The sequence below is a fragment of the Helicoverpa zea genome, chromosome 14, assembly GCF_022581195.2.
Source record: "Helicoverpa zea isolate HzStark_Cry1AcR chromosome 14, ilHelZeax1.1, whole genome shotgun sequence".
Taxonomy (NCBI): Eukaryota; Metazoa; Arthropoda; class Insecta; order Lepidoptera; family Noctuidae; genus Helicoverpa; species Helicoverpa zea.
The window spans coordinates 4,555,868-4,665,954 of record NC_061465.1 but is presented as its reverse complement, the minus strand read 5'-3'; the positions used below and the strand labels follow the sequence as shown (position 1 = coordinate 4,665,954).

Below are 110,087 nucleotides of genomic sequence, written 5' to 3'. Positions count from 1 at the left end.
TGCCCACCACTACGCCGATGCTACGCGGTACTGCGCGGTACGCCAGTACGCCAAAGCTACGCGACTACGCCGATGCTACGCTACTACAACGTTACGCCACTTAGCTCCAGATTCGCCTCTTATTTTTAATGGCTCGTTGTGTTTACATGATAATGTTGGCTAAACTGCTGCGATATTAATACCTTTTATTTTTTTTCATACGAAGAAGTTTCAGGCTTTTGTAAGGTTTTTCACAACTCTCCCTGCAAAATCTGTTTTAACCATTCAAATATTAGTGCCTAGCCTTTAGTACCTAGGATAACTAATATCTACCAATTTCAATAGCTTCATATAAACCCATTGAGCCGTTATATTGTAGAAGCGTTGTAAACAAACCCACTGGTATAAGATACATAGTACAATTGTGTAAGGTACTGTAAAAGAATTTGTTTTAGGAACCCAATGAGCGGTCACATATTGAAAACATTATGTTTACCTGTAGACCTATGAACAAGGATAACATGGTGGTAGTTAAAATTATTGTAATTTTAATTTGGTAAGTGGGTCAGTTATTAGTTTCATATCTAAAATATTTCAACCTACACTTCTGCTTTACCTCGTATCCGTAATTTTATTTATTAACAAGAGTGCGTATGAGTACTACAATACAAACAAAAATAGAGGCGAAAGAAAGTCCCCTTTCTAACTACAAATTAGTTACCAAACCAAAACAACTGAAACTCGAAACCAAAGACGAGTTAAAGCGAATAAATATCACTTATATAGTTTAATTAGTGGTAGAAGTTTCCTGTATGTTCGAATCGAGGGGGTTCCCTCACGGTCGTCCGTATTTCACGTTCATTGGTCCCAAGTGGGTCTTAGTGCACTGAGCTCAATGCGCGATCGTTGCCCAAATATACAGGCTGTAAAGGCAAGTTGAACAGGTCAGGTGAATATTTGCCTCTCAATGTATGTAAAATGAACTGTAATAACTCCTGAGGTAATTCTGTTATGCTCTTAAATACGCACTTTATAGCTTTTAGATGTTTTATTAAGAGTAACTTTTTAAAAGCCTCTCAGTGCGTGTCTCGGAAGACAGAAAGTAGCTACAAATGGGCCCTTTACTTAGATATACGTACTTTCTTACTACATCTTAAACAATTGTCGTGTCGAAAAATATGAGCACGAAGAGATATAACCCAGTGGACCTGTAAAATAACTAGACCAATATTAATACATACTCATTTAATACATTCTCAGATGATTGAAAATTACGCTGGTTTACTTACAAAAATAAAAATCGACAATAAAATATTAGTTACTAAAATTATCCATAATATCACAGTGCAACTAATTCGAATTGTATTCACGACTCATTTACGAGTCATCCAGTACAAACACGAAACACACATGAGTTACGTTACAAACCATTCGCGTTCATAGCTGCAGCCACAGACGCAAACAGAATAAAATCTGTCCATCTGTTTAATATGAAATGAATTTTCGAGACAATGATGAATGGTCATCGTTACCATATTCAATTCCCATCGCAAATATTTAGTTTCAATTTCCCTATCAAAATGGCGGCGGGTTAAATGTGGAGGAAACGTCACACGTCCGCATTTTATACCTGGACGATTTTAGCTGGGTGTATTTTGAGTCTAGATTTGAATTAAGGACTTTCCTATTTTGAAACGATTTATTACTTCTTAATGAAAATTAGTGAGGTGACTATTAAGTCAATTTGCAAGAAAAGTTGTCAAGGTATTTGCCTACTGTTCAATTTAACCAATTCACTGTCCACGAAGCAGACACAATAGTAAGACAATCGGTGTGTATCACATATGTCTCATGGGACATGGAAGTTATTAAAAATAATAATTATACTAAAGCTAATTTAAAAACTTAGCAATGAATGTTTAGTTTTTAAACATAGTCTGCAGATGCGACTAATAGTGTTTTCTTAGTTCTTATCAGTGAGCCAGCTGTGGGCGTTAATTAATTACTCCAGCTGAAGTATAAAGCAGGTCTAAAATAGCGCCACGTGGGTCTGAGAGAAGTCTGTGCTACAAGATATCTTGGTAAGAATCTAGGTATTTCTAAACTAAAATCCCTCCTTTTTCTCTGATAACATTATTTGCTAAGTTGTTATATATTTTAATCAGATCGGAATCCGAAAGCTGCAAATGATTTCTCATAAAACAGTTTTCTTTTCCTGTAAAATAATATATTTGATTTATACAATCAACGTCATCACGGAAATACTTCTTCTACATCATAGAAATAATTCTACGCAAAGCTATACCTAAGGAAGCACCTCTCTTTCCTTATTACGTAAATGACAAACGCCCTTATAAAGTCCCGGGTTGAAAGATAAATAACGTCTGCCACCAAGTTTAACAAAAATTAAACTTTTACAGCATCTGTAGCCACTTGGATACAGATTATGAGTGTAACATTTCGCGTTGAAGATGCAGATGGTATTAAAAATGTAGATTTTTTGTGGGCCTTCTCAACGCGCCGCTGAATTTTAAATAGGGGTGGCGAACCGCAAGCGAAGTAACAGTCCCTTTGCCGCCTCGACAACTATGTGGGCTGCGAAAACAGCAGCACACATTTCTAGTAAAAAAATATTAATATGTACTCGTGGCGTACCTTGACTTAAATGGGTAGCTGAGGTATGTCAGAGTTAAATAAATATTCCATCTATGGTTGTTAGACCAATAAGATGTACTTGATATAAACCATACACGACAAAAAGCTAAAAATGTTACCAAATTATTATTGCCTGTTTCACCAAAATATTTTATCATTGCTTAAAACTAGGCTGCTTGCCCACAACCGCTATTTTTGGGGCCGTGATTTCACTACACATCTGAAAGGGATTTGGTGAAAACTCCAACAAAGATTTACTGCAAGCAAAACCAAACTTTGTAGTGTAAACTTTAAAACTCGATATTGCTTGTCGATAAACAGCTTTACTATGTTGAACTGGAGTCAAACAGTGCATAAGCATATTTTTATGTTTATTTCAGGGCTGGATTGCGCCTGCAGTGAATTTGAATAGCACATTTTATGAAATATGCAAGTGATATCGCGTGTAGTCGTATAGTTTTATTTACACCCGGCTGTTGAATATGAATATCCGTTTTTGACACTGTAAATATTAAATGGCACGTGAGGAATGTACTGACATTTTGATTTTTACTCGTCGCTGCAGTCTAATATTAAAAAATAAATCAAGTCTCATAACAACTTACCAACATTAATTTACTAATAATTAAATTAAGTTACTAACTAATAAATTATAGTTCGGCCATTCAGAGAATGCGTTCCTGACACGTCGCGATTGAACTGACGACGTAATAACATTCATTGATTATTGATATAATAATGTTGTTTTAATGCTCCTCAATTGTTAAAACGGTAAACAACCAGCAAAAATATTTTTATCGTAACTGCAACGCCATTGCAAAGTTACGTCGTCAGTTCAATCGCGACGTGTCAGGAACGCATTCTCTGAATGGCCGAACTATAATAATATGTAATTTGAAAAAAAAAAAAAAAACAAATTAATTTGTAATTGTTTTTTGTTGTATATATATTTTAGGTCATGTAAATATGTGTATACATATAATTCATTATTAATTATTAAATAAACTCAGACAATTAGTAGAAAAATTATATAATATTTGGAAAAAATAAATAATTATAAAAAAAAATATCTTAAACGAATCAAGTTACTAATGGATAATAGTAACTTAATTTCATTAAATAAATAAACATTTTTATTGATAACGAGAATGAATCTAATCAATCATTACGAAATAACTATTAAAAAAAAAATTGGTTGTTTGTAAAGTAGGTTTACGATCGATAGATGTTTACGTGATAACGTCTTATTGGTGATATAAGTTTTTGGGAAGTAAGGAATTAATGAAGATAACAATTTTTTCAAATTTTAAATTACATCTATCGTTTTATTGACACTTTTGATGATAAATTTCGGGTGTAAAAATCTCCATTCGTTTGTATGCCGCTAGAGTGAGAGAGACAGAAGATCGGTCCACTCACTCGAACGCTATGCCAGCCTCCGCTCGTGAGGATTCCGCGTGACAAGTTTCACGGAATGACTGGCAGCGCTCGAGATGAGACGGGAGATCGGTCCGTCTCTCTCTCGTTATACCTGCGATCGCGCTCGTGAGGTTTCGGTGTGACACAAGTTTCTGAACATGTCATCCGACTAAAACGATTTTAAAGACGTTATCACGTCAGAATCCCATTCACATCTTACCTGGTTTCAATCATGCTACAATATCTACCTCATTAGTTTCTACGAAATATTGTAACTTTTTCAATTTGCAGTGTCGTGTATTTCGTTCAATTCAAACTGTACATAAAAGTTGTGCGCTGTGAGCTTTGGAGAGTTAAATTATGGCTCGTTAACAACTATTTTTGCTATCCATGTGTTAGTTTATGAAAATATAAACGAATTTAATATTCAATAATAGTATCTAGTGTCACTTGGCAGATTTTTCCATATTGTTCCGGCTGCCGACGTTGAAGGTTGTCTCTGGTTATATCGGAGCTAAGTGTGAATCGATAATAGAAATAGAAAGTATGAAAATTTTATTTAAAAATGTTGTACAAATCACGCTTGATAAAATTTTTAAAGAAAATATTGAACGAGTACCACAAAATACCACATAGAAACAAGACCTTATGTGCAGGTGATCTTCCAGTTCTTTTTAAATTTATTCATACTCTATATTTTCTGGGAAATAAGTAAAAAAATTGCTGTCTCAAAGCAATAAGAAATGTGACCTTCTAGCGAAAGATATGGGTCCCAAGACGCGAAGAGGTTGTCACGACAAATATTCTCAGACTTTTTGGAAATTCAAGGTCGAGAGGATGACAAGATTGGTCGATGGAACCCTTATATTACCTTCATATTCCTTGAAAGACTTTTTCCTGAATAATATGTATCTTGTAGATAATGTCGTACATTTAAGCCGAATCAATGTCACCATTTTTAGGTGGGTATTTACACAAAAAAAACTACCGATCTTTGGTGACGTCATAACTGAAACTCGCAAGGAAAAAAATATTACCCACATTTTTTGGTTTGCAGAAGTTTAGACGCTGGTTTTATTTCCATATTCTGTAAAGTATTCGGCTCTCGCGCTAAAGGCGACTATTTCCCCGGAATGCTCTCACGGTGCCCACACAAATCTCTCTGGTTGAACGGAACAGATTCGAGATCCTTCGCGACATTGCTTCCGTGTAATTCTCCGAAAATTTTACCTTTTAAAGTTTGAATTTTGAAAAGAGAATAAAATTGGGTTTTCAATTATACTTACGTTACGTAACTGTTACGAGAAAAGCATAACGATCACAAAATACACCATCGTTGGCAGAATTTTGCGTCCAAAATTCCGGTGACAAATCCGATTTTGTTGTAAAATACATTTCCAATTAAATTCATCTTCCTCTACTGTAACAAGTAATCAATTAGTTGACAATTCAAAACCACAACATGAATAACAATTGCCGATCAACGCAAAATAAACGATGAAACAAACGGAGTCTTGTTATTCAATAAAGGAACTCCTCGATCAGAGGGAACCATGGAAAACAAAATGACAAGCGGAGATTTCATAATGGAAAATCTCCTCTAAGAAAGTAGTGTTGAAAAAATGTTATACCCTTTCTTTAAAACCCACTCATTTAAAAAACCAAATCAACAATGAATTAAGATCAATCGTTGACAGATGTTTTAAGGAACACTTCGTTTGTCTAGTAGTAACTGATCGTTTTGTTCATGCCCCCGTCCGTTACTTGACCTACAAGAAGGCGAGTGACCATGCTTGCCTTATGGTACCTCCGCTGATCTTTCCTTCCTCTGTGGAGGGAACGCTTGAAAAATCCTACAATTGCAATTTTCTGCACCAACCTGGAAGCGATCGAAGCGAGCTATGCATTCTAATTGCATACACAATGAACATAATGAACCCTTGCCTTCTCCTTACGAATACTTGTCTGAATAATACACATAAACAAGAATAGTTTTGCTCTTTTAACTCGACTGTGTTTCTTGCCTTTGTAAATATCGCCAAATTGGTGTGAGAATGTTTATTTTTTGTTTTTACTTACAATATATTTTTTTATTCTAGCTTTGTTTCGCGATATTTGAAGTTACAGTCAGGCAGACGCGCCATTTAAAACACCGCATCTGTATCAAGAGATGGCAGCTACAGCCACAGCCAGTGTCATAGTTGGGAAAAGGATACGCGGATACGTTGGCACAATAGGCGAGTCTTGCGAACTCGTGGCTATGATTCCCGAATGTGTGACCTCTTGTGAAATTCAGGTAAATACTAGATTATTATTCTGTAGCAATGTGCCTAGCTAGAACCATATTTGACTAAGCGACCCTGCGACCTTTTACATACCTACCTACTTCTTATTTATTTTTGCGAACCACGTTCACATCGGAAAGACAAGCGATTGGCATCATATCGTGACATTTCAACCATAAATGACTTGGAGACTTGAATAAATAAATGTTTTTGGGTCAAATCCTTACAAACAAAGCAATAACCAAAGTTGAAAGCATTTCTCTGTTCTTTGAATCCCAGCTTTAAAATTTAAGAGAACACAATATTTATCAATCAATAACTTCCCAGTCAATAGACTTAAGTCTCAATAAATTTCAACTCGAAAACAATAAAAGACAATGGAGAGAGAAAATTTTCATTACTCCAACATCTATTCCACTTCACATAGCAAGAGCTGCAGAACGGATAACAGCTGCAAAAGTTTAATGAATACTAGAAAACAAATTCCCGTTAGTTCCCTACAAACTAAGTTATCGGTTGGCAGCACTAAGTTTCTAGTTTCGATCGAAATCAATTTGGAAACTGCACGAAGTTTTTAGAGTAACTCTTATCAGGAGTTTGAGGAAGTTGCCGAGGGAGACGCTCCGACATAAACTAATTTGTCATCCAATACGTTACACACGGAAAAATTGATCGGAATATCTGCGTTCGGGAGTTTTGATCCCTCTAGTTGATGTTTTGACAGAAAGATTCCACTGAAATACTGAAACGAAACTAATCCCACAAGTAAGTTTAAAAGAAAGAAGAACGATTTTATTCAGGTTGAAAAAGCATTCCTAGTAACTAATTCAAGTTCATCCTTATAGCTGTTTAATTATAAACACGAAATTAAATTGAAGTACCTAAGTGTTTATTAGTAATAATGTAATGATTACTAGACTTGATGAATGATTCACAGATTGTTTATATGCGAGAATTCATGTCATGGACATAATTTATCACATTTTTGTTTTATTAGGTCAAACTTTAATTGTTTACTGTATTGTCTGATGTACTTGATCTAAATAGAAGGTATCTGAATTAGTGGGTATGGACTGTAACTGTGATAACTTCATGCTTCTTCCTCAATGATGATGGGATGCTAATAATACGTACCTACGAATATTTAGTTACAACCACCACACCTAAATATTTTCTTGATTGCTACGACATTCAGCAGGTTTTCTTCTGCAATTCGGGGTCAGGATTTGAGAGTCGTCAATTACATAGATATACTATAAAGTTACAAGCGTCTATATAATTTCGCAGTTGATAAAATATGGCAGTTAGATAAAAATGAATCGTGAAATTCAGTTAGTGTTTCTGTGAGTACCTATGATCTATAATCTATATACTACCTATCAATCAATAATAATTTTAAAATCGCTTAAAGGTTCAAAATAAAATCGCAAATTGTTATCGACATACGAGACGAACTACATTGCCTACTTAACTGTAGAGATACCAAAACAAAAGCTGGTCAGTTCAGTGCTCGACATAAAATTACAGTCACAGGACGTGCGCGGGAACAGAGCGTGTAGCCAACGCGAATAACATAATTGTAGTCGAATAATAGACCAGTGCATTATAACGAAATCACGCGACAACATTGCAACAAGTGCAACATCCTGCATTTGAACTAAATTATCTAACAAACGAGCACCTATTCCAAAACGATGCAGGTGCAATATCTCTTTTATTTCTTTCTAATAAAATTCTCTTTTGCCCAAATAAACGGCGAGTTCTGGTGGTTAAACGATAAACTAGCCAGCTTTCAGAGTGTGCGACCACCGCCACCTACGTTTGAAAATTTGAGTGAGTTTGATACGGATGAAAGTGCGAGAATTGTATTTAGAGATAACAAACCAGACAGTGAAGTAGAATTTTCGGAGAGTATAAGTATCAGTAATAGTGAACCTGAAAGAGCCTCTAAAGAAATAGTTAATCACAACATTATAAAGTGGCCAGAAGAAGAAAAGAAAGTTTATTTTAGTAATGTAAACAGTAACAGTATTACAGAATCTGGAGAGGAACGAACTGACTCGCCTGAGATTGGTGACAAATTCACATTTAGATTTCCTGATGGCGATAATTTTATATGGAAAGATTTATTTAATTCTACAACTGTTTCACCCACTACTACGAGTGAAAACAATACTGAAAATATAAATAATGGGAGCATTCTGTACAATGATAAAATATCATTTAATATGAATTACCGAGAGAAACAGTCTGAAAGTATTTGCACATTTATAAAAAGAGCCGAATGCAGTCAGCGTAACGGAGTCGTTTTAGATATCAAGTAAGTTCGACAATCAATATAAATATAATTCTCGAAGTATATTTTTCAATAGAATTTCCTTTTTTTATATCTATAATTTTCAGAGCAGCAAGCAAAATCAACAATAACCAATACAAAATATGTTGTGTGCTTCCGTTAGAAAATAAAAACCAGGAACAATCAAAAATAATATTCCCGGACACCTCAAGAAAAATAAAGCGACCCAAAAGATCGAACAAGGAAAATTATGCTCAAAAGCAAAGAGACATTTTGCTTCAACGTAGATATGCACAACAAAGCCACAAATCAAAGCCTACACAGACAAAGATTTCTACTCCTGACTACGATTACGACGACCCATATTGGAATGTAAAAAATTTGAAACACCAAAACAATCAGAAACAAGAACCGAACACAAGATATGATTATATAGATGATTATGTTGAAGATTATGTAGTTGAAGTACCAAAACCGGGACTCACTGGATTATATTCGGATCATGGACAAAGTCGTCCTGATTGGACTTTCTTCAATAAAAATAAAGGTTCAGTATATGGAAGCGATGAGGATTATGACGATAATGACAGTGGCCAGTTCGGATACTCTACTATTGATCCTAGACTCGGCAAGTCTTCAAACTAGATTTACCTCTCTAAAAATCAAACTAATACACTTATTAACTATTAATATCCTTGTTACAGGAACTGACAAGAAATCTAAACGCGGGAAGCCATTAAAATTATCGACCGCATCAGACGAATCGAACTACAAAGCAGAAAGTCAAACTATTAGCTATCAGTCCAACCCAGACTTCAATGTTTTACAAGATTTTAAACTCCTTAATTTAATGAGAAACAAAAGTAAGCCGCGACCATTTGTAGCGAGAACAACAACAACGGAAAGCTTTGCAGAGGATGATAGCAAGGAATCATTAGTTAATGGACCCTTTGAAGCGAGTTCTGAAATTAATAATAGTGATTTTGAAGACCTTCAAGTATTTCATGGTTGTGGAAAGACATCAAAGACTTTGAATTCAAAAAATAAAGGTGAGCATTTTGACCTAGATTGAATATAAGAAAGTTGTCTTCATTTATCTTTATTTAGTCAACTTCTATGAAAGGAAATTGCCGTCTGCATTAATAACTTTGGATTGTTAAAATATCTTCGGAAATATTTAACGAGGTCTAAATTAAGATAATATTAATAACTTAGTGTGGTTGGAGAAGACTGTTTCTTGGGCTTTCTTGAAACCACAATTAATTTATTGGGGCTTAACTTTCAATCTCTATCTTACAAGGCAAGCAGATAGGTGACACAGAGAACGGCTCGCACCCCTGGCTGGCACTAGTGGTACCGACACATAAGCTGAACGTTGTGCAATGCTACGCCACGCTCATTCATCCCCAAGCTGCCGTCACTGCAGCAGATTGCGTGCATAGGTGAGCTGGTCCACTCAAGTTTCTTTCGAAGATATCTTCGTCCCTTAGTAAAACATTTAGCTATCATTTAACAGCTTTGGCAGGCGTTACGGGTAATCAGAAGCCAATAAGTCGGACAACCAGTCTTACCAATGGTTATTGGGTTGCCCAGGTAACTGGGTAGAGGAAGTCAAACTAAGTATGAAAATCTGTACTTTAGGTTCATATATCACATCTATTCGCCTATGTAAAATCCACGCTTACGCGGTGTCCTGCATGAACGACGAACGCGACGCGACGCGATGCTGCTAACGCGACGAACGTGATCAACTCAACGGCATTCCCCACATGCGGCCTATGTGACAGTCTGCGGCGAGACGCGACGTAACGCGAACTTGTTTTGAGGGCGACCAGATGCGACACCACGAACTATTCAGAAGCGTTGATCGCCGCAGTGCGTGAATAAAGATTGTTGTGGGACAAAAAACATAAACATTATAGAAATCGTTTATTAAGTACAAAGAACTTGAAAGAATGTTGCTGTCTGTACTTTAAATATGAACTTTCAAGCAAAATTGTACTGTACTTCTACATGATTTGAGAAGTAATGACCAAAATCACGTAGGACATTTGTGGCGTATAGCATCGCGTCGCATTACGTCGCGTCGTGTTGCGTCGCATCGCGTCGCGTTCGTCGCTCACGCAGGACACCGCGTTACGTTATACAAATGATTCGTGGAAGTTTGGTATCTCTGTCAAAGAGACCAAAGTCCACGACCTTTCAGTATTTACTTGGAATTGGGATTTAAACCCTTGTAGCCACAATTTGTACTTTTGCAATAACAGGTATAATCCTTTTTCCTTATTAGGTAATAATATAAATTGATGCTATACGCGAGCTTGCAAAGGTATTTATTTATTTATTACGAAATGGTGTTTAGTCATGCCCCTGTACTAATTATAGCAATCACTATAATTGTAGTCAGGGGTCATGAGTAACCCTTGTATTCACGTTACCAGGAGCTCCCCCGGGGACGTGACACTAATCGTCGGACTTTGGAACCTCAATGAGAGATCGCGGTCAAGAAGCCGAGTCATTTCCTACCGCTTGCATCCCCAATATAAGCATGGGGGATTGAACAACAACTTGGCGTTTTTGGTGAGTCACTTTTGCTGTCGGGGTCTCTGATTTCGTGTACATGACGCCCTAAAATTGGGACCAGTAAATTAATGTGATAAGCTGTGAAATTCTGCTGTAGGTACTATAATGGCTAAAACCAGTGTCACTTTCCTCCTGCTTCACCCTAAAACCAAAGGACACGTTTTGACTTTGGAAACTTCATTCAATCAATATTATTTTGTTAACTCTCAAAACAAACTTAATTTTAGTTATTTATTAGATACCTATGTATTTGCTTACACGTATTTATTTTCAGCACTGGAAGCGACCGTTTAGACTTGGGACCAATATTCATCCGGCGTGTTTAGCTGATCCGCGATTGGGAGATGAATGCCTGTTCATCGGATGGGGAGGATTTGATCAAGGTTGGTAACTCCTAATATATTTTCATTTTATTTTTTGTGATAGGTAATAATCAGAGGTGATTCATTGATAACATGACACCGCACTGAAGGTCAGGGTGGACAAAAGTCGGAAAATGTGTAACCAGCCTTCCCAAAGCATGTCGTGCTGTACGGGTTCAGGAGGTCAGAAAAGCAGTCGTTCCATCGAAATACCATCTGCATCCGGTCGGATGTTAGCCACCAACACAGCCGGGAAATGCTAGACAGATGAAATGATGATCAAGAAAAAAATTTTGAGACACACTATAATAAGGCCTCTCTTCTGTCCTTAGCCATGCGTCCAAAGTCTCGGTGGCAACGTGCATCACTTCATACTTGCAACGGACGACTATCGCTCAATGGGATCAACGTGCCGAAAGAAGCATTGTGCGCATCTGTGCAGGCCCGCAGTACGGTGGTAAGTAACAACTCATAACAAGCATTTATAACTCCAAAGAGTTATTAATTAACCCTTATGTACCTTACTACTCCGCACAAGTTTGCTGGCAACATTAACGTCCCTTTATTCTTTTTGAATACATACGTTCAAAGTCAAATGTTTTTATTTCAAATAGGCCTATTGCAGGCTACTACGAAACGTCACATTAGTTGCACAGTTCCAAAAAGTTGGTGTCATGGAGAAGAGCGGGCAAGAAGCTCCATTGACACTCTTTCTTTCTCTCTAAATGATAGAGGTAATTAAATAAGAACTACCTTCAGACTTTTACGTAATCAATCGTGTATTATTTATCTAGCAAGGTTTTCAATACTCAATGATATTTTTTAGTATAGGACCCAAATAGGATCGTTCTGCACAAACCTGGGCCCAACACCTCCCAAGCAATTTAATGAATCTGCACAGGAATGTCATAACTATTCGTTTCACAGACTGGTATAGGCGGTTCGTTGATTTGCAGCATGCACGGACGTCAAGCGGCGGTAGCGATCGCCGTGTCTCGGGACAGTACGCTCGTTCTACTGCCCATACATGAATGGGCCATGCGGGCTATTGCAGTATTAAAGGACTAATATAAGGTAAAGGAAAATAAAACAATAACGGACTTTTAAACATTTATTATCTTTAAATGTTCACAGTTTACATAATACATGAGCCCAGCCATATAACGATAACTTAACAATTTCACAAGACTGGTCAATAAGATGACGCGGCACTAAACTTGTATAGGAACTAAAGTAAAAAACATTACACAAACACATTGGGAATGTCGAGATCCACGATAATGTAACAACAGTTCAGCATAGATGTTAATATCTCTTTATGTTGTACTTCTATTCTTTGGTGCCGATTATATGAAATGAGAATTGTTCATGTCGCCTACGATTCCGTATCTCCGGAAACTTATAACTTATGTCTTTACGTAGATTATAAACATAATTTAACAAGTCTTACCATTTACAGCCCGTCGGTTACGCTGCGGACATTCCGGCACACTCTGTCATTGACACTAATTCGGCTAAAAAGGTGTTCAAGGAATGTTCGCAGCTACTTTAAAACTAAAATAATATAAATTGCTTCTGAATAACATAATAATACTCGGGGCGTTATGAAGTAAAAAATTAAAAATATACATATCGATGTGTTAGATCGATGTCCCTATGCACTGCAGTTGTAATATAACGATAATAAAATAAATTCGACTATTGTAACTAATTCAATTTTACAACCACAAGCAGACTACAATTTGTCTTAAGATGTGAGTTTTTTTTTTTATGAAAAAATAAATACTATGTTTTAGACAAGATCACGGTTACATCACAAGTTGGGTGCTCACGCGATCACGAGCGGCTCGTCGTCTGAAAACCCGTGGATCGGAGGCACGTCGTCGTCATCTGAAGCAAATAATGGTTATTTTTAGCACTTTTCTTTAGCTGTAAGTTTGATTTGATTTAAATAATAAAGTTTTACATTCACTATATAATATAGTATTTCTTTTAAATATCAAGAGATTCGATTTTGACAGACTACATACTTAAGTAATTTAATTAAAAATTTTTCGATTTCGAAGACGCGGTTATCGTCATTTGCCACATTATGTAATTAAAAAGGGTGACACCAATAGCATCTGTCGAACATTTAGTAGGATTTATTTATTTATTTAAATCAGGCATCTAAGGTTCATATTATAACATTAAATTATATCCTAATACATATTTCATATAAATAACTTAAAACTTAATGCAGACGAAGTGTCGGCGTCGTGTTATGCTGCGAGGTGTTGCGTAGCCTTCCTCGGAACCTCCGATAGACGATACTCTTCGGCCAAAACTCTTCTTTGAGGAAGGTCTCGATGTGATGAGTCGGAACTCGCACCATGAACGAATTGAAGTTCGTATTGTGGTGAAAGGTGACAACTAGAAGTATGTGTACATACCGTGGTCGCCAATGATGGCCTGTCCGCGGCGGCTGTCGTAGCGCGGCGTGTGCGCGGTGAAGCGCAGGAACGAGCGCGCCAGGCGGCGGTGGCGCAGCAGCACGTGCAGCAGGGCTCCGCCAAGTACTGCACACGCTAACAGGGCTCCGCCCCAGCCCCACCACATCGCACGCAGTGGCGACGGACCTTCCAGCTCCGACGCTGCACATATTGGGGAATAGGTTAATCATTAACCGCGTAATGATTAAACGAGCAGCCTCGAGAGGCAAATCCTCAGTACCTACGTCAAAACGTGCCTCGCCCGAGGCAAACGCACGTGCTGACTCGCCCGCGCGTACCGCAGCCCGAGCCGAGCGTTGTCGGTTTTGCTCAAAGGTGCCTCAGTATTTGCCGCGCTCACTCAAGACGGTAACGTTTTGCCTCAAGTTGCATTGAGCGTCAATGATCATGGTGGCTCAGCCTTGCCGCCCGAGGCAGCTTCGGATTAAAAAAACTTACAAACCGAGGCCACCTCGCGCGGCATGCTTAGTGCGGCAAATGTCCGAGGCTGGCTCGCAAAGCCGCTCTCTTGGTCAATACGCGTTTACACAAGTAAATATAGTAGCTGATAAATGACCTCGAAGCCGACCCCAACATAGTAGGGAAAAGGCTCGGGAGATGATGATAAAATGGCCTAGAAAAGTTGCCTCCTGTACAATAACAAAAAAGCATGTTAGAAAAACAATCAAAGAATTCATTTCCTTTCCAGCCAATCTTTACCGTAACATTTTTAGAGTGTTATATAAGTTAAATATTAATGGGTCATATCATAGTCACCTGATTATAAAAGTTGAAATAAAAAAGACAGTCCACACTGCTTTCACTACTACTTTTCAAAACCTGATCAATTTTCTTTTTAAACATTATTGCTGCTTACCTTCCATAGTCAAAGTATGCACTTCACTAAGATCGCTGTAATACCCCTCCGGGGTGACAGTCCTGACGCCGACGTACAGAGGCCCCGTCACCCCCTCGGGCGACGCCATCAAGCAGGGTGACATCTCCGCCTTCATCGTGCGCATATCTTCAGTGGGGTGTAGCAAGTCTTCTGGGATTTCCTTCTCAGAGACTATCACTTCGTATTCGTTCCTGGCGGATAAAAAATATTTTTTTATATATTTTCAAAATAAATTAATAGTAATTTTAGGGCTAGGAAATACTGAAATAAAAATCAAAGACAATTAATAATGGTGTCAAGACTTTCATTAGCTAAATGCCCATACAAAGCTGCTCCCGCTGTCACAAATTATTTCTCAAACTAAATATAAATGATTTTTTTAGACAACCTTGGCAACATCAAAAAGCCACCGATTATCGACGTAAATGATTTAAATCCTATTCGATTTTATTCGAATCGATATTTATAACGAATAGGATTTTGACATCGATATTTGAATGCTTCTAAGGTCAAACTATTTTACAGGAGCGAACCATAGATAATATAAAGACAAGGGTATATGTTTCATATTATTACAATTCTTTGTTTTCTTTTTTATGTTACGCTGCTGTTGATGGGCTTGCATAAAAAATAATACATAAAATGAAGTATAATTGTGTACTGACTTATGCGGCTGGCCGGCGTCCCAGCTGACCATGACGTGTCCGTTGGGCGACAGCCACGCCAGCACGCCGCTGGGCGGCTGCAGGCGCTGACCTCGCACCTGCGTGCACTGAAGCGCTGCGTCTTCTACGTTCACCTGTCACCACAAATTTTTAGATAAGTTCGTACTAAAATTAAAGGCAGCTGAAAAAATCCGAGCTAAAGAGTCGCTGTGCTGAAAAAGTATACAACTTTTTCGAAGTTGGTTGCGAGTCGCCATTCAACTATATTATAGTGTGTTTATTCTAGCCGTAAGTCATCCGAAAAATCAAAACAAATAAAATTTGTCATTACTATAACATACATGAAGAATTAAAACATGGTGATTCTGAATTCTTTGACAACAAAAATAACTGTTTTAGTTTTCCCATAACTTAGACAGATTTATTCAGACGATTTATATGCTACTTTTTAAGAGACACGAATGAAACCCCTAAGAACAGTAAATACATAATAAATGAAACACTCACATGGACACAGATATTGTATCGTCCACCGACGGGCACATTGACAATGACGTGCGAATAGCTTGACGATTTCGACGGCACCAATTCGTAGTGGCTCTCCTTGTTATTCGTCAGTTCGGTTATGTCCAGCTAGAAAGAGAAAAATTGCATTAGACTATATGAATTTCATTCTGGGGATACGTTATTAATTAGGGGTACATAAGGGTAGTATGTACAGAGGCGTATATAGTGAAGTTCATATAACAGTTTATGGAGGAGTGCACAGGGAGAGTACATAAGAGGAAAAGTGGTATACAAGAGGACAAATAGAAAACAGCATATAGGGGAGTACATAGGGGTAGTAGAGAAGATATAAGGGAGTGCTTAGCATAAAATGAAGTGTGACAAGTAAATTGAGTTATTGATATGCCTACTGTGCCCACTACGGCAGATCCGCTACTGTGTAAAATAAATAAAACTATATTTATGAAAATGAGTCCCTATATCCCGTGCTCACGCCATCACTCGTGAACGGCTGGACTGATTAATCTAAAAAATGAGACGTAAGGTTGTTTAGACCAGGGAGAATGACATGGGATAGTTTTCGCCACCATTCGGTTACGGAAAGCAGTTTTTTCGGGACGCGGGTGAAGAAGAAGCTGGTACAATATATTTAAATCTTACCAAATACGTGGCTGCTTTGCTCAGAGCGTTGCAATTGGCGTCCCATAGGATCTTCATTTCTGCTTTGTCCTCGTCATATTCTACGCGCAAGTTCTTCACTGGAGCCCTGAGTAACATAACGAAAGTACCTTTTGTAATGGACATAAAGACATGTTTCATTATCTTATGTGGTTTTAACATTTCCAATGAGCAATGAATGAATGAAGAATGAATTAAGACAGTCTGTCACAATTTGACTCGATGTATTTTAAAAAAATGTATAACTGGCGTACTTTTTAGATAGATTGTTGCATAGGTCTCGGATAATAATCACAAGTACAGACAATATCTGGCAGAAATAACAAGTAGACTATATCTGGCAGATATCATTAACTATCAGATAGCTAACTGACACTTTTTCAGTAACCAGTGAAACTGACCATAAATCTATTTATCTGCACTCACTTATCATTCTCCCTGGTGATGATCTCGACGAACTTGGCGAGCGGTCCGCCTCGCAGCCCCACGGTGAACACGTAGCTCTCACACGCGTGCAAGCCTTCTATTAGGACGCTCGTGTTCTTTGTTATAATGCGGGTGTCTGTACAAGAAAAATATTTGGTTTAAAGTCTAAACAGATGGGAGGTACCGCGGCCTTGGTACATAAAAAGAAGGAACATGGTCGGTTTTAGTTAGTAGGAGTCTAAAGGTGAGTAGTAGAACATAATAAATTATTTATTTATTTATACTTCCTCACGCTGCACCCACAGTGAAAACATGATGATTTTACATAAAAAAGAGATATTAAGGATAAATAACACGATTCTAAGTTAAGGGCCTAAGCTCTTTTTACTGAGACAAAAAAAAACTTTAAAATTTGTAGATAATAATATACCCTCATTTTAACCGACAACAATCCCTTATTCGTGCTTACGAATATGTTTACTCTTTAGAATCCCCTAAAACTAGCATTTAATAGAGACTAGTTGTAACCACCTTTAAACTATAAATAGCCACTACACTAAGCATCAAACACCTGAAAATGTTTATTTCCTTTTGCGAGCGGGCGTTTTGAGGGCTGTCTTTTGTGAATTTGACCTTCAAAAAGTGCTGATTTTTAGTCTACTTTGAATAAATGACTTTTTATCTTTATCTTTCACGTCACCCTTCCATATTCAACAAAGTTCACCTCGAGTAATAAAGGAGACATAAAATATTGCATAAAACTCAAGTCTCCAAATATCGCAGTTCAAAACACGACAGAACTTACCATTCGACATCTCCCCAGGATTAGTTCTATGTATCATATTAGTGTAATGCACTTCATATTCCAACTCCTTATTCTTGTACCGATCACCAGCGGGCGGTCCCCATACAACTTGTACAGACGTTTTCTTCTCTTTGGACAAAATGGCGGTAAAGTTGAGAGTTTCGTCTTTGGTTCCGGCCGTTCGTAGTGGGATGGTGAATGGATCGCCAAATACGTTGTTCTTGTAAGCTTTTATGTCGATGTATGTTAATACGCCAGGGGGTAGGTTGGTAACTGAAAGAAAAAGTGATGAGTTTGATGAGTTATTTAAAGTCTGCTGGCATTTTGTTTGACATAATAGTACATAAATACTAATTTCTATATCACGTATGAATATAGATAGACATACGCGATATGACAAGTGGATACTCGTAGTACTCCATAGTACATTTTTTTTTTATTTAATTTGATAGGATCGAAAACGCCACATGCCACGCAAGACAAATTAAACAAAATATGTCCTAATTTTTTTCAAAACAAACTTAATTAACTAAACTAACTTAACTTTAAAATTAATAATAATAATCTTCAAATCATTTAGAACACTACTAGCTGTAGTACGGGAGACAATAAACGTTTATTCTATTCTATTCTACTACTTTTAAACGCATAAGGTGGGTACCTCTTTTTTCAGCAAATTTCTAATACAAAAAAAAAACACTACTTACGCGTAATATTAGTCGCTTTAGTAGTAACAGGCTCGCGTATAGCATATTCGGGAGGCAACCTCATCCTGACGATGTACCCATCGACGTTGCGTATCTGATGCCACTCGAGTCTGACCGCGGTCGCATTCAGTGTCGTCATACTGGCATTCACGAGGTCATCCACATCGTTAGCCGGGTCGAACGTTATGTTCATCACTTGAGATGATTTTGAAGTAAAAGCACCGTTTGAAGCTGTCACCTGTGAACGTAAAATGGTAAGTTTTTATAAGTATTTTGTGTCTTCTAGAGCTTCTAAATAGGGTTTTGTAATGTATGACATTGGTACGAAATAAATATGAAGCAGTAGAGAGCAAGTACGACGGCATGGACAGTCATGCCATTTTCTATTAAGGCATATACAAGATGTAGGCTGACCATTTATGTGTACCAAAAATTAATTAAATAATATAGGATACGTAGTTGCCTACATATGAATTGATGCGCCCCTACAATATGCGCGTCATTACTTCCGACAAGAACTTACCCAGAAGGAATAATTATTAAAGGGTTCGAAGAATCCGGTGACATCGACGGACAGGGTCTTATTACCGTTCGCCGGTATGATCTTGTCGACGGGGGGGAGTGGTGGGGCGTAGTACAGAGTGTAGTAGCGTATGTTTCCGCGCGGTTGTTCCGGACGGTCCCAAACTATGTTGATGCGGCGACCGATCAGCTGTCTCACGCTTAGCCGAATTGGTGGGGATGGTTCTAGAAAATATTATTGTATAAATGTAAGTATGTAACACTGATACAATTCTTATTGCTTATCACGGTCTGGTTGTTTCAGTTTTAAGATATGGAGTTGTTTTTTGGGGTAATTGTAGTGAGAGAGAAAGGATTTTCAGAGCCCAAAAATATTGTCTTAGATCAATGACTGGAATAAATTCAACTGACAGCTGTGTCCCTATGTTTAAGTCTCTCAATTTACTTACTTTTCCATCAATCTACATCTTAGAAATGGCATTGTTTGTAAAGGGTAATATGAGTTTGTTTTGTTCAAGGATAGATCACTCGACAAGATCGACATTAATAAGATCACAATATAAAAATCTTTTATATACAGGTCAATTTAAAACAGCACTGCTAAAAAAGAGTATAATGCATATGGGTCCAGTGGTATACAATAAAATACCTGACAGTATAAAAAACTGTACATTAGAATTATTTAAAAAGAAACTAAAAAAATTGCTGATTGAAAAATGTTATTATACAATAGATGATTTTTTGAACGACGAATGTATATGATTATTTATAAAAAAAAATAATTTCTTCATGACTCCCAATTGTACTATTTATATTAGTCATGTTTTTTTATTTTAATCTTACCATCGTTTTTGTTTTTTTTTTTATTTGTATTATTTTATTATTGACATTGTACCATCGTTTTTGTTTTTTATTGTATTATTTTATTATTGACATTGTATTTCTTAACTATATATTGAACTTTTGAACTTTACATTTGAATTTTGGACAATATTTTTAGCACAATTTGATTTAAGACAAATAATTGCATTTTTTTAAATTATATTTTATAAAATTTTGCATGCCTCATGGTAGAATGTACTGGACTCTACTTTCACTTAACACCATATTTTTGTACCTACATTCATAGCAAATAAATAATTTCATTTCATTTCATTTCATTTCATTAAGTTAAACTAACAAATGGTTAAAGAAATACTGAGGAGTACTGGAAAAAAAAAATGCTATTGGTATTTTGTATAACACCATCAGGTAGCCAGCTTATAAGGCTTGTTACGACTTGTAAATATAGTTTTTTAACTATCCTCTTTAAAATTCATTTTTTTAGATAACACAGCCTAAAACGAAGAATAGAAAGATGTTGTAACTTACCCCCTTCCCCAGTGGTAGTGTTAACATATTTCAATGAGGGATAAGTTTTATTCGACTTGCTGTCTCGTATGTAGAAGGTAACATTGTAATTCGTGTAAGGCTCCAAGTCTGTAAACCTATCAACAAAAAAAAAGTGTGTTACCACGAAATTCATTTTTTTATATCACTTTGACTCACAAAGTTGGATACTAATGCAGTACAGTATTTGAGTAGGCTCTTGTGTAAAAATAAACAGTCGTGATATGACTTTCTATTTAACTAACGTAACTTTTACAACTCAGGTCAAAAAATAAATATCGCTACAAATCTACAATTGTGAAATTAATTAAATCATTAAGTATTTAAAACACATGAACAAACAAACAAACGAACGTCTGGTTCCCTTGTTTGGTACATATTTGTGTAAAAACTCCTTTAGTGAACTGCCTAGTCAAATGGAGTCCTAGTAGTAATTATTATCTTACCTATAAATACTGTCATTAGTCCAAGTCTTGTTGGACCAGACTCCGTCGCTGACTTTAGCTATGGACGGCAAGAAGCTATAGAGTACCGTCTTCTGTTGAGCCATCCAGCATGATATGAGGAAACTCGTCGAGTTTATCGAAGACTGGTCTACTCCGATGCTTAGGAACTAGAAGTTAAAGTTAATAATAATAATATTAGAAGTTGATACATCAGGTATATTCGAAAATAGTTTGTAACACAAAAATACTGCTACATATTTAGTATTCAGCAAGGTAATTTATGTAAGACAACGTACTCTGAACTATATTTGCGTTACATATCTACTTAAAGCAAATCATCACAGTCGATTTTGAACCATACCCCAAGCACATAAGACACATTTCCGTAACACAAGTTTGACTCACTCGACTCACTTGATACATATGGGTGTTTTCAGTAGCCGCGTTGGTGCAGTTGAGTTCATCAGTACCATCGTAACAGTCTTGTCGGCCATTGCAGACGCCTAACAGTGATACGCAGTTTGTACCATCGTCACACATGAGGTAGCTTCGCGGACATTCCACTGTTGGTTTGTGGCTCTGGAAAGACGTTTGTAGTTTTTGAAGGTATTCAAGGTTTAAACCGCGCGTTAAACGAACGAAAAGACAAGGGAAAATAGGCGCTTTTTAAACAAGTTCTTGTTTACGATTGATAAATAGTACTAGTGAACCGCCCCGGTTTCGCACGGGGTGTATCCCCATTTAATGGATGTTATTATACATATAAATCTTCCTCTTCAATCTATCTATTTAAAAAAAAAACCGCATCAAATCACGGGATCACAATCGGGACACAGGGACATAGGGATACAGGACAGAAATCAAGGGGTATTGGGTTGCCGGGGTTGAGGAGGTCAGAGAGTCGCTCCTTGTAAAACACTGGTACTCAGTTGCATCCGGTTAGACATGGAAGTCGACATCTACTTACATGGTTGAAGGGCTGAAAGGGGGGCGTTTTGGGGGTGCTGTCTTTTTGTATTATTTGACGTGAAAAAGTGCTAAAAACTAGCCTATTTTCAATAAACGTTTTTTACTTTGACTTTGACTTTGTTGGAAAAAAAGGCTGGGAAAATGATGGAGACAAAAAAGCGACTTTGTTTTATACTACGTAGATATTTACCGAGGTCCCAGGACAGTTCATCTCATCGCTCTTGTCTTCACAGTCGAAGTGTCCGTCGCAGATCTGCTCGGTGCGCACGCAGGCGCTGCCGTCGCGGCACGGCGTCTCCACGAGCCCACAGCGCGGAGGTATGGCGCCGCGTGCTGGGCAGTCACGCTCGTCAGACCCGTCCAGGCAGTCTACTGCGCCGTCGCAGGCCCATTGTAACGGTATGCATAGACCTGAAGGACGTATTCGGACGTACATAAGACTCCTAATCGTCTGTATTGGTATAGAAGTAGATTGATATAAAGAAGTTAATGACATTCACAGTTTACGACTTTTAGCATGTAAGTAGGACCACTGGAACACCTACAATGAGACTGACTCCCGGACTCGGAGATATTTAATGGTTACTTAAGCTACTCCTCAGTGACGGATTGTCAATGAAATCCTTCACTAAGGAGTGACTTAAGTCATCATTAAATGTCGCTGAGTACAAGGGTTAGACATCATTAACACACGGATCGTAACACTTACCAGGGGCACAAGTGAAATCGTTCTTCCCACACTTTCTGGTAATAGGCGTATGATGCTCGGGCGTGACCGGTCTTAGTTCGGGCATGCCACACCCGATCTCATCGGACCGGTCATCTTCTCCGCAATCGTTGACGCCATCGCATCTCCACCAGTCGGGCAAACACTGGCCATTGTCACACTTGAACATCCAATCCAAACAGGCCCCGTTGCTAGGGAAGTTAGGCTTATCTGTCCCGGGGATAGGGAGCAATTTCGAATGATTGGTGTTGGTGCAGTTTTTCTCATCTGAATGGTGATCATCGCCGCAGTCGTTCTCGCCGTCGCATACCTACGAAGAAAAACGCTTTTAAAATTTGTCAAATATTTTCACAAAGCATTATTTTTATGTTGCAGTACTACTAGAATAACGACAGACAAAAGCATAAAAAGACTGCAACTTACCCAAGACTTGAAGATACATTTGCCACTGGGACACCTAAACATGGTCGGAGCACAAGTGGAGTCCTTACAATGTTCCTCGCTCTCATCTTCTCCGTTGTCACAATCTTTCTCCCCGTCACAGACCCAGGAGTTGGGAATGCAAGGGTGAGCGTCGTGAGTACTATCGTTGGTGCAAGCGAAACCGTTGCCGGAACAACTCTCTATAATGTCTGGACGCTTTGTTTGAACCTGTCGAATTTTGATTTTGCTTTACATTTTTTTAGCTCTTGAAGGGGTTTGCCAATCATGAAGAGTAGTATGAACCCTAATGATACGACTTATAGTATTGTCCAGAACATGTTTTACGTCGCGTCGGTCACTCTTCGTAATAATATTGCAATTAAATGAAATAAAAAATGATAAGCAATGAGATGAAATAAATTCGTTTATTATTATGCAAGTTTGACATTACATATTGTCATCACATAACGACTGTACGCGTTCCAGAAGGACTTTTTTGTAGACTAAAAACACTCAAACGCGCCACACAGTACTTATGTCATAACTTACTGCTAGCGTACATGACAATGAATTATATTAACATAAAATAATGTGCTTATTACTAAAAATAAATGCACAAGTGTAAGTACACATGTATAAAAAACTAAAATAATCAAAGTATAAAATGTCTTAAGTACTGCTAAGTTATCTTAAGTTCACAATTAGCATGACGAAATTTTCACAAAAAAAAACTCACAAACATGTCCAAAAAGTTTGTCAGAAGTGGGATTCGAACCCACGCCCTCAGAGAGGACCAGAACAACTCGCACTCACGTTCAGTGAGCAAGGTGTACCTTGAGTCTGGCGCCTTAGACCGCTCGGCCATCCTGACGTGTACGTCATGCGGCGAAATTACGATACACTATCTCTCGAGTTTTTTTTTTACAACTTCACTGAACAGAGAATTGAGTAGTATTTTTAAATGCACTATGTTGGATAAATATACATAACGTTTAAAAGATATTTAGAACATAATCATAAAACCACAGTTTATTTTCATACGAGCATGAAGTATGTGATAATGATGATTATGATGATTGACTTATTTAAAAATCCTACTTAAGTCTTTGCCAAACTTTTTGTAGTCAGTGAACAACGTACAAGACGCTGCGAACAAAACATTATTGGATATCTGCTGGTAGCAAAGGTATCCGAAGGGATTGAGCCTCATGCGCGTCCCTGTGCTCGGAATTTAGCTGCGAGCCGTCATTAAGTTTGGCGGCAACTATACTCTTGTTGTCTAAAGCACTTACCGTGCAATTCCTCTCATCAGATCCGTCTCTACAATCGTCATCTCCGTCGCAAACCCATCGCTTCTCGATACAATGTCCGTTGTCGCATTGGAACTTATTCTCTGTGCAGTTACGGGGCCCACAATCTGAAAGACATTCAAGATTTATTTATAATATTACTCGCCTCATCATGCAGTTTCACTTACATCTATTGGGAATTATTCCAGAAAAAAAGTATATACTAGTCTGTAGACTTTCCCGTTAAATAAGCTATCTAACATTAAAAGAATTATAGAAATCGGGCCACTTGTGCCAGATATGCGGGTCCAAGCAAACAAACTCTTCAGTCTTAATATAAGTATAGATAATATTGCGGGGGTTAATATGGGTATGATTATAGATAATTATAATGTTAGAGTATACCTATTTAATTGATATTTCATGTTTTATCATACAAAATGTATCTACGTCACGTACCTGAATAGGCATGATGACAAATTTTTAAATACCTTTGTATGATGTAGGTATACGTCTATTTTATATGAAAAATTATTAATTTTAAGAAAATGCGAAGTTTTTTTATCAAATAATTGCATTTTTCTCTGTCCACTTTGAATCCGGCGCGAAAACGCTTGTCAGTGTCATGTCGTCACTTGTGACGTCACGACTGAAATTACAAGACGCAAGTAAACAACGCTCGTGCAATAATTAAGTTTTTTGTGTTATTAAATATGAATTCGAAAGTGCATAGGTGTTGTGGGGTCCCCCAGTGTAAGAACACATCCAAAACAACTCCTGATAAGTTATTTGTGTACGTTCCTCACAATAAAAAAATACGAAACAAGTGGCTTAAACTTGCAAGGCGAGATTCAAAAGCAATATTGCCCAGGGTACAACTTTATTTTTGTGAAGATCACTTTGATGTAAGTTATTACATAGTTCTCTAGATTCTAACATAGAAGTTTTTTTAATTAAACTAATACACTTACATGGAAGTTTTTTTTAATTAAACTAGTATACTTACATGGAAGTTTTAACATTTCTAAATTCAGCTGAACAAAAATCTTTATTTGATGCCAAAAACTCTCCCAGCATTATGATATCAATTCTAGGCAAATTAGCGCTGTTTGCCGTGATAAATCCGGGCTCCATAACTCGTGTTATACACAATTAATTAAATAAAAACAAAGATCGCAGTGGAAGTTCACAATAACGAAATGTGACGTTCGCGCGCTTTCGCGCGAGTTGTTTTCAGAGATGACGTCACGAGCTCTGATTGGTGTTCAAGATATCATGGCGGATTGCCTTATTTCGTAATTTTGTTTTATAAAAATACATATTAATCACATTATTAATAAAGAAAACAATGCGCGTTTTATATTCCAAGCTTCAAGTTTAATTTAATAAATATATTATTTTAATGATTTTTGATTACTGTCATCATGCCTATTACAGGCTTGATATTAGAGTGTAGCGTAGCGTGAATCATTGTGTACTAATGTCAATATACTTGGAATTGTGATTTTTTATTACCCAGGAAAGTTAGTTAATTATTATTTTTTTTGTTAATATGCTTAGGTCCACTTTAGCAGTTCTTAATTTAAAAGACACACTTCGGAATTACCACACAAGTTGTCATAAGGAAAAAAATACTATGCTGAAAACCGGTTAATTCAAGCCAAACGCGAGATAATAGCTTACAAACAGGTTCACATAGAGGTCAAACTGAAAACCTCCTTTAACGTCATCGTTTAAAAAAAGAAAAACAATACGAACCTTTTTCGTCGCTCTTGTCAGCGCAATCGATATCGTCGTCGCACCTCCAATGAGGTAGGTAGCACCGCGAGTTGTCGCACATAATCATGGGAGGTACGCACATACAGCCGACTTCATCAGACGTATCTCCACAGTCGTTGTTGCCGTCACATCGCGAAAATGATGATACGCATTTACCGTTCTTGCACATGAATTGGTCCTGAAGAATTAAGAATAAAATTCATCATCATCTGGCTAGCCTTTATCTAGTATGTTGGTTTCGATTTCCAGTCTAAGGCAGCTTAACCATAAAACTACTAAAAAGTTAGGTATACTACTAAAAAGTTAGGTACTATTTAGCTTAGTCGACGTTAAATTGTTTAAACAAAGGATCATGACCATCAACGGTACTGGTTTTTCTCATGCATCAAGATAAAAATTATATTACAATTATTTTCTTGATTTTTGAAGTTTTAGAATGTCAATTTTGTATAGGGGTTTATTTTGAAAACTTAATAAGTTATGAAATTGCTCTGCTAAAATGAATTACTTACTGCCGGCTTTTCTTACGTTAAAGTGTTGCCATAATCAAAATAAGTAAATATATTGACGACAACTCTAATCGATTTTTTTTTTGTATACGATAACAAATTAATATAAATGTAAAGTCATTGGAAAGGTAAATTGCGGGGTTTTTTATAATAAAGCGAGATGATACTACTGTGGTGTGAAATAATTAGTAGTCGTAGTCGTATTATTTTGCTTTCAAAACTTTTTAAAGCAATTTCACTTTGTTGGCTAATGATACATAATGAATGATTGCATAGTTTTTTTTTTTATCTTGCTTCGTTTTGATATAAATCGAACCTTTTTATTAAATTAATGTTTATAGAACTAAATCGTCGAGTAATCGATTTTCATTTAGAATCTCAAGTGGCAACATTGGTGTTGATGTCTCAAATTGAATTGTCATTGTCAAAAAGTCCAATGTCAATGCGAATCTTCTTCGAATCTTGCGAATCTTGCAATCTCTTTGAATTCTATTGTTTTTTTTTACAGCTCTCCTTTTTTGTATTTGTAACTGTTTTAACAGGAAATATAAAGGCAAGATACTTATTTATTTTAGTCTCTATTCCATCAGATATGCTAATTAATCTGCTCTCCAAAGTATGACCTATAAACTTACCTCTATACACGACGGATATTTCTATTTTGAGGTTAAGTTACGTTTTCTAAAAAACCTTGGAAATGCGGGTTTTGATTCTAAAATGGTTATTTGGTTTAATTTATAAACCATCTAAAACAACTTTCGTATTGACGCAACTCTGTACCGTGGTCCATATTGTCGTGGTCATTCTCCTTTCGATGCAGTTTGCAGATCACGAAAAATGATGTCTTATTTAGCTTACAACTCAGCTCAGTTGAGTTAACTGACATTTTTATTTAATTTTAGTTTTGATGAAATATTTGTTAAGTTGGTCAATCAAATATAAGCCGACCCCAACATGGTTGGGAAAAAGGCTCGAAGGATGAGGATGGTAAATCAAATATAAGGTAAATGTTAAGACTAAAAATAGGTACTTTCTATTTTTATTATTCGCATTTTCTTTTGTTTACAAATGATAAATCACGTTAATCCTTATTTAGATATCAGTTTTACTAGATCACGTAATCGCCTTACGTATGACGTGGGACATTGATAGCAAAGATAACACTTCATAACAAAGGCATACTCATAAAGTATGTAAATTAACTGAAATAATAGAAAGTCGGGAGAACTCTTAAATAAGCAAATGTCCCCGAACACTACATAACAACTACATTTAAGAGTTATGCAATCAATCGCTCCTGGTCTTGCCTTATGGTATTTCATTGTTTTCTAAGAGGATCTTTTGCTGGAGTATTATTAGATAAAATGATAAAAGTTTATAATATTACGGTGTTACACTACTTACCAGTCCACAAGTAGACACTGCAGTTTCCGGGCAGGTCATGTTAGCGTACGGCTCAGTGTTGTTACTGCACATACATTTGCCATGATTCATCACCAACCCATCGGGACAGAGGCAGCTGAAGGTATTGCCCGGCCCTCCCAAACATATCGCATCGCAACTCGTATTCTTGTACGAACACGCGTTACTGCCGTGCTGAACAAAATGTGCGAACACTTTCAAGTCCATTAAACCGACGAACGAGTCATTAATCGTCATTACATTCGATCCAGAATCTTTGTCAGCCACAAATATCGATTTAACCTTCCAATCGTCCCAATACATCTTGTCTTTCAATACTGCGACGGCGAAGGGATGCGTCACTCTGCCATCATTCCACATGATTCTCCTGAAGTATCTGCCGTTTAAGTCGGAGCTGGCGATGTAATCCTCCATGGCGTCCACCCAGTATATTCTCTCGGCCATTTGATCGATCGTTATCCCATTAGGCCACTTAACGATTGGTTTGCCGAACAATTTCTTCACGTCGGTACCGTCAAGATTTGACCTCGATACTGACGGATTGTTCCTATCCCAGTCGGTCCAGAACAGGTAACCTGCTTTAGGATGTACAGCAATACCTCGTGGTCTCGATAGAACAGTCGAGTCTAGAATCGTGACCCTCATTCTGATATCTCCTGTCATATCAGTTCTGACCGCTTCAATCTTTCTCCTCAATCCATCAACGAAGAATAGAACGTTAGAAATCCAATCAAACGCCATACCTTCAATACTAGCCAAGTCTCTGTCAACAATAACTTCTTCAGCTGTACCGTTGTTAAAGCATTGACGACTGATCTTGTCCAATTCTATGTCAGCCCAATATATGCAGTTGTTCTTCATGTCAAATTCGATAGCTACTATATTCCTTTCATTGACTACGGGGTAAATTGTGGTATTGTCAAACAAATCTATACGGGCGATCTTAGTGCCCAAAGCTACCAATAAGAACTCAGTTGGCTCTTCAATAGGGCAAGGGATCATATCTGGGACATAAGATAAGTACCCGGAGACCGTGCACACATCGCCGTCAATTTTCCTATAACCCTTAGTGCGCTTGTAGAAGTGTCCCGGTTGGCAATCAGCGGGAATGGCGTAAGGGTCATATTTGGATGATTTATTATGAATGCATTCGTTGCCGGCTAGCATGAATCCGAAATCACATTCAAAATCTCGGCGACTACATTCGCAAGTCTCTTTCTTGAAGGGTCTGTCGTAATCTATTCCGTTGTAGCAGTTAGTATGGGCTACGCGTCGCTGGAATGTATTCCTTGTGCCGAGCACACAAGACACTGAGGAGTTGGGAGGCGACGGCGACCAGTACTTGTAGTCTTCGTCACCACAGTTACGAGCGAAAGTGTTTCTCAGGTCTATCGTGATTATAATCCACTGATGCTGCTCATTCGCCGACCCAAACATAGTAAACGTCGTGGTATTCTCTCCAGGCTCGGTCATCAGCCCGTAGATCCGCAGGTCATCGGCATTGAACCTACAAATTATCATTGTTAGTAACGGCAAATAAATTAATTAAATAATGATAACATAAAATGCAACAAATGACTCACTGATAAGAGTTCCATTCGATGCCTTCGTTTGTGGAATATAATATCTTTCTGGTTTCGCCGCGAGATTTGAAATACTTGACGGCTACGAGGACGCCGCCGTGGTCTCCGTAGTTAAAGAAGTAATAGTCTTTGAGTATCCTCTTCCACGTGAGGCCGGCGTCCCTACTGATGTACACTCCGGGAATACCTTTGAGAGATTTTCCAACAACGCCAGTTGCCATTATGATGCCTGGAGCCGATTTCGAGCTCATAATACTTGCTGACCTAGAATAGAAAATGTTTTATGACACTTCCGTTCTATAAGATGCGCGACAGCAGATCTATTCCACTCTAAAGGAGGGACTTTAGTACTATCAAAGATAAAACAATGATCTAACACCAATGCCCCACAAATCTAACACCATGCTAAAAAACAAAGTCGTTCATTTAAACTAGTTCTACTGTGCTCTACTGACACACTAATAAACATTAAACTGAAATATTTTATTGTTATTGACAAATGGGTGAAGAAAATCTTAATGAATTCAACATAATATCACAACAATAAAAATCATATATAAAAATGAAGTTTAAATACGAGTAACTTAATATGATGTCCGTGCAGTGCAAAATAAAATAAAAGCAAAATGTTAAAGTACTATAATTCACTCGTATTTTCTTGAGAGTTTACCTCACACCATTCGCAACCACATTTCCTGGTGGGCTGCAAGTAATTTAAACTTTATCAGCATTTTTTATATAAAAAAAAAAACACAATTAGTCAATTATTAATTGGTTAATTTGATACTTCATGACCGACAAATTAATCCATTCCCCATACTGTTCGTTTAACACAATTATGTTTATCAATTTCTATAGTGACCTTGTAACAGTACCTATCAATTAGTCATGTATGTTTTATTTTTTAGTTAATCTGGTTTTAGTTAGCAACAAAGTACATTACTAACAGTTGAATTTCAGTTTTGTTATGACTAATACAACACTGTCTGTTAGATTAAAATGCAAGTACAACCCGTGCCGATAAAGAATGGGATTAGAAATCGCGACAGCTGTATTTACCTCTCGCTCATACACTATAGCACATGAGCGAGAGTTGAATACAGCTGTCGCGATTTCTAATCCCATTCTTTATCGGCACGCGTTGTACATGTATTCAAATGCAATAAGTATGTAGTTAAGTCTTTGTAATGTAGGTATTATTCGATTTATCATTGTTTATGCATTAAACAATAAACTTATAGTAACTATACTTCGGCCGTTCAGAGAATGCGTTCCTGACACCTATCAGTTAGTCACGACTAGTGATGGGCACAACATAACACTGAGTTCGTTACCGTTCCTTCAAAATGAACCGCCGCATTATTTTAAGATTATTTTCGTTTTAAATTGGCGGAATCATTTGTTTTATATTTTAGTTATTTAAGTGGAAACCAAAAAAAGGTAATATTCATATAATAAAATTGTTTTATTTATTCTTTGTTACAAGTACATTGAATTGAATGTGCGAACAGAATATTAATCAGACTCCGATTTGCTTGAGGAGGTGGTGTCTTCATCATCATCTTCGCCTACATGTATAATTATATTATTATCAATAACAGAATCAATCCTGATATCTCGGTCTAACAAAAGCCGGGTAATCAAATAAAAACAGATCGAAAACACTTGAAAAACGTGGTCTATGCGCACGAAACGACAACGGACGACTGTTTTAGCGTCACAAAATGGCGGCCCATAACGCCATTTGGGGTTACCATTTTTAATCTAAGTATAAAAATGCGGTTTGGTCATAGTTTTATTTTTATATTTCATAAAAGTTATAATTAAGTCTTATAGTCCATTATTTTCCAATTCTTAAAAAGAAAATCAAAACGTATTATTTTATATTATAACTGTATAAGAACAGATTACGATACTTGCCTGTTATTTTTAGCACAGCACTACAAAATATAAACCGCTGACATAACCTTGTAATAGCGCAGTATAGATTTAGAAAAATATTGTTTACCAAGTTATTTGACACTCAGTTTGGCACAAAATTATAACATTCATTGATTATTGATATAATAATGTTGTTTTAATGCTCCTCAATTGTTAAAACGGTAAACAACCAGCAAAAATATTTTTATCGTAACTGCAACGCCATTGCAAAGTTACGTCGTCAGTTCAATCGCGACGTGTCAGGAACGCATTCTCTGAATGGCCGAACTATAAACAGTTGTTTATGTGCTATTTTCCTATTAAACTATCCAGCTATATAAAGTAATTTGTGGTATTTAACAAAGCAATCGAACTGTGTAGACAATGAATCATACAGTCCAATGTCCTAACAGGGCATAGTTTTAAACTAAACACATCTTTCCAAGAAATATGAGAGACTACAAAAGTTAGTGTTGTCAACTCGTGACCATTTGTGTGTCTTATAAATAAATCATGAATAGTATGAATAACTTAGTTTAAGGAAATATCTCCATAACAGCAAAATAAGACTCAAAATGCCACCTCTTTCGAAATTAGAATTTAACGTACGTTGATATTTTTTCTTATGAATAGAAAAACGTTTCGTGGTTGCATATATTTCACAAACATCATCGTCATCCATGTAGCGGTCCACTACTGAAAATAGGACTCCCTCAGTGAGCGCCAACAATGCCGTTTTGGGCAGCCCGCATACATTGAATCCCCGACTTTCGTCACAGCCTAAACTCGAAACAATTTAACTGTGCCCGGGGAAGAACCCGAAACATACAGCCAATTATCCTGGCACTAAGCAGTCAATCGACAAATACTACCGTCCGGTTTCTGAATCATGAGCATTTTTGTTTATAACAATCATGGACAAGTATTTGACTGCATCAATAACAAAAGTGTAGGTGTATAAATAACTTCTTCCTATATAAAATAGTTCAACAAACTATGCAGTAAACAGATATGTTATATCGTCAGAAGGGGCATGTCAATTGAATTATCGACCGGCATAGAGTTCAAGGTGACTTTGCTGCTAAGAAGATAAAGGTATAATACGATATGTTGTTTATAATTTCTTTTGTATATTTTAACCGACGATAAAAGTTAATTATTTCCGTAGAGGAATCATACTGTAAACAAATGTCTAGGAACTTGGTCACAGATTACAAAATTACTTGGCTGTCATGAGGGGAAAATTTGTTGTGGTTTGATCATAGAAGTAGATTTTAGCATTTTATAACAAAACCAGTTTTAATATTGAGCTGTTTAAGAAGTCATTCAGAACGTTAATAAGGAGGACTAACGAAACAAAATATGATGCAATATTTATCAAATAAGATAGATAGTAAAAATACAATCAGTTATGTACCTACTTCACATTAACAAAAAACTGTTAGAATTAACTAGGAATGGTTGACTAATGCTTGCGATAACGAATGATAACTCCACAGTTATTAGAAGAGTTTCTATCGGAAAACCCATGATGTAGATGTAACTGACTAATATTAATTTAGATTCCTGAATAAAAAAAAACCTGTTTATTCTATAAAGATATATAAAACGATTGATGACCGATTGTTTTCGGTCGTAACTAATAATAATTAAGAATAACTTAAATTAGCTACGGACAAAGCAATCGTCAATCAAAAATTGAACCAGGAAAATTCATTATCATCAACATTTATCGAATTTATCGAATATGCACTGTATATCACAGGGTTAAGGTTTACTTTTGAATAAAGTAGCTCTAGTAAATTAAAAAGTATAGTATAAAATGCGCTATCTTACCTTGTAACTGGGTACAGCTGACTGAATTTCTGACATAAGTGAAGACTGCATGAGTTTCCAATGTGACAATTCAATGGTTTACCTGAAAACAAAAGAAACAGTATTTAGACCCGAGTTCAAAGCCAAGAGGGACGTCGGTTTTCTTAAAACAACTGTATACATACTTTGAAAATTGAACTGAAGTGATTTTTAAGTAACTATTTCGAATATTCTGGAAACTGACAGGCAGAGAGTAAACATGAAGACTACATTGGAGAAACGATGATATTTTTTTTCTGCCATGAAGCAAAACCTATATAAAGTCGATTTATAAGCGCTATATACTTTCCTGGGCATATTTCCTAACAAGAAACAATAGGCAATTTTCAAATAATCCTATTAAAACATTAAATGCTTCACTGTTACTCTGTTTTTCTCATTTCCTTAGATTTGCGCGAACCTAAACTTGGCTTTACTTATAATGAAGTAGGTAGAAACACTCGTGAAGCATTACGGAATTTTCTCGAAATAAAGTTTAACCTTATTATTGTAAACAGAAAACGTTCGCACTAATTTTAACATTAAAATATCTAGAATACTTAAATAGGTATATGAAATCACAAGGAAATAAGGAAACAATAATTAATTAGTGACCTCTGTAAATGAAGAGGAAATACAATTAAAATTCGTTGCCAAGGCAAAGCATTTAACTACATGTACAAACTAATGCATTTTCAATGCACTTGACATCATTATTTCTTTAATTCATATTATGATTGGTTCATGTTTAATAACCACCACTATCAGTTATGCATTTGTGAGAGTGTTTAACACTCACACATTAATATGTATATGTAACAGCCAGCCTGCATGAAGTTCTAACACTTTTTCAACAAGGCCGTTTGTACTTATATAACATGTAGGTACTTGATATAGCAGACCGAATTAAATACTTTGACAAAGAATACGTAACGAGTTGTCTGAGGGTAGTAAAGTAGTATCTGTTAGTTAGATAATTTACACGTTCACTAACCTCGAAATAGACGCAATAGCTTTTACTTATTCTGCATACAAAGTAAGCATATTATTCCATCACCAATCGCACTGTTTTTTTTTGGATTCTCTTCCACAGTAAATAGTTTTCGTTGTAATTTACTGCTTCAGTAAATTAGACACAAAAATCTAACAAACCATAAAGTTCAAATATCGTTATCCAATCACGGTAGCAGAATGATTTTACAGGCCTTTAGGACCCTATCTCCCAATAACAAAAGAGAGATCATATACTACATTGGATAAACATTGAGTATAACTATGTTAGATAAACATACCATTCTCATCTTCAGTGGGCGGATTGATCGGTGACCAAGTGACTCCATGATCAAAAGTTATCAACGAGATCAGATGTTCCGGCCCAAGTGTTGAGACGGGCGCCTTTGAGTCAACCCTCGACGCTATGTAAATGCCTTTCAACCCTTCCACGCGGTACAAATCCGTGAATGGATCTTCTGTCACGTCCCTGAAAATAACATGGTATTAAAACAAAGCAAGTACCTGTATTACGTTGTGAAATGTTGTTGTTTGGTTCGTTCATAAAAATATGTCACCTCAAACCGACATTCCTGAGATGGATATAAATAAATTCTGCCAACAAATTACTCTGTGTCCATGCAGTCAAGGTCTTTTTAATGATAATATCTCAATGTCGTTCCCTTCAATTTTAACTCTCATGTACATACATACATTGATGGAAAGTTTCAAAATATTTTTCTGATAGATTAACTTGATGACTTTTTAGTAACTTCATACCCTCAAGTAAATATTTGAACTACCTTTATAATGACTCTATGTGTTGTCTACCGAGTGGCTATTATTCTACAAGTAAAAAAAAATGTTCTATATTTAAAATACCAGTACTTACTCTAGCCAGCTATCCTTCCAATTAGCATCAGGGAAGTAGCACAATATCTGCTCCAAGCTCAATACAAAGTTGTACTGAGTGAAATTGTTGCTTATCTCTGACACATACAGGTTAGCCAGAGAATCAGTGTGCATGACAGAGACGAATATACGTTTGTCAGTAACGTCTGCTATGTGGAACCTTTTCAGGTCTAACTCTGTTTGGAACTCGGCCTTGTAGAATGGACCTCTTTGGTGGGAAATGTAAAGATGCAGGGTGTTTCTCTGGAAAAGAAAAAAACAATTGTTTATTATTCACAACTATATTATAAAAGGAGCTAGAACATACATTAAGCATTCGTTCGTTGTTCGCCCTAAAAAACATTGATGGTTGGGTAAATAGAATGAGTATTTTGTTTTAACGTGCCCTTACGAAATCAAGGTATAAAGACTAAATTGCGCAAGTTACGGCGAATCCTTATAAAATTGAACTGCGTCGTTGAGTTACTTCAGAATCCCAATTATGCTGGGGTCAGAATATCAGTGCTTTACATAAACAGATTGTCTTTTTGCTGGCTTTGTGAGTAGTAATAGTCATTACCACTCATGCAAGAAACAAAGAACAATATGTCCTGACCTCACATAATATTTTAACTTCTGTCATAACATAGGCAATAAAGTCTAGATTTACATCATTGTTGCTTTGTTTATGTCTAATAATATTAACGGACAATACAAAGCTCAGTATAAAATGTTCGTTAAAACCAAATCAGCATTTATACAATACTAGCATCGGCTAGAATAAATAGTTATTCTTTTGTTTTTAAAATGACAAGTCCGAATAATAAGTAAATGTACAAAAACAGTCTAGATGTTAATTCTAGCTATTTTCAACCGGTTGCTATTAAATATGGCCTCGTAACGCTTATGCATATGGCAAATGGTTTTTTACGAAACTTTAATTGCCAATAAGATAAGTCTACTCGACACAACACATGCAAATAAATGAATTAATTGAGCTTCGATGATTTCAACAAGATATTTATTTGTGAATATTTCTCGCAAAAGTATTGCTTGAAACTAGCATGGACTGTTTTATTTCAGTGTTTAGGGTCACTTTATACCTACGATATAGGTATACATGTTGGTGGAATGCACCTTTAATCTCATTTAATTGATTAAGCTCTATAAGTAATAGTAAGTATAAGTAGAAGTGCGGACGTATTAAAATAGACGTTTATTATTGTTAGTAAATAAATAATCTCTAGGCAATGCGGCAATCTGCAACAATGTAGTAGATTAGAGAGAGAAAATTAATCTAGAAACATTTTTGGCATCGAACGAATATAAATCTTTAGAACTAAGTATCATCGCTTGTACTCTTAAGTCAAAAGTTCAAGTAAATAAGTTTAATATACCATTCTTTCATTTTGTTGTTTACTTTTAAGTCAGTTATGTTGCAAAATACAGGAGTGTATTTGTACATCTAAATATTCACGCTGAAATAGCTGAATTATTGAGGTGATTTCTTGTATGATTCGGGAGATTCGGGATATGTGGGACCACAAAGTGAGACACTGGGCAGTTTTTATAAGCACATAGGCCTATAGAGACACAGGTGAAAAAAAGTTTTTAGTAAAGTAAGCGTGTTAAAAAATCCGGTTTTTGACCTTTTCTTATCCAATAACAAATTAAAGTGCCTTATCTCATGTCAGGTTACTTAGTGCCCAGAGGCACTTAACAAAAAAGCTTTGAACCAAACAACAGTGCCGTTTGTCACAGTATCGAAACAACAGTTTTCTATACCAACAAGAGACCGTTGTTTACGTGACCTTAAATACACTCACTTCGACTTACTAAACAATAACATACTTGAAGCTCTCATATCGGTCTCAAGTGAACAGAACCTTCTAGAAATTAATAGTTTTGTTTGTTCCATTTCTACTTGATATGTGCCCTTTACGGCTTTAGCTATCCATTTGGAATGACTAAGAGCCACTTGAGATAGGATTTAAAGCTCAGCCTACACTCAAGTTGTGCAGAAAAAAAAATAAGTCGTTAGCAGAAGAGTCTACACTTGATAACAACATTTTGGAGACCAGAATTTAGTGGATATACTTTAATTTGGAGAGTTAAAAAAATCGTGATGTGAATAAAGATAGGTAAGGGATATTTTGCGACATGAACATATTATATTTAAACATATCTGTACAATATGTTTAAATACACATTTAATCGTATACGCAGTATCAGGGTCTAGGTAGTTTTTATCTGAAAAGGGCATGTTGGGCATGAAGGCCACAGTAGTGTGGCCAGTTTATTTTGAGGACCAAATAGGCTATCCCTTTCTCGTTTTGAAGTTAATATAGACTTTACATGAATAAAAAATCCTGACATTATTTCTAGACACACGCTATGTACCTAAGTACATATGCGTGCTTTACAGCATTTTAGTTTACACCGCAATGTGATCATGAAAAACACGCAATTATCCTAGACAAAATGTATAAATTTTAACGATGGAACATATAATTAAGTAAAACTAAAGTTCAAGAACAATATTTGCATATTCACATTATTGTAATTACCTCTGCATATCTAACAACAGCAGTGACCTACTTTGGCAACGAACCTCTCTACTTATAACCTCTACAGCTGCATTTTTTAATTTTCATAATTCGATTATCGCATACTTTGTTAATTTAGATATTCCTGTATGAAAACGTTCTAAGTTTAAAGTATAAAAATAAAACATTAATGTTTTTGTAAGTAATAAATTCCATCCTACTTTTCTTTAAACAAAAGTGCATCTCATTCTGACGTCAAAAGTGCGACACTACACGTGCAGTCTCGAAATGTTTCATCGCCAAAAACATCCACATAGATATAAGTATATGTATAAAATATAATAAAGTCTACACTGTACATTTATTTAAATATAGACTGATAACGATCATTCACCTACGAGTAAAATATGATAATGAAGCCTGTTAAACACCTGTAAAAAATTACATCACGTTCAGGAAAATCCCAAACATTTCAAAATAAAATAACACCTATTAGTTTACTTTTTCCTCCACAAGGAAAATCAATGTTACTTTGACTATCCAATCATTTGAAATCTCAAAGTTGTTACTACAAAAAGTCAGTACCTAAGTAATTTATAAACCACCATTTTGATTTAAGTAATTGCATGTCATTATCATGTCCGTATATTTAACCGCGCCAATCGATTCCATTTTTGTATTGGATTTTAGTGCTAAAATTGTAACACGGTTGACCTATTTACCTAGCTTCCAATTTAAACCTAGTGTCGCAGACACAAGACTGTTCTTATAAAACATTCTATTATTACGACTGCGATCGCATAGACCTCTTAATCTGTATTCCTTTAAAGATAAATTGATAGAATGAGTGCGATTAAAATTAATTTTGTCGTAATAAATTATACAGAATTAAGCTACATAATTGCAGAGAATTTTCTTTTAAATTTACTAAAGAGCAACCGTAGCTAGGCGAGTATTTTCATCTTCTACGTGAACAAGAAGTTTTTAATCTTGTTCTGGCGAACGTAATTATTGTTAGTACATACATTGCAGGCCTTATTTAAAATAAAAAATAGATCGTCTAAGATTGCGCTGACGAACGTTGAACTCGACGCCAACACGTTTCAAAACAAACATCAGTGTCGTATGTCAATAAAACGTAATGTGATAAATGTATATCTTGTTCCATACTCATAATAAAGCCGTAAGTAGTCCTAGTGCATACATTATCGTATCAACAGAGGTGATTTGGGTAATTCATACTAACGCTGCAGACTATCAAGGAGTGGCCTGAAGGCCCAAGAAGGACAATTTGCCGTATTATTCGCTTGACAAGGCACTTCCTCGCGCCGTGAACATTGTACAACATTATCTATACCAGTAGGTACACAGCTGGAGGGGTGAGCTAACAAGACGGTAGACCACAATATCACTGGATTACACTTAATTGATGACTCAATTGAATCCATGATGTAAACCAAGTTACCAGTATGGCGCTTTTACTCATAATTTTGTGAAAACGACAATTTACTGAAAACTTTGTTGTTATATAGTTTTATTGACCTTTAAAAGTTCATCCGTAAAATGTAACAAACTTATCAATTTGTAAACGTTTGAATGATTGTTTAAACTAACCGACATCACTGTGCGTTCAGTTAAACTATGACACGGAAGGTTATTGATTAGAATCTCTAAGCATTTTTATATTGACTTTGAGCAAAATTATATTTACGTCAGAAAAGCAACGGACGCTTTTACTAAATACGTACAAACAAACAAGCTATTCATAACTATTTAGTATTGATCGAAGTCAATAGTCGTGGAATAATGTCTGCATACAAGTTGACTTAGATACAAGTCCTTATCAAATAATTAAAATGTCGATGCATACAGCCGTCGATACAGAACAGAACTAATGAGTAAGCAGTTGACAGATCTTATTGAGCTAAGCAATATGCTTCCACTATGCGTCATAATGATGAATCACACATCAATGCGGTCGTTTAATGCCTAAAGTCCGACTTCGTATTGGTAACACGGCTACTCATAAAATAATGTCTAGCTTCCAACTTGTTTTGTTATAACTACAAACATTTGCGAATGTGTGCAAAACAATCGATACAGAGCTGTCGTTGTACATAAATTATACAGTCACATGTTACTTTCGCATGAGTAAGCGACTGATGATAACAAAATAATCGGATACAATGACAGTGTGGCCAGAACATTAAAGAAAAAAAATATGTTTACTAACAAAGAGTTCCTATATGTAGACAGTTGATAGAGAAATTGGTTGTTGTGCCACTAACGGTTCACGTTTGGTTAGGTCGCAGGAGCAAGTTTATCGGTTATTATACCTTGTTTATTAAATGTTTCCTGTGTCGGGTAGAGAGCAAGCTTTTGTTGGGACTTCGAATATAATAATAAATATTTAGTTCTCTTAGCGTGCAGTGAAAGACGTCACGGTCTAGATTTTAATTATAAATGCAATAAAGTGCGCTCTTTGGAGAGATTCCGTCTGAAATGAATTTCAGACTATATTTTCTGTAATCTAAGAGACAGGAATGACTTCGAAACCTTTAATTTTAGACACGAAGGAAGGACACAGACACAGGTCATTGTAATTTGTAAAACAATAATAGTCAGACAGCTTTTCTTGCCCTGCTTCCTAGCATTTATGTACACTATATTATCAGTTGATAACTGAAGTAAATATTATAAGCAAATAAATTACTTTGCCGTAACAATGCTTTGACCGAGCGAATGACTTGTGGTGTGGTGTGATTGATTGATGCATGTACGTACATAATTATTATTTTCACTCAAGTCATGCATACTATAGTAGGCCTGTTGTGTTTGTTTTACAAAACATAAGGTTATTTATAGCCAGATTCACGACCTCCGGGGAAATACCGGTTTAACATAAGCAGAAGCAACTTATGGCATTATTCTGAAGTCTAAAGCATGTGTGGGACATTGCTAAGAGCCCTTTATTTTGTTTCTTGGAATAGTCATATAAGAAACTCAAGTAGCGACGCTTTTTTTACCATAAACAATATTTATAATAAATGACAAAACTTACATCTTTGGATTGCTTCGTAGCGAACATGTAGTCTCCTTTGATTTGGAAATCTTTGGCTTCTTCGAACAGCACCTCAGCGTTGACCAGGTCAGTCGGGTCGCTGGCACTGAACACCGTGCTCGTGCCGTCTGGCTTCCATCGCTCCATGTAGAATATCTTCGGGAAACCAGGCCCGGAAGACCAGAAGAACGTCTTCACGTAGCTTTGGATCATCTTGAATGTCTTACCGCCGTCTAGTGTCAGGTACAGCTAAGGAAACATCAAAGCGCCCATTACTACAAGATCTTTTCAATAAACGTACAGCTCAAAATAAAAGCCACTTAAGGCAAGATTTATAGCCAGACATCGAAATAACTACACGCATACATGCATTCAACCATTAAAGATTGTCCTAACAGCATGACGGTCAAACTGGCGGTGTATAACCGTATGATTGGTGATATCCCTTCGGGCAAGTCCCCAGTTATTGTACCACTCGCAGCCAGACACAACTGTCTCGCTCTGAATATTCCGATCACGAATCAATTAAAAAATATCGCTAACATTTATAATTGGTCACAATACGAGTAGCTATAGCTTTAAATTATTTGCTATCGCTATTTCCGATTCGATATTAATTTGCTGGAAATTTTATAATCAAACTGGTAGTTGTTAATTAAATAAATTGTTGTATGTTATCAAATCTAACTACTGATTATAATTATTCACAAAGTTAATGTCACGAAAACATTATTTTACAATGACGAAGTAGAAGTACACTTACTTTTCTATTGATGTCGACTTTGTCCAAAATGACGTATTTGTCAGGAAACTCCTCATCAAAAGAGAGCTCGCTGGGATGGAAGACGAGATCGGATCGATGAATATTGCGTCCATTGTCGCTCGTGTAGAACAACTTCTTATTCGTCGAGTCAACGAAAACGCACTGCGAACAAAAATGCAACATGAATTTACCTGCACTTTCTTTAGTTTATTTAATGTTTAGATTGTGAAAAGAAAGTATAATAAATAGCCAGTGTTTTATTTGTGTCTACAATGACTACAAAATCTCGGGACGTACTGTAAATCTATACATATAATAAAATGATAGGAAAGTCAAAACTGTACATTGAATATTTTTTTAAAAGAATACTTGGGGGGTGATCCATAATCGATTCTGAACCCAAATAGGTAGTTTTTAGAATTTTTGTCTGTATGTCTGTATGTCTGTTTGTCTGTATGTCTGTCCCGGATAAACTCAAAAAGTACTGCATGGATTTAAATCTAATTTTGCATGACTATTACCTGGGGGCCGGTTCAACACATAGGCTATATTATCACGCTATCACCTACGGGGGATGAGCAATGAACGATTAAATGAACGAAATTGGAAATTCTATATTGCTCACGCAGACGAAGTCGCGGGCAACAGCTAGTATCAGCTAAAAACAATAAAAATATATACCTACCTATACCTATTTTCGAGAAACATTTTTAAGCGATTCTAAAGTTTTTCTCTATAGTCCAACATGACCTACTCCATTATATTTTTTCAGTTTATCGCCGGACGTAGGTGGCTGGGGGTAACTTATGTAATTAAAAATACTCTATCGAGGAAACCGGCATGACGTCATGATGACTAACCGGATCTTTTTATTATAGTGAAGCAATACACTACTTTTCATAAATAAACTAACCCCGTAATATGATTAAAGTAATTTGATTAGGAATGATAAATAAATTGTGTCACATAAACCCTAAAATGAAGGTCGAATAATAATTCGAAGGTTCCTAATTCATGAAGAAAATTCATTTCTATCGGGATAATAAGCCCCGGTAAGAGATCTATAAGATCGAGCTAGCATTCTATAACTGTTTTAGATAACGCTAAGCACGATTAAACTAGCAAAAGACAAAAAACCTGCTTGTTTCGCCCGCACACGTACCATAACTGTAAATTTCATATGGGTGGAGAGAGAAAAAAGTAACGACATCCAAAATATGGTGCACAGGTAGTAATCGCCATAAATTAATGAAAAAAATACTGTAATAGTGATAATGTATATTCAAGAATTTACACATCACCTTTAATTTAATGTGGCGTGTTGGTAAATTACTGTTTTATTACTAGGGGTGAATGACCCCTAGTTCTGTCACCTTTACTAGGCTGGTATTGGCGGGTATTATTATCATCTCGAAGTATTGACTATTGCACGTTGTTTTATTTTGCGGTTTCGACGGACTAGATATTGCACATAATGCAGGTACAAAAAAAATTGTCTTTGTCATTATTCTGCTGCGGTTTTTCCAATTTTACTTGGGGCCGGTGCAGCGTGTTGTGTTCTATACTGTTTCATATGACAAGTAACATTATTTAGTAGACTTTTCAATAGTTATTTAAGTATACATATATGTGTCCTTATTTTACTTGTCTTTGTTTGTTTATAAACACTTTGTACTGATTGGTATGACTCAATATCTACGCAGGTAAAGTTCAATGAACTCAGAACGTGATACGAATGCGAACATCATTCCATTAAAGGATAAACCTTCCTGTTGAGATTACAAGCTTATGGGACTCCTTTCTTATATCATAACACGTTACTTTATATTTAACCCTAGTATCGAACACGGCCTCACACGGCTGCTGCTAGGGCAAAAGTTTTTTGTTCACACAGAGAGTAAGCGTCTTTTTATCCATAATACTCCAAACGCAGTTAAGCGATTTCAGACCGTTGTATTAGTCCTTCACAGATATCTTTTTTTCTCTACTATTATATGATAAGTTACCAAAATATCCTACCTATTACCTACACAATTTACTATATGGTTTTCCTCTCAACTAAATTATTTTGATAGTCACACACACATAAACGTCACATCATGCCGATTCCAGGGAATTTATGACACAATCCTCCAGTATTTTATATTATCATCAACAATAGATGTGCATGGTTCATCTGGCGATTTTACTGTTATCAACAAAAATACATGTGGAAATCCCTAATGTTAATTGAAACTGGAATTATTGTCCATTGATAGCAAGTAAATAAACTCTATATAATAATATAACCATTCACTACTCCTATATCATTTTAATTTGTTATCTTTATCATTGTTTGTTGTGAACACATTTGAAGGGGCAATGTTCTTGTACTCAGAAAATAATTATTTATTGTGAGGTAACTAATACTTATTTAAATTAATATGGCTTTGTTTGAAACACAATAGGCTTATCAAATTAAGAATCTATTTAATTTTATTAATTTGTAAAGCATTCAATAATTAAGGAATTGGTTTTTAAGGAAGGAAAATGATATACATTGTGTTTAGCTGTACTGTAATCTACATAGGATGTTTTTGTTTAAATTGTATGCCATGGATAAATTTTAATAAATCTGGGTCAATCTCCTGCACTGAACAGTTTTATAAAATTAAAATTTAAATAAATATTCATAGACAAACTACTGAAAGACAAGAATGTTATTGTGTAAAACCGGCTGTGCTTAGTCTTAACAATTGGATGTTGGCTGATAAGAATTACAGAAAAACATAATATATAACAATAAAATTAAAATACCTATGATATTGAAGATTTCATGAGATTTTTACTTACCTATACTTTTATTATCAGTATGATATTTTATGTAAACAAAATAAAGATAACTTGATATAAGGGAATGCACTGATTATTTCAAACAATCTAGAATTTAAAAATAATTCTAATTACAAGAAATGGCTAGCCACATAATATTCTACACTTCAAACTTCATTTAGTATCTACAATAAGTTATTTTTAATCTTTGGGGAATCCCCAATACATGAATTACTAGGCAAGCTATTTTTTTTTTTATACTGATTACTTCCTGTTTAATCTATCTACCTTCAAGGCAACCCTTTTTCTTCACTAGCTAGGAAGACATCCTAACTCCTTTCATGTATGTATTGAACTATTTTCAGGTATTCTTCAAACAATAAAAATAATACTCACAAACTCTGGATATTTAGGGTGATTGAAGAATTTATCCAGCTGTGCATATCCACTGTCAGGTCCAGGGCCCAGTCTGAACTCCTCTGTCTTATTGGTGAAGTTCTTGCCATAGTCATAGGAAATGAAGAGAGCTGATGGTGACAAAACTCCTTTGTTCCTTGGACTGGAGTCTCTGGCCAGACAGATGATGACATTACTCCCTTCACCAACCCAATGGACCATCAACTGCTGGTGACTGTCATTGAGATGTGTAGTCTGTGAAACAAATGAGGTCTTAATTGCTTGAGCCAAATTCCACATTTAAATAAAAAGTGAAAGTGGGTTGTTGCTGCTCAGTGCTCATAAAAATATCACTGAATTACATTGTGGTAACAATGGAAAGTATTATTTTTCAAACTTATAATGGGAATATATTATTTTCTGAATCCAATGTTATTATTACAAAAATAACTTCAAAACATAGACATGTTATTTTACTTAGTTTGAAAACATACTAATACATCACTAAAGTGTCCCCTAATCAATTTTATCAGACTGTTTTTACCTTCATAATTTGATAATAGAAAATAGTAAGCATACCTTCACTAGACAATCTAATAGCAAATATTTAAAAACAACCGTAAAAGTGCTTCGTCATTAAACAATTTACGCCTCATTTAACATTAGATTGTTTACTACTTATAAAATGTCTCCTGAAAAACAGTCTCAGACAAAAGACTTTTTCATAAAGACAAGTGATAAAAATAGTAGAAATAGAGCATCTATAATATTGATAAGTAAACAATAGGACAAATCATAAACAGTGCTAAGAATAATACGGGTTCTAGAAATATAAATCAGAGCGGGTAACAAAGGAACAATCAATTAAGGATATAGACCCTTACCCATGTACTTATGTTTTTCTGTACAGTGGGAGTTGTTAGCGTTGTCGCTTCACGTTTTCTCCTTTCCAAACGGGAACTGTCTTCATTCTCGGCGAATCTATTGATAACTTGCAATTTGCCACGGCTCTGGTCCGCATCTTCAGTTACGGATAAAGTGTTACCCGGCGTCCCATACTGACGCAAAGAAACAACGCACGTTAATAAGCACAGTAAAACAGTAAAGCCGATACCACGTCCAAATGCCAACAACATTTTGTAATCACTGCATCTCCAAACACAACCGAGCGAATTCAATATTTCAATGAAACTAAATATAAAGACTAACTGCGCTGAAGTTAGGACGAAGCAGCAGATAATTAGGGACACGAAAAAAGTATCGATGCTTTGTGGTATCGAGTACATTCCAGTTCGATACCGATACTTTTGTACTCGATACTTTGCATTCGATACTTTTACTCAATAAGTACTTTTTCCCAGGTATCGTATCGAATGAAGAATTTAATTTAACAGCGCTTTCTAGCTCACTCGTTGAAAACTTTTTAAGACATTCGTCTTAAAAAAAGAAACGACATTTGATTTCTGGAGCCACCATAAGAAGTTGGCGCACACTAAAAATACAAAATAATAAAGCAAGTTCTTCATCACAGCCTGAAATTTAAAGATGAATTAAGCTACTACTTATCGGCACAGGTTTCGCCACTTTCAGTAGATCCCTTAAAACAATGGGAAGATATGAAAGTAGTATTCCCAAAATTATATAAATTGGCACGAGAATGAATATATATATCAATCCCTGCGACGTCAGTACCTTCAGAACGATTATTTTCTGAAGCACGAAGTACCATCACAAAAATTCGAAACCAAAAGGCTCAACAAACTTCTATTTTTAAGTGACTACGGAGGAGGAATGGGATCTTTAATCTACTACGCGGGTGAAACTGTGGGACACTGCTAGTTTTTAGCATACCTCAAATAACTTAACATTGTTTCCTTTTGCTACATTTTCGATTTGTTTCATTCATTCCATTTTCCATTTTTCTATTAGGTATTCTATTAAATTTGTGTACCAATACCATTTGTTTTTTATGTCCTGCTGAACTGAAGTAAAACTGACATTATTTACTGACTGATATTGACCTAGCAAATTTTGATCTAAAAAGTACTCGATACCTTGAAGTATCGATACTTTTGTTTCGATACTTTAATGAGTACGATACTTTGTTATCGATTCTACTCATGAGTACGGTATCGATACTTTTGCTTCGATACCGTGTCCCTACAGATAATTTTGACATTCTATTGACGTTTATCAAGGGGTTGTGTTGCTATTCATAAAAAATATGTTTACCTTGCAATATTCTATCTAATGTTGACACCTTACATTTTGGTACAAAACTTAATGCAATAATTAATATTATAAATAAAGTGCATCTACACTGTGCAAGTAGCATGTTGTGGCACATGCGCAGGATAAAACGTGCATTTTAAAAACGTGCGGAACTGGCGACACGAGCATGTACCAAAGGAAAATGCATACACGCGTGCTCTTTTGCGTGCGCGCAGTCACTTGCGCATGTTAACTTGCTATAATAGCTACTTCAACCGTGTAGACCCCTTCAACCTTAGGGTGTATCTACACAGTGCAAATGGATTGCGCATGTTGGGGCACATACATTTTAAAAACATGTGCGCATCCAGCGAATCGAGCGTGTACCAAAGAAGGCTACTCACCCGCTTGCTCTGTGCGCGAGGGTCATTTGCGCATGTTAACTACATGCACCGTGTGGAAGCATGTCCATCAGGATTGAGGAGCCACTTTTTGTATCTTAATGAAAATTTGTACATATTTAGTAGTAAGTTAAAAAGTATTGTAGGCTCAATCCTGGAATTTGTAGTATAATAGTTCAAAAGTTATATGAACACAAAGGTGGCTCCTCAATCTAAATATTTGGACTGAGGAGCCACGTTGGAACACAGAAAGTATACGATGTACATTCTTGAAAATTTTGTACGATTTAGTAGTAATTGAGCGCAATGCGTACTAAAAATTTAATTCCAGTACCTTTAATATTTAAGAAGATACAATACTTCTAATGTGGCACCTCAACCCGTAGAATTAAAGTGTGAATTCCCATGAATCGTAAGTGGCAAATTCAAATTACACCCCATAAACATTTAGTAGTAAGTGTGTCTGAATTTGTAGTACATAAACAAAGTAGTAAAACGGAGTGAATTTTGTAAAATAACGTATTTTATGTGGCTCCACAATCCTGACGTTTCTGAAATGAGGAATTGCTTGAGTTACCTGAAATCGGAATGGAATTAAAAAAATAAAGACACTAACATTTAGTATAAATTTCTACTAAATATACATGCACAAATGAAAATTGTATGTATTCAATATCTGATAAAAAATCATCTTTTCCATATTCCTTAAGACGTCGCCATTACGGGTGACCATGTAATATGAATAACATCAGGATAAATAGTTGTCAGCTTCGCCGCCAATTTTTTTTTATATTCTTTATTTTTTTATCTCTAATAATTGTCGTCAATCGTCGTGCTGAGTTCCTCTGTATGATCTCTATAATTCTCATTTAGTGCAGCTGACAATTTTACTAAACGTGCATGATTTTTCTAAAATGTTTTGATGTAGCAAAAATGTTCATCAATCAGTTATTAAAACTGCAATATCAGTTTCCTGAACATCACTTGGAAAACTTGCTATTCAAAACACCGACAAAGTTTCTACTAGGAATTAGTCCAGAACAAGGCTTTAATAACTTTCTTAGCAATTCTCCAAAATTAAAATTAAGAATAGATACGCATGCTTGGCAAACCCTTTTGATGCTAGTAGTTAATTCCAGTCATTAAAACCTTTTGAAACTCACATAAAGTTCTTAAAACCAAGATTTGACATAGGTGCCCGCTTTTTTGCAAAAGAGTGTATTTTAAATACCGTCAGTGGCAGTTGTGGAAAGTCTTTACCAATATAAATAAAATGTCGCCTAACACAAGGTAGCTGCTATCAACCGTTAAGGAGTTCCCTAAACGAACTTGTCTTCATTGTCAGGTCTGATATGGTACTCATAACATATTTCGGTGTAAAGATCTCGTCAATACGAAGCCAATGAGCCCAAACACTTGGCAGTTGCTATATGCCGATACGGAGTTCCCTTGATTTTCTGTCGCCTCCATCATCAGGTAAGATCCAAACCTTCACGGTCATATCACGAATAACCTGTTAGCTATGGGACAAAACTGCGAGTAGAAAGAAAAAAAAAACATATCGGTCCAGGCGTCTTCGAGGAAGCGAGTAACAAAGAAAATAACAAGTGACTGAGAACCTGCTCCTTTTTTTAAAGTCGGTTACAACAACGCAGCGAATATCTGTTTCATATGTAATGCTGTCATTATTAAAAAAAAAATGCAAAGCATCGAATTTACGGACAATGAAAATCAAATCCATTGGCACTACGAAATACTAGGCAGTATGGTTGTAACACTTTAGCCTTCATTTGGAACATTACACCGCTACAGCAATGTTGAATGACAAAGCAAGTTTATTAAATACTTTATTAAGTACTTTTGTATTTAATAATATTTTGTCATTCACGAGGCGGAATAGCAATAAATGCGTTTGCCTACAGAGGTTTAATAAAAAATTGGCGGCAAAGCCGAGAACTACCTATTTATCCTGATTTTTATTCATATTACATGGTCACCCGTAATGGCGACGTCTTAAGGAATATGGAAAAGATGATTTTTTATCAGATATTGAATACATACAATTTTCATTTGTGCATGTATATTTAGTAGAAATTTATACTAAATGTTAGTGTCTTTATTTTTTTAATTCCATTCCGATTTCAGGTAACTCAAGCAATTCCTCATTTCAGAAACGTCAGGATTGAGGAGCCACATAAAATACGTTATTTTACAAAATTCACTCCGTTTTACTACTTTGTTTATGTACTACAAATTCAGACACACTTACTACTAAATGTTTATGGGGTGTAATTTGAATTTGCCACTTACGATTCATGGGAATTCACACTTTCATTGTACGGGTTGAGGTGCCACATTAAAAGTATTGTATCTTCTTAACTATTAAAGGTTCTGGAATTAAATTTTTAGTACGCATTGCGCTCAATTACTAATAAATCATACAAAATTTTCAAGAATGTACATCGTATACTTTCTGTGTTCCAACGTGGCTCCTCAGTCCAAATATTTAGATTGAGGAGCCACCTTTGTGTTCATATAACTTTTGAACTATTATACTACAAATTCCAAGATTGAGCCTACAATACTTTTTAACTTACTACTAAATATGTACAAAATTTCATTAAGATACAAAAAGTGGCTCCTCAATCCTGATGGACATGTGGAAGCACCCTAAATCAAATGAGATTGACGATTTAGATAAGAAAATCAGGTTTCTTATTTGATTAATTGGACGTTCAATTATCTCATTAAGAAGCTTTGATACTCGACACACTGTTCGATCGATTATAATGGAAATAGTTACTCCCGAAACTCAACGACGGTAGACAGGCAACGACTGCCTATCTACCGAACTTCAACCCAATTTCTCTTGTAAAACACTCAGCTGCACGCAGGAAGCAGACTCCAACATAGTTTGAAAAAGGCTGGGCATCTAAGTGTTATTTATTAATGCACTTTCATATCTTTGAAAATGTATATCGCCAAAGACCACAAACCGAGTACGATACGAACCCAGTTCGTAGTCTTTTCATGCATACGTCCATCACGGGCTCTTGGACTTGGCGTCACTTGGTTTTTGCACGGCAAGTGCCGAAAATTCTCAACCTTTCCTTTATCATTCCTTCCCACAACCCCTTTTTGCAATTGAATCACAAATCCTCATTTCATAGATTCTTTTGTCTACCTCCCCCCACTTTTCTGTCCAGTGTCCATAATTATTATAGATAGGCGAATTAATTTGTGATGTCACACTAGACTTCAGTCAAAGGTTGAACAAACACTATTACACTGGTGCTACTCTCAACAAAAACAATGAAACTTGCTTTTCTATGAACCTATGATAATGAAGAACAGAAGTAAGATTTTATAATTTTTTTATTAGTCATAAAATTACAGAACGATGACTTGCTGCTTAGCGGCCTGCTTGGCCTTTAGGCGGACTTGAGCGGCGATTCTGTCAAGATCACGCCTGCCCTGAACAGTGAGGATGCGACCACCATCTTGGACCTTCTCAACCATTTTCAGGGCCTCAAGGGCTTGAAGGGCTTTGCGGGCGATGCTGCCTGATGACCTGAAAAACACAAAAAATATAATTTGGTTAATAATTACAAGTATACGTAGGTCTATTGATAAAAAAATACAGAATGTATAATGAAAACTAGCCTTCTATTAGTCTCACCCAAGGCAATTTTCATTATTGTATATTGAATATTCACTGTGCAATTTGAGTACTAATGCAATAAAAAATTCCTGGAATGATTTATTAAAAATGTATTTCAGAGATAAAAACATAGAGAAGTTTTCAGGAACTAGGTAAGCTCTTTTACTACCATAAACCAGTTGTATGGCACAGATAAACATGAGACACAATTGATTTTCTATCATTCTATAATTAGCGGCAGGGAAGCAGTTAAGGAAGTAAGGAAAACATTAATAGCTTGAACCATCTATTACAAAGTATGTAAATCTGGGGCCATTTTACAACAAATACATGATAATTCACTACAAAAAGTAAATGACGGCCCCATACTAGGACTGTAAGTAAAACCTACATCACTAGATACAAAAACAATCAATTACCTGCAGAAATGTGAGGGTGTGACTCCATTGCGTTTGCGACCACCGAAGATCTTGGTGACAGTCTTGACTCCAACTGGGGAACGGATGTAGATGTGACGGAGGATGGCAGCACATCTGACGTAGAACCAGTCGGGGTCGTAGGGAGCCAGTTCCTTGAAGCGACCAGTCTTCACCAGGTCCATGTGTTCTGGCACCTTGACCTTGCCCGTCCTGGAAAGGTAGGAATTTATAAAGTTATTATTTGGATCATATTTTACAATCTTTCAGTGTCTACATCCTACTCAACTATGATAAGAAGAGAAAGATTATGTTAAAATAGTGGATTTTAAAAGACAATTATTTGTTTTGGTGTGATAATAATTGTATCATTTTATTATTTATAATTATATCACAGGCTTCAAACCATAGGTATATGCGAAAATGTTAGTTTTGATAGATACATGTTCTTAAATGGCAGTATTTGATATCACCACAGTTTATCTAAATACAAAAACATAATAAACTGGTTCACACAAAAAAAAATATTTCCTGAAAAGAGTTTAAAGGATACTCTGCTATGGTACGAAGCTTAGGATATGACAAAACAAGGTTTTCCTTTTGATTGCTTAGGTAATTGAGTTGAGATCAGATGATGAGGCAGTCACTGGATGTAAACTAGTAGTACTACTAGTAGTTGCATGCACATAATCTGGTCAGTGGGTTGTCCAACCCGAACATAGTTGAAAATATTCTAGGCAGTAGGCATAAGATATTCTATATACTATATACTATCGGTAGAAAATAAAGGAAACATAATTACTTTTTCAGATGGGCAGCGACGGTCTTGACGACCTTGTCCTGTTCAACATCCTTCAATGTGACGGAACGCATCTGGAATTAACAAAATAACAACCATTTAATAATGTTACTATTATAGCTTGATGTTAATGGTAACAATCAACCTTACAGGCACAACTTATAATATACGAAGATACTGGAATATCAAATGTCTGAAAAATAAATATCTGAAACTCCCATGCCTGGATACATTACTGTGCCAGAACAAACAATAATAGTATCTTTATAAAATCGGTTTCTGTTCGTAAGCAATAACATCAGCAAATAGATTTTTTTTAATTTTAGGCTCTACGGTGTTTACTCCAATGCCGACATCATTAAAAAGTGAGGTTATGATCTAGCGACTAGCACCATCACAATTTCTCTAATGCTAGTAAAATTTAATAAAAGAAAAATAAATAAATTGATCGTGGAATAGGACACGTAGAGATCACATTTTCACTGATTCAAATTTTCCTTCAGTTGAAACTTTTACGAATACAACATGACACTTCTTGGGGCGCATTGCGGGGCACTTTTTATTAAGTTTTTTCGATGGCCGTCGGTTAAGACTGGTACATAATTTTACGAATCTCACCTTGGGCAACTAACTTTATCAATTATAACACTTTATTCTACAATCATATAAATAATTCACAAATAAACCATGTGGCTTTTCCTAAAAACCCACCTTGCCTTGTGTTGGCAACCGGAAGAAAGAATTTAAAAAAATATTACAGTGTTGACATCACTAATTAGGAAATGGTACCAACAACTGTTAAAGTATAGTAGAAAATAAATTTCTGGACATCTCTGTAGGTATTCCAATGCTTTTAATTAAACTGATTGTATGCTTTCTGCAGAATTATCTTTCTCAAATATATTAACATTTTTGTATAGCTTTGCTATTGAGAACTTTGATTACTAAATAGTAGATTTCTGGATATTCCTGAGTCTTGGCACACCAAAGATAAAAAAAAAACTAAGGCCAAGACTGCATGCTATGAGAGTCATACAGAGAGAGAGAGAGATATACTAAAGACTGATTGTAAAGTTTTTAATACGCTTATTGATTAATTGATTACGATAATGGTCGTACTGAAATATTAACTAAAGCTAAATAGTAATAGGAACAACATTTCTTACTCTCTGTGGAGATCTAAGGGAGAGGCCAATGTTCAGCAGTGGACGTCCTATGGCTGAGATGATGAATGATGATGATAAATACATGCCAGAGGCACACAGACAAAAATGACATACTTGGTTTCATATCCTTATGTTTATATATTTTGAAAAGCTAAAGTAAATAAAAAATATTCCTTAATTTATCTCTTGCAAACATTCAGCGATTTGCTTTCACGTACAGCATGAGGAACTGAAATTCCAAAGCATCACAATGCAAGCGGTGAATGAACCATCATAACGACCAACTGCAAACGACAATGAAGATAAAAGTTAGGATAGAATACCTACTTAAGTAAACTTACTTAAGAGGGTGTCAAAATCGACTGAGTCTAAAGCAACGCTAGAGCTTGCAGTATAGATACCGGCACGGATATTGAGCTCTCGGTGGAAGAGTGGGGATCGCTTTGCGCACTGTACACATAAGGCAATAAACCAATAAATCACTTCTGAGCAGGTGAAGGTCAGGGCTCAATATCCGTGCCGATAACTATACATGTAAGAACTGTTAAGAGCCTGTTCTTTATAGTCGGTCGCATGTCGTCAGTTATTTAACCAACACCGAAACCAGGCTCTGCTCAGGATGGAAACCAGATTGACATGGACTTAACAGGCTTTTAGAGGAAATAATCTATTCAGTTATGATGATTTTAAGAAGCAACGATATCGGCAAAGCAAGCAAATTTAGTCGATTTACTTAAATAATACGGCATGTACTACACCTTATAGACGTAAGTTGTCTATGGATTTCTTCATTTTATTCGATTTTGCTAATGGCAAAGTCTATGGATTACGAATTGTCAAAGATAAGATTGGAAAATGGCCGCGAAACAAAATCCTATTGTTCAAGAAGGTTAATTTTCGATATTATAAGTTTCATTCTGCTATATGTGCCTTAATTCTACTCTCGGTTAATGCCTCTTCAAATATTCTAGCAGATACGCTGCTTTTAATCCCACCAATTCTAGGTTTTATTGTTATTTACGGGTGTGTTGTTTCAGAACAAGCAGCATCTGATGATATTCCATTGACGTCCTTAGAAGAAAGCTTGTTTAGTGCGGAGAAACTTGATCGTGCTTCTCCTGAATTGTGGCCTGAGCAAAGTAAGATAGAATTTGTTGAGTGCAACTTGAAAAACGTGCGATTTTTGCAAAAAATAATCAACAAAGTTTTCAAAAATCGCGCGAAATTTATTTACGTTCCTAATGTTGTCATTCTGTTCTTTTAGCATGATTTCATTTTATTCTGGCATTTCGGTTATAAACGACCAGTTTTTGAACTCAATCAGCAATGAGTGACGATAATATTAATGTAGTGAATTCTGACGAAGGATCCCAATGTTCAACTTCATCATTTGCAGTTCCAGGCGTGTCGGAATTTGCTCCTTTGCCGAGCGCTAATCAATCACCTCCGTCATGGAGCAAAGGTGCTGCCACTAAAGAGGATTACACTTATATGCAGCGTAAGTTTATCTTATTAGAATAACATATAAGCCAATAGTGCTCTTGAAATGAAAATCTGTAATTATAGCCTAGGACACCGTGACTGTCGAGTGCTTACGTGATTTCGTTAGTGTGATGTGTTTTGGTTTTCTTAGAGCGCACATTTTCTGTCCACTGTTAGTGATCACTATCTAGATCGGGATTTCAATATGATTGTCAGAGTTCTATTATTTACAGAATTGGGATCACTGTCCACAAGTGGTCTTATCATGGAAGTGAAGAAGCTACATGACCTTGCTTACCAGTTGGGGCTTGAAGAGGCTAAGGAGATGACCAGAGGAAAGTACTTGAATATCTTCTCTTCAAGACGACATCGATAGTCACTATGTAACATACAGATAGGTAATTTTAAGAACTATAGTATAACTATATATAATGCATTCTTTTTAAACCTAACATATTATTGGGAACTCGAAATGAAACGCTAATAATTTTTAAACTTTTTATTATATAAATTTGTTTAAGAACACCTACAATGTAAATTAGTAGACGCTAATAAACTATTTAAGTTTACAAGGTATTTTAACTGAAATATTACCACTGGCAACTGGATATTGTTATTATGGAATAAGCCACTAAGGAGATGGCAAAATTTGGGTCATCATTGTTTTAGTGAAAAGGTTTACAATCTGTCCACAAATCTCACTTTCAGGGCCTTATTGGGTCTGGATATAAAACTTCTTGTTGATCCAACATCTCCATAATGATATTCAAGTTTATATTTTTGGATAATCTGGAAGTACAACACACGGTAGTGAAAGATTCAATCATAATTCACACATTCGCTTTCAGTGAACCTGCTTAGCAGGATCCTCAAAATTCTCTGACAAACTTACTCTGAGGGTAAGCAGTGACATCATGGTTTCTGCAATGTTTTGACCCAAACACTTCCGGGCTCCAAAACCGAATGGAATGGAGGCAAATGCATGGTATTCTTTTGCATCTCCCTTCAACCATCTCTCCGGGTAGAATACGGATGCATCATCATAGTTGCCTTCTTTCAGCGAAGCATCTTGAGTAGACATTATTATGAGAGTGCCACGAGGGATACTGTGAATATAAATTTGATGGTGTTAAGATTGCTTTTGAATCTAATTAACAGTGTGCAGGTTTAATTTCAACCATGCCAACTTAACGAAAATCTGTCAAATACATAGGGCATTAATAGTGTACAAGTTGTTGGTTCAGACAGAATAGATTAGTAATAAGCTTGTATGACGTATTTCATTTGTACTCACTTATATCTGTCTATAGTTATATTTTTCGGCAGAATCCGAGTCAGCACTGGAATGGGAGGAACTAATCTGTAAGACGAAGCGGAAACATATTACAATAAGGCCATTTAGTTAGAAGTTTCTCTAGTACTATGCTTCTGCTAACCGTAAGGACTCCTTTATGCAGGCTTGAAGATAAGGCGTTAGTTCCGTAATCTTCGACAAGTCGTTAATGCTCAAATTGGCGCCAACTTTGTCTATTTCATCGTATAGTATCCTTTGCGCTCTTTGATACTTAGCTATGTAATACAAAAGGAATGACATAGAAGAAGTAATCTGCAAGAAAATTGTCTCTATTAGTTATTTTTTTCACAACTTCTTAAAATAATTTACATGTAAATGTAGTCTAGACATGTTTAATTAGAAAATAGCTTTCTAAAGTACTTTGATCTTACAGTGTTTACTCCAATAAGAAGCATGTCCATTATAATAGTAGAAATATCTTCAGCATTCATTTTGTCTTCGCCCATCAGCATAGCATTGATCACACAGTTCTTATCTGTAGGAAAGGCTAATCTTAAAGTCAGGCATTACTGTTTACTGGCTGTATTTAGACTTAATTTTGATCTTTGAGATATAATACTTACTGAAATCAGTATTTGCATCTTTTGATGCTTGAAAAGAGAGAGCTTGTTCCGCTTCTATAACATGTTTTCCAATTAGGCTGTAAACGAAGCTAAATTGTTATCTCGTGTATTGCGTACCTAATTATACTATATTATTGTAAAGCTGAAGAGTTTGTTTGATATACGATAACGAATATGTATGTACGGAACCCTCAAAAAATACTGTACATACTTGTCTAAGCTGTCGCAGTATTTGACGAGAGAGTTCCATGCGGGGGTCGGGAACAGCTTCCAAAAGTGGAGGCCGGACTCGCATTTGATGATGGCGTCAGTCGCCTTCTCCAAGCTGTGGTAGAGCCACGACATATCGCACTGACTGTACACCAGCTCTGTGTCTAGCATCGTGAACCTCTTCGAGAAAAGCACTAATCCTGCAAGTAAGAAAGTGCATTGTAAGTACTTACCTATATGAGGAGGTTGAACTGAAAACTGGCTACCAAAAGGACCTTAGCTCGGTTAAAAGTACAAAATAATATGTAATTCAAAATCTTACCCATACAATCGAAGGCCCACTTGTGGAGCTCCTTATACAGATCCTTTGAAATCTCGTCTTGATAGTTTCGAATATTGTATATCTTGGTCGTGAAATTTTCGCACACGTCGTTGATTCCACTGATGTGGTGTGAGATAGAGTTATTTAGTGGTGCGAGCACAACTGCCCTTTGACGATTCCATTCTTCTCCTTGACTGTTACGCAAGAAATGTAGAATTAAAAGTATATACTATCCTAGGATGGTGCTGCATTGCATTATATTAGCTACTTTGTAAAATATTTCATTCCATAATTCGTCTAGCTTTTTTCAAACTAGGTACCTATATAGTACCTGTAACTAGCCTTCCGAAACGCGGGAAATAATAGTTTATGACTACTACGTATCAAATATGGTCCACTTTAAACGGACCGACTGCGGCGTCAAGCGTTGCTTAAGTTCACGATCTCTTTATACTTATTGCAAGGAAACTTACACGGAATACAGTCCACCGTAAACGAGGCTCCTGTGCTCCGATCTATATTTCTCCAGAGAGTCCAAGGTTGACCTTATAGGATACTCTCCTTCCATAGTATAAACTTTCTGGATATGCTCGGGGTGATTTATCAAGACTATATCCCCTCCCACGGGACTAACAAACCGGACTACAGGCCCGTACTCGTCGAAAAGGGCGGAAAGGTTCTTCAGCGGTTTCTTTGTGTTTAAATATGTGCCTGTAAGTATACTTATTTGTGAGTAACTATATATTTAGTTATAATATTACATTATACATAGAAACACGGCCCATGAAGTACAAAAACTACTTACTCATGTTAAGTGCTATAGTGAGCACGCCAACTGTGAGTTGGGTACCAATTTCTGAAAGGTAGTGACGAAAATTTGATATGTATTTCAAAGCTCTGGGTCCAGGTACGTCATCGAATGAAAGCACAATGGGTTCCTTATTCGTAAGCACCATAGGCATCACCCTAGTTGCTGGGAATATTTCGTTCATTAGAGGATCTTTGTCGGATATACCAACAGAAGCTGAGCATGCCTTATTGGTATTCAGTTCTTGACTTTGAAGCTTTTGAGTCTGCAATATTGCCTTTTCATAACATCTTTTTTGGATATTAGCCAATCCTAATCTGACGTACGGTTGAACATTTCGCAATTGATTTAGATACATTTTTGTAACTTTTATCTTACTCCCTTTCCTGAAATTATTCACCGTTACAGGGTGTCGGTATTTTGACAAACAAAAACAATCGAAAGCCGAATTTATTTGAATTTGGCGCCTCAGCCTCATACCTTCATACTTTTGTTGTCTATGAGTGAATAGTAAATACCGAGAAGTAATAAGATTTGATTATGTGGAAAATGTTAGCATCAAAAGAATCTTAATATTTTTTCTTGGATTTTAATCCAATGAAATCGTGAAAAATAATAAACCCACAAATGAAATGGATTGTAGATGGTATTGCAAAATGTTTCTGGACGAAGAAGTGGTGTTACCCTGCAAAAGTATTGTTTTAACGTTTGGTAGATTTTAAATGCAGATAAGGTTTCTCCTTGCAAAATAATTGTATTTAAAACTGACTGTGGAGAAGGAATATGAAAAAAGATCAAAATGAATTGAATGTTTAATAAATCAAAATAAAATTAGTAATATTCGATCATTATTCCTGATATAAATTGTAATTTGAAATCTTAAGAATAAAATTCTACTAAACTGTCAAATCTCGATTGAATAAATTGTCGCTTGAGCGAAGATTAGCGAAGCGAAAGAGCGAGCGAGCGAGCTAAACTAGTAGATGGCGGGAGTGATCTCGTGTGATATAACTGTGTTAGATTAGTTTTTAAATTGTAGTGTTTAATTTCTAGTATAGTTATTAAAATGACTAGGTAAGCTATTTGTCAATTATATTGTTCTCCATCGCGTTCCTAAAAATAACCTGCGTCGTAATAAATGGTACCAGAATGAAGCACAATGTCCGTCCCGTATATCAAGCGATTTTAGATAAATTTTAACACATTTCCCTTTTCAGAGCTAAAATAGAACTGGGCGACGTAACCCCACATAATATAAAGCAACTGAAGAAGTTGAACACAGTCGTATTTCCAGTGTCTTACAACGACAAATTCTACAAAGATGTATTAGAAGCAGGTGAACTGGCCAAGTTAGCATATTACAATGATATCGTGGTGGGAGCAGTGTGCTGTAGAATAGACACGTCGGAGAACTCGCGGCGGCTTTATATTATGACACTGGGGTGCTTGTACCCATACAGAAGATTGGGCATTGGAACTCTTATGGTGGAACATGTGCTCAAGTATGTGGAACAGGACGGCAATTTCGACAGCATTTTCTTGTAAGTACACATTATTATACATCTCATGGTTCACAAAGTCTTATTTATCATGCGTTTTATATGATTTTAGCATGTATATTAATAGATTGAAGGTTATGAATCTTTATGAGTAGGTACTGCTAACCAAGTCACTGTCACATTTTATTATGTTTATCAGTATATGTATAAACATGGCCAGTACAGTTAAATAGGATTTCACTTATCAGTAAATTGATTCTTGAAGTAACAATCTAAATAGCCTGGTATTTATAGACCAATATTGTTAAACAATATGCCATTAGGCCATTTACCAACAAATCATGTCAAGGACATGCAGTACAAGAAATGAAAAAGTTAAGCCTACATCAATCATTCATATACATCCCATACAAAGTATTCTGACCAAGAAACTGGTCATATCATAAAAAGGTTGACACTAATAATTAGCTTCAAACATTAATTAGCAGCTGATAAGAAACAGAAAAATATTAATTTGTGGTTACATATTGTAGTAAGTAATGAAGTGGATTATTTTGTTAAAATCCACTCAAAATAAAAAGGCTTCCCTTATATTATAATTTGATACATTAATATAACAATAGTTTGTAGAAAATACCGATGTTACATATTACTCGGTTAAAATTGGATACAAAGCAGAAATTAGCATAATCATCAAAACTGATAATAATTTTATTGAATCTTAGTATTCAAGTTAAGGATTAATTTTGAAGCTGCTTCATTGTAAAATCTCTTGCTCGATTTACTTGTAGCACCCGGATCTAGTTTACTATCAAGTGATAAAAACTATTAAACTAATATTAATATGTATCATCCAAACCCACACACTTTCACATCTTCTTATATATAAAAATGAATTGCTGTTCCTTAGTCTGACTAAAACTCGAGAACGGCCTAACCAATTTGGCTTTTTTTGATTTTAAAATATTTGTAAAGGTGCAGGGAAGGTTTAAACAACACAAAGATCACGGGGTCAGCTAGTTTGAAATAGATATTAGTTGGAACAATTGATTGATTGTAGCTAACCAGCTGTTTCCCATACCTGGATAAAATATAGCCTTTGGAGTAGTTAGAGTACAAACAAAATGATTTCCTTTCTTCATAATACAAGTATGAAATGACTATGTCTTGTTGTTAAAAACCAATAAATAGCCTATACTTGTACAAACATGTCGCAAATGGAGTAATGAACACTATGTTCTAAATTCAATTTACTTTGTCATTCTACTAGAGGATATAAACAGCTTTTGCACTTAGATTGACGGCAGCAAAGAACAAAAAGACAACTACATTTTGCCAAAATTAACTTTTTTGCTTATCTGAATTCAGAATTCTTTATTTTATCTGGTGAAATTTTCTTTTCCCAAAAAAAAATAAAACATTTTTATGTGTATTTTGTTGCATAAGTAAATGAAGACTTTTACACTTTTTTTTACAAAGCAACGAAGTACTAACATCTATAATTGTCCGTATGTGCGTCGTACAATTCAGCAAGCCACTTACTATAAACCAAGATATTATTATTGTAATGTGACCGTTTCATCACTGGGCGGTTGACTTTTTTAAACTTACAACCAATACGTCAACAAATCATTCTTCTACCTTTCATAATAATATTCCAAAATAGTGTTCGAAAAATGAATAGTAATTAAAAAGTCCTACGTAGAAGCGAATACATGGCAGTTGACTCGAGTTACTTCTTTATATGTGCGTTGTAGAAAAAGACATCTGCAGTAATTCATTTATTTTTTATTTTTTTTATTTATTCCTTTATTTCAGGCAACTAAGGCCCATAAAAATACAAATACAATACATATATCGTACATTACAATACTTATATCGTACATTACCTACATAAAAATTCACCATATCAATATACATGTATATACAATACTATATCTATAAAAACTTAAACATACTATAAATACATAACAAATATTCTTAAAACTATAATTACTAAATATTATATTATTACTTAAAATATAATTTGTAAAATGGATGTCACTAACTGCTGCGAAATATTATCTTAATTACTTATCAAATTTGAAGAACCTAGCATTCTTAAAGTAAAAGTTATCAAACTTTCTCCTTAAAACACTCTCCTGGAAACCAATGATTTCGTAGATATCCGTTTGTTCTTTGCTGGCGTCGAGATATTGAAGAGCGAAACTAATTGTTCCAAAGGCTTATAACAGATGCTATTCATATTTCTTCAAAGCAGTAAAATTTTACAATGCTGATGGTCTTATTATCCGTTTTGCTGTTTTCCGTAGAGTAAAATGTGGTGTAGTTTTGCTTCCAGTCCACAGTCATAGTCACAAAATATGTTTAAAAAAAAACATAAGTATATAAGGCATTTATAAGTATATAGGCCATTCTGATGATAGCAATATCTGTCTCATTTCAAGTCTCATGTCAAGCATATAATAGGCCACATTTTATTTACACTTTTAAATCTTCATACTTTAACTTACATAAGGAACAGCTTAACTTGAAATCTCATCAACATTCATCAATTAATAAATGAGTTTTCTTCATATTCATGTGTTTCTGGTTGTTTTTCTCACAGTTTCAACATTTAGTTTGCCTTTTTCTCAATCTTTTAATTTCCACAATGGAGAACTCTCCATTGCTAATAAACATTCATCACATGTAATTTTCCACGATTATTTTGAACGTCGCGTCGTCACTTGAGTATTGTACAAGTATCATAAACTAGTATTTTCCTTTTTTCAGGCATGTTCAGGTGAACAATGAGGGAGCAATAGATTTCTATAAGAAGTTTGGATTCGAGATTGTGGAGACTAAGGAGCACTATTACAAGAGGATAGAGCCAGCCGATGCTCATGTACTACAGAAGACGATCAGACAGCCACAACCCCCCATACCTTTACTAAATGGCACGGTACCACATGCAAAGACCAACGGACATGATTGAATACACAGCTACACCCTAAACTTGTACTTGTAAAGCCTCAGCTCGGTTGTTAACGTGAAACAAGTGATAACATAAATGTGTAAGAATCATAATAAAAACACTGTGTGCACAGGATTGATTACATTAAGATATATGTATTGTAAAGGATGGGTTAATCAGTAAGTTGTGGTTGTGGACGCATGAGGCCATAAATATAGTACTAGAAATGACTGATATTCCATTCAGTATCATATATGTTGTACAGAATATGTTCATAATAAAACATATTTAATAAATGTATTGACTACATTTCAATATGCATTACTGTCTAGTACTCTTTACAAGTATCTCTATGACTTTTTAAACTAGCATTCAACTTGTAAATTGACCCTTTTCATCATTTAAATAAGTGTATGTAAAGTAATGGATAATGCTTAGCTCTAGACATTCTTTTAACTATATCAGACATAAAAATTCTGTCAGTTTTTGTATATTGCGTATTGTCAACTACTTGTATATTGTGGTATTTAATAATGTAGTCATGAACTCTCTGTTTTTAAATTATTGTTCTCGAATCCAGGACGGAAATGTGTTAATAATCACCTCGCAATTAATTGGTATTTCATATCAATGCATTTGTTTTTCTAGCTATGAGGAAAGTGAGGGTTTTGATAAACTGTACTATTGAACCAAACATTTTTTATCGAATGCTTATTCTTCGCACGACATAAATAAATTTTATTTAATTAATGTTGAGTTGTACTGAAATTTTTGTTTTGTTAAGATTTTACATGGTCTAATAGCTAAATAAAGTTTTATTTCTAAAGGACATCTGTAAGTAGTCATTGTATCATATTGTTGTTACCAAAAAGTCAATTGTCGACCCCTTTCAAGTCTTCTCTGTAAACGATAATGTTTGTTAAACATCATGTTCACTGCAACCTTAGCATTATTAGTATAATAAACATGATTAACATTTTATGGTATTTCAATTTAACCAGAATGCGTTTTTGCGATTTTTTTCATATGAGTTATGGAAGTAGCCGTGCAAACGGGAGTTGAACTGCCGTTGCTTGCTGCGCCAAACATGTTTTGAGTACTATGTCCAACAAACGATTCTACTTTCAACACTCATCAACTTTCATGTACTTAACACAAACTACGAGAGTGTGTATATTGTAGTCTTTGTACGTGCATACAATCTTCACACGTTCATCTCATCATACTCCAGACACGTACTGATAGTACCCATAGTCCTTTCATCCACAAACCAATCACATATCTTGCCATCGAAGAATGCGTTGTAGCAAACCGCAGAGAGCCAGACAACTGAATAAGTGGTAATCGTATCAGACTTCTGTCCAGAGGCGAGGGGATTGCATCACGATTCCTATTGTGCGTTGCAGTAAGGACTTCCACGGAAATGATTAGATGTGATGTCGTTCCCTTTTGTGTGGTTACGTGTGGCACAACCCTTATATCGTAGGTACAGCTGGTCTAAAAAATATTACCACTCTGAAGTCGGTAGTAGATTTTTCGTACATTTTGGTTAGCGTGATGCAGCTTGCAGCTTGAAGAACTCGCAGATCTTCGGAGTGGCAACCTAATTCAAAATTCCGATTCTCCTAATTTTACGACATAGGATTCACATTCGACTGAGATCCAATCACGACTCAATTACGATTGAAGCATATGTGGCATTCCGTTATTTTTTCTTTGAAATAAACATTTTTATCCTTTTCTGTCATTTAATAATTAATCATTTTGTCTGCAAATGATTTACGCATTTGCATTGCAATATGATTGTAGAGCAAACTACCGTATAGACCAAAATGGCAGACCAATCGCAAACCAATCGAATGTCGTTGGAATGCGATTGGTCTTGTATAGCAGAATGCCCGATATGGTTAAAACTGCTATTGCGATTCAATTTCTATTCAATTTTGACATTATTAACTTAGGAGAATCGGGCCCCAGTTCACACAAATTTCGATGTACGGTTACCAAAATAATGATAATAGATTCCACGTATAAAATGTGCATGTAGAACGTTCCTTTTTCATTGAATTTTTTTGTAGGAACGTTCATTTCAGTCACGTAACGAATTCATGAACGTAACAAATATGTAAGTAGGTCATCGAATGACAAATAGGTAGTCGTAAGATTTTATGAGCAACAAATATCAAGATAAATGAAATGGTGATTCATTTTTTTGAAGCATTTTTCAGATTGTGACAATCTGAAAAATTGTAGTCAGCATTAGAAGTACTATTAAAAATAAGTAGGTAGAATAAAAATAAATAAGTACTTTGTTATGATTAAGTATAATGCCAGAATAATTATGATCGCAGTCCATTCAGTTTATTCTGGTATTTCTAGTTTCCATTTTCAGGCATAAACAGAAGGTAAAAATATATTTCCGATACTGCGCTGCTGATTCTACCATTCGACGATACACGGTTCCTATAATTATCAATATCATCATTATAATTACCTAAAGATTCACTGCTTGAGATAAATATATTCATGGGAAGTTTTGGAAAAAAAGATCATGTAATTGCATTCATTTATTGAAATAACTGACATTGTACAATATTGTCATTATTGACTAGCTGGTATATTTTCACTATGGACGATAGACCATAACTATTTCGTTTGTGATTATAATTTTAACATCTATATCCATTTCCATAAGGCCTAAATTTCATGTGTCCGTCTATTAAATTCACCCATATACAGAGATTAACAATGAAATGTTGCAAGTTTTAGATATTTTAAAATCTATATGGATATTTTTATTTCTATAAAAAATATTGTTAAATACATTTTTATTTTTTACATTTTCATACACAAACAGACAACATTATTTTACATGATGTACTTATTATTCGTGTTTTAGAATACTGTTAGTTATGCTTTCGAAAAGCTTCAATTCGCTATCACAGACACAGTTTAACTTTGCATTCTTATAGCATCTAAGTTTGTAGCTCGGTTCTTGACACCTTGAAAATTAATTCGAAGCCAGATAGTAAATTTCGATTAACAACATCAATGCGATAGAATTTCAATACGAAAGTTTTAGACGAAGGCGTGCGTCAAATGCAAAGAAACCATTAATCATCTAAACATTGACTAATATGGATAATTTTATATTTAAAAGTGGAACATATAAACATTTACAGCAAGTCGGTACACTTCTAAATATTATTCAGATTCCGAAAGACATTCACTAGTATGCCGTAGTATTAAGATATCGATTGTTTTTCGCGTGGATCCGCGTTTTCGGCATACAACGAGTTAAAGAAAACATTTAGTATCTTATACCATAACAAAATATTAGGCATATTCTAAAGCTATGCGTTTTCTAGGACTAATCACTATTGAATCTTGAGGTTTAAAATATTTGCAGTTTATATACACTAAGACACTATGTCAGAGAAAATAATATAATTGAACACAGCTGTGGAAAAATGCTATACAAGGTGTTGATTTGCATTTGTGCCATAGTTCAGGAGGAGGACATACAATACGTAAATAATCGATTGGAATTACAGTAGATGGGAAATAAGTAATATGCGCTGCTTTTTTTGTCATTGTAATGTCGTTGTTTTTTTGTCATTGTAATTGTTTTTTTGTCATTGTTTTTCCGAAGTAATCCAATTTTATGAGTGATCGTTGCGTATGCTTTGTGTTTGCGTTTGTGTGAGGGTGCAGCACGGTTTTAAGGCCAGTAACATACGCGCCAAGTTTAAATAAGGCTAGATGACATTGTCGGAATTCCGAAAAAAAATAAATAAAAAAAATCCAATTTTTTTATTGATTTGGGTCGAGAATCATTAGCATAATTACCTCCTTGAATATGGCACGGATGCAAATCAACAGCTTGTATATTGCTGATATTGAAAGTTTCTAATTAATTTTGTCTGCTATATCTTTCTTTTATTTAGATTAAGCACAGACAATTTTTTAGCAGATTTAATTCATTTTTTGATATTTTGTTCTTGATTCTTATAACCAAGTGTAATCTCTTGAAATTTAAATATTACTCATACAAAATAGGTTGTATTCGTTTCACAAAATAAATTTATCAAAAATATACAACGAAGAATTGAGCATTCAATGTTTCGAAAGTTTCTATAATGTGATGTACGGACATGATATATCAGTATGGTCCATGGTTTACGAAAAGAAAAATTAAGAAAATAATTTAAAATGAAAATAAAATTAACTTTGGTAATAGGTACTGAATCATTTATGTATAAAATGATTCCAAGTGAAATTATTTTAAATTATATTCGATATATAAACAAATTATACAATTCCGTTCGTAGTGGAATAAAAAATACGTGGATCGTGTAGTCTTATATTCTTTTGTTTCGGCATCAATACAGGTACACGGAAGGACCAATAATCACGCAATATTTGAATCTCTAGCGTGCGTTGCCCTGTATGGCCAGATATTATTATATTACCCGCGACTAAGTTCTTAAACAAAAAGATTTTAACCTCAGCATACAGTTAATAAACACCAAATTAAAGTATTTTTTTATTAAAACACAATCACTGCCACTCCTATACAATAAATATATAAAGCTTTTATACAACACACGATTGATCAATTAAATAAATTTCACAACACTAGCAACGGAAATGTTGAGATGTACAACAATTATTTGTTAAACATTATATACAATAAATAATTTTAACTAAATGCATTTCCCGTGATGTTTGGTTCTATCACCATTGCCAACAACGTGACAAAATATAACAAAGTTATAAACATAAGTCATGCAGAAACATGATGAGAATTTAATAAATTAAAATAACATTACAAAACGAAAAGAATAAATTACATAACTTCACAAGTTTACAAAGATTTCCCTTTATAAGGTTAGTGGGTTCAATTCAATTAAATTGTACATTTCAGCTGATCTATTTGTGATTGACGTAGCTTATAATACGTACCTACAATAGCATTTATGTAAATACTGAACTACATACATATTGCACATACAATACTGCCCCGTGGAAACAACACAGCTCAATAAACAGTATAGGACGAAGTATACTCTAATGCGTGTTTTAACATAACAATATACTTAAAACATTATCTTACTTTTATATTGACAGTACCATTAAGAAATTTGGCATTGTTTAATACATTGAGAATTTTCTTTTTAATGCAATATCGTTATTTTATAAAACTGCTAAGTTACTGCAGTACTTAATTTTAATTTAATTTTCGATTTAGTGCGCTCTTCTTCATATTATTTAGCGAATATTCGCTTACTTAAACGCCGATGACGGACGAATTTACATTATATTCCCAAGTGAAAAGTTTCTGCCAGCGAACTTTTTCGAAATTAGTGAGACTAATTCTTTACAAATTGGTCAGTGCGAAACTTTACGCGAATCTTAATTCAACTCGGAAACAGGGTTACACAATTTGTTATAACCTTTTACAAATTCAACTACCGTACGCGTTATAGGGAACATCAATTCGCCTAGCAAGGCTTATAGTAATAATTGATTTAATCGCATCAAGTTCATACGTTAAATAGTTAAGTAGTCGAATCCGCTTACATTTAATTGCCAATTAATTAATCGATTAGCATGCTAAGTGGCTTAAGACACTGAATATATTCACCACTTCACACGACTCGATAATCGAGATTCTCGTATCGATTGCAATCGATTGTCGTAGAGTCCGTTCAGCGTACATAGGTCACGAGTGATTACTACGTACGACAGCAGAGGCCGCACATTCATAACTGTTCGTTCTCCCTGCCGCCTCCCACATTGTTCTCGAGGTCCAGTAGCTGTTTGATGCGCTCGATGCACAGTTTTGAGCCTTCATTCGCTTCTTTGGCCATCTGAGGAATAAAAATAATTCTTAGATCGATTGATCTCACATGCTTGGTTACTTCTAAGCAACACAAATAGTTTGGTAAAAAAACACTCAGTCATTGCTCATTAAAAGAAAATTAATAAAAAACAACTATTTTGCCCGAACTCGAAATTATTCATTTTCTTACTGATTTTTACAGTTCTTTGACTACAATTACCTACTAGGGTTTTATATAAAGTTTTCTCACTGACTAACTTTATTTTGTTGAAAAAATCGCTCTAAAACTTATCTGATACTTACAAGTGAAAAGTTAAGGAATCCATGTGGCAGTCCTTCTAACACTTCAATGCCGACTGTGTTGCCAAGCTTCTTCAACTTCTTAGCGAACATCACACAGTCGTCTAAACACGGATCTAGGTGCACCGTCTGAAATTAAAAAAAAAAAAAAAAACTATTATAATGATTTGCGTTGTTAAAAATTATTTAGAAATTATCTTTCTATTAGTGGTTTCACGCGACGTTTCACGGTTTCAGGAGACTACTTCCCGCATCGAACATAAATTATTTATTTCAAGCACTAAAACGATCTAAAATCTAAATTACACGAATTTTCTTACCAGTATTCTGACAGGCGGGAACTTGGTAAGCAGATGATCTTCGGCCCAGTACGGCGACAAGAGCGGATCTCTCGGCACAGAGAATATAAACTCATCGGACGGACTGCGAGCTATCAATGCGTCTAGATTCGTTCGGGCTGCTAGACTGTCAAATATATAATGAAAACTTTACACAAGAAAACATTAAAATCTCGAAAACACTGTAAAGTAATGAATAGTTGTAGAATTCGATGTTTACTGCTATGTTAATAAAAACTTGGCAGAATTTAAAATGGGCTTTTGACGTAACATTTTAAAAATTCAAAATTAATTCTTAAACTGCTTATAACATAGATGTGATATAATAAACAAGATTGCGCACGCTCGAAATATATATTTACGAAAATGAACTCTATTCCAACGCAATAAGGTGCTAAATTTGTTGCATAATACACAGAGGCAAATCCGAGCCGAGAGGGATAGTTAGAACGGAGGCCGTTTGTCTCTTTCTAACACCTTGCCAGCATAAAAAAATGCTGTCATCAACAGTTTTGTCTTCCCAAAAAAACAATTGAATCACATATATTTTTATCTTATTTTAACAATTGTAAGTCAACAAATTAATAAAAATCGCATTAATTTATTATACGAATAAATTAATTATTTAAATTATTATTCTTAAAACATAAACAACATAAATTATTTTGTTTTTTTTTTTTCTGGCGGTAACCCTGAACATTCTTGGCGCGTAATCAGCATTTAAAATTTTGTTTATATTTTTTGTATTAAATCAATTTAAACTATTTAAATGGTTAAAAAGTGTTGCGTTTATACTTGTAAAAGTGAATCCTATGGTGGTTGCAATATACGATATATTCTATATTATTAATCCACAGGTTAGCTAATAATAACATTTTCGTAAACCAAACAACTAGGGTGCCCATGAATTCTTGTAATGAGTGAAAATATGGGTGATGGATTTTAAAACTGTTGTACTATTGTTATAGCTTCCCAAAAAATGAAGAAAGGCGACATAAATGGCCCAGCAGTCTATATATGAAGTAAAAATAAAAAAAAACAGTTTTCACTTCGAATCTTCCTGCTTTTATACTGCTAATTCCCGCTAATTATTAAAAGCCTTTATAAGTATCTTAAGGTCACAAACTGCGTAAGTTAAAACTTCAATACCAATCTGCGTTTAATAATTTTAGCAAATTCGGATTTGTCTCACATAGCTTAATCTCATAGTCACCCTATTAGAAAGGGACAGGCAGCCTCCGTACTAACTGTTTCACTCGGCTCGTTTTTTGGGTTTATATGCGCATTCCTGTTTACTAATATTATGTCTATGGCTTATAATAAGTAATTTCTGTCAAAAGTGACAATTATGATACCACCTTATCAGTACAAAACATCATTCAAATTCGAATGAATAAAATGAAAAGATTAGGTGCTAAAAACAATTGTCGACTGCTGAGAAAAAGTTATTTGTTATACAAGAGTGCAAAGTTGCTTTTTAACCGCGGGCTCAATTTTGATGACCGAGCAAGCGAAGGATTCTAAAATTGAAACAGCACAAGGTGAAAAATCTTTGCACTAGAGTGCAACACGTAACTTTTCATCCCACCTCATCGAGGAAATTACTAAATGCAAAAAAAAAAACAAAATGACGTGCACATATGAGTACCAAATTAAAAAGAAGAACCTATTAAAGTTAATTTATTTGAAAACTCAGTTTAAAAAGGAAACGAGGTTAAAAATCTATGTAAAAACAATAATAAAAATAACTTATGAATTGAATAATTATTTTAAGCAGTATTTTATTTGTTTAATATGTATTTGTTTGCAAAGTCTTATCAAGATTGTCACAAATGGAGTATTGCACACGATGTTCTAAATTCAAATCACTTTGTCGCTCTAGAGCAGTGGTTCTTAACCGGTGGTCCGCGGACCACTGGTGGTCCCTGGAGGCATCCCAAGTGGTCCGCGAAGCTTATCTTCGCGACGTTGCTATACGTTATCTAACTTAATTTTTATCGACTTATCTATAGTGCAGTCATTGAAGCGAAAAATACGGTCTAACCTCCGAATTTTTTTACTGTGAACCGATTTGCATGAAATTTTGGAATTAGGTTCATCCTACCCTTAACTTCAAAAGTGAATATGATTTGAACTCCGCCACCCCCCTGGGGGCGGTTGCCACCCCTTCTTTGGGGTGAATATTTTTTTTGCAAAATAACCTCGGATATCGATAGAAGACCTAATTTTAAGCATAAGTTGTCTTTAAAGTTTAAAAAAAAATCCAATACTTTTCAAGTTATTGGCAATTGAAAATTCGCAATTTTTTCACGTTTTTCATCGGTTTTTTGCAAATATCTCCAAAAATATACGTTTTATCGAAAATGTATAAAGAACAAAATTGTAGCAGGTAAAACAACGAACAATTTGTTTTTTTTTATAAACTGTTCTAAGTGCAATATTAGCTAGATATTAAAGATCAAAGCCGTTTTTTATTTTGTCTGAAATTTAATCGACGTAGTTTATGCCATCTATTATTTTAGTAAGTTGATCAATTTACGAGTTTTATTATTTTCCGGTTACATATAAACACATTACAATAGTTGTGACTCTTTATTATACTGCCTACTTTCACATTGCTCCAAATATTGATACTCCGAAGTTTTCAGTTACTAAGTAGAAAAAAATATGACAAGTTTTTGGACCGTAACTCCTTCAATTTTCATGCTATCACAATTTATAAAAAACCACTGTAAAAGTAATTAAGAGAGCTACAACATCCATCATTGCAATATATAGTAAAGAACTTTTTTCTAAAACGGTGAAGGGTTAAAGGGCTTAAGAGAGGCTGTGATTGCGCTGCCACGCGCTCTTTAAACAATCATATCTCCGTCAATTTTTGTTCGACAGAAAAAACAAACAAACCTAATTGTTTGTCAGAAAAATACCTAATTTTTTAACAGTACACTTTTATACGTATCTGTCGTAATTTTTGAGATATTATGAAAAACAAGTGGGTTTTTCTTTAATTTGAAATTTTGTTCTTTTCGTTAATCGCGACTTTTTTGAAAAATATCTGTCCTGAAGCAGCCAAACTGATACTATCTATCAAACTCTTCATAATAAAGTTAATCCTAGGCGGAATACGATTAATTTTAATTTTGATGGAAATGGCACTTATGAAACCCATTGATTTAAAAGAAAAAATATAAGATGCTCCCCTTATTTGCAATACAGCTCACTTATTTTACGTGCAAAAGACTTTTAATAGTGCTCATCTTAAAGCTTATTTCAAGCACTACAAAACCCATTTTTATTAGAATTTATAAAATGCATCTACTCGCCGCTACATGGCATTGACCACAACGATTAAATTTCAGACAAAATAAAAAACGGCTTTGATCTTTAATATCTAGCTTAATATTGCACTTAGGACATTTTATAAAAAAAACTAATTGTTCGTTGTTTTACCTGCTACAATTTTGTTCTTTATACATTTTCGATAAAACGTATATTTTTGGAGATATTTGCAAAAAACCGATGAAAAACGTGAAAAAATTGCGAATTTTCAATTGCCAATAACTTGAAAATTTGTAGTATTGTAAAGTATTGTAAAGTTGAAAATTAGTAGTAGTATTGGATTTTTTTTAAAACTTTAAAGACAACTTTTGCTTAAAATTAGGTCTTCTATCGATATCCGAGGTTATTTTGCAAAAAAAATATTCACTCCAAAGAAGGGGTGGCAACCACCCCCAGGGGGGGTGGCGGAGTTCAAATCATATTCACTTTTAAGGTTAAGGGTAAGATGAACCTAATTCCAAAATTTCATGCAAATCGGTTCACAGTAAAAAAAATCGTAGCAATAATGCTTCAATGACTGCACTACTATGCGAGCGGGGGTTTTCGTATGGACGTATATCGGGTGTGTCGTACCTAGTCCCCCCATTCATGAAAATGTATGTTTGAGCTACATTTTACGTAAATTTGGTTTTGAGTCTTAAAAAATAATTAAAATTTCGCGCTTCGCTCGCGTATTTAGAAACTGTATGCCCTTATTGTTGCATTTGTCAACAAACAAAAAGTTAAGTACGTTTGGGCTAAATTTTACGTAATATTTGGTTGAAGTCCGATAAAAATTTCGCGCTCGCTTCGCTCGCGTATTCAGAACCTATATGCCCTTATTTTTGCAATTGTCAACAAACAAAAAGTTAAGCACGTTTGGGCTAAATTTTACGTAATATTTGGTTGAAGTCCGTTAAAAATTTCGCGCTCGCTTCGCTCGCGCATTTGGAAACTACATAGGCAAGTTTTTCTTCATTTGCATTTGCTTACCTACACAACTGCCGACATGCGTTTGGCTTTGAGTAGAACTGACCCAAAAATTCACTTTTTTTTGATAAATAATAAAGAAATGAGTGCTAATTTAGGTAAACCGATGAGGTGGTCCCCGGCAAGACAAACTTTAGTTAAAGTGGTCCCTCATGTCAAAAAGGTTAAGAACCACTGCTCTAGAGGATAAAAACGGCTTTTGCGCTCAGATATCAAAGGATAAAACTACTCTTTCCGAGATAGTGGGATGAAAAATTCCTTTGTCGATAAGGAATGCCACTAAAGATATACTTGGCACAATTACAAAATATTTTTATACAATAACTTTATCACACATATCAGGAATACTGATCGTTGTTGTGTTATTTTAACAGTATGTTCTGCGTATGGGGGAGGTAAAGACATATTTTTTTATTCTATCTAGGCCCAAACTTACCGACAACATGAACATCAGTTTTTCTTAAAACAAATGTTTATTTTGAAAATTGTAAGTTGTAGGTCTTATTTGTGCTAAAAACTTACTCATCTTGCGTCGGTTTAGTGATCGCGTTTGAGCCCGTGATGTAGGCTAGTCGGGACGACATTGCACCCATGAAGCCTGTGGCAGCTTCGCTTATCCTGGAAGTTATTATACAAATTAATATTACTACTTATTTATTACTGTCTTATGTACTACGTCATCTACTACCCTATGTATTCTACCTATAGTATAACTTCCGTATATGTATATTTCTTTATTTACTCCCCCTACATACTTCCTTGTGCACTCCCTTTTGTTCTACCCTAAAGTCATGTATTCACTGAGAAACAATTATTTATAAACACTGTTTCAGAAACAATATCTACGTGAAACAAAATTATTTGTTTCAGAAACATACAATTTTGTTTCTGTGGACGATGTGGACGGCAGAGTTTCCGAAACATTGTTGCTGTAAACATCTACGTGATGTTTCAGGAACTGTGTATCTGAAACATTGTTTCCCAGTGAATACGTGTTCTACCCCTATTCGTGCCCCTAAAATTTCCACCTGATTTCCTTTTGAACTAATATATTCGCCTTTATGTACTCTTTCATCTACCTGAATTTGATATATGTCAAATGTAAAACATATGTATGAATAAATGTGCTTACAATAATTTATGAGGGCATAAATGCATACAAGATACATTTATATCTTAGCAAAAAGTTAAGTTACGGCAAAACATACCTCGTCTTAATTCTTTTCTTGTTTTCTTTACTGAGATCATTATCGTCCACTAGCGGCGGTTCCCCTACTAATGTGCTGGAATTTTCAGATTCTGGCTCTCTGTTGCAAAGCATGCGTTAGTCATTACATTGTATGAGTATGGAACAAGGGTAGCACACATTTTATACTAGAAAGTTCGTTGGAACAAACTTTTAGAACAGTTTCATAAATACTATAAAAAAACGCTACGGAAATATTCTACTCTATAACATTACCATGCAGTGTTACCAATTGAAAAATAAAACAAACGAATAAGTCTTTATGCTAAATCTATGATAGCAATTAAAAACATTATGCAATCTGTTAGCTAGATTGATGAATTACATATGAACTTTAATGGCCAGTTTCACGATTGATAACGTTTCAGCTAGTTATTTGATAGTTTTAAACCAAAAGTTATAGTATATCCGTCGGATAAGCTCCTAATAGGTTATAGACTTAATCGGTAACGGGTGAAACTGGCCATAAAAATATTCACAGTCCTTTGCGGTAATAAAACTCACATTAAATGTTTTAAATAATAATGTATACCTGTGAGATTCATCTAAGGCATTGGGCGAAGGCTTGATGATAGGAATCCTGCGTCCTTCCGAGTCCGTATCGCTATCCAACACGTACCTCTCAAGGAAGTCCGATACGTACTTCTGAGATTTATCCTCCGGTGGAGTGGCGCCTGTTAATGGAAAATTGATTGTGAGTCAACAATTCCGAACATTAATAAGTATATGAGATATTTTTTTTATTCAAAGGCTTAAAATCCCTGACTAAACTACTCTCGCTCGCTGCCCGACTTGTGCGCCTGCAGCTCCGCCAGGTCCGACGGAGACACCTCCTCGCATGACGACGTATACTGGCAGTGTATAGTACTAGGATACGTGACCTGTGGCGGTATGCTCGCTCTGCAGCGAGGCGGCGCTGATGGTGGTGTCGGAGGACTGGCGCCGCTCGCTGCCCGACTTGTGCGCCTGCAGCTCCGCCAGGTCCGACGGAGACACCTCCTCGAATGACGACGGCCCGGAGCTTATGCCCTCTGAACACAGGTTTCGGTTCTTAATCGATGGTGAATCGATTTGATATCGATATCAAATTACATTACAAAATATATATAAGATACTAAAGTATTCAGCAAATTCTCTTTACATGGTTTGTCAATTGTCATAGAAATTATCGATTCTTTTAGAATTCCTGCTTCTTCTGATTAAAAGCAATTATTTGTATTGAAACATTCGCATACAATATAGACTTCACTTAAATAATGTTCTTACCTTGTGAAGGGCTAACTCTAAGGAAGCCATTGCTGTCTAGTGGCGTAGTTGCATTCGAAACAACCATCTGATTGTTGCCGCCATTTTGTTTGTCACCTTTACCTTTCCCACCATCCGACTTTGAATTTGGACTGGCGTACGCTGAAAGCATTACATGAATTTGAAATATAAAGTTTCCAAGTAAATACAATGTGACAAGAACGCCAAAATAATTACAGTTCGAGTTTGGGACATCCCATTTGATTTATAATATTAAAAAAAAAGAAGTTGTAAATTCGACTAATTTGTGCACGATTATCCACCAATTTTCAGAAGGTTTTAGTAATTCCTATTACTGAAGTCGGATTTATATTTTTGTGAAAAAGTTCAGTCTAAATTCTCTTACATTTAAAAAAACACTGCAAAATTTAAAGACATACCTTTAAGGCACCTCATCATGAATCCAAAAGGCAGTACCGGGTCCATTAAGCACAGAAGCCTGGCTGGACTGGGTACGAAGCTGATCATCAGTGGAGCGTACGCTAGGAACATGCCTTCAGGCCGGCGCAGACCAGAGGTCAGTATCTTGAGAGTACAGGCCGCTACTAAGTTCGCGCCGGCCGAATCGCCCGCGAAAACGATGCGTTTGCCTAAGGAATAAGGAAATAAATAAATAAAAAATTGTGAGGAATCTGGCGTTACTTCGCAGAATACATGACATTAAATAGTAAGGAAGTAAGGAGATAAAAAGACGAGATTTTTAGGGGATTTGAACGAGATTTTAGGTAAATGTCATTGTCATGAGGGGGACTGTGAAAAACAAAAAATTGAGACTGTTTCTAAGTCCGTAAGGTATAAATTGATATTTAGTTTTAACTCAATATCATCACACCTTCACCTGCCGTATATATAGGTATTTAAATTAATTGACAATGAAGAACTGGCTAAGCTGAAAACATATCAGCTAAATAAAAAAGTCAGTACAGCAACAAAGATTAAATACCTCCACAAAAGAAGAAAAAACTCACCAGTAGTCCCAATCTCCTTAAAATTGGACAGCATCCAACAATAAGCGTAGAAGACTTCCTCCAATGCTCTCGGGAAAGGGGCTTGGGGTGCTAAACTGTAGTCTACCGACAGTATCGGCACATTCAACTTAGTGGCCCAGTCTCGGAGGTACGTCTCATGAGACTTGGAACTCTGGGCCACGAAACCTCCCCCGTGGCAGTGGAACAACACCCCTTCGGCTGGAGGGAGAGAGGATGAACCTTCCCCTGCCTGGATTTTTTAAAAATAGAAGCTAGTTTTAGGAATCGTGCTAGGATTTAAGTATGTTTGGTCACTATGACTACGTCCTTAGTTATAAGGTTATGGCACACATGAACGGCACGACGCAGCTCCAACCCAGCGCTTTGCGCGCATTTTAATTTGACCCCTATTAATTCGTATGTCATATTAAACATATTATAACGTCAATACAAAAAAGTCAAGGGATGACAATGAGCTTCCAGTTACCTTATAACAGCTGCACCGCACCGTGCCGTTCATGTGTGCCAGCCTTTGAGTAGTTAAAAAGAAAAGGTTTGTTGTCTACATCCTAATGTTATACGGTATACATATTACTTCTACTTACAAGATTGAGACAAGTCATGTTTGTACTAAAATGACTAAATAAGTTATGATTTAAAAGCTAGAATATGAGCGTCTAATCTGTCGAATCAAACTCTCTGAAATAGAACAAGTTGATAGAAATAGATGTATGAGTATTTCTATTCTAAAGTATGGAGTATAATTTAATTAGAGTTGACCCTAAACGGTCCGGTTCTAGTGTAATCTAGAGTCTAGGTTAATCACACTATAATGACAGAAACATGTAATGTGTAATACATATATTTGTACCTACAATGTAAACTAAATGTATGCGTGGATTGATACATTACCTAGATTCTAATGTTATAATTTCACATTACATCAGTACAATAAATACCTTTGTCTCTGGGAAAAGCTGTGGTAGTCATTAAAAACTTTTTAGATAAAAAATACACAGCCTCAATATTTGTGTTAATAATAAACAAAACAACATTATTTGAATTAATTTGATAACTGTTATGAGATAGTATATCTAAAAGCATCTGATTGGCTTGCAGAAAATACTAGCACATTATAAGCCAGTATTTATTGTTATAAAAAAAAAAAAACTTGAAAGCAGCAACTTTATCAGACAATTGTTCCATATTTATTGCAAGGTGTTTGAGTCTCAACAACATGTTTTCATATAAAACTTCATTCTTGGATGCGTTTAACCCACATTATCTAAACACCACCTACCAATTTGTAAGGAAAATAATGATTAATGCTCCGAAAAAATCTCTAGTTTTTTGTCTTTTTCGTGCAAAACCATCCGTAGCAAACTAGTGTGATAAATTGATTGAATCGTTCAATAAGAACAGTCACTTACCATGCCGATTCTTTTGTTCGCACTTATAAGTCTGACATTCAAGCCTTGTAGTCCTATATGCACAGAAGGAGGGAGCACGGTGATCTCTTTGCCCTCTATGGTTGTAACCACTATGGGCTCAGGTGGTATAGTTATAAGCTTATTCACGGCTACCGGCGATGACATAAGACTGGGAACCCTTTTCATTATCTCTGAAACAATTTGATAAGAGTTAAAAGGAGGATTTTATTATTACAAAGATCAGGCTGCAATTATTAATTAATTACATTATTTGCTTTTATTACCAACAGTCGTTAACCCCAGCATGGACATAAAAAACTTAAAGCAGATAAAGAATATGCAAAATCAGTAACAGGTAATCTCAGCATACAAATTATCTGATTTTCTCATCATATTAGCTTCGTGGGTCAATAACCATAAAATTAAGATTTCAACCGTCTTACCACAAAAACTTTTTAACGTCAGTTTAAGACTTGTCTAAAAAAATGTCAAATTATGACGTTGACATATGGCTCATTTTGGAGCCACATTTTTTTAGACAAGTGTAAAACAGTGGTTAAAGTTTTTGTAGTAAGGCCACAATTGTCTAATCTTGCCTTTGGACGTCTAAACGGAGGTTAATCAATTAAACTAACAATTGTAATTTTAGAGTAAAATTAAAATCTTGCAATCGAAGCATTGTAATTTCTTGTACTTCGACCCGGATCAAGGCAGTGCCTATATTTTAACACACTTATATTAAGCTTCACTTGAAACTATGTATGTAAGAAAATCTTAGAATCTTAATTTGACTCACTTCTCGGTCTTCGATTAGGATGAAATTTTGCGCACGCTCCGAGTTCTGATGACAATACATAACTAGCGTGTTTTTTAATTATTTTTATTTACTGGAATAATATCTGTAGGTTAAACAAAAATAATATTCTTAAAAGAATTCTACAGAATAATTCAAATAGCCTCAGTATAACGAGCGATAGCTAGCTCTCTATTATGTGACCCTTCTATTACGGGAACGCCTTATCCGGACACGCGTGACATGAATTGATTAATTTTAATCTCGTAATCTGTCGTGTCGTGAGCTAAAAAGATTATTCATTCGACACAAGTCGATCTTGGTAAAAAAGGAACCTTATTTATGGGAAGGTGTTTTTTAATTGGTATTTTTTTATTTAATTCTGTAAGTTACTGATGAATGTTGCAATAACGATGTCGTCTCGTAAAAATACATAGATATTCCGCCGTCCCTAAATGACTGGGGAATAGGGAAGGAAGAAGGTTGATGAATTTTCCAAAATAATTCAATAAAATTTATTCTTAATATAAATGGCAATGAGATCCTTGAAATTGTTGTTTTGTTTATTATTGTGTAGCGCCTTAAATGTAGGTTATTATGAAAGTGCACTTATTTTGTACTTGCCTTTAATAACACATGTTATTATTATTCCAAGGTTGAATTTATTTATACTTACTATGTTTTGCTATGAAACATTACGCTTAGCTATGTACCTATGTATATTTTCCTCATGGCGTGGTAAGATTGACGTTTGTAACACGTTCGCAAAACCGAGGCGATACCCGAGGAAAATCACGTTTGATACGAGTCAAACGTATAAACAAATATTTTATGTATGTTTAAATAAGTACAATATTCGTAAAAGTATTATATTTACGAATCTTAATGAAATAACGCATTGACTTTAAAATAAATAAATACATAAAACCAATGTGTATTTTTTCATAATAGTAGGGGAGGCAAGGGTGCTATACCGGGAGTGACTCGAGCGTCAATGAGACCTATTAGATTGCGAAGCTTAGATGATAAGAAGAAAAAAATGTCCTGACATACACACACTTTCATCGGTGGGTGGAGCGGCTATAAACTTTCAAAAATGTAAAAAAAAAAACAGTTGCATGGACATACTCGAGCGCGTCAGATATTAATAGCATGCACGTCGTATAGATAGTTCAACTCAGATTTGCGCGCGGCCCTATGTGTGCGTCGGCTTGTAAATATACAACTTTCATTCATGTGACAGTGACGTCGTCCGAGCATGACGTGTTCTCATCGCTTTTTGTTATGGGTACAGTCGTTTACGAAAATGTCTAGTTCTTCACGGAGAAAATGTTTTAAGGAGTCAGGTAGCGTTTCAAAAAATTGAAACAACATTCAAAGCTTTTTATTATTACATTTTACAGTTTATCATTATTTTCTCATACGGCTTTTCAAATTGACATTGACAGTATCTAAGAAATAAATGAAGTGAAATATCTAAGATGAATTAAATACTCCTTACATATTTTCTAGCTCGGGGTACGCGGACAATAAATAAATGTGTGGACTAAGAATGTAAAAGACCTATAATTTTGTATAATAATGGAAACAAAATGTGTGGGGAATTTTAAAAAATTATATTGCTTCGCATAATGTCGACCAAAATAAGACGGAAATAATGAAACTCATAAATGAACGTTTAAGTCAAATTGATGAAGGGATGTTGGGTAATACTTGTCGACATGTACAAAAGAAAAAAGAAGAATACTATAGACATTTTGACATGCGAGTCAGAATTTATAATTAACATTGGTGAAAGTAGCGAATCCGAAAATTCATCATTTGATTTTTCAAGTAGCGATACAGAATCATTATAAATAAATAAACTAAATTACATAATAACTGTACTTTAAACAGCCGTATACAACCCCTAAATAACTGTATTTGTACCCGACTGTACCTCTTGTCACGCACACAAAGTCACTGTATATGTACAAGGGTTACCCACACATAGGGCCGCGCGCACGACTGAGTTGAACTTACTATACGTCATTTTGAAAACATACGTATATTAATCTGACTGTTTCCATGGTGGGGGTGGTCGTAGGTAAGGGTTAAAAATGGGAAAAAAAATAATTTTATCGAGCGCGACAGATTTTCAAAAGGGGTGTTAAGTGAACCAAAACGAAGTCTCTTATGCAATAATCTGACGATTTAGACGTGACCTAAACTCGTGGCCATTATTTGAAATTGCAAAAAAAAAATCGCCATTTTGAAATACTCGAGCGCGTCAGATTAAGATATATATGGTTCATTTATGTACCCTTAACGTAATCATCTTATAATCTGACGATTATCTGGAGAGACTCGCTTAATCTGACAATGGAAAGTTTTTAAAACTAATAATAATCGATACTGTAACCTAATTTTCTTTGAAAAATTAACACCAATGTCGTTGTTTTTTAATTTTGTTATAATCATTATCTAAGTCGTGGTGGCCTAGTGGGTAAAGAACCAACCTCTCAAGTATGTAGATTCGATTCCAGGTCAGGCAAGTACCAATGCAACTTTTCTAAGTTTGTATTTACTGTCTAAGTTTATCTTGGACACCAATGTCTGCACAGCAAGTACTTAGTACTTACAAGACATACACGTTGTAGCACTTTGGTATTCCTTTAGAACTTGAGATATCAATAGATTATTTATTTTTAACTTTTACACACTTTTTGATCTATATCCCAGAACGGACAAACATTTCAACAAAGCTGTCATAATAAAGGTTGTTCTAGATAAAAAGGCCTATCCAATGATATGTATGAAATTGCTATTAGCGGAGTGTACCAATCTGCTCATACATTACATACATTTCTATAATAATTACATTGAATTATAATGACATTGATAAATATACATGTGACATAAACAATACAATTGAATCTATAATAACATGGCTTGACGGAAATAATCTACGCGTAAATCTTACAAAAACTAATTTTATTCAATTTAATACATATAGACAAAAAAATAAGGCTCATCATCATCTGCCTAGCCTTTTTCCAACTATGTTGGGGTCGGCTTCCAGTCTAACCGGATGACTAGGCCACCACGACGGTATAAAAAGAAGACTATAAAGAGTAATTATAGAGGACATAAATTACAAGAAGTATACGAAATGGCATTTCTCGGTATCACGATAGACAAACAATGCAACTGGAAGGCACACGTATTTAACGAAAGTATCCAATAAAATGAATCGTCTTCGTTAAAAACAGTATATCTGCATACTATGTATGACTTCCTGAGATTAGCGAGTTCAAACAAAAAAACTCTTCAGCTTTATAATATTAGTGTAGATTATTTAAGACCCAAAATGTACCAACACTTATTGCAAATGAATTGAATTGAAAAAAGAGAGAGGAATAGAAACCTGGGAGGAAAATACCGGCATCACGTAGCTGCACGTTTTAAACTTTATCGATTAATTTTCCTTACTTCGGCTTACGGGAATCGTCAGATTATATATTTTTCGTGAACGTTGAATTATTCCCTTCAAAATAAAAAAAAAATTGCCGCGCTCGAGAAAGTCAAGATGACGTTTTTTTTTTACAAGTTTGTAACCTTCCTACTTCTTATCGTCAATCGCAAATTGTCAGATTAGTGGAATATACACTTTTTAGCATATAACTAACTTATCCTATCTTAATCTGACGCGCTGGAGAATGTCAGATGATTTTTTTTTTTTTACTAATCTGATCCCTTATTCTAGACACGCGGCTACATATACAGGGCTTATACTTGGTGGAAGTGTTAAATGGGGTAATAGGTACCTCCCTATATACTAATCTGCCGCGCTTGAGTAAATCCCAAAATCCCTTCTAGGCCTCCCCTACTATAAATCTTTGAATAATAAAAATAAGAAATTATAAAACACTTTAAACAGTCATCAGACTGTCATAATATTGTCCTTTTGGCCTGCCGAATAGCGTGATGTCAGATGAAACTACATACCTACCTACTAACATACCTAAATGTGTAGCTATGTGTAAATCTTAGTTTATTATTATTAGCCAAAATCTAAATTGTCATATTTACTTATAGGTATGATAAGGCGTGATTTTGTAACAGTAAGCAACATCCGTGTCACGTCGATATGATAAGTACCTACGACAAAGTGTAATTAGTATCCGGTACTCAATTATTTTTTATCTCCAAGAAGATATTTTGTGATGAAACGATTTGAACTTCAACCTTTTTATGCACGTGCTTCGCATTACTCAAACTCAGAACTTGATAAACGTGTATTGGAATATAGTTGTTATTATCAGCACCGTTGAGTCTATTTTTCACTGTTTAGTGGGAAACAGTTCAATCAACTTAATTAATTCATTATGTAGTTCAGTCCCTTTTAATGTTTACTTAACAACAATATCAAAAGTATTACAAAACCAATGAGACAAACAATCGGATTGCCTTAAATGGATATTATGTCGATAATTCCGGTTGACCTATTTTTAATCTTATTTCGAATACATACGGTTGAAAACGCAAAATTGAAGTCTTCGTCATTTTTGTGCAAAAACATTAACTTCTGTACAATATCGAGGCCATTTGCTAAAAATAAACAAGTTGTTACCATAACTGACAGTTACAATAAATTAATTATAAACAAGACAATAGTTCCCACATCTTAGGTTTAAGTTCATAGACCACATACAAATAAAATCTCAAAACCAGCTGTTATTATGAATTTTCACTTTCAAATAGGTAGTTGTTTTAAGGAAAAATGGACGCTTATATTGTCGGTGAAACTTGGGCTATAGACCATAGACAGATATGAATGAAGCACATGAATAGCAATCAATGTGTTTAGTGACCATCGAGACCTGAATTGGCGAAAGTCATTACAACCAATTGAGGAAAACGGTTTGTATGAGTAGGCGAGGCCAAAGTTCTCCGTGTTTTGTGTCATCATAGGTAGGTAGGTAGGTAATGTTCTCTATCAATTCATTTATCGATGCCTATATCGAAGCTCTTTAGATTTTAAACTGAATCACGGATGTCGATATAACTATTTAGTGGGTAAGGGTGTTACTTACCTGTTTCTTTATAAGTGAGTCTATAGGATTGTATTGAAATATTATACCTGCACTGATCGGCACCTACCCGTACAGGTTTGTCTGTACCGGCAACCTGTTTCTTTATGTAAGCACCCTAAGTCAAAACTTTGAATGATAGCAAATATGTGTTATAGGTAACATATCTACAAAATACTTATTGTTTTCGAATTGAAGTTCTGAATGATGGATGCTACATTTGTATCAGATTCTATTCCTTACAAATTACAAACAACATTGGCATTTTAAATACGGGAGTTTAATGTCAGGCTTTCGCGCTAAAATTTATAGGATGGAATGTATACTGGATGTTCAAATAGCGTCGTTGGAACTTGTGTAAAACTTCGAAAAACAGCCCGTTGTACAATAAATTAAAAATAAACATACCACTTTCAGCCAGAAACCAGAACGCCTTGCAGAACTCGATGCTGGCCGACTGCGAAATATTAACGATCCTCCTTGCTCGCAACTCAGGGTCGATTAGATACTGGCCACCAGTCCATACTGAGCTGATGAGGTTGCCATGGCAATAGTACGCCTCGGAGAAGCCCGCCATACATATTGATATGCCTTTCAGTATGCCTCGCATTGACGGTAAGAACTGCAATAGAATTTTAAGATTTGGGTAAAGGTTGGTACGAAGGTGTCGTTTTAGTCTAGGACTATTCGAACAAAATTGCTATGCTAGGTAGAAAGACTGTTGGCGATGTTAATATTAGCACTCCCTAACGTATAAAATCGCACCTTAAGATTTTTGTGATTAATTATGAGATTCTCTTTCATTACGTTCAATTGTCTTTTGCTAAGTTACAACCCACCCAAAACAAAAATGTGAAAGACTGTCAAGTTCGATAATATGGGAATGCTTCGCCTATAAAAGAAGTGAGATCTGAATAAGTACCAAGTTCCATACACATACCTCAGTTAAAAATAGTTACTTTTTAATGATGTTACTTGGCAAGTTTTCACACACCTTGTTATAAACCTACTAAACGCACTAATACTAAACTAATTAAAACTTGCCAAGTAACATTATTAAAAAGTAACTATTTTTAACTGAGCTATGTGTATGGAACTTGGTACTTATTCAGATCTCACTTCTTTTATAGGCGAAGCATTCCCATATTATCGAACTTGGCCGTCTTTCACATTTTTGTTTTGGGTGGGATTTCATTTATTTTTGTAAGGTTGTTTATTTTATTTTTTTCTTTTGATGAAGTTAGTTAAAGAAATGTCTCATTTATACTATCTTTCAGATTTTTTAATATGCACTATGTTTCTTACAAAGAAATGAACTAGATTAACTAAATGGACTAGATTTACCAACTGACTGACATGACATGCTATCATATATTATGTTCGTGGATCAAAGTTACACATTCGTTATTTTCGAAAGTGATTCACACTTGGCCGTTTTCAGATTTTTACTTTACTTTGACTAAATACAAACCTTTGTAACGAATTTCAGATCGGTACGACCATTCGAAGATATATTATATAAATATAGATAAATTTAGTTCGTTTTAGTTCCTTAGGGGTATAAATTTACACCGGGTATAAAACACCTTCATTATTTTGAAACCGACTCACACTTGGCCATTTTCAGATTTTTCCCTTTACCTTGACATAAAGACCTACCTCCATGCCAAATTTCAAGTCAATACGACCATTGAAAGTGGTCTAGGTTTTTGATGAGTGAGTCAGTCAGTCAGTGATTGTATAGTAAAAATAGAGATTTTCTGAAGTCAATATCTCAAGACCTACAATAGGTATATTAATGAAATTTTGTATTTTAGATAAGTGAGGGGGTCTCAACAGATACTAGAAAATGCGTAAATAAAATAGATTTTGAGTTACAGGGGGGTCGAATTTGGCCCGAAATGGTTCGTGTAATATAACCCACGGCCGGTGTGTCGCTTTTCTTGCTCGAACTTGGCGGACACACTGCCGTGTGTCTAGATATAATCATAAAAATAACATACCGACACGTTCTACGTATTTACGCATGCGAACACATCATTTTACAGTCAGTGCACATTTTAAGTAAATGTCTCTACACTATGGTGAAAGATATGCAAATTACACTGTCAGTTTCATATGCAATAAAGGCCACCCAAGACTTTGATTGAACCGGGAACGTATAACGTTAATAATATATAAGAACGGGATAAACGTATATCAAAGATACATGAAACAAAAGAATATGACGTAATTCACGCTCGCGTTCCTGTCCCCCTCGTTGGCTTGGGAACGAGTATTTTCGACAGCCCAAAACTTGCCAGCAATACCATGAATTTGAATTGCCATGAATGTCACAAAAATGAGGTGCTACTGAGACATTTGTAATAGAATATTCAAGTAATTGAAATTAAATTTCGACTAGAATACCAATGCAGTTTAAATTCCCATAACAAGAATTCTGATATCAGCGGCAAACACTACGCTCAAATATTTACGACTAAAAGTAGACATTCAATAAATGGGATGCCTTTCGAATATCCTTATAGTCTAGTTAATTAACAATCAACTTTTTTGCAATTCATTTTTTCACTAATTGGACTCGATACCCGCTTATTCACGATTGGCACTCAACCAACGCGAACGTTCTGAAAAAGGGCACATTTTGCAATCTTCGAATACTCTTTGGTCTTAGAATTTTCATCCGATCTATATTTATTGTAATAACGTAGATATTATTTTTAACTAAATGTACATGTAAACTAATATCGAAAGTCGAAAAGTACTTTTTCGCGCATCAATTTCAGGACCCACTCAGGGTCTAATAAGATCATTAAATGAAGGAAGGCTGTGTGCTCTTTGTATGGGACCGTGAAGTAGTTGCAGTTGGGCGAACTCACGACAAACATAATATTAAGAAATAGCTAGACTAACATATAAATATATAATACAACTGGTGTTCAAGATATATTAAGACATAGCATCAGTATAATAACATCAATAAACAGTTACTTCTAAAATTTCAAATAGCCATCTGTAACTGAATAAGACATAAAAGCAAAAGTATGTATAAAGTTTCAACTTACCTGAAATCCAAGACACCTTCCATAGAAACAATACTGATTAATGGTGTCTGCCTGAGCGAACAACTCTTCGGGAGTATGGGGTTCCGTCGGGAACAATTCACCAGTTGGCGCCCAGGATAACAGCGTATGTAAGTGGTGCAGACAAGTGCCTAATGACGCCAGGAGCTGACCACAGGACTCTATCTCCCTAGAACAATATTGTTTTGTTAGTAAAATGATTAAGGTATAGTTTATATTGGCCTTATTTAGTGAATTGATATTCATAACGTGCAAAGGAAAATACAAGGCGAATGAACTAAGGATAAATATTATATTCGACACATTCAATGCCTGTATGCGTTAATGTATTATTTTCCTTTCAGAGATATTTATAACACCCATAAATTACAGATTTATAAGCAGGTCTCCTTCCTGCTTAGGGCAAACGCCCATGGCAGGGCAAGAAGACTTACACATATTTTAGAAAGCAACTGATGGTCATATGAAAACTTATTTTTTTAACAAATTTCTTAATTATATAAGAACCAATTGTTTGATTACAGTAGGAGCCTCTCACAATATGGTGTTATGCTAATTATCTGTCCCAATTACCCATTGTCTGAGCATCGAACTCGATTTGCAGACTTCAAGAGCATTTGTTTGCTTACACATCAGCAGTACCTATTGTTTATTTCTCCTTGCATCGAAAATACAGTCATGACGTAATATCTATCTGATGGATTATTCTCGTGGAAAATTGAGTAGCGGAATGCATTTGCAAGATAATAACATGTGGAAAACACTAATTTGGTTATGAATCGTTTAAACAGCTACGTCAACATGTCCATCAAAATATAATAATCATGGCTATCGTTAGCTTACGCACACGATCGTATAAACAAATAGTTTCAGACATGGACTGTGGTAATTTGTTTGTAGTTGTGCATATAAGATGATATAGCAACGTAACTATCGTACTTGTTAATTTAGAGGTCTGTTTTCCCTGTAGAATGTAGAGGTTTTCATTCTAAGTGCACATAAAATCATCAGAGCATTGATAACGTAAGAGATGAGATAAATGAGGATAAAAAATACCGGTGATTACTTATATTGTTATTGAAAATCATGTTTACCTACTTTCTAAACTCGGTAAGATGTTTGTAAGAGAAAATCAGAAGCGTCATCGATGCTTTTAAGATTTTATTCTTAAAATGCAATTAAGCGACTGAAAGTTGGCATCAGTTTTTATGCACTACACATATAACATGAAGTGGAATGGATGGTACATGGACGCCAAATCTATTGAGTCATTTCGATATGTAGATAAAATCGCCATGTCTTAAGAATATAGGTACTTACTACAGGCAAGTATTATTTTTTTAAAACCACTGTTTAAACATTGATACGACTTTAATCTCAGGGTCCGATTCTCCTAATTTTACTTAAGTGACATACGATTCACGTTCGATTGAGATCCAATCCCGACTCAATTACGATTGAAGCGTATGTGGCATTCCACATTTTTTTTTTTTGAAATAAACGTTTTTATCCTTTTCTGTCATTCAATAATGAATCATTTTGTCTGCAAATGATTTATGATTGCAATATGATTGTAGAGCAAACTACCGTATAGACCAAAATCACCAAAATAGCAGACCAATCGCAAACCAATCGAATGTCGATTGGTCTTTTATTAGTAGCAGAATGACCGATATGGTTTGAAACTGCTATTGCGATCATATTGCGATTCAATTTCTATTCGATTTTGACATTATTAACTTAGGAGAATCGGGCCCCAGGTCAAGTGTTTGTTGTATTCAAACAAAAAGCGACAAAGTAATAAACAAAAAACTACTAAGGAATAGTAATTAATGTCCACAGGATTTCAGCCTTGATCTCCTTGAATCCACAATTGGCAACAATAAACAAGAAATATCTAGTGAGTCATGTTTGTGGTTTACTACTATTGTGTTCTACCAACCAGTATTCATTTCATGATTGGTTATAACGTAGAGGCATATTTAACCTTTTCATATTAGGTTTAAGGTGCATTTTAGATGTGTATATTAGTGTCGTTCCTTTAAATAACAGAAGAAAACCTTGAAATAGAAGATTGATCTTACTATTCAATCTTACAGTGAATTGCACCATTAAACTTTAACAATAACCATACCATTTTCACGTCGTCAAATCAAATGGGCGGCAAGTACCTATACAGGAATGAATTTTATCCAGTGCGCAAACTTTGTCAACTTATAGTTAAATAAGTATTATAGATACGTATATTTTTATTTTGTAGTGTTTTAGTACAAAAAAGAAAAGATATTGATATCGAAAGATGTTTATTTTGTAACCGATAGTACGGTCACAGTCGTCATAGTAGGCACGGCGGCAAGGCGAAACCGGTTTACTGACGGAGCTCCGCTCGGCGCGCGTAAGAATAGTTGGTATCCATATTTTGCCGATTTTAGGGCGGACAAAAGAATGATAAAATTTTTTTACTGATGCAGATATGTTCTGTTAATAAGTCTGGACCACCAGTTTTTTTTTGCGCACTGCTTAAAATTCATTCCTGTATGGCTGGTTTTGATTTGGTATAAATATGTATATACTTACTTAACAAAGTGTCCTTTACGGAACAGCAGGGCATCCCTGCTGGTATTCACTTGTCTGCTGAGTTTCAAACCATGCAGCACGCAGGAATCAACTACTGACACGAAACTGCGGTACCCATTGCCGGGAGACTTCGCATCAAAATCATATAGTGGGGCCACCTGGAACAAAAAGTCTAATAAGTCACTATTCATACCATAACTTGAAATTCTCTTCAGCCTGTCTTCTTACTAAGCTTTTATTAAAAACACAAGAAACATAAATATCCATACATTAGTACTCATACCCATAAGCATGTTATTAAGTAAATTATGTTCTATGAAGTTACTAATCAATGCAAATTAAATTAACATTGTATGCAAAACAGCAACAATATTTATTTACTACTTAATTTCCATAATCTTAGCTGATGCATTACTCAGTGATGAAATAACATAATTACCTACTTAATTTTAATGCTAGTTTATTTTTGTACTGATTTATGAAGTGTATAAAAGGTAAAGCAATTATTGAGATGTTGGTATATGAAACTACAAATAAAAAAAATACAGACATCGAAATTGAGAACCTCCTCCTTTTTGGGAAGTTGGACAACAAATAGAGGTAAAGTACATTGCACACAACAGCATTGATTGAGCGTGTATTTTCCCAGCTGAATCACCAATGAGTAAGATAATGTACAAAGTTCAAATACACATTGTCTGGCAATGTTACGATAAGATTTTTACAATACCCTACAAATACATAGTATAGTACAGTTTGAAATAAAGTGTATGTTTCACTTATCACACATGTGATCGTGATGTGATTGACCATCTGTTCAGAACACATGTTTTCCATGATAATAGACACTGTATGAAACACTTTGTAGTAGTTGCAGATTTTGTTTTTAAGTTAAGTAATTTTACATCATATTATTAAATATTAGTATAGTTATCGGCACGAATCTTGAGCTCTGACCTTCAACTGCGCAGAAGTAATTTATTGGGTCCCTTTTGTGGTATGAAGTGAGGCACGGGGGCGGGCTAAAGTGGTGATTGGCCCGCAGTGCATCGCGTCATAGCCGTCACTCAGGATTGGTTCTTTGCTAATAAATCACTTCTGAGCAGATGTAGGTCAGAGCTCAAGATTCATGCAGATAACTATATTATGCAGTTAATTTTGTTGAAATTGCAGAGTTAACTTTACTTTATCCTACCTACTTACTGATCTTTATTTATTTTCTAGGACCCACAACCTGAATAATGTGTTAGCCAAAAACCCAAAATGATTGATAACTGAACTGATAAGATAAAAAAAAAAACATTTGAATATTTAATTTATAATTCCACTTGATTCTCAGATAAACTGAAAGTGTGATAATTATTGACTTCGGGGCCTAATTCTTTCGATGTTAGTTGATAAATTAAAACTTTAAAAGTATACATTCAATAATAAAAAGTAATGTTTATAACACAATAATAAAGGGATTGTATAGCATTGCCTACACTAATTTCTTTAGGATCCAAAATACCAATTTTAATAGGAATTAGAGCGGAGGCTATCCGAAAATCTATTATAAATCACCTTCAAAACATTTATGAAGTAAACATACTGCGTTTTATGTAAGCAAATTGTTAAGCTACATACCTTTCTCACATGATCCACCAAAGGCCACACAGTGTCTACATGGTCCATGAGAGTCATGAAGCCCTGGTACAGTCTCTGGCCATTCTCACTGTCATCCGGTTGGAAATAAGTCGCGTTGTTTTGGCAAGAATCTTTCAGCGCCTCGTACATAGCATACGTCGGCGGCGCACCGTCCTGTGACCCTTCACAGCACAGAGAGGCCTTAGCCGGCGACTCCGGAAAAGCCATTTTCGACCAACTGCCTTTCGCAAAACGCAAACCGCGTTGAAAGAACTTAATCCTCATCTGCAACGATTTTATTATAAACATCTGACGCACTTATTTGTTATGCAAAGAGAAAAAATATCATACCAATCTAAAATATATTTACAAAATAGTTCGCGGGACAATTTTGCTATCATTGTATCATTATTATTTTATTACTTCATTCATCCGCTGATTTTATTAACACTGAATTTATTAACTGTGAAATTACCGTTCCTCTACGATCGAGTATTGAATACAGTTTGACAAATTGACGAATGCGAACAGCGAAGTCGCTGTCAGCTGTCATTTTGACGACATTCAGTGACATTGGACAGCTGTTTTGATTCACTAAATACTGAACAAAATTGATCTCCTTAGTTTTATTTTATTACGATTAAAATTTTAACAAATAAAATATCGTAAAAAAGAGAATAGTAAAAGAAAATTTAAAAAAGTTTGTCCCCGTAACATTTTTTAAACTGGTGTTGTCCGCAAACTCAAAGTTGTCAATTTCAAAGTCACTCAAATAAGAAGCTGTCAAAAGCTAAAATTTGTTTGTTTTACGGGAAAATAAATACGTGCCGGCCGACGGCTATTAATAGATAATATGATATAAAATTACCTTTCTCTATTAAAATGGGGGAAATATCGATGGAAATTCAGTCAGTCGATGCTGGCGAACCCTTAAGCCAAGATGAAGCGGCCGCCGCTGTCGTAGAAAATGCTGAAGCCTTAGTGACTGACGAACAGAATTTTTACCAATATCCCAGTTTATTTACGAGTAAAACTTTGATAGAACTTTCCAATTCGTCTTGGTCGCGCTCTGCCAAAGCTAAGAATGATGTGCAGCCTTATTTGCGGGGTTGTAAGTGGTCTCCGGACGGTACGTGTTGCCTGACAGTGGTAAACAATGACGGTGTGCATGTGACGGAGTTATCCCGGGATCTGTACACCGGTAGCGTCGCAGCAAACCGTATCATAGATGTCATGGACTCCGTAATTCATGTTAAAGAAGCCGGCTTGGTTTACGACTTCTGCTGGTTTCCTCTCATGAATAGTCAAGTACCGGAAAGTTGTTGGTTAGTTTACAAAACATTTATTATGAACACTAAGATAATAGATAATTATAACAAGAGTGTATTGTCTTAGTAACTAGTTAAATTTATTATCTAGTAGGCTACATGCAAAGAGAATGTCAAATAATATTTAAAATACAGTAAAAAATATTTCAGAATATGTGACAAGCATTAATTTAACATTAACCACTTCCAGCTGGCTGACAACCAGACAGAATGCACCCATACAGATGTGGGATGCCTTTGATGGTTCACTGCGATGTTCCTACAGGGGGTTCAATGCCGTCGACCAAATGGAACCAGCCATATCTGTCACCTTCACTAAAGATGGCAGCAAAATTATAGCAGGATACAAAAAGTACTTGCGGACTTTTGATGTGGATCGGTATGTATTATATTCATTAAAATTATTTCCCATTTATGTAATTAAATTTATTGAAATTTTTGAACTTTGGGATAAAGAACCTATGTATTTTTTCTTTCTTCTGGAAATAGAACTGAAAAAAATGCTACTTACCTATCATTAATTAAATGAACTTTAAATCCGCAGGCCAGGCAGAGACTTTGCAGAACATAAAATAGGAAGTCCTGCAGCATGTTTTGATACTTGTGACAATCTTCTAGCTGTTGGCTCCTGGAATACAAGTATTAGTTTATACAACGTCAATGAGATGGGCACTTACAAGAGTATTGGGAAAATGCATGGCCATGGTGGTAAGAAAGTGTTACATATTGTATTTACAGACAATATTAAAGTGTAAGTTTGTATATTAAAATAATACTTTCTGTGACATTTTGCACAATGAATATTCATACACTAGGCTATTAATGCAACTGGATGGAATAGCTTTAGTAACCAGCTAGGTATATAGAGAGTAAGGTTGTCACCAGACCAATCTACACACTTATCAATACTGATTAATTGTGTTTAGGAATATTAGCATTGCGCAATTGCATTGATGGTCAATTAAAAGTTCTAGTTACACCCTAATGATTATTTCAGGAGGATCACCCATGTGGTCTTAAAAAAATTTACCATCTTTGTCCCCAAATTGGTACTCAATCATGTTTATGTTCTAGGTGGAGTAACACAAGTAAAATTCGCGCCGGACGGTCTTCGCCTAGTTTCAGGCGCGCGGAAAGACCACAGACTTCTAGTATGGGACATCAGATACTACCGCAGACCACTGAACATATTGTCTCGGGTAGTGGATACTAATCAAAGGGTTTACTTCGATATCTCGCCTTGTGGGAAGTACTTGGTAACGGGTGGCACGGATGGCGTACTTAAAGTGTGGGATGAGGATCAAGTGCATTGGAAATCTAGTTTAGATACTACTGATGATCAAGGAGACAATGCTACTTATAAGGTTAGTTAGTGATATTTCATGGAATTTGTTGATGAAAATGTATCTCATGTTATTGTTATACTTCTACACTTTATTCACTTGTATTAAATCAAATGTTATTTATAATTAACCCCAAGACAAATAGTCGCGTTACATAGCATATTATTCATTTGATGTTCTCCTTTTCAGTTTCCTCTTCACCAAGATTGCTGCAACAGCATTTCATTACATCCACTGCGACCTATCTTAGCGACTGGTTCAGGACAGTACCATATAGTTGACCCACTGCATTCCCCTGAAAAGAAGTGTACTAGTGGGGTCATGAAAGTCGAAAATGGAGCAGCAATGACCAACACTGCAAGCAATGACGAATCTGAAAAATTAAATACTGATACAAATAAAACTACAAATGAAATGGAATTAGATGACAATGAGAGTGACAAAGATTCAGAACCTAATGTAGACATGAAATATTCAGACGTCAGTGAGAATAGTTTAGTATTTTGGTGGATTGGTGAAGTTTCCGACTTGACGTAAGCCTTCTAATGGCCTTAAGAGGAATAAAGATATGTTTTTCATATCAATTGTATCTAGTCTTTAAGGGATTGTTCACACCAAACGTATTGTCCGCCGCTGACTGTGAGTATACTCACTGTCTGCCCCAGTGTGAACGTCGACTCAATCTGCAGTACGCGTACTCACCAAGCCGACAATAGGCTATAGCGTACGATGCGCTACATGTGTGAACAAAAGAATAGGCTCTTGTAGGTTCACACTAGATGCGTACGCTGAGCGGCTGACTATTCTACACATAAAAGGGCTCAGTATTTGAAGTCACTCGTAGTATTTTATAAACGATAAAACTAGCGTAATTTATTTTTTTCAAATCAGACGTTTTACTGATATTTCAATTAAATGATGTGCATTCAGATAGTTGCCATTTGCGAAGCTCTAGAGGAAGACGAAAATAATAAAAAGAAGAGATTGTGGGTACATCCCTTAAATTTGAAGAGATGTTTTCTTGATCAATTTCATACTTTATATTTCGAATATAGACTTTATCCAAATAAGTTCAAGAAATATTTTCGTATGACAGTAAAACATTCGATGAGTTACTATCTTTAATACGTTTAAGTTTATATAAAAGGGACACTAATTATAATTATCGACGTGCTGAACCGAGGCACGGCGGTGCGTACGCGGCGGAGCGGCGCTATTCGGCAACTGCGTCCGCGTAGCCAATCCGCGTCCGCCGTGCATAGTCGCGTAGTAAAATAATCGGCCACTGAGAGTCAGCCACAACAGACGACGTAACAGCGTATAGTCGGTTCGGTGTGAACGACAATTTCAATATATATGGAAAAGCAATAAACTGCGTAACGCGCGCTCACAGTCAGCGGCCGACAATACGTTTGGTCTGAACGATGCCTAAATAATTGTAAGTTTTTAACTTTCTGATACAAAATCGTACCTACATTTAATTTTATTGTTGGTTTTATTTGAGATCCCTGCTCCATGTTTTGTTGAAATGCGAATGCACATCTTACATGCCTACTACATACATACTTTGCTTAAATTCTTTATAGAATTGAGTGGGTATATTTACAAGTAGTTCAGATAGTTCAGTTAGGTGTCCCCCAAGGTTCAGTAGTGGGACTGATGTTATTTTTAATCATCATTAAAACTAAGTCTGAAAACCTTATAGTCGTATTTTCTACCCAATCACCGACACCAGACTATTTAATGAATTAAAACAACGTCGTTTTACTACACTACCCTACTAATCTTTCAGGAACTATACTATGATACATTATTGTTTCATAGTGTGATCCCTGGAAGTTTACATCGAAAAATGATTACAGTAAACAGGCTTAACTTTTTGTTTTATTATCGGCCAGTAGGCGAAACAATGGCCAGTATTAAAACAAATCTTTTCAAACAGATATTATCATTTGATTTAAAGCTACGTTACAAATTCATTTTTGAAATATTTCGCCAATTTTACTTTATGACCTTTGTGGGCTTTAGTACTTTAGTTTTGTGGCAACGGAAGTTTCGAGGGTACTTTAATAACTGAAACAGTATGCTAATGTTTTATATTTCAAGCATATTTTATGTTAAATGAGATTCTGGAGATCATAAATTTTGCACAAAATTTTCTCTAATTTCCATAGCCACAAGTGCGACAGATTTTTACGGGATAAAAATGTTCACTGTTTTTCGTCGTTCTTTTTTTTCTTACGAATTATGTAATATAACCTTTCCTCAACGTCGCCAAAATCCAGGGCTACCAACTATAATCTACTCTCAGGACAATTTGGAACTAGGTCCATAAGTATGAAGGCAGACAAAACGTCCACATAGACATCCCCATTTCCCTAGAGATAAGACATTATTTCAAGATAATCTTGCCCGGGTCATTAGGCCTTCGAAGTTGAGCGTGATCTGGACCACAATCTCCTAAAGAACTGAGCACCTTGCAATTAGTGTCTTCAGTAACCATTACGTCCAATAATTACTGCTTAGCGATAAAGTCGCCGATATTATCGTGACTAACGATTAACTTGCCAGATAATAGAATAGAATGGTCGATTTTTTGCAGACGATAAAATTTTATAGGCTATTATCGTTCGGAAAAATAATGGTGGTTTTTATATAATCGTTGTGAGTTGTAAAATATTTTAATTAATTCTTATTTTTGATATTGGCAATGCATATTGTAATATTGATTAGCAGCTGATAGAATAGTTACAAGTTTCTATTTAATATAATTTATCATAAAACAATCAAACATTATTTTTAACGTAACGTACAAAATTACAAACAAACATCGCTTCTTACGAAGATTCCTTAGCTCGTAGTTCGCGATACGTATCTACGCCGTAGCCGTAGCCTTATCTCCGACACTCGTAGCTACAACGCTACGGGCGTAGCCTTCGTACCAGAAATACTGCAGAAGGCTTACTTGATAAGAAACTAGTGAACCAAGTCTAGCCACTACTGTATGTAGATAGCTAAGATTTATGAAAATTAGTACAGCACTAAGCAGGATAGTGCACTTTGCTTTAGCACGCTGTTTAGCGATATTTTAAGTGCCTTTTGTAGTTTTTACTTCAGTACATAACTGCCACTACAAAAAACCTCCATCGCTACGTCTGTGTTGTCTGTGGCGATAAAATAAAAAAATACTGAACGAATTTTTATATGGTTTTACCAGAGGTAGAGGGATTTATAAGGAACTTATTTGTGTATAATATTTATACGTCGTGCGAATATAGTATTGTATTAGGCGTTAAAGGTATTGCTCTTTTGAGTGTTTACTGTGTCAAGATGGATACGCAGAGAAAATATATATCCCGAGTTTACGGCCCTAGAGTGATGTTTTGTTTGCTCAGCCATACTGGTTATTTATTGCTTCGATACGAATACCGTATACAGACCAAGTTTCTAATGTCGGTCAGCTAGATTGAGAAAACAAGTTTGTTCTTCGGCTTTTCTCTTGCTTTTAGTAATTTTAATGGCAGTCTCTATTGGTTATAAACTACTCTCTTATTCAAATGTGAGGTAGGGTTACACTATCTAACTATAACGGTAACTAGGCATGAAATTATCGCCTATTTGTTAAATCGGCGATTTGGCTATTTATGTTAATTATGTCGTTATAGTTAAATAGTGCCACAACTTCAAAAATAATACAAGTAAGAAATATTAAATTCTTGACCGTTATTTGAAGCTTACTAGTTTGAGATAGGCACCTACGTGTTTTCCGCTTTTATCTCCGTCCTTTTCTACCCCATATCTTGCATCTCTCTCGCACACCGACCAGTTTCACTCCCCACCAGGCAGGAGGCGACGAGTGTTCTCGGCGGCCACAGTTCGTCATTGGCGTCTTGTTTTCCGCCCGAGAAGGTTGTCTAACCAACCGCTGTAGTATTTCGTTGAAAAATAAACTCAGTGCTCTCGCAGAACACAGGTGAGTTTATAATATTTTATACAATTTGTTAACGGTTTTACCGTTCGATATTCGATTTTGCGAAATCAAGTGTTAATATTTTGTACATCTACCCCTTTTTTGTCACGAGTTTCTTCCGTGTACTTTTTTTTCAGTAATTTGTTTTCAGAATGAGTGACTTATAAAGCAAATACAGATGCGGTAAATAATAAAGCTACCACAGCCCGTGCACGTGACTATGGAAAAGAAAGCAAGCCCGAAGTTCCTAAGGCACCTGTGGCCCTAGTTCAATCCTGCAAGGCGTTCAACGGTTTGACAAAAAAGAATGGTGTGAGGTGCGGTCCAACCAGCATCTCCTTAGTTCGGACTGATCACTACCGCACTTGAAGAGGGCTGATGGTGTCAAGAAAGCTTTTCGGCCTTGAAAGACTTGGTACGCTCCCCTCGGACTACCAGTAAGTCTGTTAGCCACCTCCCATGGGGGTCGGCTCATTATCACGGCGTGTGATGGTTTTCGGCCTTGAAAGACTTGGTACGCTCCCCTCGGACTGCCAGTAAGTCTGTTAGCCACCCCCCGTAGGGGTCGGCTCATTATCTCGGCGTGTGATGCTTTTCGGCCTTGAAAGACTTGGTACGCTCCCCTCGGACTGCCAGTAAGTCTGTTAGCCACCCCCCGTAGGGGTCGGCTCATTATCTCGGCGTGTGATGCTTTTCGGCCTTGAAAGACTTGGTACGCTCCGCCTAGGACTGCCAGTAAGTATGTTAGCCACCCCCCACAGGGGTTGGCTCATTTTCACGGACCCGCGCAGGGTACCAATCTTGCATGTTGCGAGACGCAGCATCATTACAAAGTGGGGACCAGTAAGTATACTAGCCACCCCCCACAGGGGTCGTTTCATTATCACGGACCCGCGCAGGGTACCAATCTTGCATTTTGCGAGTCGCAGCATCATTACAAAGCAGGGACCAGTAAGTATACTAGCCACCCCCCGCAGGGGTCGGCTCATTATCACGGACCCTCGCAGGGTACCAATCATGCATGTTGCGGGTCGTACCATCATTGCAATCTACCCTCGCAGGGTGGCTTTTTGGATCGACTTTCGAAGAGTCGCCATTATAACCTTCCCTCGAAGGGAAATGGTAATCACACTCACGCTGAATGGCGTGTGACGCAAAACTCTAAAAGCTCCCTTGGGATATCACGAGTAAATTACAATAGGAACCATGTCCAACAGAGGAAACAGAAAGCGTCCAGGACCGCAGGCGGACTTTGATGCGTCCAACAAGGCACGTAAGTTATGACTTTCCAGGCGGGTTGCCTAACATTATATCAAGACCAATGGAAAGAAATGGGAGCTCCGCCTTTCTTGTCAAAAATAATAACTGGGTATCGCATACCATTGGCCAAGAGCCACCTTTGATAGATAATGCCAGATTTGACCAGAGAGTCCAAAGAGATGGATGTCGTCATATCCCAAATGATAAAACAAAAAGTTCTATTGATAGCTGCACATTCTGCCAGCTTTCTTTCCAATATGTTTCTTGTGCCCAAAAGGCGACGGAAAGAACCGTCCAATACTCAATCTCAAGGTTCTCAACAAGTTCATAATTACGGAACCCTTCAGTTTAATAAATGTTTTTCGGGTGCTAGAGTTTCTTCAGAAAGACGAATGGCTGTGCAAGTGGATCTCGCCCAGGCTTACTTCTACTTTCCGGTAGCCGGAGGTCACAGACATGTTCTTCGACTAGTATACAGAAGAAGACTGCTTCAGATTACGTGCCTACCATTTGGCTTAAGCACGGCACCCAAGACCTTCGCCACAGTGACCAATTTGGGTGGCTCAAACTTTGAAAACTCAAGGGTTACTTATAATTGTGTATCTCGATTTTCTGGTGGCTCACCAAGATATATTTGCCTACTTTGGGATCATTTGCACCACGTTTTGGATGGCAAGTGAATAAATCGCAAGCATTATCAACAAGATAATGACAAAACGCACTACGTGACAAACAGCACGACAAACTTAGAAGACCTGCATAGCTTGATAGGACTTTTAAACTTCGCAAGTTTTCGTTGTTCCATACGGCAGACTGCATTACCGGGCTCTCCTCACTTTCCTCAATGCAGTGTTGAACAGCAATCTATACCTACCCTATTCATGGAACCGTGAGCCAAACGGTGAACAAACCATAAAAAGGGTTCTTATAAGTCACGATTGAAGTAATGATCATATTTTATAAAAATAACTACGAAAGTAATATACTGACAACATTAGAAATGATATTTTAGAACGATGTCTGTGGAACTTATGCAATCTTTTCAAACTTATTTGAAATCAAATATGTATAATAAAGGCCGTAAATTATTTTCTTAATTTTAATGAAATATGTAGTAAATCGTTTACATGTAAAATGAACCTAGAAGTCTTGACTGTCATACATAGAACCCTACTTAATTGAAGACCACGATACTAAGAACATTTTACTTAAAAATGTGACGTTTTTGTCATCGGTCGGGTTATACCCACCATTTTGAAAAAGTGTCATTCTTTGGTTACATTGTGGGCTCACGGCTCGGTGAATGGAGTATAGCAATGTTGAACCTACCAGCAGATGCCTTAGCAGATCTAAAGTGGTGGCTGGTCAGCTGCCACCAAACCTTGGATATTCATTCGCCACTTCCCTGTCACCTTATAACCACGGACGCCTCCGATGTAGGATGGGGGCACAACTGAACGGAACTCCCGTAATGGGTTCATGGAACGAGAGAGAAAAAGGCTTTCACTGCGATCTGAAAGAGATGCTTGCAGTATTAACTGGAAAATCACGGCAAGTTGCTAAAGAGATCAACAGCCATTTTTCAATGCAAAAATGGGACTGTGGTGTCATATCTAAGAAATCAAGGTGGCACCCGATCAAGGAGCCTACCGAACTTGACGTACAGAGTATTCAGTTATCTTGAGCTGTATCAAATCTATCACGTCGTGAATCATATACCAGCCCTATTCAACAGTCAGGCAGACCATCTCTCCCGACACAAACCTCCACCGGAGTGGCATCTTGTATCAGCAGTGGACCTACTTGCCTCGAAGCGAGCCCAGGGACACATAGTTGTGTACTACGTGCCCCTAGATCTGAAGGACCCGAAAGCGGGGTTCCACGATGCCTTTTTCTCAAGTTTTGACTTACCCGCTAGCATGGGTATTACCGCCACCTTACCTTATACCGTAGGTCCTCAGTCATCTCAATTCAGGAACGGGAGTTAATCTCATAGTAGTTCCTTCGGTGGCACCAGGTATTTTGGCGAGCAGATTTGAAGTCCCGATCATTAGCAGTACCCTACACACTGATGAACCTCGAGCAGAAACCGATAGACACAGCAACGGGGATACCCCCTGCCACGGTCAGGGAAATGGGGGGGGGGGAGGCACAAGGAGTCTCTCCGACTGAAGTCTTCTTCAATCCACACGCAACACTTATCAATCAGCTTGGAGTCGATGGTTAAATTGGGGCGAAAAGTATGAAATTGGATCCTATGAATCCTTGAATCCCTATTTGGACCTATACTTACCCAATTTTTAGCAGACTTACACATAGTAAATAAACTAACATACAATACTATTTTATTACACAAGTCAGTTATAGCTACACTATGCAATGCAGAAACCACTGGAGAGCTAGGTTCACACGTTCTAGTCGGACACAATTTAAAATCAATAGCGCTGAGCAAACCTGTTCCCCGGGAAGCCGTCCATCTGGAATAATGACCAATTGGTAACCTACTTAAGTGCAGTAAACGTAGACGAGAATAATCCATTTGCAACTTCCAGGCACACTGCTGCTCTTTCTTTTGCTAGCTTGTTTCGGAAAGGCGAGTCCATGATCTTTCCTTGCTTGCAATAGACCCAGAACATTTCAAAAACAACAAAGATAATTTAATCTTATGGCCAGTCTTTGGCTCTAAGACCGACAGTTCTAGTCATAGGCAGTCGGGTTGTTGTTTGATGGATAATCAGGAAAATATAAATCTAAGTCCAGTGTATTGGGTCAGAAAGACTAAAGCCTTGTTAGAAGATAGACGGACATCGGCTAATTCCTTAAATTTATTTATATCCGTTAGAGGCCAACCAAAGGCAGGCACCCGAACGATGATGCGGGTGGATTAAGACATTGTTAAAAGAGGCAGGAATAACTACAACCCCAGGAAGCTTCCACTCGGCGGTAGCGTCAAAATCTGTGTTGACAATATACTTTTGGACGATATATTAGCAAAGGGTAATTGGCGATCAGGCAATACATTTGCCCATTTTTACAGAAGGGAAAGATACCCACTAAATAGAAGTAGCAAGTTATCTCGATTATTTAATTAATCCAGCTGATTAATGTCTATATTTTTGTTACTATTGTTATTAAGAAGTATCGCAATGTTTTTGTTAATTACTATTAGAAAATGAAATCAATTTTGCTTTTGTTCTTGCATCTCTCTTTTAATTTTTATTACTCATCCTTCGAGCCCATTTCCCAACTATGTTGGGGTCGGCTTCCAGTCTAACAGGATGTAGCTAAGTACCAGTACCAGTTAACTTTGATTACATTAGTATTCCAGGACGCAATACACATACTTACATGTGATTACTCGTGTACCTAAGTACCTATTTACATACACAATTTCATTGTGCTTTTGCTCACATTGGCGTCCACTTCCACCAGGCGATAACAAACACGTCTCAAACTAGTAAGCTTCAAATAACGGTCAAGAATTTAATAGCAGCGTTTTACCTGAAATAAAACGCATATTAAATACTTACCTTATTTGAAGCTTACATTTTAATTTCTGCCTGGTGTTTTCGACTCAATGACGAACTGTGGCCGCCGAGAACACTCGTCGCCTCCTGCCTGGTGGGGAGTGAAACTGGTCGGTGTGCGAGAGAGATGCAAGATATGGGGTAGAAAAGGACGGAGATAAAAGCGGAAAACACGTAGGTGCCTATCTCAAACTAGTAAGCTTCAAATAAGGTAAGTATTTAATATGCGTTTTATTTCAGGTAAAACGCTGCTATTGTACACATAACCCCAATTAGGCAAGATGTGTTCTTTCTTTCTTCAGATAATTTACCTTCCATTTAGCTTCCTCGATTGACCTATTTTGTATATAGTGAAAAGGTTACGTGACAGAAAGATTTACGAGGTTAAAAGCAAACGAGCATCCGTTTCATGTCCCACGTCGACTTCGGATTGCTAAATAATAGATTCATGCAAAACGTGAAAACGTGTTGTCTATACTTCCTCTATAGGTAGGTACGTAGGTACTAATATTTAAAGGAGGTAAAGTTTGTGACTTTGTAACGTTGCCTGTACGTCAATAATAATATTTTAAAGAGGTAGGTAAAGTTTGTAAAAAAAAAATCTGAACCGATTTTGAAAATTCTCTTACCAATCATCGATATATATGTACTACGTACTAGATAGAACGTTCCGAACAAAAAGCTTACCACACTGAACTGCACTGCAGACTATGCAGTGCCCAAAATGGCAAATCAGAGCGATTTTGACACCTGCGTCAGATGGATGTCTATGAAACTACAATTATAAAATAGAAAATACATATCAAGGTATAAACTTACACATATAAACTATTCGAGAGTCAAGTTAGTAAAATTACACGCTGTTCATGCTATTACAACGCTTGTATATCATACTTTTCATTTACAATTTAATTTTACAAATATGCATTAATTTGTTCCCGCCCGCCATCTTGAATTATGGATTAAGAAAATCGTGCAGAAACAGATGTGCCATAAAACTAGCAGTAGGTAAAATATCAATGAAAACAGACTTCACTTTGTCATGGTATGTTCTTACTTTCAAGAAAAAATAATTAAATTCGCGAAAATTTGTGATAGCCCTCTTAAGAAAAAAAACATCGTAATTAATATTAAAAACCCTAAAAATAAGTTCCTGGTTTTAATATATTACATGATTTTGCATTCAATTAGATATAAATAAACTTTTTGATATATTACATGATTTTGAATTCACTTAGATATAAACTTTTTGAGCAATGAAAAATGTAGGCAAAATACGAGCGACACTTCTGCAATTAACATCAATGAGGATGACTACATGTCACAATACGTCAACGAAATGTCAACAGACGACAGCGGGTAAATTATTTGTATGGATGTTCTTGTCTATCGCTAGAATATATGTCAATGTTACCAATAGACTTTAGTGAAGTAGTTTTTTTATCCGGTTACAGAGAGTGGATTTCCCGGGACGCGGATGACATCGCGGTAATCAGCGAAATTGACAGATACATAATTTGATTTATTATGTCTTAAATTATACTTACAAGTAGTGAAAACGGCTATTTCTCATGGGCAATGACAATAGAAGAAACATTAGCTAATAATAATTGTTACCTACCTAATGGATATTGGTACGGACATGGACAGTCTTCATGTAGGGACATTAACTACGATGCTTACCCGGGATCCTTACTTAATTTAATGAGCCCATTTGTTGATTGTATCTTAAGAACAGGAGAAGCATCATCTGTGCGATATGATATTAAACATCCATCCATTACTTTCCTAAGTAGGTTCATGTTATTTTTCTTTTTTTAGCCGACAACAGGCCTAAAAAGGAGAGATACGTTTTTTTTTCAATAATAACTTTGCAGAGCTTTTTATTAACGCCAGTAGAATCATAACCTTTATGTGCCTTAGATGCCTTATATTCCGTTTTAGACGCCTTAGTCTCAGCTTCAGATGTTTCCTTCTCCTTGAAGAGTTCATTGGTTAAGTGTTATTTTATTTTATTAAATAAATGACATTAAAACTTTCGAAAACAAATCCTTAACCTATTTAATTAACGCGCAAACACATAAACAAAAGAATAATTAAAATTGGAACAGAAGACCTAAACTTTTTGATGTATGTACTTTGAAAGTTGCAAGTTCACTCGCTATTAACTTGTTTTCCGTCTCGTTTCGTCGAAGTTAGCCAATGTTGCCAAAACTTCGTTTGCAAACGTAGCCTAAGTTTCTCATTGACGAGTTCTCCAGTTTCCCTACTCAATAATATTTATTGTGTCTTCAGGGTACAAAACTGAATTGTAACAAGACTGACTTGCTTAACAGTTATATTATCGTATCCAGATCATCGACTTATAATAAAGATAGTATATTTCCACAAATATGAATTAATGAGGCTATTTTTAAAGAGAACGTGTGTTTACAAGTTTTTTTTTTTTTAACCTTTAATGTATTTCAAAACAATTGCTGGTGGTACAAGCAGTAAAAGGATGGTTCATAAATGAAAAGTAATTTTGTGTTATTTGTTATCTCATTTAGAATATTTACGTTTTGAAATGTGGATTTTTCAAACATAAAAGTCTGTTGAAGTTAAATTGTCAGTACACAATGAGAACAAAGCTAGGCATTTGTGTAGGTAATTCTTGTTAATGTTTCTTTTTTATTTTTTTACTTTTTTCATAGCTGTAGAATATGTGTTCTTCTAAAGCCTGACAAGATAAAGAGATACACAGCGTGATATCTTAGCTAACATGTAACTTTTTCTTCTACTAGATATTTATCATTCTGTCAAATAATTTATCCGCTAAGTTGTTCACAAGCTTTCCAAGAAAAGCGTAATATGGGAAATTTCCTCATTTTATTTTGTGAACCAAGTCCCTGAGCCAAAATATGTGGAATAATTTATAGGCCTTAAAAGATTGGGTAGTTACATTTAAAAAGAAAAGTCAGCGATTATTTATTTCAGAAAACTTACGTTGCTGGATAGAGAGTGGTGTTGTCTAACTTTCAGTCTAGTTTCCAGATTTATCTCTGTTGGTTCAGACAATTTTTCATAAAAATGTAAGTCCAAACAAACTCACATTCGTTTAGGGATTTTAATCGCTGCAGACATCGTGTGTTAAAACTGTACCGTTGTAGTCTAATTTATGAAGTCCTTGTTACTGTGTATAAAATATAGGTAAGCCATACACAAAAACCTACAAAAAGAAAAGGCAAATACAAAAAGTTTTTAATTATTGGTATGACAAGCTGATTTCAAAGAAAAACAATGGCCATCGCCATTAAAGTCATAAAAAAGCAAATGAAAAATAAAAATTTTATGGCATTGCATTTTTTTATAATGAATTGGCCAGCACGTTGTTTATTTTAAAAAAGAGGTTAGTTGCAAATTCTTTTGTTTGTGTCATATGGTTTGTGTATTTCATTGTTTTTTTATTATTCCGTTTGATTCAACTGATCTGTGTGATCAATCAGGTCTGTGAATGACACAGCGAAAATAATTGATAAGGAGATTGGATTACGATTGGCAGGCTTTTAACGTTTCTCTCGGAAAATCAATACTCTTAAAATATCTTATTGATTTGTACTCACCTACCGTGTAATTTCCAGATTATTTTAGCGCTGACTAAGAATAAACAGTATCTATATTAAGAAAACCATTATTCTTTGATGCCGTTTATACCATTTTGTGTACCTAGACAGCAAAAAAAATAACCTAAAAAAGTATTTCTGTTGAAGAATCCTATTTTTATTAATCTGGAGATCTAAACCAATAACATAATCTACCAGACATTACTTAAAATAAATCATATAAGGCTTCTTAAAATCAAATTAATATTGTTGGATAAAATAATGATTAATATTCATAAATTCTAGGTAGGTATCTTATTTGGAAACTCAATTTGGCCTTTAATTACTTAGATAGCTGAAATCAAAATTGGTTGTGATACAGCTAGTAAACCAACTAGGTAGGTATTTTCCTTTAGAATACATGAAGTCCTACTTTTATTTAAAAAAAAAGTTTTTACCGCGACAACGTTACAGAGTAGCGGACTTATTTTCGCAGCGTGATAATCCTTATAATAATTACCTTGGAGAATAAGGTTAGCAAGGATAATCTATATGCATAGATATAACTTATGCTAGTAGTTAATGTATTTTAACACAAAGTTTACTCTAGTAAGACTTTAATCCAAAGGCTGAAGAGGCAAATAGATAAATGATGCGTCTGGTGAGCAAGCTTAGCGGGATTAAACTGCTCCGAGCTTCAGCATATTTTATCTCCTACATGTTCCCATGTGCTTTATTCATTTCAATTTGAAAAAAATATATGTTCAAAAGATTGTTGCATATTGCGCTCATTTTAATAATATTATCTTAGGCCCTTTACCTCAATAAGACTCGATTTTCAATATCTAGCTAATTTGAAATCAACTTCGATTAATTTTGAGATTTCTCGGCGCTCTATCTAGGTATACATTGTATGAAGTTTTTATACGGGACTGGATCACAGATTACTAAATAGAGACTGGCATTACTTAAACGGAGCAAAGAAATGTAGGTACTAGTTTGTAGCATTGTAGTTGCCCACGGGAAGACGAAGGGATAACGACACGTCACCTTTTAACCCGCGGTTCTAAGCTCAAAATCCTCAGTGTCTCCGCGTGAAGTCTTAGAAATTTTGCATGTGTGCGTGTTTACATATTATAGGTACAAAAGGTGAGTACATATGTGATACAGAACGAGCGAGCAGATAAGTATGTACCTATCAACCCGGATAGAAACTTAAGCTGAAGGGTTGACAAGGGTTAACTGCAGTACCTATGGGTAAAACAATTTTGTATGTAGGTATTCGTTATGAGAAATTAACAAGAATACAAATTAAAAGATATCATGCAAACGATATCAAAGAAATTATCGTCGAACTTATATAGTATGTCGTACGTAGCAGCCCCGGATCCAGGGGGGGGCAAGCCGGGGCCCATGCCCCGGGCGGCAAATTCAGGGGGCGCCAAAATCAGGCGGCTGCCTGATTTTAAATCCTACATCACAGATTACTATAATAGTTACCTACAGGGCCGTCTTAACCTATGGTGCAGGGTGTGCGAATAACCCGGGCGCCTCGGTCTCAGGGGGCGCCACGGGACGCCCCACCACCAGAAAATTTCGATGAAATTACACCCGTTTTATAAGGAAGTTCCATTGTATCATGATACTGACAAGCAAAGTTTCAAAAAAAGTCGCCTTCGCTATGTTTAATTGATCATTTTGATTATTTTTCATAACATCCTCCAACTAAGTGAAAAAATTCTCGCTCGCTACTCGCGGTTAAATTACCGTTTCTGTACTGTTTTTCTGATGGTTTATTATTTTTACGCACCCAATCAACGAACACAAATAGCACTCGCTCTAATCACGGTTTCTTTTTATTTGTACATGATTCCCAGTTTAATTTGTGAGTCTTCAAACAAACAACTTAAAAAAGTTCGCGCTCGCTCCGCTCGCGGCTACTTGTTGCTTGACAATGTAGGTACTTTTGTGTCGTAGACTCAAAAAATTTCGCGCTCGCTCCGCTCGCGCAATGTTACACAGGCTTTGCCTTGTTGGCTTCATTAGTCTAATCCGCGCTATCTTACCTTTTATAAGTCAAATGTAGCGAAAAAAAATATTTATGGAGTCCTCAAAAACAAAAAAGTTTGCTACTTTACAGCGCTTTTTACCTACTTATTAACTTTTTGTGTACATTAATCTGTCTCCAGTAGCGGCTTTAGGGTAGGGCGCGGTTGGGCGACGGCCCAGGGCGCCGGACATAAGGGGCGCCACAGGCGCCCCCAACCAATCCTTGATCAGAATTTTACTCCTATTTTTGTTTTAAATTTCATCAAAGGTCGCAGCTTACAAGAACTGTATCCAAATGTATGGATAGCATCAGGGCCGCCTTAACCTATGGTGCAGGGTGTTCGAATAACCCTGGCGCCGCGAGCTCAGGGGCGCCGCGGTACGCTCCTGGACCAAGAAATTTCAATTAAATTAATGTATTGTCATACAATGCCGCGCGCGTTAGATACACTACTTTTATGTCCCAAAACTCAAAAATTTTCGCGCTCGCTTCGCTCGCGGTTTCTTTACTTTACACTTACATTTTTTTATTCACATATAGCTACTTTTAATTTAATGTCCCAATGCTCAAAAAAATTCGCGCTCCCTTCGCTCGCGGCTTCTTCACTTGACAGTCGCCTTTTATTATATATGTTAAGGACTTTTAGTGATCCAAATCTCAAAAAAGCTTTTTCGGGCTTGCTTCACTTTATAGTTGTTTTTATTTTTGAATTTTTTTTTGTCTACAAACGACGCTACCTTTTTGCTAGGCAAAAAGGTAGCGTCGTTTTTAAGTCCTTTTATTAATAAGAAAGTAACTTCTAGTTTCTATTTATGGTACTACTTTAAGTCCCAAAATTTTAATTCATAGGCGCCAACACCAACAAAGAGCTATCCACGTTTGGGCTACATTTTAAGTCATTTTTGTTTTGAGTTCTAAAATATAACAAAAAATTTCGCGCTCGCTTCGCTCGCGCAATCACAACCTGTGTTCCCGTGTTTTTGCATTCACCAACCAGCAATAACTTATGTACGATTGGGCTACATTTTAGGTAATTTTTGCTTTGACTTGTTAACTATAAAAAAAAATTCGCGCTCGCTTCGCTCGCGCAATCGGTAACTACATATTATGTCTCTGTTTTTCATATGGGTTTGAATTGTAGTTAGGGGCGCCGTAGAAATCTCGCCCAGGGCGCTAGTAGAGTTAAAGCCGGCACTGTCTGTCTCGACTTCATAACTTAAACCTGGCGAACAGTTTGAGCCTTCAATGATTTGGACACATTTT

At 35.7% G+C, this 110,087-nt stretch overlaps 7 protein-coding genes and 1 non-coding gene across 14 annotated transcripts; 4 read left to right on the top strand and 4 right to left on the bottom strand.

Moving 5' to 3' along the window:
- The first annotated feature begins 7,379 nt into the window (after positions 1–7,379).
- Positions 7,380–13,558, top strand: LOC124636583. 2 transcript variants are annotated; one of them, XM_047172738.1, is made up of 9 exons: positions 7,380–8,658; positions 8,742–9,262; positions 9,339–9,683; positions 9,935–10,076; positions 11,076–11,214; positions 11,492–11,600; positions 11,912–12,036; positions 12,536–12,653; positions 13,376–13,558. In XM_047172738.1, the coding sequence occupies exons 1-8, from the start codon at positions 8,033–8,035 to the stop codon at positions 12,608–12,610; spliced, it is 2,082 nt and encodes a 693-aa protein (XP_047028694.1). In that variant the 5' UTR covers positions 7,380–8,032; the 3' UTR covers positions 12,611–12,653; positions 13,376–13,558. The 2 variants fall into 2 exon arrangements, with proteins under 2 accessions (XP_047028694.1, XP_047028693.1); XM_047172737.1 differs by having other exon boundaries at positions 7,382–8,658; positions 12,507–12,653.
- On the bottom strand, positions 12,678–53,315 carry LOC124636582 (40S ribosomal protein S19a). Of its 3 annotated transcripts, XM_047172736.1 has the most exons (31): positions 53,226–53,315; positions 52,518–52,588; positions 51,719–51,928; positions 51,033–51,209; positions 45,911–46,217; positions 45,027–45,281; positions 41,820–41,981; positions 41,057–41,305; positions 35,451–35,713; positions 34,861–35,048; positions 33,551–33,632; positions 29,795–30,058; positions 28,194–29,718; positions 26,260–26,458; positions 24,505–24,629; positions 23,213–23,440; positions 22,772–23,099; positions 22,253–22,473; positions 21,499–21,672; positions 21,094–21,260; positions 20,630–20,745; positions 19,260–19,483; positions 18,737–18,974; positions 18,030–18,302; positions 17,225–17,360; positions 16,781–16,886; positions 16,121–16,246; positions 15,614–15,747; positions 14,928–15,139; positions 14,012–14,212; positions 12,678–13,469 (listed from the first exon to the last, which is right to left on the bottom strand). In XM_047172736.1, the coding sequence occupies exons 2-31, from the start codon at positions 52,586–52,588 to the stop codon at positions 13,408–13,410; spliced, it is 7,023 nt and encodes a 2,340-aa protein (XP_047028692.1). In that variant the 5' UTR covers positions 53,226–53,315; the 3' UTR covers positions 12,678–13,407. The 3 variants fall into 3 exon arrangements, with proteins under 3 accessions (XP_047028692.1, XP_047028690.1, XP_047028691.1); XM_047172734.1 differs by lacking the exons at positions 51,033–51,209; positions 51,719–51,928; positions 52,518–52,588; positions 53,226–53,315 and having other exon boundaries at positions 21,508–21,672; positions 45,911–46,232; XM_047172735.1 differs by lacking the exons at positions 12,678–13,469; positions 14,012–14,212; positions 14,928–15,139; ... (22 more) ...; positions 45,027–45,281; positions 45,911–46,217 and having other exon boundaries at positions 50,996–51,209; positions 53,133–53,267.
- On the bottom strand, positions 23,967–24,083 carry Trnal-caa. Its single transcript has 2 exons — positions 24,046–24,083; positions 23,967–24,011 (listed from the first exon to the last, which is right to left on the bottom strand). It is a non-coding gene; the product is annotated as a tRNA-Leu (tRNA).
- A 1,172-nt stretch (positions 53,316–54,487) lies between the features above and the next one.
- Positions 54,488–55,731, top strand: LOC124636492 (protein lin-52 homolog). The gene is made up of 4 exons (XM_047172599.1): positions 54,488–54,569; positions 54,718–54,819; positions 55,077–55,178; positions 55,396–55,731. Exons 1-4 carry the CDS (start codon positions 54,536–54,538, stop codon positions 55,536–55,538), a joined length of 381 nt encoding a protein of 126 aa, XP_047028555.1. The 5' UTR covers positions 54,488–54,535; the 3' UTR covers positions 55,539–55,731.
- Positions 55,648–58,844, bottom strand: LOC124636493 (probable cytochrome P450 301a1, mitochondrial). The gene is made up of 10 exons (XM_047172600.1): positions 58,417–58,844; positions 58,085–58,322; positions 57,612–57,805; positions 57,291–57,489; positions 57,080–57,156; positions 56,888–57,003; positions 56,599–56,768; positions 56,457–56,522; positions 56,055–56,268; positions 55,648–55,951 (listed from the first exon to the last, which is right to left on the bottom strand). The coding sequence occupies exons 1-10, from the start codon at positions 58,775–58,777 to the stop codon at positions 55,841–55,843; spliced, it is 1,746 nt and encodes a 581-aa protein (XP_047028556.1). The 5' UTR covers positions 58,778–58,844; the 3' UTR covers positions 55,648–55,840.
- Positions 58,845–59,331: 487 nt separating this feature from the next.
- Positions 59,332–63,853, top strand: LOC124636414 (probable N-acetyltransferase san). Its single transcript, XM_047172498.1, has 3 exons — positions 59,332–59,493; positions 59,637–59,960; positions 62,694–63,853. The coding sequence occupies exons 1-3, from the start codon at positions 59,486–59,488 to the stop codon at positions 62,893–62,895; spliced, it is 534 nt and encodes a 177-aa protein (XP_047028454.1). The 5' UTR covers positions 59,332–59,485; the 3' UTR covers positions 62,896–63,853.
- Positions 63,854–65,428: 1,575 nt separating this feature from the next.
- On the bottom strand, positions 65,429–92,368 carry LOC124636292 (hormone-sensitive lipase). 4 transcript variants are annotated; one of them, XM_047172328.1, is made up of 16 exons: positions 92,117–92,368; positions 91,766–92,050; positions 90,140–90,297; positions 87,545–87,731; positions 84,888–85,101; positions 78,615–78,805; positions 77,185–77,434; positions 76,597–76,806; positions 76,178–76,318; positions 75,793–75,942; positions 75,444–75,585; positions 74,874–74,972; positions 74,188–74,283; positions 69,340–69,484; positions 69,023–69,148; positions 65,429–68,747 (listed from the first exon to the last, which is right to left on the bottom strand). In XM_047172328.1, the coding sequence occupies exons 2-16, from the start codon at positions 92,048–92,050 to the stop codon at positions 68,640–68,642; spliced, it is 2,502 nt and encodes an 833-aa protein (XP_047028284.1). In that variant the 5' UTR covers positions 92,117–92,368; the 3' UTR covers positions 65,429–68,639. The 4 variants fall into 4 exon arrangements, with proteins under 4 accessions (XP_047028284.1, XP_047028283.1, XP_047028282.1 ...); XM_047172327.1 differs by having other exon boundaries at positions 92,136–92,368; XM_047172326.1 differs by having other exon boundaries at positions 91,766–92,368.
- A 136-nt stretch (positions 92,369–92,504) lies between these two features.
- On the top strand, positions 92,505–95,922 carry LOC124636293 (telomerase Cajal body protein 1 homolog). The gene is made up of 6 exons (XM_047172331.1): positions 92,505–93,090; positions 93,284–93,472; positions 93,638–93,801; positions 94,168–94,457; positions 94,626–95,034; positions 95,866–95,922. The coding sequence occupies exons 1-5, from the start codon at positions 92,648–92,650 to the stop codon at positions 94,971–94,973; spliced, it is 1,434 nt and encodes a 477-aa protein (XP_047028287.1). The 5' UTR covers positions 92,505–92,647; the 3' UTR covers positions 94,974–95,034; positions 95,866–95,922.
- The last annotated feature ends 14,165 nt before the right edge of the window (positions 95,923–110,087 follow it).

Coding starts and splice junctions, on each gene's coding strand:
- LOC124636583 (XM_047172737.1), top strand. CDS start 8,033: ATGCAGGTGCAATATCTCTTTTATTTCTTTCTAATAAAATTCTCTTTT. Junction 10,077..11,075: donor GCAGCAGATTGCGTGCATAG/GTGAGCTGGTCC, acceptor TCACGTTACCAG/GAGCTCCCCCGGGGACGTGA. Junction 11,215..11,491: donor ACAACAACTTGGCGTTTTTG/GTGAGTCACTTT, acceptor ATTTATTTTCAG/CACTGGAAGCGACCGTTTAG.
- LOC124636492 (XM_047172599.1), top strand. CDS start 54,536: ATGGCCGCGAAACAAAATCCTATTGTTCAAGAAG. Junction 54,570..54,717: donor AAATCCTATTGTTCAAGAAG/GTTAATTTTCGA, acceptor GTGTTGTTTCAG/AACAAGCAGCATCTGATGAT. Junction 54,820..55,076: donor TGAATTGTGGCCTGAGCAAA/GTAAGATAGAAT, acceptor CATCATTTGCAG/TTCCAGGCGTGTCGGAATTT.
- LOC124636293 (XM_047172331.1), top strand. CDS start 92,648: ATGGGGGAAATATCGATGGAAATTCAGTCAGTCGATGCTGGCGAACCC. Junction 93,473..93,637: donor CGGACTTTTGATGTGGATCG/GTATGTATTATA, acceptor TTAAATCCGCAG/GCCAGGCAGAGACTTTGCAG. Junction 93,802..94,167: donor GAAAATGCATGGCCATGGTG/GTAAGAAAGTGT, acceptor TTTATGTTCTAG/GTGGAGTAACACAAGTAAAA.
- LOC124636582 (XM_047172736.1), bottom strand. CDS start 52,588: ATGCGTTCCGTCACATTGAAGGATGTTGAACAGGACAAGGTCGTCAAG. Junction 15,140..15,613: donor GACGCCGGCCAGCCGCATAA/GTCAGTACACAA, acceptor TTTATCCGCCAG/GAACGAATACGAAGTGATAG. Junction 13,470..14,011: donor GGCCATCATTGGCGACCACG/GTATGTACACAT, acceptor TATTTGCTTCAG/ATGACGACGACGTGCCTCCG.
- LOC124636414 (XM_047172498.1), top strand. Junction 59,961..62,693: donor AATTTCGACAGCATTTTCTT/GTAAGTACACAT, acceptor TCCTTTTTTCAG/GCATGTTCAGGTGAACAATG.
- LOC124636493 (XM_047172600.1), bottom strand. CDS start 58,777: ATGTATCTAAATCAATTGCGAAATGTTCAACCGTACGTCAGATTAGGA. Junction 57,806..58,084: donor TACGGTGGACTGTATTCCGT/GTAAGTTTCCTT, acceptor CTTGCGTAACAG/TCAAGGAGAAGAATGGAATC. Junction 56,769..56,887: donor TTCTTATTGGAGTAAACACT/GTAAGATCAAAG, acceptor ATTTTCTTGCAG/ATTACTTCTTCTATGTCATT.
- LOC124636292 (XM_047172326.1), bottom strand. CDS start 92,074: ATGTTTATAATAAAATCGTTGCAGATGAGGATTAAGTTCTTTCAACGC. Junction 76,807..77,184: donor TAAGGAGATTGGGACTACTG/GTGAGTTTTTTC, acceptor CTTATTCCTTAG/GCAAACGCATCGTTTTCGCG. Junction 76,319..76,596: donor CATGATGAGGTGCCTTAAAG/GTATGTCTTTAA, acceptor TAATGCTTTCAG/CGTACGCCAGTCCAAATTCA.